We start from the raw sequence: 142,976 nt of genomic DNA, 5'->3' as shown, positions 1-142,976 counted from the left end.
CCAGACTCCCAGCTCTCTTCCCCAACAGGGCCTGGCCACCACTCAGGGGAGAGGAGGGCACAGGAGTCTAAGGCCAGCCAGTGCACACAGATGGTCCTGATGTTACCACAGCTATCAGTTCTCTGAATTTCTGTATCACTACATATTTATCTGATTTTTTTTCTAACTTTTATTAGTATCCATTTAAAATATTGTCTCTGTGAAGTTATTCCAAACATTTTTGGAGGCACAATCTCTTATTACTCTCACAAATACCCAGGAAAGAAAGGAGCAGATGTCAGCCCCATTTCGTAGGCTGGAAAACAGGAGAGAAGTGTAATATCAACTTACACCACAAGGAGTCAACGTCAAGAGCAGATGGCCTAAGGCTGCCTGCTCCCTGCCTGAAGACAGTTGCCAGAGAGAGGTCCCGCCGCTTCCCTCCTGAGCTAATCAGATGGACTACTTGGCCTTAAAACATCATCCTCACCAAGACAATCCTTACATCAACACCTGATGGAATTAAACTTCAGTACTGTTAAATAAAGTAGAGAAGAAACTCCCAGGCCACACCATCAAAAAAGGTTAATCAGCAGAAGTCAATTTATCATTATTTATTATCAAAATCATGACCAGTGTGTAGACATACTTGTGAAAATATACAGCAACTTGGGGCTTATAACACATGAGCAAAGATGACATTAACACGTGCACTGTTCACATCTTGGGGTCTAGAGGTCAAGAACAAAGGTCACAGACAGGACATTACTAAACGGACCCCTGCAGTAGGTCCCGAATTGCAGAAGCATCCAATTCCAGCATGGTCAGTGCAGAGATATTCACAGAAAGAAATCCAGCAAAGTCCTCTCTGAGCCGCTAGAGTCAACATGCTTTTCCTACACACTATGGAGAGCCCACGTCCCACACAACCCTTGAGAACACAGTTCCAAGTGTCTTGGCTCACACAGCTCTCACTGCTGGCCTCAACACCCTTGGGTCATGCTCCCCCTGCTCTTCCATTCCCACCCCAATAAAGGTATGACCGCACGTTATATAATAGTAAAGGACTCTGAGGCCGCAGGACAGGGCCACAGCAGCAAACTTCCTGGGCAGTGTGTTACTGCTGCACCCACCTGAGTCCTGTTCCAAGTGCAAGGAGCTTCCCAAGTCCTAGAGAATGACTGTACTTAGAAAGCTTTGTTGTTGTTTTTTTTAAGAGAAAATTGCTTCACATGAATTTATCTTCCCCGTGGCAGATATGTTATGCTTCCCTCTAAACAGAAAGATGAGCCCAGATGGGGCCCAGGCATCCTCGAGGGATGAAGCAGCCATGCCCACCATCCCTCAGGGACTGACAAGTGCATGTGGACACTTGAACCATGACTGTGTCCACAGCTCCTCCTGGACCAGGCCTGGTGCCTTAGTGTGAAGACTCCTGGCTCACATGGCAGGGGCAGCTATCCGGGAGGGCTAAACAGCCTGGAGGCTGAGTCTGCAGAGGAAGGGGGACCTGAAAGAGCCCACGTACAGGTGCCCGTCGTGTTCGTGCACCTCACTGACGTAGGCGGCCACCAGCCCGTCGGGATCATGCAGGCTTCTCCGGAAGGCACCGCTATCGCTGAGTTCTAGCACGAGGCTGTACCGCGGCACAAACTTCATCACCGTCTCCTGACTAAACAGCTAGAGGGAAGCACAGTACAGGGAGAGTTCACTATCTGGCCAAGAACGCTGTGTGCAGATCAACCGCGCCGCCCCCACCATCCAAGAAGGGTCTGACTCCTTTCCAAGACAGGGCAGCCCCACAGGGCAGTGCCCCACAGGACAGCTAACCCAGCTCCCACTCCCGGCCCCGGGGGCCCCAAAGCAGACCCCACCCCACCCCTGTCCCTGTGAAGATCAGGCCAAAGAGGCTCCCCAGCACAAGGACAGCAACACGAGCACATCTCTGGACGGCCTGGCTGAACTCAGAGAGACACATCACATCCAAGGTGGTCACAGCACTGGAGCCAAGGCTCAGAATGACCTCCACCCACCAGACAACAACCAGCACAGCTTCCCTGGAATACCCAAGTCTTCTGTTTAGGTTTAAAACATTTCAAATAGGCAAGGTGCAAACGATGGAGATTTGAGAGCAGCTCATGTTCAAAAAAAGGCGAGCAGGTCCACAGACCACACAACATGGCTTCCAAAACAGACAGCAAAATCCCACTGCTTTCATCCAAGCAGGGTGTGTAGATCTTGAGGGATGCCTCCAGGGATGGAGGCAAAAGAGCTTCGACCTAGACTGTGGTCACATGGGACTGTTGAAGAGTTTTAAGCAGAGAACAGATGGCGAGAGGCATGATTTCTGACAGAGCAGAAGGACACCTGGTCGGAAATCATGACAAAGCACTCCTCTGCCTAAGACCAAGGAATGGAAATTAACAGACAGATTTCTAGCATTTAATACAAGTGGAAATACCCAAACAAGTGTCCAATGAATAATGTCTCCCAGTCACTGGAAATGTTCAAGCAGACAGACAAGTTGACTAGACTCTAGGTTCAACAGCGATAGATCAACTGCATTACAGCTCAAAAAACTCCCAAGGCTTCCCACTACCCACGAAATGCCACCTCCTGCTGTTCGGTCATGGATCCTTCCTGCTCTCCTCTCTTCTCTCTTCTTCCTAAGAGATCTCATCTTCTCTTACTATTACAACTAGTCACTTTCCCAGAAATGTCTCAAATCGCCATCTCCATTTCCAACACCAGTGCTAAGTCTCTCACTGTCTGGGACCCATGTCTGCCTGGACTTTCTAATAGCACTTCAAATTTGACAGCCTCCCCAGCTCCGGAGACAGGGCCAGGACCCCAGCCCTCCCTTGATCCCGGTCTCTCTGTGCCCTACAAGCCCAGCCACCAGTCTTGCCATCTGTTGTGTGTGTCCCTGGCCTGGGCCTTGCCCTGCCACCTTTCCCCAGTCACTGGGACAAGTTCCACACAGGCTCCCACAGCCAGCTGAGACCTGCTGCAAGATGTTCTCCTTTCAGCAGCTGCAGTTCTCTTTAAAAACATTCTTTGTACTACATCACTCCCCTCCTAAACAACTCCATCAGGAGCATGGGGCTGAGCAGTGTACATGTGTGCAGGGGATGGTAGACCATGGTGACCCAGACCAGCCCACTCCGCTTGGGTAAGGAGGTGTCCCTTCAGGGGGGTGGCCTGGCACAGGCTGTCAGTGCCCACACGGGGTGAGGACGTATCCCCACAGTGAGGCCCAGATCAGGCTGTGACAGCCCATACAAGTGAAGAGGTGTACACCCAGGGACAGCCCGGTGTAGGGATCACAGCCCTTGAGGGGAAAGGCAGCCTCCAGCACACGGTCAGGGAGGAAGGGGACAGCCCAGCATGGGGTGCTACAGCCCTGGATGGGGCCATGTGACAGGGCACAGCAGCCACAGATTGGTCACATACAGAGAAAATGGTTGAACAGGTAAACCTAGGGAGGACAATGGGATCCAGGTTTCTCACTGTTAGAGAGGTACAAATAGGGGGAGAAATAAGGGGAGAAAACTTGGATCAGTCTGTGGTGTTGTCATGGTTTTCAATTTACAGATGACAGATGCAGGCATAAGCATGAGCAGTGTGTGTGTGATGTCTACGCGTGCAGGCATGTGTGAGTACGTATCATGTGCTTATACTCCCAGCGCTGTCCCTTGGGGACCTGAGAGCAGCGACACCCAAGGCAGTGAGTATACTTAGCACCCAGATCTCCTCCACAAGCAACCAGGGCTCCTGGGAGAAATGGCCAATTGCAGAGCTGGAGCAGGGACAATACGTGAGGAACCTGGAACGACTTATGTGCTGGAAAGTGAGGAGCTAGCCCAAGACAACAGAACATGCCCAAAGGTTCAGAAGCCACACTGAAGGGGCTCCTCCTGGCCACAGATGGGTAATTTGAACATCAAAATCAATGATGACTGTAACATAATCACCATTAAGAACATGGGAAACCATAAGATGGCACTGATGATTACTTACAGAAACTATCTCTCCGCGAGCGACTCAGTAATTAAACACGAGAGAACCACGTCAAGGTGGAGACACCTGGCATTCCTCGCCTGAATCAGGTAGCCAAAGTTGCCGCCACCCCAACAGAGCAAACTGATACTGTGCCCTCATGACAGCCTCGCCAAGATGAGCACAGCTTCGCCTGTACCACGACTGCCAGCGATACGAGACCAGAATCTCCACATGGAAAACCCTACTGGAGGGACATTCTGGGACACAGCTGACCTGCACGCTTCCAAAGGATCAAGGCCAAAACTTCAAACAAAAACAGGGGCTGAATATCCCCAGACTGAAGGAGATGAAACAGAGCTGACAGCTAACCACCACTTCTGATCCTGGGTTGGATCCTTTGTTATAAAAGACAACAGCAGGACAACTGGCGAAATCTGAATGGGGCCTGCAGACCGGACAGTCACAGGGGAGCTGGGGGCATCTCCTGGTTTCGGCCGGTGGTAATAAGGAGAACGTGCCAAACACACGCTCAGGCATCTGCAGTGAGTGACAGGACATCAGGCCAGCAGCTGACTCGAAAACAGTGCTGGGAAAAATCCCTTGTACCCTCCATTTCCACAGCTTTGATACTGTCTCAAAATTAAAAATAAAAAAAATAAAATAAAAAATCAGGCCGGGCATGGTGGCTCCCAGTTGTAATCTCAGCACTTTGGGAGGCCGAGGTGGGTGGATTACTCGAGGTCAGGCATTCGAGACCAGCCTGGCCAACACGGTGAAAACTCGTCTATACTAAAAATACAAAAAGTAGCCGAGCGTGGTGGTGCACGCCTGTAGTCCCAGCTACTCAGGAGGCTGAGGCAGGAGAATCACTTGAGCCCAGGAGGCAGAGACTGCAGTGAGCCGAGATTGTGCCACTACACACCAGCCTGAGTGACAGAGCGAGACTCTGTCTCAAAAACAAAAAACAAAAAAATCTTCAATGACTTGGATTACATTTTGAATAAAACTGAACCTTCTTTCCAAGTCCATGGGGCTGTGGTCCTCCCTCTCACCCCTCCTCACCCAGCTGCAGGAAGATCCCGTGTTCCCTCATGCTTGCAGCCCCCTCCCTAACCATGCCCTCAATCAATGGTACATCCTCGCATCTACATGTGCCAGGCACTGTTGCAGGTGTGGAGGATGGCAAATGAACTACGCAGAAAAACACCTGCTCTGATGGTATGCATATTCTACTCAGGGGAAGAGACACAAACCACCACCACTCACACTACCCTAAGCTAAGAACACTATGTGCAGATTTTCACTAAATGTTCCCAGCACCTGATGAGGTGCTATTATTCTTTCCACTTTACAGATAGAGCACCTGAGGCAGAGAGTCCAAGTCTCTGGCCCAGGGTCCCACAGCTGGTCTGGCAGCCTCCAAAACCCCTGTGCTTGCCCACCTGCTATGCTGCCTCCCCCTAGGTGCCAGCAGGAACAGATGCTATCTCTGGAGCCAATAAGGCAAAGAGAAGGACAGATTTCTCAACAGATGAGGACTTCCCACACAGCAACCCACAGAACATCACTGAAGACCGTGAGCCAGTCTGAGAATGTGCACGCAGCCCCCAGGAGGGGTCCGGGCACACAGCCCGGCAGCAGGACTCAGTAACTGCTGCCTGTCAGCCCCAGGACTGTAAGCTAGTATTTCCATATCAGTCCAAATATTCAGTATCAACTTCAAATACCTACTCAGTCTGTGACATGGAGCTTGCTGGAAAAGCAGATCTCTGTATTACACAAGCGCCCATGTCAGCAAGTGACCCCTCCACAGTGTAAACGTGCTGAGTTATGATGTGGGGTGCTTCATGGAAGCTACTGGGAAAATGGCAAGCTTTAAAGGCTGTGTTGAAGGAGCTGTTGTGTTGAAGGGGCTGTTGTGTTGAAGGGGCTATGGCTGGCCATTGGTGGGAGTGGGTGACTTTTTTTTTTAAAGGGAAAGATTTGGGCGTGGTAGGAGGTCAAAGGGCAGAACTCCATAGAGAAGGGTTGTCGCGCCTGGCAGTGAGGCTGCAAGAAGGCAGCAGGGAGCAGGCACGACGGCAGCTGTGGTGACTGGGTTACAGGGGTGGCCACACCTGCAGGGAGGGGAGGAAGGGGCACCTTCCGACTCTTTCCCTGAGGAGGCAGAGAGGAGGGCGGAGAGCGGAGAAGGCCTGGCACAGCCATGGCAGATGGAGGAGCGAGACTGATAGGCAGGCGGATGCCCAGGGCCATGATGGTGAGGGTGGCAATCAAAACACCCAGAAACAGGGAAGACTGAAAGGCAGGCCAGATTTCCCAAAGTCATAATGGTGAGCGGTGGGCAATAAAAACACCCAGTGAAACATGGAAACAGAAGAACCACAAGGCTGGTCCAAATGTTTAAATCTGTATTTCAGGATGGAAGAATGAAATGTGTTTCTAAGTGTCATTCAGAGCCAAATACTACAAGCCAGAACTAATTAGATGGTTTTTTAAGCTATGGAGGGTCAAAAAAATATGATTCAATTCACTTCTTTTTTTTTTTTTTTTTTGTTTTTGTTTTTTGTTTTTTGAGACGGGAGTCTCAGCTCTGTCCCAGGGCTGGAGTGCAGTGGCCCGGATCTCAGCTCACTTGCAGAGGCTCCGGCTCCCGCGGTTTACGCCATTCTCCTGCCTCAGCCCTCCCAAGTAGGCTGGCGCACAGGGCGCCCACCACCTCGCCCAGCCTAGTTTTTTTTTTTTTTTTTTTTTTTTTTTTTTTGTTTTAGTAGAGACGGGGGTTGATCACCATGTTAGGGCCAGGATGGTTCTCGATCTCCTGACCTCGCTGATCCGCCCGTCTCGGCCTCCCAAAGCTGCTGGTATTACAGGGCTTGAGCCAGCCGCGCAATTCACTTCTATTTTCTTCCTTGGAGTAACAGTTTTTATAGTTACCTTAAAAATCATCCTTTTGATCCAGGGTCTCTCAGATAAGAAATCCAGCATGGAAAACCCAGGGTTAGGGCGGATGGTTGACATGCCGACCCAGTATCCCCCAAAGCTGCTGGGCCGGATGTTGTCTGGAAATCCAGGCATGTTCTCCACAAACAGATCAGCCCCGCCCTTCATCAGGCCAGAAACATAGACTCTAAAAAATTCAACCAAGCAGACAGTGAGCCATAGCCCCTCAATTTAAGATAAAAATTTTAGCCAAGCACCAAACTGGTCTTGGTCCAAATATATATATGGAAAGTGCTCTAACGATGTCCATCATGAACAAAGGCACAGCTGCTGAGAAGACACCTTTGTGCACAGGGCCCAGCATGAACAGAGGGGAAGCAAGTCGGGGGAGGACCAAGGCCCTGCCAGCAGGAGAATGGGGCCCAGGCTGCGCCAGCTGGCCTTAAGACACTCTCCCAGACTACGACTCGCAATGGGAGAAAGAAAAGTGCACCCTTGAATTTTCTTTAACATGCCATGCAGAAGGTGCACTGCTGCCTCTGATTTCTGTCGATCCCATTTCCATGCCCACTCTACCCTGCCATGATGCGCTCTGGCCAGCAACTGACAGCTCAGCTAATCCCACACACACCTTCGTATCCTGGCCATGGTTGTTTCTGCCACCAGGACAAAGTCTTCTGCAGGAGACAGCTGGACTCCATTCGGGAACCGCAGCTGGTCCAATAAAACTTTTACTTCCCTGGTCACAGTATCATACTCCAGCAGGCTGTGGAACACCAAAAGCAGAGGGTTATGCGGGAGAATCCCTGGCTGCCACTCTGGGCCTTCAGGGCATGGGCCTGCAGAAGATGACTCCACCTCAACCCGGAGCAACAAGCCCTGGGTCCCCTGCTCAAACTTGATTCAAGGCTGGCCCCTGGGGGCCCTTCCCCATCCAGAGCAGATCCAGTGTCCCCTCCAGAGAATCCCAAGTTCTCTTGCTGACCTGGGAGCCAGACAGGAGTCCCCCTCAGAGAGGCAACTCAAAGCCTAGGCCTGCCTCCAGGGTCTCTCCTGACTGCCTAGACTTGCACCCTCAGACGGACTGGCCTGTTTTATTTCCTCAGAGAAAATGAAAGCACCTTGTTCCATTTTGTGACATCCATCACCTGCCTCCAGAAGCCACTAAGGTCCTGTACTGGAAGCTGAAATATGATGCTGGAAATATTCCCTTGGTCCCTAGAAGTAACAGGCTCTGCTGAAGCGGCTGGCCTGGCTGGTGAACTCAACAAATGGGAAACCTGGAGCAAGGCCTCACCGCCCGTCATCTGTGCCCTCCATCACCAGAAGCAGGTAGTCTCGTCTTTGCCATTTGCTGCTAGAATCAGTGAAATAAATCTTCCTCCCATCCTGAGTGACCGTAAGATCATTCATAAAGGACATTTTCTTCCCCTCAATGGGTGTCTCGGAGGACAGCAGCAGTTTCACTTCACCTGAAGTTTAAAAAGAAAGAAAAAGATTGACTTGAACTAGGAACTTTCTTTTCAATAATTTCAAAATATTAACCAGCCTGATTTAAAAGAAAACTGAAACTTCTCCATGTCATATGTCAGAAGATTTATTCCTTCTTATAGTAAAACAGTATTAGGTGTTAAATGATTTTTTTTTTTAGACTAACTTCATTAAAGGCAGAATCTTTTCTATAAAGATGAGGAATTCTTTCTTCTAGGTCAACTGACCTAGAAGGTCAACTGACTTGATAACATATATTGCAAGTGTTAGGCAGGCTGTAGTTCTATTTGTTAGTTCTATTTGAGAGAAATATGACATATTCTCATCTGCTTTTAGAAAAAAAAAGCAGTAGTATAAGTTTTGAAAAATAACAGAAAGAACATGGACTGAGTGCTAAGCACTCTTGAGGTGTGATCGCCTTTAAACCTTCACAACAATCCCACGGGCAGGGCTACTATGACCCTAATTTGATGAGGAAGCTGCACATAGAGCAGTCAAGGGACCTGCAGTCATAGCTGGTGGCCAGCAGAGTGGAACGGCCCCAAGCAGCTGGGCTGCAGGGCCTACATTTGGGCCCCCATGCACTGCACAAGACAATGGACTCCTCCCCAGCAGGAACCTCCACTGAGACACACAGCACATACTACAGTCTGGTCAAGGGGACTCATAAGCAGTCAGGGGAAAGAAGAGGAGGAACTACAGGAGAAAATAGGCAGAGACAAAGGGGAGGGCCACAGAGAAGAAAAAGAGAAAACAAATAGACAAGATGCAGAGAGAAACACAGAAAAATAAAGAAAGAGGTCTAACTTTCTCAAAATAAGTCCTTTTGAGACCCTGTGGCTAAAATATAAATGCTTGGAGGAAATTAGGGTATGGACCAAATGCAATCATGGGTAGGGAGTTTTCTGGTGTTTAAAACTAGCTGGCTTTTGCAGGCAATGCTTTAAGTACTGTTCAGTGAATAAGAAATATCAGAGTCTTTAGCAGACTGTTGTTAACAAATCCTATTAAGTCTATACATACATATACTGTTTAAAAGATTTAAAATCATCATAGAAGGAAACAATATATTATCACATACGTTTCCAGGGATTTACTTCAAACAGTCCCTTGTATGCATCAGCCACAAAGAGAGTCCCATTGGGCCCTGCACGGATACCCAGGGGTCTCCCACACACAGGCTCATCATCTCGGGTTTCTAGAAAAACAAACAGACGGGGATTGGTAGCTGGTCCCAGATTCTACCTGTGCTGTCCTCAGTATCCAAGCATCTCATCCATCCTTTCCCATACAACATGCTGTACAAGACTATGGCATTAGAGCTAGAACTGCCCTGCTGGTGCTCAATGCACTGCAAATGCTTACTGTAAGGTGTTCATTGTGGGGTGCTCACTGAGATGTTTATTGCAGGGTGCTTACTGCAGGTGCTTATTGCAGGGTGTTCACTGTGGGGTGTTCAGTGCAATTGCTTATTGCAGGGTGCTTACTGCAAGTGCTTATTGCAAGATGTTCATGTGGAGTGCTCACTGAAGGTGCTTATTGCAGGGTACTTACTGCAGGTGCTTATTGCAGGGTGTTCATGTGGAGTACTCACTGCAAGTGCTTATTGCAGGGTGTTCACTGCAGGGTGCTCACTACAGGTGCTTATTGCAGGGTGTTCACTGTGAGGTGCTCATTGCAGGTGCCTATTGCAGGGTGTCCACTGTGGGGTACTTACTGCAGGTGCTTATTGCAGGGTGTTCGCTGTGGGGTGCTCACTGCAGGTGGTTACTGCAGGGTGTTCACTGTGGGGTGCTCACTGCAGGTACTTATCGTAAGGTGTTCACTGTGGGGTGCTCACTGAAGGTGTTTATTGTAGGGTGTTCACTGTGGGGTGCTCCCTGAAGGTGCTTACTGCAGGGTATTCATGTGGGGTGCTCACTGCAGGTGCTTATTGCAAGGTGTTCACTGTGGGGTGCTCCCTGAAGGTGCTTACTGCAGGGTATTCATGTGGGGTGCTCACTGCAGGTGCTTATTGCAGGGTGTTCACTGTGAGGTGCTCATTACAGGTGCTTACTGCAGGGTGCTCAATACAGGTGCTTTTGCAGGGCATTAACTGTGGGGTGCTCATTGCAAGTACCACTGCAGGTGTTCACCACAGGTGCTCACTGTAGGTGCTTACTGCAGGGTGTTCACTGTGGGCTGCTCACTGCAGGTGCTTATTGTAGGGTGCTCACCATGGGTGCTCACTCCAGGTGCTACTGTAGGTGCTCACCATGGATGCTCACTGCAAATGCTTATTGCAGGGTGTTCACTGGGGGATGCTCACTGCAGGGTGCTTACTGCCAAAATGGCATGGAAAAAGGCAGGTTAAAGAACTGATGTAGAGTATAATTCCATCATACGTGTGGGTGTGGATGTCCATGAACAAAAAGATGTCTGAAAAGTAAACCACTAAAATGTTCATAACAATTACATCTGCAAAGACTCGGGTGATTTTTATTTTCTCCTTTGTACCTTTGTGTTGTGTTTATTAAAATGCATCATTTTAATAAAAAGATTCCAGCTATTAAAAAATGGTAACCATTAGGTCTATAGACTATCAGTTTTAAACAGTGAGTCTTCTACTCTAGTTTTCCAAAATTTGAATAACTTAAGGGTGTTCTCACTTACAGGGCTGAAATTCCTGAGACCAAGGCAGAATAACACTTACACATCTGAGTAATGACAAGGCCACCTGCTTTTCCACAGCAGCACTGTGATAACACCTATTAGCCTCTGAAGTGCTGCAAAGGTAAACAGGGACCCCAGTAAAATGGTGAGGGGCGAGGCCCATGCAGTACCAAGCAGGGGCCACGGCCACTGCCCAGCTGCAAAATGGGGACTGCAGGTGACCATCAGGCACCATGAGGCCCAAGGACCACCAGGGAAGTGAAGAGCTCATGGTGACGTCATGTTCCATCTACTAGATGGTTAGAGGTTCTTTTTCTCCTACAGGCATTCTAGGGAAAAGCAGTTCCACACAGTGATCCGACATCTTTCTGAAAGACTGGAAGAGACACATCAGGGGATTATCACCAACTTACTGCACGGACCCGAACCAAACCGGGCAATGGTCTCTATTTCACCATTTTCAAGTTTTACAACCCGGCCATCTGCTGTCCCAGTAAACATCACATCTGTTTAAACACACAAAAAGGAGGAAGAGCAATGTTAGCCTAAGAACTGTGACTAAGCCACCTTCTCCTGTAAGAGGGCTTGTTTATGTGTTCCCCCTGCCCCTCTAGAGGAAATGCCAATTCTGAAGATAAAAGAGAAGCAATTTCTGGGAATACAAAAAATCCTTAAAACTTACAGCGATACAACTGTGGGGGCCTAGGGAAGCAGCCTGTGGGTGTGAACTGGACTTGAGAGCAAGGGTGCAGCAGACACCCGTCAGTGATGAGAACTGTGAGGATTTTCTCCAGTCTTGAAGCACTCAAGCTGACACTCAGCACTTAGGGGCATGAGTTTATACTCACCTCACATCAGTGTCTGCTACTGATATTGATTACATCCAACTAAAGGGGAAGAACTGCCAGAAATCCTTTAGGAGAAAATTATAGCACATGAAGCGCTTACTTCAGCAGCACATATACTAAAATTAGAATGATACAGAGAAGATCAGCATGCCCCTTGAGCAATGATGATACACAAATTCATAAAACATTCCATAGTTTTCAAATGTATATAGTAAACTCAAGGGTAACCACTATAAAAAGTAAAAAAAAGAAGTATAATTGATATGCTAACAAAGGAGAGAAAATGTAATCATATAAAATACTCAGTTTAAAACCACAAAAGACAAAAAGAGAGTAGAATGCAAAAACAGAAACAAGAATAAGGGCAAAGAATAGAAAACAGTAACAAATATGGTAGATATTAATCCAATACATCAATAATCACCTTAAACATAAATGGTCTAAATATACCAAATGAAAGAGAGACATTGCCAGAATTATTCAAAAAACAAGATCCAATTCTATGTTGTATACAAGAAAGCCACTTTAAATATAAAGATATATATAGATTAAAAGTGAAGGGATGAAGAAAGTACATCATGTTAACACTAACCAAAAGCAAGCCAGAGTAGCTGTATTAAATTCAGACACAGAAGACTTCACACCAAGGAAACTTATCAGGGATAAAGAGGAGCATCACACAATGACAAAGGGGTCAATTCCTCAAAAAGACATAAGAACCTTTAATGTGTATATGCTTCACAACAAAGCACCAATATGTGAGGCAAAAACTAATGAAACTGCAAGGAGAAACAGAATCCACTATCACAGTTAGTGACTTCAACAATCTAAACAAGAATAATCACAAGATCATATCAACAGATACAGAAAAAAGCATCTAGTAACATCCAACACCCATTCACGATTAAAAGCTCTCAGCAAGCTGGGAGTAGAGGAAAACTTTCTTAACTTGATCAAGAACATCTATAAAAAAATCTACATAAAACATTATACTTATGGATAACAAACTAGAAGCTTTCCTGCTAAGATCAAGAACAAGGCAAAGATGCCCCTGTCACTACCCCTTTTCACTATCACACTGGAAGACCTAGCTAATGCAATAAGACATGAAAAGGAAACAAAAGGTACACAGATTGAGAAGAAAGAAATAAAACTCTCTTTGTTTGCAAGTGACATAATCGTCTAGGTAGAAAATCTGAAAGAATCAACAACAACAAAAAAACCCTCCTGGAACTAAACAATTATAGTAAGGTTGCAGGATATTGCAAGATATTGACTCACCTTCCTTTATACTAACAATGAACAAATGGAATTTGGAATTGAAAACACAACAGTATGTACATTAGCATCCAAAAGAATGGCATGCTTAGGTATAAATGTAACATAATATGCACAAGGTCTATATGAGGAAAACTACAAAATTCTGATGAAAGAAATCAAAGAACTAAATAAATGGAGAGATATTCCATGTTCATGGATAGAAAGACTTAATACTGTCAAGATGTCAGTTTTTCCCAACCTTAATCTATAGATTCAATGTAATCCCAATCAAAATCCCAGCAAGTTATTTTGCAGATACAGATGAATTAATCCTAAAGTTCATATGGAGAGGGCAGAGACCCAAAATATCCAACACAATATTGAAGGAAAAGAATAAAGTCAGAGGACTGAAACTACTCAACTTCAAGATTCACTATAAAGCTACCGTAATCAAGACAATGTGGTATTAGCAAAAGAATAGAAAAATAAATCAATGGAACAGATAAAACTTTTATCCCAGAGACAGACCCACATAAATATAATCAACTGATCTTTTGACAAAGGAGTAAATGCAATACATAATGGAGAAAAGACAGCGTTTTCCACAAATGGTGCTGGAACAAATTTGTTTGCACCCACAGGCAAACAAATCTAACACAGACCTTATACCCTTCACAAAAATGGAATTCAAATTGGATCACAGACCTAAATGTAAAATACAAAACAAATTCCTGGAAGATAACATAGGAGAAAATCTAGGTCACCTGGGGTATGATGATGAATTTTTAGATATAACACCAAGGTGAGATACATGAAGAAATAAAAAGCGAAACTTCATTAAAATTAAAAATTCTTGCTCTGCAGAAGATACTGTCAAAAGAATGAGAAGCCACAGACTGGGAGAAAATATTTGCAAATGACATGTCTGATAAAAAACTATTATCCAAAATACACAAACAACTCTTAAAACTCAACAATAAGAAAATGAACAACCCCATTACAAAAATGGGCAAAAGGCCTGAACAGACACATCACCAAAGAAGATATACAGATGGCAGTTAAGCATATGAAGATATTCCACATCAAATGTCATCAGAGAAATGCAAACTAAAACAACGAGATACCACTACACGCCTATTAAAAGGGCCACAATCCAAAACACTGACACCACCAAATGCTGGCAAGGACATGGAGCATCAGGAACTCTAATTGTTAATGGGAAGGCAAATAGTACAGCCACTTTGGAAACGCTTGGTGGTTTCTTACAAAACTTAACTCTTACCACACAATCCACAATCCAGCAATTATGCTTTTCAGTATTTACCCAAATGAGCTGAAAACTCAGGTCCGCACAAAAACCTGCCCACAGATGTTTGTTCCAGCCTTATTCATAACTGGCAAAACTTAGCAGCAACCAAGATGTATTTCAGTAGGTAACTAAACTGTGGCACATTCATACAATGGAATATTATTCAGTGCTAAAAAGAAATGAGCTATCAAGCCATGGAAAGACATGTAGGAACTTTAAATAAATGCATACTACTAAGTGAAAGATGCCAATCTGGGAAGGCTACATACTGTATGAGTCCAACTACATAACATTCTGGAAAAGGCAAAACTATGGAGATGGCAAAAAGATCAGTGGTTGTCATGGGTTAAAATTAGAGGATGGGATGAACAGGCAGAGCAGAAAGGATTTTCAGGGCAGTGAAAACACCCTGTATGATACCATAATGGTGGATACATGGCATTTGTCCAAACCCATAGAATGTATAAAACCAAGAGTGAACCCTACTGTAAACTAGAGACTCTGAGTAATAATGACGTATTGATGTGGGTACATCAGTTGTAACAAACGTGCCACTGTGGTGGGGGATGTTGATCATGTGGGAGGCTGTGCATGGCATGTGTGCAGAAAAAGCATTTGATGAAATCCAACACCCAATCATAATAAAACTCTTTTTCAGAAAATCTCTGTACCTTCTGCTCAATTGTGCTGTGAACCTAAAACTGCTCTTAAAAATAAAGCCTGCTATAACTGGAGGATGCTCTCTCCCAGCACTCCCCAGAGTTAGTACCTCCCTCCACTGTCAGCAACCTGCCAGCCAGCCCCCAGGGCGCTTCCAAATGAGGTGGCAGAGATAGCAGCGGCAGGTCCTTGGGCGCCTCCCAGGGGCTCACACCCACCAGAAAGGACCCCACTGTGCCTGGCCAAGAAATGTCACCAGCTCACCAAAGAAAGAGAAAAAGCTGGGACCTGGTGACAAAGTACAATGAGAAGTAATCCCAGTGAAAAGGAAAAAGGCAGGAAAGTGCTCTCTTTGGGAGGTAAGATCATTGGTTTGCACTTCAACTGCTGTTAAGTTTCAGTTTTAAATAGCAATATTTGATTTTTCACCAAAAAAAGCTAAAGTTTATAAAATTTACACAAATAAATGCCAATGTCTTTTGAAGAGAAATGCAAAGTTCTATCATGATATTTACTCTTCTTGAAACAATTATGACTTTGACAGCCAAGAAAACAAACCAACTGCAGAAATGGACCAGTCCTTGGGGCCTGTGTCAAATAGCAGGGCCTGGGCAAAAGAAGCTGATCAAACGTCACTAGAAGAGAGGCCACTGACCGGCCTTGAGAGCACAACAGAAGCACCTTGTGTGCACATCCACAGCCACCTACTGCCTGGAGAACAGAGTGTGTTTCGGAATAACAAGCGGCACTTCCAAACAAGCTGCTCAGCAAGCCCGTACCAGATTAAGTTTTAAACTATCTGTGACTATCTGTGCCTTTCCAATATGAAACTTAATTCTCATTTTCACAAACAGAAAATGCCTTGCTCAAGGTTGCTAGAGATGCAAGTATTCGAACCAGATCCAATTCCAGCTCCGAGGTGTGGGCAAGTGTGATGCAGATGGTTATCCTTAAGTGTACCCATCAAAGTGAGCTTTCAAACAGACAGACAAAACAACAGTGGAAATATTGAGAACCATTTGTCTTCACTTCACAGTGAAATCTATACAAAGCAAAGGGAACTAAGAAATGCTGTGCTGTTAAATACCTATTTAACTTTGATAAATAAACTAAACACCAGTATCTGTATTTGGCCTTTTTCCTTTCACAACACTCTGAGCACAACAAAGTGCTCCACAGAGATGAACTGAAAACCACCAAGTGCTAAAACGGCATGCAACCTGCGCAGATGAGACCAGCAGAAAGAGCCACTAGGCACTAGTGCCTCCCATGTGATGCCTGGGGTCCAAGCCCCACGTCCGCAGCTAAGAAGGATGTGCAGGGCCCCAGTCCAGGGGCAGTGTGCCACTGCAGCTGCTCCCACAGAACCCGCCCCCTCAGACAACAGACAGCCTGGAAGGGCCCCCAGCTCAGACTTACCCCCGATATGTGCTATGGACTCCGGTCCAATAAGCTGATTTTCAAACAGCCTTTCTGCCTGTCGCAACTTTGTATTTGGATGCAGAACACCAAGCAAGAGCGGGGGTTCTTTGAAGCTGCAAAATAATGCAGTTCCAGAGATTTGTCCATAAATACACATGTGAAGAAAACCTGTACCAAGCACCTACTCTTGGTTCTTTGATAAAGATGGCACTTTCTAACAACATCCTCAGTTGCCAGAAATAGAAGGGTTAAGAAAAAACTGTTCCAGTATATCAGAAAATGTCACGGTCAAAAGAAATATAAAAATATAGACGTGCTAGTGCAAGGCCTTCAGCAGTCCTGTCACCTGAGAACATCCTGGGGCCTGTGCCCACCCACCCTCCAGCCTCCCCAGCCCCCCACACCCATCCAATGCTCAGGGCAGCTGGACCTCCTCACCCCTGTGACTCACACAGCCCTATAGCCACTGCAGTCCACCTAGGGTAGTGGGGGGCAGTGCCCACGTTTCACACCTGATGGCCCGGCCTCATGCTTCATAGAGAAGACCAAATCCATTCTCCAAAATGCTGCTCTATTTTTTTTTTTAACCATAAATTTGACTTTAACTGATATTTTTTCAGTGACTGGAAACATCCATATCCTTCTATGAAAAATAAACTTTTTGTTCCCTTCTGGAGAGAAACCGTGTCCTTCCACAGAGTGACTGTGTGGGCTGAGAGGGCTGCAGCTGAGTCGGCACGTGGTGGGATGGCATGCATGGGGCACAGCCTGTGTCACGGCCCGTGTACTTGTGTGAGACACACCAAGCTCTGTCATGTAACAGGCTTCTGCTTCTGCTCTGTATTTTGGGGCCTATCTTCCTGTTTTTGAGTGTGCCATTCCGAAAGCTGAGCCCAGGAGAGAGGTCCCTGTTGGCTGCGACGGTTCCACTGCCATAAGCTGAGCCCAGGAGAGTGGTCCCTGTTGGCTGTGACAGTTCCACTGCCATTCCGAAAGCTGAGCCCAGGAGAGAGGCCCCTCTTGGCTACGATAGTTCCACTGCTTCTCTTCCTTTCCTTCCTCATCAGGCTCTTCTACTCAACAGTCAGAACTCACTTTGTACAAACAACTTCCAATCCCTAGTGGGCCCTGCTTCCTTTCAGTGTCTGGCCAGGGCTACATAACCCATTTCCCAGTGCATTTCTTCACCACTCTTTCCACATAAACATTCATCTTTCCTGAGATCAAAGGTCTGCAATCACTGAGACTCCAACCTCTCTCTCCAACTCAAAACTCAACCTCAGCCTCCTTTTCCAAGGCCAGCCCCTCAACCCAAGCTTCTAATCCCCGACTGCAGACACAGTTCACTCCCCCACCTTAGCCAACTGGACTATCCAAGAAGGCCCAGGTCAGTTTCTCTTTGGGTAGAATGAGCCATCCTGCTCTGTTGAGAAGGGTTAGAAAGAGAGAAGCCCCTCCCTCAACACATCAGGGGACCGCCCCCCACCCGCCCGACGCCCCTCCTTTGGATACAGGATGCCCTCAGGCCTGGCTCAGGCAGAAAAATGCATCTGAGGATCCACTGGCACACTAGGAATTACAGAGCTGACATTCTTGGGGCTGACTAGAGTCCCCAGTCCTTCACCCATTCTCAATCCTAATGAGCAAATTGTATGTTTACAGCAGCTTGTGCCTTTACTATTCTAAATCCAACAACAAAAAGTTCACTCAGCTACACATGTCAATCTAAGGTCAGAACCGTGTCCTCTATATTGTTAGTGAATTGGATCCAATATAAAGCCTTAATTTTTATGGATAAAACACTATTCAGTTAGTATGTTATATTCACTCTTTAACTAGATATGATTCTTATCTGAAGTTTTTCAAGTCTTACATGGACTAACTCATTTAAAATAAGCTTCAGATGGCTTCACTCCATCAGCAGTTGCAAGGGGAAACAGGAAATTACTGAATCAGATGGCACAACCCTCCTGCAACTAGGTCAACATGGAAGTCACAGATCGTCACATTGATGAGAGCCTGGCTCTGTACCACTATAGTTATAAACACGAATCTATTTCAGGGGGCCCTACATATACAATACTTTTTTCAAATTATAATGGACTGCGTTACTCATAGATCTCTATTGGTGAAAGGTAACTCAGGAAAAAATGAACACTAATTATAGGTTTTGTAGAAAATCAGTTACTTATCAAATTTAAATGGGTAACTGAAGCTCCATTCGTGTGTATTTTTGCTACTTGAAATGAATTATGGTTGACTGTCTCTAATGATTATTAAGCTTCTCTAATTTTGAATTTTTGTTTTTGGTTTATGCAGTTTTTTTAAAACAATGACAGGGAAAATACCATGCATATTTCCTGAGTAACATCTAATTCAGTATAAAAACCCAAGTACTAAAGAAATCACAAAACTGCGTTTCTCCTAACTTACCTTTCAGATCAGACTGATTTAATCACCCTCCTTTCCTTGGGAATTATTTCAGCCTATTACATTTTGTCAAGCAATCCCTCCTGAGGACTGCGGGGCAGCCTACCTGAGAGGCTGTGGATCTATAGGAGATTCCAGCAGCATCATGGCTCCAAGCAGGGGAACAGTGAGAGAAACAGCCAGCATCAAGAAGGTCACTCGGAAAACTCTGCCGCTAAAGGAGCTGCCAGAAATAAAAGATACAAAGGCAATCAGCTGAGTCTCAGACAGTGACAAGGCTGGCCAGTCCGAAAGCCCTCCCAGCAGGAGCAGGGACACTCATCCAGTTTCCCCACTGCAAGGCGGCCGACCTCTGGCCTGTGATTAAACTTTAGCACTGTTTGCTAGGATTGGCAAACACACTTTTGTTGTTGTTCTTCTTTTTAATCTTCCAGCTTCCCCTGGGTGGGATACGTTGGATCAGTTACTTTCCAGATCTCGAATCCTCTAGCAGGGTTTTAAAGAAGGCAAACTCAAAGAACTGATGAACACAAAATGTCATGGGGAAAAAGAGTTCTAATGATGTAAATGATACACACTCATCCACAGAAAAGGTGGGTAATTCTCAAAATCTACGATTTCCTGTGCATGGATTCAAAGCAGCAACACTCAGTACTGTGCAGCTCTAAGATTCTCACAGATAAAAGAGACAGCTAAATTATTGAAGGAAATGGAAGCAGAACAACTTCCTGAGGATCCAATTCCCCAATCATTTTTCCCAACCTACTTTTAAGAATTCAAAAGGAAATCCCAGCTCTTCAACCTAATAGAAGTCTGATAGATACTGACAGTTATCCACACAGGATCTATAAAATTATAATTCAAAGTCACCACTCCTAAACCCTTGGGAAGCTGTGAAAGCTTCCCTGGGAATCCTGGGTGAAGTTTTTGGACAAATGACCAGTAGTGCCTTAAATATCTCTGAACCAATCTTCAAATACAGTATTTCTCACCTGGCAAACAAGTGAAAACATCTGGCCTCTTCCTACTAATAAACCTTATAGGATCATTACTAGCTTACATGAATTGAACTCAAATATACTAAATGCTTGACATTAATATTAACTTAAAACAAATAAAATTATGAGTTCCTAAGGTAGAATTTTTTTCTTCCATCAAAAAAATTAAAGCGTTGACGAAGAAAAAAGTCAAGACTCACACTTAACAAAACAAACTTGATTTAAGGGGGCAGGGTTTGATTTTTGACAGAAGTGTAGTCTTCTGCCACTTAGACATGTTAAACTCTGTTCTGGATATGGTGTAGAAACATATAGGCCAAGTCCTCTTTCCCAACAACCGGCCAGGGAACTGCAGGCCAGTGTCTCCACTCCAAAACCCACAGTTTCCCCGAGTGTGAAATGGGGTGTTGGGCAGGGTAACTTCCTGAACATGCATGATTCTACAAACGAACAAAGCAGAAAAGAAAATAAATCCCTCTATTTCTACTGGGGTAGGTGGAAATAAGACAAAGGAAAGACCAAGGGGAAGAAGAAGGAGCAGCTTTCATAAAGTGTCCCTCGCATGGACAGCACCTCTGCAGAGTGCTGGGTTCTGCCACCAACCTGAGTGGGCAGGAAACAGAGTCTCCCCAGAGCCTCCAGAAACAAAGCCCTACTGACACCCTGATCTTAACACAGTGAGACTTGCCCAGGACTTCTGATCTACGGAACTATTATATAATAAATTTGTGTTGTTCAGGACACTCATTGTGTGGTAAATTGTTAATGGCAGCCATAAAAATTAACAGTTTTCTTTTTTTTTTTTTGAGACGGAGTCTTGCTTTGTCGCCCGGGCTGGAGTGCAGTGGCCGGATCTCAGCTCACTGCAAGCTCCGCCTCCCGGGTTTACGCCATTCTCCTGCCTCAGCCTCCCAAGTAGCTGGGACTACAGGTGCCCGCCACCTCGCCCGGCTAGTTTTTTGTATTTTTTAGTAGAGACGGGGTTTCGCTGTGTTAGCCAGTTGGTCTCGATCTCTTGACCTCGCGATCCACCCGTCTCGGCCTCCCAAAATGCTGGGATTACAGGCTTGAGCCACCGCGCCCAGCCAAAAATTAAGTTTTCTAAGTAAACTAGTTTCCAGCACCCTACAAGTGGGGTGCTGCTGTAACAAATATCTAAAAAAATGTGGAAGTAGCTTTGGAATAGAGTTGTGGGTGAAGGAAGGAAGAATTTTGAGGAGCAGCACAGAAAAAGCCTAGACTTCCTTGAACACAGTAGTAAAACTATGGATGTTAAAAGACTGCTCGTGAGGTCTCAGAAGGAAGAGAGGAGCATAGCAGGAAAAAACCATCGCCTTGGAGAACACCTAACTGGGCACAAAGTCTGTTGGCACTGCTGGGGAGGGGGCGGAAGGATGTCAGGAGAATGGGATTGGAAACTGGAGCAAAGTGGATCCTGTAACACAGTGGTAGAAAGCTTGGCTGAATCATGTCCTGCAGTTATGTGGAAAGCAGAGCTTCTAAACACTGAAACTAGACCCAGGTGAGGACATTTCCAAGCACAGTGATCAAAGCAAGGCCCGGTTTCTCCTGCGGCTTCCTCCTCCAGAGCAGAACAGGCCCGAGGGCAGTGTTAACCACTGCCTTCTTCCTTTGGCATTTCCCTTTGCTGATGAGAATTCTGTGTCTATTTTCCTTCTAATAATCTTCCAAAAATGAATTTTGTCCCTAACTTCCTCCTCTTCACTCATAAGGGGTTCAGAGCTCACCCCGTACACCTGAGGCCAGGTAAAATGCCACATAGACAGTCCTTACCCCTTTTATTAGGTGGGAAAGGAGGTGGTCCAAGCCCTACAAACCCAAACAAAATGCCACAGACCCAAGCAGGCAGAGGCCAAGAGAGCCCAAGTTCCTAGAAGAGGGCAGGTGAGAATGAAAGGAAAAGTCAGGTCAACCTCTCCCTCCCCGTCCTGTCTCCAAATCCCAGGACCAAATAATCTTCTTCTAATATGACTGACTTATATCAGTCAAGGGTATAAGCACCACAGGCATAAAAATGTCTACAAAGAACAGAACTATGACCTGACACAATGGCAGGCTCAGGCAACCTGAGAGGTCTGTAGCAGGGAAAGGAGTAAGGGCCAGGAAAAGAGGAATGGCAAACAGTCAAAATGAGAGTGTGCCAAGAAATGTGCTTTACGTGGGCAACCAGATGGAACCAGGCCTCTCTCTCTTTCACAAATGAGGGAAGTAGGCAGGGAAAGGCTCAAGCGGCTTTCCCACAGACAACGCAAGAGCTGAAAAAGTGCGATTGAGAGACAGATGTGACTCTACGGCTGCGGTCACCATTAGAAGCGCTGCCTGCCAAGAGCAAGAGGAGGGAGTGGAGGATGCCCAGACCTAGAGCCCTCAGAGCTGGAGTTTGAAAGCTCTGTGAAAATTCATGGTGATTTGCCTATTCTAGGCATTTCACATAAGCGGAATCATACAATACGTGTCCTTTCGTGACTAGCTTCTTTCATTCAGTGTGGTTTTCTAGGCCCATCTAAGTTGCAGTATGTATATGTACATGGTTCCTTTTACCAGTTGATTACGTATGTATATACAACTTGCTGCCCACTCATCTGATTTTTTGGTTTTCAAATATAAAGATACGGTCTCAGTATGTCAACCAGGCTGGAGACTCCTGGGCTCAAGTGATCTCCCTGTCTCAGCCTCCCAAAGTAGCTAGGACTACAGGTGTGCATCACACCTGGTTAATTATTTTACTTTTTGTAGAAAAAACATCTTGCTACGTTCTCCAGGCTGGTCTTGAACTCCTGGCCTCAGTCTTCCCACCTTAGCCTCCCAAAGTGCACCCTGAAATGAGTAGGCATGAGCAACCACGTCCAGCCCCACTCATCTGTTGAATATTTGTGTGGGAGGGGGAAATGAGAGTGATTACTTAATCGGTACAAGGCAAACACCTTGCTTTTATGGGGTGATGAAGTAGTTTTGAAAGCAGAGAGACCTGGTGGTTGCCCAACATTGTGAATACACTAAATATCACTGAACTGTGCACTTTAAAATGGTTAATTGTATGTTATGCGAATTTCACCTCAACTAAAAAGAAAGGTGACAGTGACAAGAATGTTCTAAACTTAGATTGTGGTAATTACTGCAAAACTGGCCATTATACTAAAAATCACTGATTTGAACATTTTAAGTAGGTTAATTTTATGGTATGTGAATTATATCTCAATAAAGATGTTAAAAAAAAAAAAAAGAAAAAAAAAGTCAGTGACTCCACTATGCACTGCCACGCCAGTGGCTAGGACACACTTCAACCCAAGTGATTTTCTTTAAGCGACCTAAAGTCTTCCAACACAACAGAAATGAAGTACTTGTACAATAAAGCAGGGCTGGTTACAAGTAAATGACAGAAACGTTTCTGACAGTGTGAATCCCAAAGAGAGACAAGCACACGGAAAGGTAGATGGTGAAGATGTGTGGCTGCCAGCCCTGAGAGCTGCCCTCACTGCAGTCTGGTACTGAGTCCAACAGGGATGTTCCTGTCCTTAAAGGAAGCTGATGCCATCACCCACCCCACTCCCAGTAGAGGAGAGTACCTCTAGGGAAGGTGCATTGTGTTTTCACCTTATGACCGTCACTACAAACAGTAACAATCTGGCCAAAGCGCTACTTTGTCTTTGCCTAACCTGATTCTACCTAAGGCAGATTTTCCTCATCTGTCTTGACTCCAACATTGTGACCTCTACTTTACCACACTGCAGCTTCCATTTTTAAAATCTTGATGTGGTAATCTGATTCAGAGCTGGTGGCACCCCATTTAAATATCTGGTTGCCCCTTCACACAATAGTTAAAGTCTCAATTATGTCCCAAACAAAAAGTCCAGCCAGGACTGAAAGCCGGGGCTTACAGCCAGAAAGGAGGCCAAAAGTCCAGAGACAAAGATTTGTGTCCCAGTGCTGGGGGATCTAGCAGTAACACTCTCTTAAAGCTGGAGAAGAATTTAGAGGCCACTCAGGCAACTGTTCCCAAAGGCAGCCAACTTCTGGATGGGTTCCATCAAGATGACCTGGACCAGAGATTCTGGTTTGGTAGGTGCAGGGCGGGCCTGCAGACTCTTTCATCCGTTGTTCCTCATGTGCAGCTGGACACCACTCACTCTATCCAGCTCCCTTCCCAGTCAAAACTTCACCAACATCTCCCCAACCTCACCCGATCAGCATCCAGCCTCCACTGGAACGTTCTGTGCTCACATAGTAGAAATACTAGCTTAAATTTAAACAAAACTCCTTGAGCAGCACTGTCCAATGGAACTTTCTGCAATGATGGAAATACAATAGTTACTAGCCATGTGTACTTCCTGAGCACTTGAAATGGAGTTAGCTTGTTATATAAACGAGGTAAGCCCAGCTCCTGGACCCCTGCTCTGGGTGCCACACTTATTTTAGCCCAAGGTTCATTAACTTTTTGGCAGGCCCTTGTCAGTGTTGCTTCCTGTAAACTCACAGTTAACTACAATTCTTCTGTCTTTTCTTGGTGTCTGCCTCCCTCTTACTCTTTTTTTAACTTAAATAAAGGACACTGTATCGATCCCTATCTATTTTCACTGACAAAGCACTGCAGGTTCCCAACCTGTGCTGACACATCCAGAAACGCTGGCAACTTATTTCCCAGGTGCAGTCTGAGAAATCAGTTTGTTTGCCCCAATCTCTCGGAAGAGCCTGGAGGGATGCCCATCTTCATGACGACATCTGCACCCCGAAATTGCCTACACTCTCTAAACGCAAGAGCACAACCACAGTGATGCAACAGGATTTGACTGCTGTTGGCTGGGCCGCGATTTACACAATCTTCTGTAGATTCAGCAGCCAATTTGGCAGATTTTGAAGGGTATGCTCTAACTCTGCACACAGGACATCAGGGCCTTGGGTCCTGAACTGAAGTCCCAACAAGCAGACTCCAAGAGATCAAAATTTACCTGTGATTGTTGTGGAAAACCTGACAGCCCCAAATCCATGAGGTACCAGCAATCTCAAGTGTCAAGGTGATCCCTGGAGCCTGAGAAAGTCAAACAGCATCAACCCATCTTTTTTAGTGACAGCATCTTGAATTTGTTCATTTTTCACAATCCTTTAAACTGGGGCTCCTAGATTCATCACTTTATCCTTGAAAAAAAATTAAGACATCAAGAAACAAGTTTAAAAAGCCATCTGAAAATACACATCTGGGGCGAAGCTGAGACAAACACCACAGCTGCCTGACTCCTCATGAACTCCTGAATGCCCCATCTGTTTCTCCACACTTCCTCCCTTACTCTTCAGTCTTCAAGAGGAAAAAGGAAAATGGACCTAGCAGAGACTTTTAATTAGACTAAAATCCTTCAGTTTATTGAAAAAGCAGAATTATACGGAATTTAATGTACTGAAATATATTAAATCCTCAATGTATTTATTCTGCATCCCTAAACAGTAATATATGGACATTAAACAGTTCTCTTCCTAGATAGAACTGTGTTCCAAAGAGAAAGGAATAGTTCCACAGAATACAATTAAGTTTCTAAAGCATTTCAGGAAATCAATGTCAAATAATTATAAGCTTGCACTGGTATGTTAAAGTGCTTAGCTCATCTATGTTCCACACTGAATAAAAGAATTTACCAATCAAATTCTCCATTATATCTTAAATACAGTAATTCAAGAGCTTTGGCATAAAATCTTATTTCCAAAGCATAATTTAAAAAATACACTTCTCAATCATTGTCCAGCTGCCGGTTCTATCCTTCTTCATTCATTTCTCTTTTGACTCTATTTTCTGTAACTTCATATAAACTAACTCGCACACACAGACCTCAATGATCTCATCGGCAAAACAAAGCAAACACCCACTTTTCACGCCAAGAGTTGGGAGACCAGCTAACGCATTGCTAGGGGTCCCTACCACTGCTAAAATATATGTCAGTTTAGTAACATGTCTTTCAAGGCTTCCTTTATTCTATTTAGCACATCTAAAGTGCTAAAGTTTATTCTAACAGTGTTTTCACTTCTGAATTTAGATTCCTTTACTTCACCCGCTATACACAGGCTTTCCTGGCTTCTGTTGAACCCTCGACTTTTAAGGTAATCAAGAATACTATTACATGAACTACTAGAAATGACCACAAAAGAAATGAAAAATACAGGAGAGCTGCAGAAGAAAAATAAGAAAAACAGCTACATATTACAATAATAACCGCAGAAAGGAAGGGTAGTGACAAGACCTCACTTTGAAAGAGATCATTACAGATACACAGAAAAGGGATAAACAAGGACAAACACAGGGAAACAGCAACAATGTTCATGGACAGGGAAGTCAAGGAAATAACTAAACATAAATGTACAAGGCACACTGGAAAAGATCAAGCAGTAAAAGATGACTTTAGAATCAGATTTACTTAGTCATTAAGGAAGAAATCCCCACAGAGAACCTGAAAAAAACAATTAAGTCTACCGCTCTGCCCTGGGGCCAGAGGTGGGAGCCAGCAGACTTGAGAGTTGGGACCACCTAACCAGTGCTCTCAGGGGCTGTATGCCCTGGTTTTCAACGCACTGTACCTAATGACAAACTCAGGCCACTGCGCTTTCACTTCTCAGGTAAAAATGACTTGTTTTCAAGATTTCCGCAGGAAAGCGTTGCCAATTCTTGCATGTCCATTCTAAATGGCTCCTCAACCATCAACAGATGATTACTTCACAGTAAGTAGGGTGACCAAATTGTCCCAGTTTGCCCAGGTTTAGCACTTAAAGTTCTACATCCTGGGAAACCCCAGTCCAGGGCAACCCAGAATGGTTGGTCAGGATATATGGGAGCATCTTCCCGATCTTTTCACTGGCCCAAGGGGTCAACTATCACCGCAAAGTCTTCTCTCTAAATTGCCTCTCTAGAGCCTAAATGCACCTCCCTGCCATCGTTCTCCTTTAAATGTGTTCCTCTCATCATCAGTCAATAAACTCAGTCTACAAGGGCAAAAACTGCCTCTCATTCATATGTACCCCACCACCTCTTGGCACACTACTGAACAAATATTTCCAGTACTTCTATCAAATATGTGTCAATCTGTTCCACAGCTTCAAGCTTGGTCTATGAGGCCTCTTGATTCTCCCTGAAACTTAAAACTTATGAAATTCAGGACACATAATTGAAAAGTGAATTTTAAGTATCTTACATTGAAATCTGTATTTGGGGATCATGATTCAGTTTTTAGCTAACAAAACATAGCATTCTTATATTCTAGAAGATGGTAGAGGAAGCTAAAGGACAAAACCTGGTATTTCTGAGGTGTCAACAACTACAGTTTCCTATGTTTCTCCATCACTATCGGGAAAAACTGCAAGGCTGAATTCTCACAACAATTGCCTACAATGTCACTTCTGTTCTCCACTCTTTCCAAGAACCGCGGTGAGGACTGGTCACGCAGCGTGAGGGGGGCAGCTGCAGAAGAGCAAGTGTAGAAGCCATCTCTTCGCCGGATAACGAGGCAGGACCCCAGCATCTCGTGGGACCTCCTCCCTTCGAGAAAGTGCGAGCGGGGGACCAGGAAGACGCAAGACACTGGCCAGGTAGCTGTGCCCAGCGGGATCAGATGAGCCAAAGGAATGACAGCGCGAGGGGAGCAAGGGAAAGGCGAGGAAGCAACAGCGCTGCAGGGTGGGGCAGGAGTGAGGGGAGGGAAGGCGCAGGAGCGGCGCGAGACGGTCTCGGGTCCCGGAGAGCCAAGGATAACGCGGCGACTGGGCGCTGGGTGCACCCGAACCTCAAAGACCTGGCAGGTACATCCGCCTTGTCGGAGTCTGCTTCCTCCTCGGAAAAATGAGTTTTTCTTGGGGATGAAACGAGAGGGCTCAGACAAGGCGCTCTGCACCACATCCCCAGGTTACTGTTACTGCCGTCGCCGCTGTCCAGGAGGATCGCCCTCCACTCCTCGCTGCCCGGCTCCAGCGCCCGGTCTGGGAGTCCGGCCTACCTGCCGTCCTTAGCCTCCGGGGCCTGGCCATCATCGTCAGTGACGACCTGCGGCCGCAGAGGCCGGCGCTGTCGCAGCCCGTCCGCCTCGCTCATGGTACGAGCGCCAGCCTCCCCAGCAGCCACCACCCCACAGTGAGCAACAACGGCTCACGCTCCAGGCCCGCCCTCCCCGGCGCGCAGAAATGACGTTACGCCCAGGGACCAATCCGCAGCGTTGTCCCGCCCCTTCCGGCCTCATGGGCGGGCTGTCTGCAGCGCGTCGCTCTTCGGCGCTCGGAGGCGAATTTTGAGCGTCCGGGAGCGGCGCTTGGAAATCGCTGAGAGCGAGCACCGGGAGCTGTTAAGGTCCCCGCCCGTCTCGGACTCCGGGACCCAGAACACGAGTGGTTCCACCTCGGGCTCGCCTAGCCCAGTCCCTGCGCATGCCGCCTTCGTCTTACGTTTCTGAGGACGGGAATGCTCATGACGCACTTGGGAATTGCTGGCCCGAGATGTTGGCCACTTTTATCGTTAGAGAGGATGGCCCTGTTTATGAAATGTCAGCGACCCTGCTCTTACGGGCAGCGTCAAAAATAATGCATTCACAGCCTTGGAACGAAGTCACCTCTGCCTGAAAATTACATCCTGGCCGGGCGCGGTGGCTCAAGCCTGTAATCCCAGCACTTTGGGAGGCCAAGACGGGCGGATCACGAGGTCAGGAGATCGAGACCATCCTGGCTAACACGGTGAAACCCCGTCTCTACTAAAATACAAAAAACTAGCCGGGCGAGGTGGCGGGCGCCTGTAGTCCCAGCTACTTGGGAGGCTGAGGCAGGAGAATGGCGTGAACCCGGGAGGCGGAGCTTGCAGTGAGCCGAGATTGTGCCACTGCACTCCAGTCTGGGCGACAGAGCGAGACTCCGCCTCAAAAAAAAAAAAAAAAAGAAAAGAAAAAAAAGAAAATTACATCCTTCCCCGACTCATCCCGGTTAAGGGGAAAACGGGCTAGAAAATGTTGCCCTCTGGTTAAGGCCAGATGTTGAGTGTTAAATCTTTTTGTGACCGTTACCACAGACATTTGATAAAGTTTATTAAGTTTTGATAAAGTATATTAAGGATTACCCTTAAGCAAAGGCCAGGTAGAAGTAGAAATTATCACTAACAAAGTTTAAGAAAGCATAGAGTGGCGTCGTTCTTTCAACAGTATTGCAGTGAACCAGAAATGTTCCCAGGTGCTGGGAGATGATGGTGGGCAAATCACAGACAAGGCCCCTCCTTATGGAAATTAAGCTAGTGGGAAAGATGACTTTAATCAGATCATCGTCATAAAATAGACATGTAAAATTATCAAACGTAATAATTGCTTCAAAGGGGAAGAATTGGATCTTGTGAGAGCATTTGACAGGCAAAGGGATTGAAAGAGAAATCGAATCTGGAGGAAGTGACAGGGAGGATTTCCAGGCAGAAGAAATCAAAGCCTGTTACCAGTGGCACGAGGAATCATGTCTGGAAAAGCCACGTTCAAAATGCAGTGTCCTAACAGAAATAATTTCCTCTTGGAGGCTTTCCTGATACAAACATGGCCATTACCTTTTTAAGTGCTAGATGGCACTAGAATTCCATGTGAATGTTTTTTATTCATTCAAAGAGCTGAAGAACCAGCTTGAGGGAAGTGGAGAGCTGTGCAAATCCAGTTCTCCAGAGATCCCAAGTAATAATTCAAGTCTCGGCAACATTTTACATCATTCTGTGCCATTGAGAATAGCCAGTACAGCCATTAAATCAGGGATAGTGTTAACAAAGTGCTGTATGGCCTGACGCCTTCCTGCCTGTCTGGACTGTCCCTCTTGCTCCGCAACCCCCATTTCAGACACTCAGGATGACTTACCATGTCTAATCTCATGCCTGCTGCCTTGTCCTTGAGGTTCCTTTTTCCTGTGATACACTCTTCTTCACTTCCACTTGGCCAATTATTTTTATCATTCAGGACCCACTTCAAGTATCCTTGCTGAACATTCTTCTCCCGATTTCCCAAGCAGAACATCTTCCTCTTTGTCTTCAAGGCACATTAAACATGCCCCAGCCATAACATTTGAACCCATTGCATTGGAGCTATTTGTGTTCCATGCCCAGTGTTAAAGCCCACGCACTGCAAACAACCAGGGACACATTCATAAGAAAAATAATGGCAGTAGGTTGGGTTTACTGAACTTGCTGCAGCAAAGAAATGCACCAGAGGACCTGTGAGGCTCCTCAAAATGAGGGAGTCATGGGAGAGTCCTTGTGGGGTTTGGGGGCTGGAGTTAGTCCATAGTCTTGCTGGGGATTGGTCAGAATCCGTTAACAAGGGGAGTCACTGGAGGAACCAGCGACCTTATCTCTGGGATATGTAAGTCCATTCGGAGTTACCAGGAGGTCAGCTCATGGGCGTATCATGAAGCACGTAGGTAGGTGGTGTTACAGTGGTCTGAGCTAGATCATTTGTGCTGCATAGCACAGGTTCAGTACAGTTTTTCTGTTTTCAAGTGATGGTGAAGCAGGCTTTGATTGTTGTATTTGTTTCAGTTCTCAGTTCTCCCACCCCACCTTCCAACCCAGCTGCCAACCAGACCGATTTTGTTTCTCATCGTACTGAAGCCAGTCATTGGAGTGGGACCACCATAATTAATTTGATCAGGTTTCTCAGCGCCACCTATATTTTGGGCTAGATAATGCTTTGTTAGGAGGTGGAGGGCAGCCTGTCCTGTGCGCTGGTGTTTCAGCAGCATCTCTGGGCTCCCCCCACTAGATGGCAGTAGTATCCCACCTAGTCGTGATGATAAAGGATGTTGCCAGACATTGTGACTGATACCCCCGGAGGACAAAACAGCCCTTGGTTGAGAAGCACTGGGTTAGACCAACCAGAATCCACACCCAACCCTGGCATTGGGGATGAGGCTCACTTCCATTGGAACACTGGCCCACGTGGAGGGCATTTATCTCAACAAAAGCAGGCTCTGCCAGCATGGAAGAAGAAGCGCATGATGCTGGCAGGGAGCCCACAGCGTGCCTGGCAGCTCAAACCAGAAGCAAACCCTACTTCTAGTCCAGTGCTTTTTCCCAGTCCCATGCTGTTTCAACTCCTTCCACAGAGATCTCCTGAAAGCCTGCCAGGTGCCAAGTACGGTGACAAAACAAGGGTGAAATACAGTGAGCCAGCCTGCAAAGGCGTTATCATCTAGGAGGGGGGAGAGGAAGTGTAATGAATGACCACTATAAAGCACTGCTGCAGAAGAGCCGCCGCATGCCTTGGGCTGCGAGGAGGAACGAGTGCCATTAGATGGGACTGACCAGAGATGGCTTCTTGGAGGAAGGGGATTTGCACCAGGACTTAGATTAATAAGATTATAATTGGGGGATTAGGGTGATAGAGGAGGACAAGAAATAGGCTGAGAGGAAAGAGTGTGGTGCCCAGGGATTGTTAAACAAGGGGGCGATGATCAGGGATGGACATCAGGGTTACTGAGTGATCAAGAAAGAATAGCCACAAATATATACACCTGTTATGTACCCACGAAAACAGAAAATAAAAATAAATTTTTTAACACAGAAAGAATAGTCTGAAAAGGGCAAAGCAGGGTGGGAAGTAGCTGAGCCCCTTCTTGCCCACAAGTCCAGGAGAGCACAGAAGACACTGCCAACTCAGAAAAGGGTTACAAGGGAAGTTGTTCTGTCGTGGTGGGAAGCTCTGGTTTTAATTCCGGTGGGACAGTGGAGACAGTAAAGTTAGGCAATGTGGACTAGTTTGTTCACCGCAGGAAAAGCACCTTAGAGATGATGCAGCTACCGGAAACAGACATCCGCCAAAACTGGCAGAGGATGAGGGAGGGATACATTGGAAGGATCTGGGGATACCTTATGGAACTCAGACTCAGAAGGTACAGCCAGGCCTCACAGGGACTGGAACAAAGACCTGGGAACACAGGGGCAGAGTCACCCTCCGCCTCCTGGTGCCTCACACTGTCCTGTCTCTGCACCCCTCCGTGCTCACATGGCACACCCTGCTGGGCTGGCCCCTTCTCTTTTGTTGCCCTCCCCTGGAGAGCTGGAAAAGAGCAGTGTTACTCATCCAGCTGTCAAAGCTAACACAGCCATAGGCAGTGTTTTGGCACAAGATAAAAACAGAAATATAGAGATTATTTTGACCTTTAGGAAAGTTTTTGCATTTCTGATAAAAGGGACAAATGGGACTAGCGCTGCCCCTTCTTCTGCCTGGAACCCAAGAGTTAAGCATGGAGCAGCAGCATCTTAAGACCACAGGAATACACCTTAATGTCTAAAAAACACACCCAGAAGAGCCTAGGTCCTTAATGGTGCCCCTGAGCTGTTCACCGGAGCCAGCAACCACCTACCTCTGGGCTGCCTGTCACATGAGAGAAACAGTCCTTTATGCATTGAGGCAGCTGTCGGGGAGCAATTTGCACTGCCCCTCAGGGCCAACAGGCTAGCATTGTCTGGACATGTCCATGGTAAAAAAAAAAAAAAAAAAAAAGCATCGCCTAAGCCCAGCTCTCCCTGGCTCTCCCATTTCAAGTATCCCACACCAACTAACTATGGTCTCCTTCTCCAAGTCTAGATTCCTGGACTGAGAATCTGATATTCCCAACTTTGGTGAGGCTGATGATCCACGTTAGAGGACAAGACCCCGTGGTCCATTGACCATTCCATGGGAACAACACAGCAGCCTCGCCGTTGTAGGCAGAAGGGCAGGACAGGCTCACTGAATGCATGGTCACCCCATGAGAAGCAGGGAGGAGCAGAGGTGAGCATTGAAGAGAGGCTGGCCAGGAAAATTGCCCTAATTGCCTACGAGGAGGATTCTTAAAGTTGACCTAGACTTGGCAGGAAAAGTGCTCAGGAGGAAAGACGTTCAGCAGTCACCTCCACCATGGGCGTGGACATTCCTGTCTGTTGAAAAGTGAGTGGCCAGCCCCTTTGTTCCCTTTGGAATCTTAACACTGACATTCATGGTTAGCAGAGATCACTCATTAATCATGTTTTATTACATCCAGAAACCATCTCCTGAGAGCTATTATACTTGATCCTTGAACAACATGGGTTTGAACTACGCAGGTGCACTCATAGAAGAATGTTTTTTCAATAAAAGTTACACCTGCCTCCCCTTCCACCTCCTCCACCTCTTCTGCCTCTGCCACCCCTGAGACAGCAACAACCCCTCCCCTTCTTCCTTCTCCCAGGCTACTCAGTGTGAAGACAATGAAGATGAAGACCGTCATGATGATCCACTTCCCCTTCATGAATAGTAAAAATATTTTATCTTCCTTATGATTTTTAATGGCATTTTCTTTTCTCTAGCCTAGTTTACTGTAAGAATACAGCATATAATACTTAGGACATACAAAATATGTGTTAATCCAATGTTTACAGCTATCAGTAAGGCTTCCGGCCAACAGTAGGCTATTCATAGTTAAGTTTTGGGGGAGTCAAATGTTATATGTGGATTTTCAGCTGGACTGGGGTTGGCACCCCAACCTCCACTTTGTTCTAGGGTCAACTGTAATCATTTTCATTTTGATGATTCCTGTCCTGCTTTTTTTCTGATGGTTGAAAAAACTTACGCATATTTGTAAGAGTTCAATGTTTCTTTGGCTCTCAGTAATGAAGAGATGTGTTGTTTGGGTGAGGTAATGTCTTTCTTTAGGAAGGGAATTGGCCCAATGTGTTTGTTCATTCAGAAGGCTGTGTGGCAAAAGTTTGGATCTATAGGAATAGAGAGACTAAAAACCCCAAGATTACCCAAACTGGTGGCTCTTACCAGAAAAGTTCCACCCTGTTGCAAAAGAAATTGGCAATGTCTAAAAAGTTTTCCAAACTCAGGTGCTTACTGGTAACCTCCTAGGGTATAGGACACCCAGATCTCTTCTGTCTTCTACTTCTGGGCTTGTTTAAGGTAGGCTTCTTGCCCTCTGGCTTGTCACCTCCATGGCCAGGGGTGACTCCCTGTGGTCCAGTTCCATTGGCACTAACCAACAGCTTGTCTTGTATCTGGAATAAAGACTGGCACAGGTGGGAGCCTCAGTTTCGCGATTAGCAACAGCCACCGGAACAGAACCAAGTGCAAACTCAGGCACCCACATGTGGCAAGTTTGGGGGGTAATGGCATTCCTCTAGCATGGCTGTAGGGAGAAAGTTGACAGGCAGGCCTCCACTCTCCCATGGCCTTAGAGGGAGAAGAGGCAGATGGACAACTGAACAAAAGCATGACTCTTCTCCCCCAGACAGATAAACTGAGCCTATCTTCTGTTTCTTCCCTTTCTGCCCTCCAGAGAGCAGGGTGGGTGAGGACCCCCTCATTTCCTCACTCTGATGCTTGTGAACCAAGGCAGCAGGAAGGAGTGCTTTCGGGTCCCACATAGGGCATGCCTTCTTCATAAGTCTGCCCTGTGCCTTCATAGCAGTTCATTCCCCTCCCGCCACTGCGGAACTCCAGAGCCTGGGCCAGCGCCTTTGTCCCCTGCCTTTCTCCACCAGGCCAAAGCTCTGTCTGTCCCACACATCAGCTAGGTCACTGTGACATCTGTTCACTCTTCATTCTACAGATATCACTGTGCACTTGCACATGCTGGGCACTGCTATAGGCACTGGGGATTAGGATTGGTGTTACTTGCCATGTTTATCAGCATGTGACTACAGACGCAAGCTCTGAACACCCTCACTTTCACTTCAGTAAGTGCCACAGAGCTCCTAAGTCTTTATAGGGAAGCAAATCTGGAACCCAAGTTGTTTATGAACTCACAGGAGGAAGGTCTCCTGAACTCAGTAACTGACTTTAAGCATTTGCGCTTTCTCAGGGGCCAAGTTTCTCGCTCCACTCTTTGTTTACGTGCACACATCAAAGAGGCAACCCTAAGGAGACAAACACCTTCTCCTTCCCTTCCCACAGCTCAGGTCCTGCTTCTCCAGTTTCCTTTCTCTGAGTGCCCTGTGCCAGGAGGCCATGACAGTGTTGGGCTCCATAATGAGAGTGTGGGCACCTTCACAATGGCAGCAGCTGGACTCAGAGGCATTCCACGGAAGGGAAGAGGAGCTGTGTATGCCAGGCAGCAGAGGCAAAGGCTTCAACTGGGCATCATGAATTGTGGCTGTGCTTGATTGTGTCACCCCAGAGGGGCTGAACTTGAAGACAGTGGCTCTCAACTTTGGCTGCATGTTGGAATCATCGGGAAAGATGCTTGCATGCCACCCCAGAAATTCTGGTATCACTGGTCTGGGGTACAGCTTATGCATTGGGAGTTTTACAATACTTTTAAAAACTAAATTTGAAATAGACTAGCACTTTAAAAGCAAATAGGAAATAGAGAAATACATACAGCATTCCAATTTGGGGAACCTGAGTCCAGTGTCTCTAAGACTGGAGACCTTGGAGAATCACTGCCGCCACCACTTTGCACTGGGGACCTGAGGGACTGCCCGCCTGCAGGAGACACCTGAGAGGCAGCTCTGGGCTGAGAGGGGCTGCAGAGATGCAGGTGAGATGTTGACGAAACACCCCTTTCCTCTGCTGGGCTGGGACTCTGCAAGGCTGTGATTTAGCCATGGGGACACAGATTATGATCAGGAATGGGTGGGGGTGGCATCTGAAATGCTGATGTTTTGTATCATAACCTTGAAGGGGGTTACCTGGGTTTTGTTTTATATCAGCTTGTTAAGCTATATATTTATGTACACTTTTCTGAATAAGCTTATACACTTGTACACTTTTCTATATAAGTTTGTTATATTCCATCCCCTCCCCAAAAGTCTAAAAAATAAAACAAAAATGAAAAACCTATTACCTAGCTTGAAAGTTTTCTCTATCCGGTCCCTATCTTAAGTTGAAATAGAACTTAGGCTTGGTCAGTGATCTCCAAACACTGGTTGATGGGACCACGGCCTGGCCAACTGTGCAAAACACATGGGGAGTTGTTAGAATTTACAGATTTGGGCCGGGCGCGGTGGCTCAAGCCTGTAATCCCAGCACTTTGGGAGGCTGAGACGGGTGGATCACAAGGTCAGGAGATCGAGACCATCTTGGCTAATACGGTGAAACCCCGTCTCTACTAAAAAATACAAAAAACTAGCCAGGCGAGGTGGCGGACGCCTGTAGTCCCAGCTGCTCTGGAGGCTGAGGCAGGAGAATGGCGTGAACCCGGGAGGCGGAGCTTGCAGTGAGCTGAGATCCGGCCACTGCACTCCAGCCTGGGCGACAGAGCGAGACTCTGTCTCAAAAAAAAAAAAAAAGAATTTACAGATTTGAGACCCCAGCCTCCCGAGAGTGGAAGGAGTTGAAACAGTATGGGACTGGGAAAAAGCACTGGACTAGAAGTAGGATTTGCTTCTGGTTGGAGCTGTGAGGCACACTGTGGGCTGCCTGCCAGCATCATGTGCCTCTTCTAACATGCTGGCAGAACCTGTTTTTGTTGAGATAAATGCCCTCCACGTGGGCCAGTGTTCCAATGGAAGTGAGCCTCATCCCCAGTGCCAGGGTTGGGAGTGGGTTCTGGTTGGTCTAACCCAGTGCTTCCCAACCAAGGGCCATTTTGTCTACCAAGGGACATTTGTCAATGTCTGGCAACAATTTTTATGATCACAACAAGGTAGGATGCTACTGGCATCTCGGGGGGGAAGGCCAGAGATGCCGCTAAACATCAGTGGAACATTATGCAATATTTTCCATTTAGATGATGACTAATTAGATAGTTCAGACTCACACTCCCAAAGGGAACAGCAATGAACAAAATATTTAAAGCATTTGCTTGAAGAAATCAGAGAGCCTGAAACTGGTGAGGAATTGCTGGAGCAGGATCCTGGAACAACAGAGACCCAGGATGATGAGCCTGGTGTGTAACCACTTTTGTTTTTTTATACAAGGTCTTACTCTGTTGCCCAGGCTGGAGTGCAGTGGCACAATCAGGGCTCACTGCAGCCTCAGCCTCCCAGGTTCAAATGATCCTTCTGCCTCAGCCCTCTGAGTAGCACCATGCCCAGCTAATTTTTTTTTTTTAATTTTAGTAGAGATGTTTAGTAGAGGTCTATGTTGCTCAGGCTGGTCTCGAACTCCTGAGCTCAACCAGTCCTCCTGCCTCGGCCTCCCAAAGTGCTGGAATTACAGGTATGAGCCACCACACCTGGCCTTGTAGCCATTTTTCCCCTGGGTGTGTATGCTGCTTCCACAGGAGAAAGTTGAGATGCCAAGTAGTCTTTCTTTCTTTCTTTCTTTGTATTTTTTTTTTTTAATTTAAGTTCTAGGGTATGTGTGCACAACGTGCAGGTTTGTTACATATGTATACGTGTGCCATGTTGGTGTGCTGTACCCATTAACTTGTCATTTACATTAGGTATATCTCCTAATACTATCCCTCCCCTGACCCCATGACAGGCCTTGGTGTGTGATGTTCCCCTTCCTGTGTCCAAGTGTTCTCATTGTTCAAGTCCCACCTATGAGTGAGAACATGCGGTGTTTGGTTTTCTGTCTTTGCGATAGTTTGCTGAGAATGATGGTTTCCAGCTTCATCCAGGTCCCTACAAAAGACATGAACTCATCCTTTTTTGTGGCTGCATAGTATTCCATGGTGTATATGTGCCACATTTTCTTAATCCAGTCTGTCATTGATGGGCATTTGGGTTGGTTCGAAGTCTTTGTTATTGTGAATAGTCCCACAATAAACATACGTGTGCATGTGTCTTTATAGCAGCATGATTTATAATCTGTTGGGTATATGCCCAGTAATAGGATGGCTGGGTCAAATGGTATTTCTAGTTCTAGATACTTGAGGAATCACCACACTGTCTTCCACAATGGTTGAACTAGTTTACAGTCCCACCAACAGTGTAAAAGTGTTCCTGCTTCTCCACATCCTCTCCAGCACCTGTTGTTTCCTGACTTTTTAATGATTGCCGTTCTAACTGGTGTGAGATGGTATCTTATTGTGGTTTTGATTTGCATTTCTCTGATGGCGAGTGATGATGAGCATTTTTTCATGTGTCTGTTGGCTGCATAAATGTCTTCTTTTGAGAAGTGTCTGTTCATATCCTTCGCCCACTTTTTGATGGGGTTGTTTGATTTTTTCTTGTAAATTTAAGTTCTTTGTAGATTCTGGATATTAGCCCTTTGTCAGATGGGTAGTTTGTAAAAATTTTCTCCCTTTCTGTAGGTTGCCTGTTCACTCTGATGGTAGTTTCTTTTGCTGTGCAGAAGCTCTTTAATTAGATCCCATTTGTCAATTTTGGCTCCTGTTGCCATTGCTTTTGGTGTTTTAGTCATGAAGTCTTTGCCCATGCCTATGGCCTGAATGGTATTGCCTAGGTTTTCTTCTAGGGTTTTTATGGTTTTAGGTCTAACATTTAAGTCTTTAATCCCTCTTGAATTAATTTTTGTATAAGGTGTAAGGAAGGGATCCAGTTTCAGCTTTCTACATATGGCTAGCCAGTGTTCCCAGCACCATTTATTAAATAGGAACTCCTTTCCCCATTGCTTGTTTTTGTCAGGTTTGTCCAAGATCAGATGGTTGTAGATGTGTGGTATTATTTCTGAGGGTTCTGTTCTGCTCCATTGGTCCATATCTCTGTTTTGGTACCAGTACCATGCTGTTTTGGTTACTGTAGCCTTGTAATGTAGCTTGAAGTCAGGTAGTGTGATGCCTCCAGTTTTGTGCCAAGCTGTATTTCTAACAGCTCATTGTGAGTGAGTGAGTTCAGGGACACATTTTGTAAGACTCCTCCTGAGTCCTGAGATGTAGTCCAAGTTGTCTGTCACACCAGCTGACTCAGTCAAATACTTGTATTGGTTCTTGCTCCTTCCCTGTTCCACACCCCTCATTCCTCACATTTGTTCCTAGAATCACATCCCTAAGTAATGTACCTGCATGCAAGCCTTTATATCAGGCTCTGCTTTCCAGGCAACCCAGGCTAAGGCAAGAAATATAGAAAATAGAATGCGAGAAATTTCATTGTATGGGAAGTTGGGGTCCTCAACAAAAGAAGAGAGAATAACAAAAATGATATTTAAAGAGATAATGATTGAGATATTTCCAAAATGATGCAGACATCAATACAGATCTAAGAAGTCCAAAACTGATACAAACATCAATACAGATCTAAGAAGTCCTGCAAAACCCAAGCAAGATTTTTAAAAAAGTCAAAAAATAAAACTGCAAAAACCAAAGACAAGGAGAAATATTAAAAGCAGCCAAAGGAAAAGTGGTAGATTACCTTTAAATGACCATTTGTTAGTTTGACAGCCAACTTCTCAACAGAAGCATGGGAAAACAGATACCAATGGAAATGAGATCATTATAGTGCTGAAAAAAATAATTACCAGGCTAGAGTTATATATCTAGTCAAAATATCCTTTAAGAGTGGTCATGAAATAAAATACTTCCAAGTAGACAAAAATTGAATGAATTTCTTATCAGCAGACCTTTATTAAAAGAAATGACAAAAGTCCTTTCACGCAGAAGGTTAATTATTCCAAATGGAAGTTTGGAGGTATAGAAGAGATATCAAAAAATGATAAATATATGGGTAAATCTAAGTTAATATTGTCTATATAGAACAATAATAAGATGCATACAACTATAATAATACTGCCTTGTAGAATTAAAAGAGAGAGAAAACTAAAATGTATGATTTATAAGTTGGAAGAGAGGTTTATATGTTGTTAAAGTGCATTCTTAAAGTCTTTGTATTCACTGGAAAGAGGGTAAGGTACCAATTAATATTGAAGCCTGCAACTTATAATGTAGGGTAACAATTAAAATAGTAAGAGTTTATAACTTCAAGCTAATGGGGAGAAGGCAAAAATTAGAATAATAAAAAATAGTCACTCTAAAGGAAAGCAAAAAAACAGAACATAGAACAAATAGGGCAAATAAAAAGTACTGAGTTAGATGGTGGATTTAAACCCAAATATATAAATAGTTACATTAAATGTAAGTAGACTAAATATATAATTTAAATGGCAAAGACTGCCAGAGTGGTTTACAAAACCAAGGTGAACCTATACGCTGTTTAAAAGAGACACATCAAAAACATAAGGCTACAGTAAGATTAACATTAAAGGAATAATCCACTGGACACAGTGGTTTCCCCCTGTGGTTCCAGCTACTTGGGAGGCTGGGGTGGGAGGATTGCTTGAGCCCAGGAGTTTGAGACCAGCTGGGCAACACAACAAGACCCTGTCTCAAAAAAAAAAAAAGAAAAGAAAAAGAAAGAAAAGAAAATTAAAGGGATGGACAAAATATTCCATGCAAATATTAACAAAAAGAAAGCTGATGTGACTATACTAATATCAGACGAAATATAATTTACAGCCAAAAGAAAACATATTTAGAGATAAAGGGGGACGCCTCTTTTAGAGTCAATTCATCAGGAAGTTACAACAATTTTCAACAGCACCTAATATACAACAAATAGATAAATACATAAATAATTGTGCTAGATAAATATATAAATAGATAAAGTTTCAAAATGTCCAAAGCAAAAACTGATAGAACTAGAGAAAAAGAGAAATTCACAGTGGAAGTGGAGACGTTTAACAAGTCTGTCTCAGTAAGGGATGAAACACGTGAGTAAAAGTGAGCTGGGACGTGGATTTGAACAACATGATCAGCAAACTTGACCCGGTGGATACGTAAACAGTCTTCTACCCAATGATTACAGAATACTTCTTTTCCATCTCGAATGGGACCTTTCCGAAAATAGGCTGAGGCATGCGGCAGGCCTCAACAAACTTCAGAGCACTGAAGTCATAGGAGAGCCTGCTCTCTGAGCACAGTGCAAATAAGCTAAACACCAATAACAAAACCATCAAATAACAAAAACCATAAAATAACAAAAACTAAATGTTTAGAAATTTTAGAAATACGCCGGGCGCAGTGGCTCACACCTGTAGTCCCAGCACTTTGGGAGGCCGAGGCGGGTGGATCACCTGAGGTCAGGAATTTGAGACCAGCCTGGCCAACATGGTAAAACCTCATCTCTACTAAAAATACTAAAATTAGCCAGGCATGGTAGTGTGCACCTGTAGTCCCAGCTACTTGGGAGGCTGAGGCAGGAGAATAGCTTGACCTGGGGAGGTGGAGGTTGCAGTGAGCTGAGATTGTGCCACTACACTCCAAACTGGGTAACACAGCAAGACTCCATTTAAAAAAAAAAAAATTAGAAATATTTTTCCAAACAATCCATGATGCAAAGAAGTCATAATGTCAAGTAGAAAAGCCAGAACTATACCCCCAAAGGGCAGGTACCTCTGCAGACCTGGCCCTGGCACAGGATATCTGGGAGCAAGTTGGACAGCCAGTCTGTTTGCTCTGCAGAAATTTCTTTGTGGAATAGCAAAGGGGTATTGCAACGATGCCAAATAAACAGAGAACAGGATCCTAGAAGCTGAAGGAGGAACCCTTGCCCAGAAGCCCTGGAGCAGCTCTGTTTGTTAATTATTTCTGTAGTAACCAAGGGAACATTGGTGAGCTCCCCACAGAGTAACCACAGGTCAGCATCAAAGTAGGCAAGTAGCTGGCCAGCAGTATTTCACAGCATCTTTGCTTTTCTTCCCGAATCTGCAGTTTGAGAGAGGCAGCTTGCCCTGGGAACTCTGCTGATAGGGCATCATGCAGCACAATCCAGAATCCCTTCTTTTTTGTCACACCCTCTGTACAATATGAAGTAGGAAAGTTGTATTCGTTTGTATTCATTTGCTGCTGTAACTAAATATCATAGGCTGAGTGGCTTAAACCACAGAGATCTGTTTCTATGGAGGCTGGGAAGTATAAGATCAAGGGGCTGCCAGCTGGGTGTCAGGAGCAGACCCAGACCACTGAGATTCCACTTCTGTGGCAATGATTCAGTGTGTCCTGATGAAGGACCAGCCCACCCTAGCAGAGGGATGACCCAGGGACCGGACCATGCTCCTCATGCACGCTACTCAGAGCCAGGTTTGCTCCCTCGCTCTTGCCTGTGCTCTAGCCCAGTGCCGCCCGCGGCCTCCAAGTGATGGTGGCAGTGCACCTATCTGACCTGCTACGCATGGCCTCTGGGCACTTGCAATGCAGCTACTGCAGACTGGGAACCAAATTTCTACTCTGTTTAAGTTACAGCTAAATGGCCACGTGTGGCTGATGCATCAGTGCAGTCAGCCATCCTTGGTAAGGCACGTGAGCTCACCAAGGAGCAGTCAGCGCTGTGAGTGTGAACCCTCCAGGAGAAAAGGCCCCTTTCAATTTTGTCCATAGGATTATATTCAGGGGAAAAAAAAAAAAAGAGTAGCATTATTGGACCAAAAAAATCACCACAAACAGAAATGAACAAAATAAAGCTTTATTTGAACTCCCTCCCCTACAGATCATTCAGATGCCCGGGACCATGTCCAGATTCCTCTCAGCAATATGGAAAGCTAAGCCATTTCACAAATGCACAGCCATAGCCACACTACAGCCCCCCATGCCCAGGGCACAGATCTTTGTTGCTAAGTCTGTAACAAAAGAGCACCACTCACTATTTGTGTGCGCTGCAGCCAACACCACCTCCTGGGCATCACAGGCTCACTCACGCAAGAGGCCAGCACCGCCAGTGACGAATGGGTGCTCAGTAGCCCAGACACCCCCCAACACCGGCACTGCCACAAGGCCCTGAGGGGTAGACTGAGGAGCAAAGAGGACACACTCTCCCTAACCTAAGGGACCTGGCTCACTGGGCCTCCTTCCCCTGCCAACCACCAGCTCCTGCGTGCCTAGCTGGGAGGTAAGCACCCACTGGTGGCATGATTTCCATTATCTTGCTAATGTTGACAGCACCTCAGTCACATTAAAACAGAGAGAGACCGGATTCAGATCTCCAAGTCTCATCAGTGGACCTCAGTGGTTCTCACTGCCCCAACCACAGAGCGAAGGTCAGGCAGCATTTACCAGGACTTGGCTCTGACCAAGTTAGTGCTCTAACAAGTCACCTGAGTTTCTAATAGCTTCCCTGAAGAGCCCACCTATTTGGAGAATGTTGCCTCTCCTATCAAGAGGCATCTGGGGGCACAAAAATCTTTCTGGATCACAGCTTGAAGAAACAGAACATGATTGGAGTAGCTTCAGAACTAAGGTGGCCACATTCACCCCATCACTTAGGAGTTAGCTCCACTATACACAACCAAGCACAGGAGAAACAGTCACCAGGAAAGGATGCTGGAGGCTTGGAAGTTCTCAAGGGAGCTGTTTAGACAGAGGTACAAACATCTCCAATTCAGACTTCCGAATACGCTAACAATCATTAAAAATGTGGCCTCTGATCCTCACGTTTCCCACTAGTAGAGGCAAAAAAGGATATTTTCATATGTTAAAAAGAACATGTTCAAGTAAATCCACACACTACATGTAAGTGTTGCATGCTGTTCTTCCACAATATAAAAGTATAAAAATACGATTTCTGCCCTTTGTATCTAGACACATCTGGAGAAAACACGGTTGCTACTAGCTAACTAGCTCTGTGTTATCTGAGCGGGTGCACTATCCCAGGGCCTCACCTTCCTGTGCTGGCTCAAGAGGGCAGAGAAATGGAGATGGCAATGCCTTTTCTTTTCTTTTTTTTGAGATGGAGTCTCGCTCTGTCGCCAGGCTGGAGTGCAGTGGCTGGATCTTACCTCACTGCAAGCTCCACCTCCCGGGTTTACGCCATTCTCCTGCCTCAGCCTACGGAGTAGCTGGGACTACAGGCGCCCGCCACCTTGCCCGGCTAGATTTTTTGTATTTTTTAGTAGAGACGGGGTTTCACTGGGTTAGCCAGGATGGTCTCGATCTCCTGATTTCGTGATCCGCCCGTCTCGGCCTCCCAAAGTGCTGGGATTACAGGCTTGAGCCACCGCGCCCGGCGGCAATGCCTTTTCATTCCAGGAGACCAAACTCAGGATGACAGAACCAGCCCTAGCATGTTGCATAGCCTCTCCATGGGTGATACTCCTGGGACCTCCAATGGATGGGAGAAAGGGCTCTCAGCCCAGCTTCACGTGAGGGCGGTGTGGGTCATGTGTGGGGTGGGGGCTGCTTCTGGGACTTAGGAAGATGTCAACCTCAGGGGTACCCTCTGGGAAGGACAAGCCAGGGCCTGGGTGCCCGCCCATCCTAAGAGCCCCTCAAAGCGCCAGCTCACTTAGCGGCAGCCTGCTTGTCCTTGCACTTCTGGTAGGCACTCAGGATCTCTGTGATGATGCTGGGGTCCTCCAGGGTGGTAGTGTCCCCCAGCTCCTGGTCCTCACTAGTGATGATCTTCCTCAGGAGCCGCCGCATGACCTTCCCAGACCTGGTTTTTGGAAGACGTTTCACCACCTGGCAAGGAACAGGCACGGTATTAGAGCATGGATGATGCCCAGCCTCCATGCCAGTATGGACTGCATTGAGATGAGAAGGGCTCTGCTCAGGGGGGATGCCCTCCCGGGGGTCCACAGTGGATGCCTAAGTCTCCACCCCCAGAGAATGGTGAGGCCCGAGGTCTTGGCTTTATCCTCCTACAATCTGGACCTAAGCTGAAACCCACCCCGATGCCCTCTGCCAGGCAGGGTCCACCCAGGCTGGGTTCACCCCATACTGCCGCCTGTCTGTCCTGCCACTGTGCCACGTGCAGGCACCCAGGTGGCAGCAGGTCCAAGCACCCACTGGGTGCCTCATCTCCATTCCCTGGCCTGGGACTTAGCGGGTTTTGTCTTACGTAAGAGGTGAGAACTACTTAAGAGAAGAATTTTGTCTTAGTGTTTGAAAAGCTAACATGGAGCATGCTCAAACAACTACAGCCCATTCACTGCAAATAGCAATACATTATGAGCTGTTGTTTGGGATCTTTGACAGTCACTCTGTCTTTTGAAATAGTTCAGTTCACCTAGGGCGAGTCCGAGTCTCCTGAAACTCTGGTCACTTGGCCAAATGTATCAACTCTCGTAATCCCAAGTGGAGCCTGGCCCTGCTGCCTCCGAGGGCCACCAAACCCAGAGTCACTGCGCACAATGTTCATAAAGGAGGGAATGAAAAACCGAGGGCTGAAGAGGCAGCCCAATCCTCCCCCGATTCTGACCCCCTGGGGTGGGGATCTGCGATCTCCCTCACTGCCACCAGGAAAAGTGCTCAGGAACCACACAGGGGCTGGAGAACCCTGGTACTGTCCTCATGTCTCTAATGAAAATCCCTAAGATTCTTCACCAGCAGCCCCATTTCTGTGACTAGCCTGCACATGCCAACATACGAGAGCGGAAGCCTGCCTAGGTGACCTCCTGGACAGGTGAGCTGGCTGGGCGTGGAAGCCTAGGTGAACTCCTGGACAGGTGAGCTGGCTGAGTGTGGAAACCTGCCTAGGTGGCCTCCTGGACAGGTGAGCTTACTAAGCGTGGAAGCCTGCCTCGGCAACCTCCTGGACAGATGAGCCCACTGAGCGTGGAAACCTGCCTAGGTGACCTGGACAAGTGAGCTGGCTGAGCTTTTGAAGCTGCTGAGCTCTTGGAGCGACATCTCCTGCCCTCTCCTCTCCCTCTGTGACAACACAGTGACCCACCAGCCTCACCACCAGCCAGGAAAACCAAACAGCTAGTGTCAGTTTTGATGGTAATTGGAAAAGAGTAATATGCTCCTAAAAGACCATTGTCACTTAACAACTGTGGGAAGCACAGCAGCACAGCCCCACCTTTGTGGGAGGCCCACTCACCAGGATCTTATCAGGCACAGCATATTTGGCAATCTTGGTGGCCACCATGGACTTGAGCTCCTGCACCACCACATCTGAGTCACCTGCACTATCTTTCACCACAATGAAGGCAAAGGCAGCTGAAAATAAAGTCAAGTTTGGGGATGTATTAAATACTAGACAATGAGCCAACTCCCGAAGCAGGGTGCTATGCACAGACTGCCAGAAATCCAAAGGGCTTTTGAATTCTATGTTAGTGACATTGTAGCAGCTGGTTTCTTTAGTTGCAAACCCTAAGACGCAACTTCAGTTTCACGAAAAGTGGCAGCAATTCTAACAGCTCCACAGATGTTCCAGGTGAGTGCACATGTGTGGCTAAGAGCTTGGCATCTCAACTCTAATGCTGACTAATTGTGTGTGACCTGGGACATGGGACCTCCCCTCTCTGTGTCCTCATCTGTGAAATAACCCATAATGTGGTTTGATAGAATGAGACTTCCATGAGAAGGTGCACAGATGCACAGCAAGTGGGCACCAACAGCCTTTGGGGGCGTGTGTGCAACATGGTACCATGGGCCAGGGTGGCTATTTCAGTTCAATTAAATCAGCAGCTCCCCGGCTGCATGAGCCACACTTCAAATGCCATTCAGCATCATGCACAGCCAGAGGCTGCCACCCTGGACAACACAGACATGGGGCAGCTGAGAGTTCTGCTGGGCAGCACTGGCCAGCCCACATTTTAGCATAAATACTAGGTTTCGTTTTTCAGTACCCTGGCATGTTCCAGGAAGGGTTCACACTGTGAAGAGGGATCTAATTTGATTGCTTTCCATATAAAGAGTCGCTTGTCCCAGCGCCATCCCTGACAGCCTGCCCGTCCCCACTGGCCTGTAAGGCCTGTCTCTCCCATGAAGTTTCTATATATGTGTGGCTCTCCTACTGCTCATCTGCCCCAGCACCATGCCACCTTCACCCATTCTTCCCCTGGCATGTAGCACCTAACTGGCTGTGTCGTTTCCTCAGTGATCATCTTTCTTGCTCTTTGTCTGTCTCTCTCCTCTACTCTCGACCCCTCCAGCATGCTAGCTCTATGGGGGCAGAGACCTTCTCACTCACTGCTGTGTCCGCAGCATCTAAAACCATGCCTGGAACACAGGAGGTGCTCAACACATGGTTGTTTAGTGCATGAATGGATGATTGGTTTTCTGAACAAGCTATGATCTGTAAAGACCTACAGCCTTTGCCTGAAAGGCCTTCCCATATCCATGTGGCAAACTCCTATTCATCCCTCAAGACGCAATTCAGCCACCTCCTGCTCTGTGAAGCCTTTACCCATGAATCTAGTTTATGGCACATGCTGTGCGGGAACAGCTGTCAGTCCCCCTGCTGCCACCCTACTAGGTTGTTAGGTCTTTAAGGGAAAGAACACTGTTTTTCTCATCTTGGTCGTTGATATGGGATCAGAAGTGGGCCTGGGCTGTTGAGTTCTGAGGATGGTGCTGGAGGGAGGAAACCCTCCACATGGGTGGAGGAGCCAGTTAAGAGCCAGGAGGAGGCAGGCAAGGCTCAGGACACTGGAGACAAGAGAGACAAGAGCTTGGCCAGCAGCACCAGAGGCTTGTTGGGTCTACCAGGGGCTGCCCTTTTTCAGAGCTGGTGGAAAACAGAGAGAGTGGGGACAAATACACGATACTCACAGGCGGCTTTACAGCCAACCAAGAGCTGTTCGTCAGCTCTTCATAATTATAGAATCGATACTCAAATTCATTAGAAATCAGGAAAATCATCATACTCGTGATACACAAATTCTCCTCACACATCTGGCAGACATTAAGAAGCCTGGCAACACCAGACTTGCAATAGCTCCACACACGCAGAACGTGCCCTGGGCAGCAGCGTCCACAGCAGACCATGCCCCACCACCACCCCAACAGACCTAAGGCTAGGCTGCCCTATGAAAGACAGTGATTGCGATGCCCAAACGTTTGTCTAAAGGTCACTTCCACTGTCCTTTCCTTGATCTTGCACTTACTTTATGGAGTTCAATCCAGGGGCTTCTGAGCCCCCAGACACAGTGGACCATGCATGGACCCCTCTCAGTGTCCCCAGGGAGTACTGGCTCAGCCACTGGACTCAGACATAGATGGGGCTTTCCAATCTCAGGACACACCAGTGCCCTGTGGATCCCCAGCCCAGAGACGTGAAATGCAGGAGTCCCCAGAGGAGGGGCGCAGGCTCCTGTCAGAGCGAGGTACCCTCAGGGGAGCACTAAGTTATCCTAGACACACCTGAGAAACTGTCCTCATCTCCGTCCTCTCTGACCCTCCTGATCACATGTGGACGTCACCGGGCAGGGGTCCCCACCAGCTCTCTCCCACATCCCAGCCTTACCAGCACAGTCTTTTCATGGCAACTGAAAATGCTGTTTGTAAAGCACTGAAACAAATTCTCAATCTTGCAATGGGTCAATTTAAAGAAAGCATTTAAGTAAATAATGGAACAACGGCACACAGAAGTACAGGGAGGCAGGCGACATCTGGGACACACTGTGACACAGGGTGGCCTCCCAGCGGGAGGCCAAGCCGGACCCCAGGCCACTGGGCAGGGTGGGAGAAGCCAGTCTGCCCAGCAGTGCCGTGGCATGGGATCAGTGTGTGTCCAGGTCACGCCAGGCCAGGCAGTGTGCCTGGATGGACCTGGCATTGCAACACCTGGGTGCTCCCGCCCCTTGCCAGACCCAGACACCAAGAAGCTGGCAGACTCGAAACAATGCGTGGCCTTGGTAAAGAAGACCATTCTAGTCCCTCGTTCTACATTCCCCCGGCATGGCGCTGTGCAGTGGGAACCACAGGTCAGGTTTGTCCAAAGAGTCCCAGGGCAGCACACAGCCTGCACACTCCAGAGCACACTCCAGCACACACGCGTGGTGGCGGCAGAGCTGGCTTGAGTGCGATGACCAAGCCTGTGAGCACACATGAGGCTGGACATTTTCTCATAAACTCCCTGTAACAGGGCTGGGCGATGTCTCCACCAGATAAACCATGGACAGAGGGGGAAACCCCCCAAGCTTAGCCAAGCCCAAGTGGGTCACGGCCACTGTAGATGTGTGTCCTGGAAGGACAGCAGAACCAGGGCATTTCAGAAACCTGACCGAACACGAGTGCTGTTCAGCCTCCTCCCCTGCAGTTTCCACTTCAGAGAGAAGAGCACCGAGAGCCTGGCCCACAGTGTCCCCTATCACCCCACTCTCCAGAGTCTGCTCCTCGTACAGAGGTGCCCATAATGGACGCGGGGTCAGGAATCAGGGAGGAGCTGTTCTCCAGGACACTCACCTTCTCCTTTGATGTCGTGGGGGTAGCCAATGACAGCACTTTCCGGCACTGCAGGGTGGTCGGCCTGTGTACAACAGAGAACAAAATGACAAAATGTGGCAGCCCCTGGTGCTAGAAGTGACTCGGACCAGGGACTCCCACCCTGACTTGCAGGCCCATAGGGGCATCATGGAGGTGCAGGAGTGAAGGGGGAGACCCAGCCTGTGCTCACGATGGCGTCCTCAATCTCTGCGGTCCCCAGCCGGTGGCCACTGATGTTGATGACATCATCCATCCGCCCTGTGATCTGGTAATAGCCGCCCTCAGTTCGGTAAGCCCCGTCTCCAGTGAAGTAATAGCCTGTACCACAGCAGAGAAATTCAGCACCAGGAACCCTGAGCCAGGACCCACGTCCCCACCTCACTAAGCATGAAGCTCTGCAGCCCAGCACACGGCTGCAGTCTTGCCCATTGGCCCTCCTTGCAACTCCGATGCTTCCCTATGTTCTCGAGCATGGGCAGGCAGCTCCAAGACATCGAGACTTCGGGGAGCAGAAGGTATACAAGCAGCACTTCCAAGATGCTTCTCCAAAACACTGAGTCTTGTTTACAAGCTTGAGACTGAAAATTACTGGTTCCAACAAGACAGAGGAGATAGCATTCATATAAATTTCCAACCCAATGACAAAAAGGGAAACTAGGAAAAAATAAAAGTAAACTGGAAGAAAACTCCCAGCCTTGGTGACAGTCTTCCAAGGTACTTCTCCACCCTCCCTCCCCAGTAGCTAACAGGATCCTACCACGGGCCTGGCTGCAGGGCAGGACTTCACACCCACACCTAAGTAGCCCCAAGAAAGTCCCCGAGCAGGGAATCATGCCCACTGTCAAGATAAGGAAAGCCAGGGAGGTACAGCAAAGGGAGAGGGGGTTGGAGTCAAAATGTGGCCTTGGGAGCGCCTGTTCCTGGCCACTGTGCTACGCTGCACTCAAATCCCATTAAAAATGTTTTCTGAGAATAAGATTCTAGCAGTCAGCTGAAAAGGAATGAGAGGGTCCCTGATAGCCTGCTCACCTGGGTAGGCCTTGAAGTAGGCATCCACAAATCGCTGGTGGTCGCCATAGATGGTCCTGGCCATGCCTGGCCAGGCCTGAGAGATGCACAGGGCCCCGGAGACGTTGCTGCCCTCCACGACACTGCCCTGTAGACCCCGGACATGCGCGTGAGAGAGGGCAGGCTCTGGGTGAGAAGTGTGCCAAAAAATGACAAGCCCTGCCCTCAAGGGAGCTGTCCATAGCTCTCCCCTCTGCCCCTGAGGAGGGCCCCAAGCCGCCTGTGTGGCTGCTAGCCAGTGCATGATACCAGTGCAGTGAACGCTGTGAGGTCAGCAGCCTCCTGCCAGGTACAGACCTGGGCACACAGGAGGGAGCTGGGCTGGGCAGGCAGCGACGAAGGAGGCAAGCACATGGCCCCACGCAGGGAAGGCCCATACACACCTTCTCATCCATGAGGACCGGGGTGATGCCAAAGAAGGGCCTCATCGCCATGCCAGGGAGGATTTCCGCCCCTTCTTCCGAGGGCCGTGGTGCAATGCAGATGCCACCCGTTTCTGCAGGTACAAGAAAGAAATGAAAGATCGGCCCCGGACCCAGGGATATGCGTATCCAGAGTGGGGGGTGGGTGGGACTGTCCCTGTTGTGGGCAAGGAAATGCCTCAGGGGCACAACGATCTTTGAGGCAAACCAGATGTGAGTCTGGTGCCCTCCACTGCGGATATGAGAAGGAGCCCCAAGATGGCCTCAGCTCCAGGAGCTCTGGCGTCCCACAGCCAGATACAGGCCCCCGCGCCATGTCAGGGCCTTGCTTGAAGTAGGAAAGGGCAGAGCCCACCCACTTGCACATGAAGACGGGGAAAAAGAATTGCTTCTGGGCCAGCGCCCGTTCGACACGAACCCAGCAACAAAAAAAGATGCCCTCAAATCCTGCCATCACATTATTTCTCTGGCACTCGCCTCTACCAGGGAAATGCCCCAGAGACTCAGCTAGAGAATCTCTGCCCCAGGTTTTCCCAAATGGATGGGACTGTCCCATGGGAACATCTCATTTTCTGGCTTAGGATGAGCCCTCAGATAGTTACATTCATTACATCTGTGGTGGTCTCTCTCCCCAAGCATCCTAATAAGTCAGATACCCAAGAGAAGGGGGGACAAATCCAAACAAAATGTCACAGGAAAAATTCCTTTTCGCACTAAAATTTAAATTTAGACTCACGCTTCCTTAGAAGAGAGGGCCTGTCTCATCAGATGTTCCCCTGTTCAGAAAGGGGCACTTGGCAGGGACACAGCCCTTGAGCTCCTGCTGCACACCAGGCCTTGGGCAGCAAGCTGGGCTGTGTCGCCTCAGTTCACCCTCACCCAGGCCTGTGGGGGGCACCCCCGCCTCACAAAGGAGGAAACCGAGGCTCATAGAAGTCATGACATGAGGTCCCACAGCTGGGAAATAGCAGCCAGGCGACCTCTGAGTTCCCTCACTCGAGGCCCCAGGGTTTCCGCAGTCTCGGGCATTGACGCGTCTTCTATCGCACCTGCTGTTGAGAGCTCGGACCCCAGTCCCAGCCTCACACCCGACCCTGCAGACCCAGCACTTAGACTGGAACCTGTTCCCCAGGCCTCCTCACCTGTCTGCCACCAGGTGTCCACCAGCGTGCACCTGCTGTCCCCCACCACCCTGTGAAGCCACTCCCAGGCCTCACAGTTGATGGGCTCTCCCACTAAAACCACACAGGAAAGAAAAAGATGTTAACAGTCTGCAAATAAACCTGAAACCAAAAGTAAGTTTTGCATTTTTTTTTCTTTTTTTGTTTTGTTTTGTTTTTGTTTTTTTGGTTTTTGTTTTGTTTTGTTTTGTTTTGTTTTTTGAGACTGAGTCTCGCTCTGTCGCCCAGGATGGAGTGGAGTGGTGTGATCTTGGCTCACTGCAACCTCCACCTCCCGGGTTCAAGCAATTCTCCTGCCTCAGCTTCCTGAGTAGCTGGGATTACAGGCATGTGCCACCACACCCAGCTAATTTTTTGTATTTTTAGCAGAGATGGGGTTTCACCATGTTGGCCAGGCTGTTCTCGAACTCCTGACCTCAGGTGATCTGCCAGCCTTGGCCTCCCCAAAGTGCTAGGGTTACAGGTGTGAGCCACCATGCCCAGCCAAATGAAGAGATTTTTAAGGAGAAAACAGCTCTGTAATTTTTTTTTTTTTTTTTTTTTGAAGAACATACAAGGAGACCTGAAAATGCAGTGAGATATATCATATTTATGGTCATCAAAGAAATGCACATGACTGTGACGTATTTTTATCATTAGATGGTTGAAAATCAAAAAGCCAGCAAGAAGGTGGGGAAAACAGGATTTCACAGACACCAATAGGAGGGTAATGTGGTTCAGCAATTTTGGGGAGCAATCTGGATGTTTCTCTTAACGTTTAAAACTCCATACATCCAATACAACTACTTTGAGCAACTGCTTGGGGCAGAATCTACTACGGCGGAACACCTCAAAACATGACCCCTGACGTACACCCCAAATAAATGACTGCAGATGCCACCAGAAGCGGCCATGTAAAGGGTGTCCTCAGCAGCTCTGCTCATGCCAGAAACCACACACATCCCTCAGGAGTAGGTGGCTAAATATAACATGGCACGCTCCTGCAGAGGAACGCCACACTGCAAAGAAGATGGCGAACCTCCACAACCCATGGCGGCATGGGTGAGTCTGAGGCACGATGCTGAGAAAGGGAGGGGTGTGCTGTGTGATCCCACCCAACTGAGGTTCAAGTGCAGCCACATCTGTCCGTGGTGATGCAAGCCACACTGTGGTCACGGCTCAGGTAACTCCCGTGACTGGCAGGAGCCATAAGGGGGCCTCTGGGGACTGGAATTTCTGTAGCACTTACATATGTAAATATCTCTCAAGTTGAACACTTAACATCTGTACCCTTTAGTATACATTATATCTCAATAGAAAGGAAAAAGATATACATACACCCTAGCATTCTCAGTGTCTACCTTATGACATTTCCACACCAGGCCAGCACTCAGCCAGAACTCTCCAGGCTAGACGTGCTGTCACTAAAACACTGAAATATTCTCGTGCTGGTGTTTGCCTCTCGCTCAGGACCACTCACAACCCACAGCCTGTCCCAGCAGCGGCCCCCACGTGAGTGCTGCATGATCAGTGCTGGCTACATGGGCGGCTCGGTGTCTTATGTGTCACACCTGCATTCAGAACATCCACAAGGGGCAGGGAGATGCCCTGCAGCACTAGTGGACACGCTGGGAGACTGCGACAGCCTGCACCCAGCCACGGGGATGTGACCACACGAGCCAGGGCAATCCCCACAGCAGGGCAGATCCATGTGGAAAAATGCAGATTCTACGATCTTAAAACAAACATTACAGCATAATAGCACAGTGTGGTGACTTTGGTGTTAAAGAAAACATCATTTAACAGAGCCGCAATCCACTACAGGAACTGAATTGCAGAGACGGGGCCAAAGGTGCAGGAGTAACACCTGGAGCAGAGGTCAAGGAAAATCTTAGCATTTTTTTTTTTCAGAGAGACAAGGATCTCGCTCTGTTGCCTGGACTGGAGTGCAGTGGCACAATCATGGCTCACTGCAATCTTGACCTCCAGGTCTCAAGGCTCCTCCCATCTCAGTCTCCCAAGTAGCCAGGACTACAGGCATGTACCCCACGCCCAGCTCCTAAGGACATCAGCTTTAAGTTCAATGTTCCAATTTCTTCTTTTCACAAGAGCTTATCCATGTATTACTTATGAAATTGAAAGTTTAAAAAAGCTTTGAGAAATACACTTCTAGGGGAAGGTCTTGAGTAAGTGGGATTCTGACGACCCAATGGATTAAATGTCGTGAGGGCTGATCCTAGCTGCCTGGAATGGGTCTGGGCTCTGGAATTGCACTGACAAGTGTGCCAGCACAGTGCTGGCCCTGGCCAAGGTGTGGAACACACTGACCCCAGCACTGCTCCANATCTTAGCATTTTTTTTTTTCAGAGAGACAAGGATCTCGCTCTGTTGCCTGGACTGGAGTGCAGTGGCACAATCATGGCTCACTGCAATCTTGACCTCCAGGTCTCAAGGCTCCTCCCATCTCAGTCTCCCAAGTAGCCAGGACTACAGGCATGTACCCCCACGCCCAGCTCCTAAGGACATCAGCTTTAAGTTCAATGTTCCAATTTCTTCTTTTCACAAGAGCTTATCCATGTATTACTTATGAAATTGAAAGTTTAAAAAAGCTTTGAGAAATACACTTCTAGGGGGAAGGTCTTGAGTAAGTGGGATTCTGACGACCCAATGGATTAAATGTCGTGAGGGCTGATCCTAGCTGCCTGGAATGGGTCTGGGCTCTGGAATTGCACTGACAAGTGTGCCAGCACAGTGCTGGCCCTGGCCAAGGTGTGGAACACACTGACCCCCAGCACTGCTCCAAGGTGCTGGGAGCCTCAGGTGCAAGACATCACAGGACACCACGCTGCCTGCCAACACTGTATACCAAGAACAGCACAACGAGGTGTGTGATTAGCACCTGGCCTCCCGCAGGGTTCTTCGGCTAGAACCGGTTATGCAACAGGAATAGGAATGTGCCTATTGACCAGCTAAATACACAAAACCCAGCTAAGCCTATGCTGGGGGCTGGCTCCCTTGGCTCAGAGGTGTTCCAGGTCTGTGAGGACAGAGGCTGCTGGGATACACATCCCACTCTAATGCAGCTGCCAGAGCACACCCCTTCCTGAAATGCACTTAGTGTGGTACCCCTTGTCATTGGACCCCGTGAATCTTCCTTCAGCAGACAAATTCCATGAGTGTATCTGGAAAACCAAATCTTGGTCTTCAGCCCTGTCCCCACCTAATGCCTAGGGCCCACTCAGGTGGCCCTGCTGACAACACCTAGAGGATCTGGGAGAGTGTCTATGGCCCTGACCACCCCACTGTTTGTTCCCAGTTCCCAAGCACTGTATGGCCCGGGCAGTCAGAATCACACGGGCCTCTCAAGCCCAGCTCCAGCATGCCAAGAGAGACCATCCAAACTCACCACCTGCTATGGTTTGAATGTTTGTCCCTTCCAAATCTCATGTTGAAATGTAATTGCCATTGTAACAGTATTAAGAGGTGGAACCTTTATGAGGTGATGATGCCAAGAGGCTTCCACCCTAATGAGTGGGATTGGTGCCATTATAAAAGGGTGAGTTCAACTTCCTCTTGCTCTCTCTCACCCTCTCTTTGCCCTTCCACCATCGGACAATGCAGCAAGAAGGCCCTCACCAGATGCCAGCACCTTGATGTGGACTTCCCAGCCTCCAGAAACGTGAACCAATAAATCTCTGTTCATTATAAATCATCCAGTTTCAGGGTATTCTATTACAGCAGCACAAAGCAAACCAAGACACACCATCTGGAAAGGAGCCCCATGCTCTTTCTGAGAGGTGGAGGGACAGTATGGCAAGGGAAGCAGAGTGAGCCAGGACCCTAGGACCTGCTGAGGGTACAGGGTGGGTGCCGAGAGCCCATCAATCAGGTAGGGGGCAGAGTGAGTTTTACTGACTGTAGAACCAGGTACTGGGTTCAGCACAGGGTGCCCTACTTGGTGAGTGACCTCGGGCAGGTTCGCTGACCTCTCTGTGCCTCCTCTTCCTCCTCTGTAATGTGAAGCAACATCTGCTCTTTGCTCAAAGGATGTGAAGATAAAGGCATTTAATACTTATTTGCTCTTATTAATAGTATTCAAACCCCTCCTGCTTTTTAATCTAGAAAGCTCTTTGAGAAAAGAAGGTTTTTACTGTTAAGGGGAAAATAAGGGAAAAGAGGAGGAGGAGTCATTGGATGCCTGCTATTCCTCAGGAGCGCTCCCCGTTAATCATCTCCATGCTAAACATTACACTAAGGCTCACATCTGACCCTCTGTGGCATCCTCACCACCCTGCAGGTAGGTCTCATCCCCATCTCACATTTGGGAATAAGTGGTGAGCTCTGCAGGGCACAGCCCCAGCTGCAGTGCCTCTCAACCTGTGGCCCAGATGCCCGCATGGCCTCGTGGTCACCCAGCAGTAGCAGAATCACATGTTCACCACACTCCCTTCCCAAGGATGCATGTGGCAGAATAGGACACTCTTCCGCGGTCACTGCCCTGCATGCTTCCCCAGTGAAAAGCCACCAAGCAGGTGGCTGACCACACGTGACCACACATGTAAAGGCAGACATGAAATGTGGCAGGGACAGGAGAGGGAACAGCAGTCACCGGCACCCAGTCCCTCCCAGCACCAGCCCGAAGGACAGACACCGCCGATACTGTCGAAACCATGCCACCGTCACCTTTCCAAAATGTTTCCACGTGACTTGGCAATATCCATCAACATTACCAATAGGCCTAAGCTTTGAACTGTCTGCCTGGAAACATCTACAGTAGCAGCAGGGCAAAAGCGCAGGATGGTATCCACTCCACGGACTTGGAGACAATCAAAAGGTCCAACAATGGGGCAGTGTTTAGCAAACTGTAGTTATACTACTATTATTATTATTACTATTTAGAAGACTGAGTCTCACTCTGTCACCAGGCTGGAGCGCAGTGGTGCAATCCTAGTTCACTGCAGCCTGAAACTCCTGGGCTCAAGCAATCCTCCCACCTCAGCCTTTGCCACCACACCCAGCTAAGTTACACAACTAAATCCCATGCAGCCACTAAATAAATGACTTGGCCCTTAACTTATTGAGTGGGTAAGTATTCCTAATGAAGATTAAGCTACAGAAATTGGGCACAGAAACAATGGCACAGAAAATGTCTGGAATGTTTTTCCCCAGACTGGTAACTGCTGCCAGCTCTGGGGAGAGGCTTATAGGTGGGAACAGGTGCCTTCTACCAGATCCAGTCTGGCGTTGCGTGAATTCACACATACAAAGCTGGGCAGCTTCATGACTGAAGTCCTGCTGAAGTCCGTATTGGCTCTGAGGGTCTAGGGCAAGCGCACCCTCTCCTGACGCAGGGCAGGCCACTCACCTGACCCCAGGGTCCGCAGGGAGGAGCGATCGTACTTCTTCACCCAAGCATCACCGTATTTCAGCAACAGCCGGACAGCCGTTGGAGCGCCATAGAACTGATTGATCTTCAACCTCTCTACTGTCTCCCAGTACCGACCTACAGAAAGGCCGAAATTCACTGTCAGCAGGAGAGCTGACATGATTTAAACTTAGAGATCAGCCAAGACTTCCTGAGTGCTGGGCATGTGCAGACGTGCATATATCCATATAAAAAGGATCCCTCCCAACCCCTTCACCAGTGAAAGACGGAAAGAAGTCCCATGGGACAAGTCCCCAATGGCCGCTCTCCTCCCAGCACTCCCCAGATCCATGGGTGGCACATTCAGGAACAGTCTTCACCTAGCTTAGGGTGATGGCCTAGTTCAAGGCGATACTACGTGGATTTAATAACCCGTGGAGCATTAACACAGAGCTTTCACTCGGTCACACTTACATGGGCTCTAAAGTGGTGACTGGGGCTTCCCCTCGTGACAGCAGAGCTGCCACTGTGTGTGTCCCAGGGAGCAGGGCCATGTGCCCAGCATGCACACCCCTGATTCCTATAAACCCACCACCCACACCATCCCCTCCACATGGGACACTGAGCTTCCAGGGGCTGAAGTGGTGGCCTGAGACAGCACCTGGGCCATGGCCCTTAATCCCTGGTCTTGCCCCTACAACTTCTTCCTTAGCACACCCAGACCCCAAAGGCAGGGATGGAGCACTGGGAGGTGATAACACAGTTCACGCACAGTTGTCAGCGCCGTGGAATGCTGTGGCAGCAGCCTTTGGGCAGAGCCACCATGTCTGCTTACATTAAAGCAAATATTTGAAGGCACTGCTGTGTGGGAGGACGATGCCCAAGGGAGCCAGACTTCACCTTGTTTTCAAAGTGATCTCAAAGTAATGGAGATGGTTCTAGGCCATGCATAACATGGTCTGAGGGATGGCCCTGAAGGTTCAGGGGGCAGGGCTTGGGAAACAGAAGAGGTGGGCAGCTGGTCCTAGCCTCGAGAAAGGGCTGGATCTGGGCAGGCGGCCTAGAGGTAAGAAGGATACCAAAGTGATGGCCCGAGGCCGGCAGTTTAAGTCAGAGGGCAGGACTGCAGGAGCAGGGGCCTTGAGGTTTCCTCCAGCGCCAAGTCAGACTCCCTGCTGCTGCCCGTCGGATCTTTCTGAAGACCCGGTGCCTGGCCCCACCGGGCATCTCGACAGCAGGACCTGGAGAGCCACACCCTCACCAGAGCCCAGGCGTCCCCCTTCCATGAACCTCTCCACAAGCCTCGAGCCTCAGGCTCTCTCCCCGACACCAGTATGGGGCCCCAAACAGGGTTCACCATCCTTACCAGCATTGGGGTAAACTGGGGTGCTCTCAAAAAGGACACTGGTGGCACCATTGCAGAGAGGCCCATACACCACGTAGCTGTGTCCTGTAATCCAGCCAATGTCAGCCACACAGCCGAAGACGTCACCTGGCCGGTGGTCGAACACAAGCTGCAGAGACAGGAAGGGAGCATCAGGAGATTGTCCCCCCACTCCACCATGTTCACCAGGTCACTAGGAAATGGGCATGCATATGCTGCAGTCCACAGCTGTGAGAGGCAGCGGGCTCCTCAAATGGCCTCCAGCAGCAGGACAGGTGGGAACACTGCAGAGTCCGTCTAGTTGTATGTTTAACACATGGACACCTTTTTGCATTGCCTTACGCCACGATTCTTTAAGCCCCTTAAGAACTACAAAAAATAAAAGTCAAAAAGGCCAAGAATGGCATCAAGCACCATCAGCTTCGAGGAGCATGAGAGGACAGACATTCGAATCTCCTTTATTCTTCCACAGCAGCTCACTGGAGCCTGATCCCATCTCAGGATCCAACTGCCCATATGCAGGAAACACAGAGGGCAGAGGGACAACAGGCACAACCCAGACCAAAGGACACCAGAGAAAAATGGCTGGACGCGACAATGGCCAAGTGTAAGGAAATGGGGGAGCATAGGCTTAAAAGGACTTAAAAGACATATCAACAATATTTTAGGCCGGGCGCAGTGGCTCACACCTGTAATTCCAACACTTGGAGAGGCCAAGGCGGGAGGATCACTTGAGGTCAGGAGTTCGAGACCAGCCTGGCCAACATGGCAAAACACTGTCTCTACTAAAAATACAAAAAAAAATGTAGCAGGGTGTGGTGGCAGGTGCCTGTAATTCCAGCTACTCAGAAAGCTGAGACAGGAGAGTCACTTGAACCCAGGAAATAAAGGTTGCAGTGAGCTGAGATCACACCACTGCCCTCCAACCTGCACAACAGAGTGAGACTCCGTGAAGAAAAAATACATATTTTAATGGGCAACAGTAAGCTACAGTGCCCATGGACACACATATGGGTCACAAAATATCAAAAGAAAAACACAAGGCAGGGGCACAAGACGCATCAGGACATGTTGGACGGGGCTGCAGGCACATGGGCCTGGAAGGGGCTTCTGAGAAACCGGCGGCCTTCCACTTCTTGATCAAAGTGGCATTTGCCTTATAATAATTCATTAAGCCACACATTTAATTTGGGTGGTTTTCTGTATCTGTCCTAAAAAGAGTTTTAAAGAGTCTTTGGGCGAGTGGCCCTTAGTGTCCTGCTGCCACATTACATGGTCAGATTCTCTGGGAGTTTCTAGACAGTGCAGTGGGGGCTCGAGGCAGCCAGGGCCCTGAGGAACTGTGGGGTGGGGAGACTCGAGGGCCCCTGCCCCAAATAGGCCAGGAAGAAACACTGACCTCTCACACCTACAGGCCTCGCTCTGCAGCAGGAGGACTTCTGGCCCTGCCCCTGCCTGGAGCCCTGCCGAGGGCCCAGCACCGCCCCGCACAGGCCTGTACCTTGTGGGTCAGGGCGGCATAGAGCAGGTAGCCTGCCTGGGTATGGACGATGCCCTTGGGCATTCCAGTGCTCCCTGAGGTGTACAGTATGAAGAGCATGTCCTCGCTGCCCATGCTCTCTGGGGCGCATACAGGGTCCTCCTTGGCCATTTCCTGGAAGGGACGAGAAACAAAGAGTCCACCGAGGGCACTCAGCCTCTCTGAGAGCACCACTCCCCCTCCGCAGCAGGAGTCCGCACACGGGATTCAGAATTCACCTGCTCTGACCTGTCCAAGTTCAATTTCAAATGTGGAAAGGACACAAAACAAAAGGGTGGGTGCAATCATTTGTGTTACAGTAAGTGTTCCAACATCCTTGTCGTATTGGAGTTTTATCTTCCCAGACAGTACTCAAACTCACCAAATACCATAGAGTAATCCTGGGCACCTCTAGGGAGCCCAAATTGAGAACTACAACCCAAGAAGTCTCAGAGCCAGCTAACTTGATATGACCTCTCCTCAAACTGTGCAAAGTGAGGTAACCCACCTGCTCCAGCGGGACGTCCAGATCCCCCATGTGGACCTTGTTGTCTGTCCTGTGAGCCACCAGGACACGCTGCACAGTGGGGCAGTGCTTCACAGCCTCGTCCACTATTTTCTTCAGCTCCATCACGCGTCCACCCCGGAGTCCTTGGTTGAAGGTGATAACCACCTTGCACTTGGCTAACAGAGACAACACAGACATTTCTGATCAGTCTCCTCCTGACTTTGGCCCTCATAGCTCTGACTCACATAGGACATCCAGGCCTAGGACTGTGAGAAACTCAGTCCAATCTTGAGTAAAAAACTCGATGGAAAAAGTGAGGGGCTGTCTGTTCTCCAGCCTTTGTGTGCCATGAAGAAGCACCAGGCCTTTGTCCAGTTCTGAGGCTAAGGGGAAGGAACCAGAGATAAATTACTTTGAAGCTCAACTCTTCCTCCTTGAGTCAGCAGCATAAAGACAATTTGCCAGCCAGACTTCCACCTTTCTCTCCTGTCTGCCCAGGAGCAAATCCCAGGAAAGGGGCCATCATGCCACTGCAGCAATCAAGGTGACAGAGAAACACCGAGAGGCAGAGACCAAGAAAGCTGGACAAACAGAGGCCAAGCCCGAAGGTGTCCCATGTGGCCAGGCCCTGTCTAGAGTGACTTGTGTGGGCCAAGAGCCTTCACTGTCCAGAGATCAGAAACTACACCCCAGTGGATGATTGGGAGCTGCCTGCCCTCCTCACCTCCAGGAGAAGGCCCTCCTGATCCCACACCTGCTCTTCAATGACCAATGGTGCTCAGCCAGGCCCAGGGGGAAGCCAAGAGGACCCTAGCTTCCATGGTTAACCTAGGGGGAGGCCCAGAGCAGGGAAGAGGGGTGCACGCACAATGGGCCTCGAGACCCCAGGAAAAGGAGGTGTCTTCCATGCTGTTCCTCAGTGCGGGATGACCCAGAGGGATCACAGCTGCAGGGGGTTACTACACAGCCCCTCAGGAAGAGCCTGGGACAAATGTCCAGCTGTGACCCTGACTGGCAGGGCCTCACCCACATCCCTCAGGCCTTTCAGTCATTTTGCACCAAAGGTCTCTTGCAGAGCTATGGGCAGAAGTGTTTGGGAACCCTTGACCAATGACTCTCAATAGTTGGGGTACAAATCCTACAACTCCCTACCTTTTGCATGGAGCCATTTGAGGCATGTGTGCCACATTCCTGTCCAGAGCCTCTCTACAGATGAATCTCTGGTCACTCCCTGTGGCCTCACTCACCACTGCCCTACCACACTTCCAAGACAGACTCTGGTCTCAACGTTCCCTTTGGAAGAGTCCTACCTAAACAAATCTGAAAGCACTTTTGCGCAACATGCCCACCCTTTCTCCTCCTGAGAGCCCTGGAGATGTCATGGCCATGAAGGTTCCCTGAGAATTTTGCAGCACACACAGGACCAGCCAGGGGTCAGAGAGATACTCTAGGCTGCCCTGGTGCAGCCACCCCTGCCTGGCACCAAGAGCCATGGCTACACACACTCTTTGCCCTTCAAGCTTCAGCAATAGCTCACCTGGGGAAACCAAGTCAGTTGGGTGGAGCCTATCAGAGACTTTCCAGACCTACATCCCCGAGCAGGGGTTGGTCCAGGCAAGCCCCCTATGGGCGAGGAAGGGAGATGGTCCAGCAGGAAGGAATGAACCTTTCTCAAGGGGATGGGAGACAAAGAAAGCTCATGAGGATGAGGATCTTTCATGAAACAGTGAACCCAGCCCGTGCAACATGCTGAAATCACACTACACAGCAGGCAGTTCCTTCCCTGCCTCCCAAGGCACACACCTCGCTCCTGACTCGTACCTGTCCAGGGCCTCCCTGCCCAACAGGCTCTCCATGAGAGGCCTCCAGGAGGTACCCAGAAGCTTCTGAGCACCATAAGCATGTCTGGCCCACTGGTGCCCTCCATGGGTGCTGGCAGGAACCACGTGCCAGTCTGGGAGGATTTGATTTTCCCTCCCTGGATTTGAGCAGGCACCAGCATCTGCGTTCATTTTCTGCTGCTTCCGTAACAAATGACCACAAATTCAGTGGCTCGGAACACTCATTCTTAGCTCACAGTTCTGTTGTCTGGACAGGCTTGGTGGAGTTCTCTGCTTAGAGTCTCACAAGGCCAAAGTCAAGGACAGGGCTGGCTCGTATGTGGTGGCTCTGGGGAAACATCCACCTCCAGGCTCATTCAGTGGTTGGCAGAACTCAGTTCCACGCGACTGTGGGATTAAGATCGCCCTTTCCTTGCTTACTGTCAGCCAGGGGTCATTCTCAGTGACTACAGCCAGCATCTGCCCTGGTTCATGGCCTTGTTTATCTTCAAAGCCAACAATGGCAGGTAAAGTTGCTTTGAATCTCTCTGATCTCCCCTTCTGCTTCACTTCCTCTGCCTCTACTGGGAGCAAGTTCTGTGCATTTAAGGGCTATGGGATTAGATGGAGCCCACCTGGATATCCCATTGCCTTACATCTGCAAAGTCCTTTCACCATGCAAGTGACATGGCATAGCTTCTGGGGGATTACAGTGTGGCCATCTGAGTGGGTCATTATTCTGCCCCCACAGCCTCTCTCAAAGCCATTCTCCTGACCTCTACCCTCCCCTCCAACACTCTCTACTCCTCAAGCAGCCTAAAGCAAGAGGGAAGACAAATGAAGAGAGATGGTCCAAGCCTGGAAGCGAGGCCAGGGGACTGAACTCTGGAACTGCGCCTGCTGACTGAGGTGGCTGCCCAGACATGTGATACCCTGGCAGTCAGACTCACAATATGCACCCACCTCCCAGTGACCAACTGAAGATGGCTGCACATTCTTTCACCTGCTCTTATAGAGAAGCCGGATCCAGGTCTCCTCCCCTTGAATCTGGAATGGCCACAGACTGGTTTGGCCAATCTAGTAAGACAAGAGTGATGCCAGGCCTGTGCCAGCCTGGCCTGTAGGACACTGGCAGTTGCTATTTCTTTCCTCTTGGAGCCATGTGCTACCATGTGACAAGCCTGACTGCTGAGGCTGCAAGGCTATGAGGAAGCCCAAGTCAGCCACGTGTAGAGGCCACATGGAGAGAAAGAGAGGCCTGCCAGTCCCCAACCCTTCAAGTCAACCTGACTAATGTCCCAGATGTCAGGGAGCAGAGAATAGCCATTCCCCGTCCCCATCTGATTCCTGCTCCACAGACCCATGAAATAGAATAATAAAATTTATAGTTTTCAGTTGTTTTAAGCACTAAGTTTTGGAGTAGTTTGTGACACAGCAATAGAAAAACAAAACAGCCCCTCATTGACCCAAGAGGACACAGACACCCATCTTAATAGAATCTTGTCCCCAGGAACCCAGCACCTGCAGAGCTGCACAAGGAGGCTGAAGGATATCAGGGCAGAGTCCTCTTCAGAACAGAGTCCTGGCCCCTGCCCTCGCATGCTTGGTTGTTGAGTAATTCTGAGGTTCTGGGAGCACCCCAGCATCCAGCTACTAAATCCCCATATGCTGAAGTCACCAAGAGTCAACTGCTATTGCTTGTTTCAAACAATCTTAACAGAAGCACTGGGTGACCATGGCCACACCAGCAAGACAGGAAAGGGGCAACTTAGCATAATGCAGAAAGCGTGAACTATGGCGGCAGAATGTCTGTGTTCAACTCCTGGCTCTGTCACTTACTAGGTATGTGACCTTAGATAAATCACTTAAACTCTCTGCATCTCAGTTTACTCATCTTTAGAAAGGGAATAGTAACCTACCAACAAAGAAAAGACCAGAACCAAATGACTTCACTGGTGAAGTCATATATATTTGATAATATTTAAAGAATTAGCAACCAATCCTTCTCAAACTCTTCCAAAAAACTGAAGAGGAGATACTTTCAAATTTATTTTATGAGGCCAGCATTGCCCTGATACTAAAGCCAGACAAAGATTACTACAAAAAAAGAAAACTACAGACAAATATCTCATATAAACAATGATGCAAAACTCTTACACAAAATGCTAGCAAACTGTACCTAGCAGTATATTAACAGAATACACCATGACCAATCAGGACTTACCCTAGGAAAGGAAGGGTGATTCAACATGCAGCAATCAATCACTGTAATACATCACACTACTCCAATGAAGGAAAAAACACATCTCAATTGATGCAGAACAAGCTTTTGACAAAATCCAATACCCTTAGATGATCAAAAACTTAAAATCAGGAATAGAAGGGAACTTAATTGATAAACGGCATCTGAAAACCCACAACGAACATCATATCAATGGTAAAAGGCTGAAGCCTTCCCCCTAAGATCAGGAACAAAACAAGGATGCCCACTTTTTACCACTGCAATTGAACATTATAAAAGAAGTTGTTGCCAGAGTGATTAGGCCAAAAAAAAGAAATAAAAGACATCCAAATTGGAAAAGAAAAAGTAAAACTATCTCTATTCACAGATGACATGATCTAATATGTATAAATCCTAATGAATCCACAAAAAACTATTTATTAGAGCTAATAAATCAGTAAATTTGCAAGATACAAGATCACTATGCAAAAATTAGCTGTATCTCTATATATTAGCAATGAACAATACATAAAGGAAATTAGGAAAACAATTCCATTTATAAAAATTCATAAAAGAATAAAATACTTAGGAATAAATTTAGCCTAGGATATGCAAGACTTGGACACTGAATACTACAAAATACTGCTGAAAGAAATTTTAAAATACCTAAGTAAATGGAAAGATATTCCATGTTTGTGGATTAATATTGTCGACATGGCAATACCCTCCAATTTTTCTACAGATTGAATGCAATTAAAATCCCAACATCTTTTTTTGCAGAAGTGGAAAAGCTAATCCTAAAATTCCTATGAAAATACAAGAAACCCAGAAGAGCCAAAACGATCTTGAAAAAAGAAGAACAAAGTTGGGAGACTCACACTTCCTGGTTTCAAAACTTACAAAGCTACAGTGCCAAAACAGTTTGGTACTGAGATAACAATAGACAGATAATCATACGGATAAATGGAATAGAATAGAGAGCCCAGAAATAATACCTTCCATATATGGTCAAATTATTTTCAACAAGAGTACCAAGTCCACTTAACAGGGAAAAGAATAGCCTCTTCAGCAAACGGCACTGGGACCAATGGATAGCCATAGGACAAAGAATGAAACTGGACCCTTACCTCACACCCTGTACAAAAATCAGCTCAAAAGTAAAGACCTAAACGTAAAAAGGTAAAACTTAAACTCTTTGAAGAAAATGTATGAACAGGGAGGCCGAGGTGGGTGGATCACGAGGTTAAGAGATCGAGACCATCCTGGCCAACATGATGACAGCCCGTCTCTACTAAAACTACAAAAATTAGCTGGGTGCAGTGGCACGCACCTGTAATCCCAGCTACTCGGGAGGCTGAGGCAGAAGAATCACTTGAACCCAGGAGGTGGAGGTTGCAGTGAGCTGAGATCATGCCACTGCACTCCAGCCTGGTGACACAGTGAGATTCCATCTCAAGAAAAAAAAAAAAAAAAAAAAAAAAAAAAAAAAAAGAAAACATAGGAAAAAATCTTCACAGCATTGGATTTGGCTATGTTTTCTCAAATAATACAGCAAAGACACAAGCAGCAAAATAAAAAATCAATAAATTAGACTTCATTAAAATTTAGAACTTTTATACACCAAAGTTTACTACTGAGAAAGTGAAAAGACAACCCACAGAATGGGAGAATATTTGCAAATCATATATCTGATAGAGGTCTAATATTCATAATATATAGTAACTTACATACTCAACAACAAAAAGACAAACAAGCAATTAAAATATGGGCAAACAGCTTAAGTGGACTTTTTCCACTGAAAACATACAAATGGACAACAAGTACATAAAAGATGTTCAATATTATTAGTCATTAGGGAAATGCAAATCAAAACCACAGTGAACCACCACTTCATTCTCACCACGACAGCTATAATTTTTTTAAGTGAAAAACAAGATGCAGAGAAACTGGAGCCCACATACACTATTGGTGGAAATGTAAAATAGTGCATCTCCTTAGCACAACAGTTTTGCAGTTCTTTGATAAGTTAAACATGGAATTACCACATGAGTCAGCAAGCCCACTCATAGGTACATACCCCCAAAATTAAAAGCAGGTGTTCCTATACATGAACATTCATAACAGCTCTATTCACAATAGCCAAAAAATAGAAACAACCCAAATGGCCATCAATTAATGAATGGATATTACTCACCTATTAAAAAAATGAAATACACGTGCCACAACATGGATGAATGGAGAATGTCTGCTTAATGGGTGTAAAGTGTACATTTTGAGTGATGAAAAACTTTAGGTACTAGATAGTGATGATGACCGCATAACACCGTGAATGTACTTAATGTGACTGACTTGTACACTTTAAGATGGTTACAACAGTAATTTTAGGGGAGAGGAATAATAATAGTGTTATTGCATAAAATACTTATGAAGACTAAAGTAAATTAAAAGACATAACCTTTGTAGAGTGCTTAGAACAGTGCCTGGTAGACAGTTGGTATTACAGAGTTCTAGAGAGAGGAAGAAAAAGAGAAAGAGGTGGCAGCATCACCCATGAACATGGGGGAGGAAACCCTGAAAGGAAGTGGAAGGGCTTCCCAGACTTTTACACAGAGGGAGGTCAACAGGGGTCTGAGAACTCTACCCACTAGTTCTATTTTCTATGAGACACAAGAGTTCTCAATGGCCCCTAGAACCTGGCACCTGCCTTGCAAAGCCAGCTCAGGGCACTCCCTCCAGGAGACAGCAGGGAGAAGAGATCAGACTGCATGGACATAGGCATAGGGCCACCATCCCGACACTCAGTCCTTTGACAACAGCAAAACAAGGAAGTTACTGTTCTGCACAGTGTCCAAAACACACTGACCCACACGCAGACAGAAAGACCCCCTTCACCTGACTCCAGATCCCCAAAGATGGTCCACCGCTTCGCTCCTCAGGATAGAAGGCTTCCAGTTGTTGACCTGCGGGACCTTCCCTCTGTGTCTCCAGCCTCATCCCACCTCCACACTTCCTTCCTGCTGCACTACACCCGCCTCCACTAGGCCCTCAGGCTGCACTCCTCCTCCACTCAGCCTGTACCTCTGCTGTTCCCTCCACCTGGAACTCTCCCTTTTTCACCTGGCTAAATTCAATGCACTCAGATCTCAGCCCACAGAACAAATTCTCATTCGGCCATGTGCCTGTCCCTAGTGGGATCTGTCATTTGTCTGTGTGACATTTTATTAATGTCTGCACTCTGATGGTCTCTACACTGATGGCCAGGCCCCCAGGAACAAGGATCAGGGAACTCCAGGATTCCTCCCTCCCCACGCCCACCTTCTCACCATCATTGATCCTCCCAGCCAAGGACACTGCACTGAAGCCAGCAAAGATGACTGTGTGGACAGCTCCGATCCTGGCACAGGCCAGCATTGCTGCCACAGCCAGAGGGGACACGGGCATGTAGATGGCAACACAGTCCCCACGGCAGACTCCATGCCTCTTCAGCGTGTTGGCCAGGCGGCACGTGGTCTCCAGCAGTTCCCTGCAGCACAGGGAAGAGAAAGCCATCAGAGATTGAGGGGGGCCAAAACGCAGAGCAGTTTGGGGTGGAGCAATACTGCAAATGTTATGTCATATACACCCAGCCCAGTGCCAGGATAACAGGCACTTGAATACTTAATGCATGGGAAGTACTTTTCCAGAAAAAGAAAAGTTTTTAACATTTGTAGATTGCTATTGGCAGAGATTCACTGGCACATTGCTAGGGTGACAAGGCTATCCTTAAGTCCACTTATGGCAGGGTTTTGTTAGGGGAACAGGAGCGTAGGGGAGCCATGGTGACACCATTTTAGAATCAATTCCATCTTAAAACTAGCAAGGCGCCGGGCGGGGTGGCTCAGGCTTGTAATCCCAGCACTTTGGGAGGCCGAGGCGGGCGGATCACAAGGTCAGGAGATCGAGATCACGGTGAAACCCCGTCTCTACTAAAAATACAAAAAATTAGCGGGGCGCGGTGGCGGGCGCCTGTAGTCCCAGCTACTCAGGAGGCTGAGGCAGGAGAATGGCGTGATCCCGGGAGGTGGAGCTTGCAGTGAGCGGAGATCGCGCCACTGCACTCCAGCCAGCGGGACAGAGCGAGACTCCGTCTCAAAAAAAAAAAAGAAAAAGAAAGAAAGCCCAGTGGACTAAAACATGGGACCTGGCATAGTAGGACATGTGACATCTGATGGGCAGAGGCTGAGCCTCTCATGCCATCTAAAGTTCCTAAAACTCGCCAAGAAACTTCCTCCTCAAGCTATGGCTTAACAGCTGGTATCANAAAAAAAAAAAAAAAAAAAAAAAAAAAAAAAAAAAAAAAAAACTAGCAAGGCACATTCTTTGCCAGTCACGACCCACAGTCCTAAGATGTTTACAGCTGAGGAAGCAGCTTAATACCTGCAAAGGCAAACTCTTGCAACAACAGAATGTCCAGATGCCCCAATATTGCATAACATATACTTTTAAGATGATTATAGGCATGCTTTGATGTACTTATGCACTAAAATGCCAAGGATAGCTTTCTTTCAATCAACAAAGTAATAAATGTCACTTTGTCAGCCTACCCGCAGGGAGACATAGCTTTGCTTTTACATAGCTTTGCTTTTACATAGATAAGACCCCTATATAAGAAATAAACAAAACAGAGGCATTCCTCCTCTTGCTGAGGAGGCCCTACTATGTAACTGAGAAGCTTTCAATAAACTATCTCTTTTCACTGAGCTCAGCCACTCGCCTTGGATTTTCCTTCCTGGCAAGATCCAAGAACCTTCTCCTGGGATCTGGATGGGGACCCCTTTTTCCAGCAGCAGCTTCTCAGGGACCACAAGTGTCTGAGGCATAGATCATCATGGTTCCAAAACTTCTGAAAATGTTTGCCTCCAAAAGAAAGACTGATCTCATAAGACATTTAGTCGAGAAACGACAGGTCCCAGATTTCTGAATCAACACAGTCGAGGGGCACCAAACAACGCCCTCAGCGGAGAGGCCCCCAGGCCCAGAGAGGGTGGACCCCAGCTCTGCAAAGCCACAGTGAGTCAGGAGTGAAGGCCGCACGCAGGGCAGCCACATCTCCCTGCTGCCCCGAGACAGCACGGGCAGGTAGAGCAAGCACCCTGCTTTCTCCTCAAGCTAGGGGGCCATGGACGAGCGGAAGGGAAAGCACTGGGCACCTGCCCGGGCCCGATGTCATCCACCACGTCTCCTACCTCTACGGGGTGTGCCTGCCCTTCATCTCTGGCCACTCTGGGGCCTAGCACCAGGTTTACCTGCCAATCAGGGTGTAGCATCTCTCTGGGCAAGCTGATTGGTTCAGGGCTGACACGTGACCCAACCTGGTCCAGTCAGAGTCAACCATACTCAACTCCGGGAAAACCTGGAGCACGCGAGAGCTGCCCACTTGCCCACCATGCAGCGGGAAGTGGAGGAAACGGAAGCCATCCCAAGGTTGTCTTTCCTTTCCGGGCCTCCTCATCCCTCTGAATCTGGACCTGGCAATTGCATTAACCACTTTCCCACTCTTGCTGTACTGACTTTAATTAATTATTTGCAATAAAAAGAGCTAACACATAAGGAAGAATGAGGGGAAGCTAAGGCCCCTTCTCTCTGGGCGGGGCAGGCCACCAGCCCGCAACCCTTGCCCTCTGCAGAGGCCCAGAAAGCAGACCCTCCTCGGGCTTGCAAGGCCCCTCGCAGCGTGTTTGCATAGCTCTCCTCTGTTCAAAGGGTAGTCAAGGAAAGGGCTCCCGAGAACAGTGAAGCTCAACGAGGCCACCCGGGAAACCACAGCAGAATGAAAATGAGCTCTCGGCATCACAGGCAGGGGCCTCAAGGAGGTCTTTGTTTCTTCCCAAGGCCATCTGCAGAGGGGACCACATGAGAACCAGCCCGCCGTTCTCCCCGCAGCCAGCACGCCTGCCCAGCCGGGCTCCAGCGGCCTCTTCTGTGGGATTTCATCATTTTTCCTTCAGGCTTTCAGAAGGAGGACAAAGGCGCCATTCAGTGGCGCCCCACCCACCCCTTGCCAAGGTTTGTGATAAAAGACAGAACACTCCCCAGGAAAACCCCCAGCACCGAGCTCTACAGAATCTAGGGCTCAGCAACACTCCTGCTACTCCGGGGAGGAGGCTGGGGTGGCCTGTGACCGGCTGAAGAGGGAGCCGTGGTCAATAGCAGGGAAGAGTCACTCAACATCCTCGGCTGGATTCCGTTTCCATAGCTCTGAGAGCTTAAGCCTCACTGCTACGAGAGATGAAGGCTTGAATGTATGCTCAACAGTAAATGGCGATGAAATTCAGTCCCTGTTCTGCAGATGGAGGGCAGCAATCTGAAGCCAAGAAAGGACACCAGACTGTCCCAACAGAAAGGCCTGGGGTAGCTTTCTGTAGTAGCTGCCTAGGCATGGGAGCTTCTTTCTGAGCTGCCATGTGACCATCTGAGAAACAGCAAGCACCCTCCACCTTGTACAGCTGTCACAAGTATTAAAAAGAAGCGAGACCGACTTGGAACTCTGCCAAACATTCAGTAGGAATCATCTTTCCCATCAGGTGGAAACTCAGAAATCTTTGTGTGAAATCGTTTTCTAAAATGACAAAAATCAGCTAACTCACTTCAGTGAATTCCTAAGATGTTAAAAATCCCATTCTAGGCACCTTGGGAATGAGTGGGGTGTTTGCATTGGAGAAAGAAATTGACAGGGAAAGTGTCCTCCAGGAGCACAGCTCCGATGAGGAAATGACAGCACGTGAAGGTGTGCAGGGCACTGAGCAGCTCAGCTCGGTGGTATAGCCACTGGGGGTGGCAGGGAAGGGCAGCAGGGAGAGCTTTCTGGGTAGATTAGCTGTTGGGAGGAGGACTGGGGCAGAAAGAAGAGTGGATTTTCCCTATAGGGGCAGACGTCACCCAGTCATTGGAGCTGGACAGCTAAACGACAGCCTCCAGGGAGGGTCTAGAGACGAGGTTTCCCTGGAAGACTGAGGCCTCAACATGGGCCCAAGAGCTGAAGCAGGGTCTGGTGAGTCCCACACTCTTGCTGCTGAGTCCAGAGGAGAGGCTTCTGATAAAGGATTTGATCCAGGTAAATCTCAGAGCTCTCTCCCTTCCTATTTTCTCTACTAAGAGAAATACCTTGGCAGAGAAGTGGAAAGGATCCTTGAAGTGGAAAGGATCCTTGGACATCAGGCGGTGTAGCCTCCTTGGGGTTCTGAAATCTGGCAGCCACATTTTGGCCCACAGCAGCCCAGCCTCTGCTTAAACATCACACTGCCAGAGCTCACCTCATGGGGCCACGTCTCTGTCACTTTGATAGGGAAACAGTCTACCAAAAATTGGACCAAGATTTGCAACTCTTCAAACTCTACCCCTTAGTCCTACCTCAGACCTTTAAAGCTTCCCAGAATAAATCTAATTTCTCAATGACAGCCTTTCAAATTCCTGAATACTCCCCACCCCTCATCCTCTCGGAAGCTTTTCCTCCCCCAGGTTCTCTGGTTCAGCCCTCCATGACGGCACTCAATCTCAGTAGACACCCCCAGACTTCCAAGTGAACCCCCACATTCTCATGGTGCCTGCCCAGAGCTGAATGTGAGTACCCAGACCCTTGACCTCAATTCTATATTTAACCATGTTTTTATTTTTTGTTTTTTTTGTTTTGTTTTGTTTTTTTTTTTCTGAGGTGGAGTTTCGCTCTTGTTGCCCAGGCTGGAGTGCAATGGCTTGATCTCAGCTCACCGCAACCTCCACCTCCCAGGTTCAAATGATTCTCCCGCCTCAGCCTCCCGAGTAGTTGGGATTACAGGCACGCACCACCACACCTGGCTAATTTTGTATTTTTAATACAGATGTGGTTTCTCCATGTTGATCAGGCTGGTCTCGAAATCCCCACCTCAGGTGATCCACCCACCTCGGCCTCCCAAAGTCTAGGATTACAGGCATAAGCCACTGCGCCAGGCCGACCATATGGATTTTTTAAATACCTGACAGGTGGCTCAAATTCAACATGAGATCGCTAACCTGCACCCTCCCAACTCCTAATACGTGTAACAGATGCCCTTTAACTAGGGCTTTCTCATATTATGGCCATGGAAATGTTTTGTGTTTTTTTAAAGTAAGCTTTCCATTTATCCCAATCTAATTCTATCTCAATTTCTCCCCATCTCTCCAGATGACTTTTTTTTTTTTTTTTTTTTGAGATGGAGTCTCGCTCTGTCACCCAGGCTGGAGTGCAGTGGTGCCATGTCCGCTCACTGCAACCTCCACCTCCCAGGTTCAAGGGATTCTCCTGCCTCAGCCTCCTGAGTAGCTGGGACTACAGGCATGCACCACCACACCCAGCTAATTTTTGTATTTTTAGTAGAGACAGGTTTTACCATGTTGGCCAGGCTGGTCCGGAACTCCTGACCTCAAGTGATCCACCAGCCTTGGCCTCTCAAAATGCTGGAATTACAGGCATGAGCCACCACACCCAGCCAATTTTTGAAGCCTGGATTTTTAAGTTTAAACTCTCATTTTTTTCATTAGCAATATCCTCCAGACATATATTATTGGAAAATATGGTCAGCAAACCTAGGTCTTCAAATCATCAAAAAATAAATGTTGTTCAAGTAAGTGATCCTGCCATTCCAAGTACTCAGCAACTATTTGAAAGCACGTTTTTGGATATTCATAATTTCTCAGACTGCCACAAACCGAAATGTTACTGTTTCTGTATCAGAAAGATAACACAGCCACTCAGTGACTGATGCCTTGGGTTACAGTTGCAGGAAACAGTGGCTTCCTCACTACCTGCAGGATCCTCTTTTGTAGCACCCTAGCAGGTTTCCAAAGCACGGGGATGTGCAGCTTTCTAAGTCACTAAAATGAGTTAGAGTTTTACTTTTAAGTCCAAGAAGAAATATAACACTTGTTGTTCAGGTACTGAGCAGGATATTTAAGTTTGTCTGCAATGTAGACTCTGCCGGGTCAAGCTTTTGGTGTGGATGTATGCAAATGATGTGCAGAAAAACACAAATTTGGCCTTGTATTCCTGGTGCTCAACACTAGGAAAATGCTGACTGGCCTTGGGGAAGGAAGAAGACTTATTACCAACTCTTAACATCAACTGGGAATAACTAAGCTAAAGATATAATCTGACTGCAAGTAATTATGACCACCATGATAACTGCCTGAACTCAGACGATACAAATGCACCACTGCCCCCCACCCCCCGCCTCAGAATTTAAAATTAGTCCAAAACAGGAAACAGCTGGAAACAGAGTTCAGAGAAAAGAGAAGAAGAAATGCACCGGTATTTATTTTTTCATCTATCTTTGAATCAGAGCTAGCCTCCTCACGGTTAATATTGAAAGTATCTTTTTCTCCTAGACATTTCCTGATGAGGGCCCAGGGTAAGTAAGTCCTGTGTGTGCTGTCATGTTTAAGAAATAAACAAATTGAGGCTGGGCATAGTGGCTCATACCTGTAATCCCAGGACTTTGGGAGGCTAAGGCAGGCAGATGACTTGAGGTCAGGAGTTCAAGACCAGTCTGGCCAACCATAGCAAAACCCTGTATCTACTAAAAATACAGAAGTTAGCTGGGCATGGTACTGCACGTCTGAATCCCAGCTACTTGGGAGGCTGAGGCAGGAAAATCGCTTGAACCTGGGAGGTGGAGGTTGCAGTGAGCTGATATCCCACCACTGCACTGCAGCCTGGGTGACGGAGCTAGACTCTGTCAAGAAAAGAAAAAGAGAGAGAGAGGGAGGGAGAGAGAGGGAGGGAAAGAGAAAGAGAAAGAGAAAGAGAAAGAAACATTGAGAATGCATGATTGCTTACTGCTTACAATTATTCTGGCACTCAGTATTCATGAAATAAACACTAGCTAACAGACTTCTTTGTTGTCCATCAGGTACAAGGTCTGCTTGGGTAGAGATTTGGGTTTTGCTTATTGCCTTCGTCCCAGTATCCACCTAGCTCGTGTAAAGTACTCAATAAACATTTGTTGAGCAAATGGGCACAGCAGGTGAGCCTGAAGTGGGAAGGACCTCAGCCAAGAGCAACACCCACCCTGTAGACACCCTGTGTTGTCACCTTGCATCATGCTGGCATGAAAATGTGCTGCTGCTCTGAGAAGCAAATGGGAAGGACCCCCCTCTGAGAAACCAGCCTACAGATACTTTTCATTTTCTTCTGCCAATAAGGGAAGTAAACCCAGGTAATTGTCTTGATATGTGAAGGCCTCTGAAAGACACAAAGCATTTCCCAGGGCTCAGTCACTTCTCTCCAAGCACTGGTGCTGACGGGGGCTGGGGGAGGTCAACTCCATGGTCTAGATTCAAAACTTGAAAGGACATTCCTATGCTGTCTCTAGAATTTGATATTTTCTTCTGCATGCTGTGTCAGGAAGATAGAGGTAGTAAGAGAAGAAAGGATCAGCCTTAGGGAAGGGAAGCCTGGTGAGGCAGACCCCTTCTCACACAGGAGGAGCCGTGGAGGGCTACGCAAATCATGGATGGCCAGCTCATGTCTCATGGACCCAGGCTTGGGGAACAGTCTCCTTCCCACCTGGCAGACTCCTCTGGCCCTGACATTACTGTAGCCACTGAATCTCATTCAATGGTGGTAAGATTTGCTCACTCTGCTCTTTACTACCACTGAGAGAACAGAAGACCAGGAAGTCAGCTAGCAGGGCTCATAAACCAAGTATAAAATGTCTCACGTCATTATTTGATGTCATGGCCATGACATTTAGCAAAGAGAAGCTGCCGTGAAAACATAAAGTGGCAGCCGCACTTGAACGTGAATGGTCCCCTGGGCCAAGGTGAGCCCAGGCACAGCGAGGGCCCCCAGGGGACATGAGCTGAGTTGCCAGTAGTGATGCCAGCTCAGCCAGCAACAAGATCACTAAAGCTGTGTGTGTTCTAAGTTCCTTATGGAAAATGAAAGTCTCTTCCCTGAGGATTTGCTATAGACTCTGCGGAAAGTACTGAATCTGCAAGTTGATCACTCAGGAGTCTCACAGGAGCCCAAACAATGACTGATCAGAGAACAGGGTTCCCAGTGCAGCACCCCACACCACTGGGGCCTGAATTGTCTAATCTGTGAAATGGCCTAATAATAGGACCCACTACCAAGGTGGTCGTGGAGACCAAATATGAAGTTGCAGACACCTTTGAAGGTGACCTGTAAACAGCGGCCATAATGACTGCAGAAAATACAACAAGACATGGGAAAAAGAGAATTGTTGAACACTGATGGACCTTTAAGCAAGGTGGGCACCTCAGGTGCTGCCTTCTCAGGAGGGCAGGTGCAAAATGCTGGTTTGCCTTACGGAAGCTGCAGTCTCTGTGTCACCAACTCAGGGCACATGCGCCTCAGCTGTGTGAATGCCTTGCAGGAAGCCCTCACCTGCACAGCCCGCCTACTGCATGCCCCCAAGGCGGGTGCTGAGGGCAGGAGTAGATCTGAGAAGGATGCAGAGCCTCCTACAGTTGGGGTTGCTGCCAGTCTGGGGGTTCCAGGCACTCAGCCCGAGGCCTGTGCTTCCAAAAGGCCAGAGGGAAGGCAGGTCCGCCCCACATGCTCTGCACAGCCTACCACCATCTGCCATGTCATCCTGTCACTGCTACCCTGCTGGCTACCCAAGCTTCTCTAGCCATGTTTGCCTGCCACTGTGAGCACAGGAAACCTCCTCTCCAGGCCCATGGCCTCCTACCTCTTCAACATCTAGCGGGTATTCCCTCCCCTGCCTCCCCTCCCACCTGCCCTCACCCCACCCCTAGTTCACAGCCCCATCCTATGGAATGAGGACAGAACAGCTATCAAGCAAGTATCCTGTACCCAGGGCTGCTCCCATGGAGCAGGTTCCCATGGAGAACCCACTTAACTCTCACAAAAGCCCACGGGCTCCGAGCTCCCATTCCCTTCTTCACTTTCCTGATGAGGAAACTGAGGCACAGAGAAGTTGAGCCACTTTCTCAAGGCTATTCAGCTGAAGGAGTCAGGGCTGGATTCAAACCCAGGCCCAGCTCCAGGGGCCTTGCTGTCAGCCAGCTCCTCAGTATTAGAACCACTCCTATTGCAAAGGCTCCCAAACTTCAAAAGATTTGCCATCTGCGAATGCTATAATTATTCATTTAACATTTTTCTTGAGTTAGTTTATTTTTTTAATATAAATTTATTCTAAGAATGAACCAAAGGCTCTGAACCTGAGGCTGATTCTCTGTTCAAAAGGGAAAGTTCGCAAGAAAAGTGCCCAAAGCCCTCACACTCATGGGGGTTCAACTGAGCCTTCCTTCTTGTCACCAGAATGGAGGACAGGGCTGAGGGTGGGTGTGGAATGGCGTTTTCCTTCATCATTCAGTGTCTGGCTCCTCGCTCAGGGCCACCTGCCCAGGCACAGGCAGGTCAAATCCCACATCCTTAAGTTTTTCTTCTCTCCTCTGACCAGAGCCCAGGATGCAGTCAGCTTCTAAGAAAGCCTTGTAGGATAGAAGTACCAGGCCAGACTCCAGAGAAGCTCTGTCCTCATTCCTGTTAACGCCTAGTTTTCCCTTCGACCTCAGCACTTGGCTTTTGGCCCAAGTCTTGTGTCTGGAAAGGAAGTTCTTTTTCCAGATACAAAGCCCAGCTCACATGACTCCAGGAATCAGGTGTCAATGCCTGAAGAACTTTGGAGGCTCCTGCAGGCTGGCAGCCCAGGACAAGAGCACACTGGGGGACTCGGGTCCTGGAAGCCAGCCCTGAGAATAGCTGGTTCCCTGGCAGAACATTCATCCCTGGCTGGACAGACTTGTTTACCTCCTGGGAGAAAGCCACAGAAGTGAGTCCTTTCCCTAGTGGAATTTGGAAAGGGATGTAGGTTTTAACATTCTGTAAACATTCACTTTCCCCTGTGGTTGAAAAAAAAACCACAGGAGATTTTGCAGGTCCCACTCCAGGTTTGCACGCCCCACATGCCCTCTGTTCCGTCTCTGAATGGCTCTACCAGAGCCCATTCGGCTGCCACAGACACAGCACAACACAGGGCAGCCAACTTCACACAGAACGCTGCAGAGCCTGGACGCAGGTTGGGGGTCCTTCTATTTATCAGGCCTTCCTGGGAGTCCACAGAACATTCGGGATTAACACCTAGAGGAGAATAAGCCCTGGAGGGGAAGTTCGCAGACACAGCCACACAGGTGGAAATCCAGAGAGCACAGCCGCTTGGCATACCTGCCTCAGGCCCAGCGACTTTCCCTGCTTCTCGGCAGCAGCCTAGAGAAGCATCAGACTCCTACAAAGAACAGGAGGCTCCTGCTCCCCAGTGCTGTGCTGGATAACAACCAGTTTCTCAGCAAAAGAAGCCCTGACTTACAACATTTGCCAGTGACCACTGTGCCACATATTTCCACCACTGATTTTCAGCTCCTGGTAGGATGGACTGGACAAGGCGTTGGGAAGATACGCACACACAACTACTCTGCGGAGCCCGTTCAACACTAGCCCCGGCCTGGGAGCCTGCAGCCCGAGTGCCCAAACCACCCAGCCCCAGGGGCAGCCTCCTCCTCTTTCTTTGCAGCCACACCCCAGAAGCTGCCCAGATGCTCCACCCCAGGCCACCCTTAAAGTTCACTGGAACTAATTTTCCCCTTTATAAAACAATAACTGTTAATAATTTATGATTTCATTCCTTTTATTTAATGATTATTCATTTAATAAGATAAGTAATTGCTAATAAACCCTGTTAATTTGGCCAGGCGTGGTGGCTCACGCCTGTAATCCCAGCACTTTGGGAGGCCGAGGAGGGCGGATCACGAGGTCAGGAGATCGAGACCATTCTAGCTAACATGGTGAAACCCCGTCTCTGTTAAAAGTACAAAAAATTAGCCAGGCGTGGTGGTGGGTGCCTGTAGTCCCAGCTACTTGGGAGGCTGAGGCAGGAGAATGGCGTGAACCCCAGAGGTGGAACTTTCAGTCAGCTGAGATCGCACCACTGCACTCCAGCCTGGGCAATAGAGCAAGACTCTGTCTCAAAAAAAATAAAACTTAATTTGGAAGGAAGGGGAGGAGCAAAAGCATGCAGCTTTTTTTAGTCCACCCCTTATGACCTCAAGTCCACAGTCCCTCTGATCCTGGGTTTAAGATGACATGGAGGGTCTGCATAAGCTCAGGGCTGGGCTTCCACAGAGGGCACTGTAGTCCTGGGCATAAAGCCAAGGGCTGAGAGCACACCCACACTCTCTCCATGGCAGCCCTTGTTCCCAGGCCACCTCACATGGCCTTGCAGCTCATCCCTGTTCAAAGGCACTACCCCCAGGGATGCTGGAATCTGCACCAGGCTGAATACCCTATTGGGAGGGGAGCCCTTCCACAAAAGTGGCCCCATTTGCACTGGGAAAACATGCCAGAAACCATACTAAATGTTAGCCTGGAAAACAGTCCCACAATTTAGTTGTGAAGTCCGAAAAACGAATGGGTTTCTAATGTGAAGATAGAAGACTGTTCTTGTTGAAAACGGGCTGGCCTGCAGGGAATCCACATGAGATGGGCCACCATGGGTAGAATGAATACATCAGGGTGAAGACCAGAGTCTGTTAGTTACAGCAGATTTTGAACAGCTGTGGTGGCCAAAGGCCTTTGCACACTGGAGTGACTTTGCGGGTTTGGTCACCTGCATGAGGAGGAAGGACTGCCAGGCTCCATGTGAGTGGCCTGGGATCTGAGAAGGTACGGGGGGACCCTTCTGTCCTAACAGTGGGTTGTGGAGCCCAGGTATCAGCCCAGTCAGGTTCCACAGCCCACCCGCTGGCCTAGAATTGCCTGTGGTCACCACAGCGTCTTCTCCCTCCACATCCACGCCAGCCTGGCATCCTCCACCAGAGTCCCCCTTGCTCCCAAGGTTCTGCCTGTGAATCAGCATCAGACAGCTGCACATGGGAGTGCCTGCAAGTCATGCTGCTGCTCTGCTGCTGCGCAGAGTGGCTAGAGATGCTGGGTTTCCTGGGGCAGTCCCGCTCACCGTGAGGGTGCCGAGACACAGGTGAACCAGCAGCAATGGTGGCTTCCTAAGTCCTGGACCCAAGCTGCAGGAGTATGTTTGGAAACTCAGCAGTGCCAGTGAGGTCTCTGGAGGCCCTTCTGATTGTGCCAGAGGTCGAGGCTGAAGGTCCCCCCAGAGGCTGCTCTTCCTACCTCCTGGGGATTTGGAAGCACCCTGCCTAAACTCCCTTTCCACTTAAAAGAACAGCAGTGACTTCCCTTTTCTACAACTGAATCCTGACAGATTTCTGACAAGCCATTGCTGCGGCATTCCCAGGGATGCATTTCCAAATACAGAGTCCCATGACCTTCCCAGAAACTCAGAATGGCCCAAGCAAAGCCTGGGTACTGTCTCACCAGAAACCCTCCCCAGGGGACTCTGAGGCATGGCCTGCAGCTGGAAATCACTGCTATAAAGTCCAGCCAGAGTGACACAGTTGTTAAAGCTGCCTGGCAATTTCCCTGGCATGTTTGGAGACCATGAGGAATTCCTGAAGACATTCATGTCTGAGAAGATCCCACATGACCACTTCTGAAGTCCCTGTCCACATGGCCTGTCTCCCTTGGTCGAGGCCGTTCCCCTAAAGGCTTCATCCACGCAGAAGCAGCAGGGAGAGTGGGACTGTGCTGGCCCGAACAGGGGGCAGACACATTCACCATATCTGCAAGCGGCCCTGAAACCTCTCTCCAGGCTTCTCAGGGGAACTAGACTGGATTTGTTGATGGGAAATTGTCAAGTCCCCACCCATCCTGACCCCCTACTGTCACAATGTTCATATGAGGTCAAGACAGCCACAGGGAGGGTCAGGAGAAAGAATGACAGGGGAGGCCCCTGTTGCAAGAGGCCAGCAGCACCGTGCCACCACCTCCTGTCCTGGCACCAGTAACTCCACAGCCTTTGATCCTACCTCCTCTAGCAGCCAACCCTCAGTCTCTGAACCCTGCACAAGGGGTCCTGGAGTCCTCTGGCATGAGCCCCCTAAACCCCAGCTGGTGTCAGTGCCTGATGAGTGTCTACTGGTCCTCTGAGGCCCCAGACACCTGGAAGACATGGCCCTGGCCAGCAACAGGGCATCCTGTCTGCATGCAGCGGAGTTCGGCCTGGGCACACCAGGACGATGTTTATTTAGAGGTGTGTGGAGGGCCAGAAGCCTCAGCTGCAGAGCCCAGGGGTCCCATTGAGACCTGAACTCCACTTCTGATGGGACTATAGACTCCTCAGTACATCCACCACAGTCAGAGCTGGGGGACCTTTTCAGCTGCATGAACTCCCAAGTTCCTAAAGCTCTGTGGATACCAGAGTCCCAAGCTTTAAAAATCAGGGTCCCAGGCAAACATCAATATGAACTGAGATCCTTGGTGTCAGCTCCTGCCCAAGGTCAGACCCACAGAGGCAGTGTAAGGGTGGCAAGGCCAGACTGGACACCGAGGAGATACCAGGTGACTTGAGGAGGATGGAGGGCTGGTGCCCCATCCATCCAAGGCCTTGTGTGCAGGCCTGTTGCCAGGAGTTAGGGGTTCCTGGGCCAGCTGGGAGGTCTAGTCCATCCTCACCCCACTGTTGTACCCCACCTGGGGCTGTACTGGGCACCCTGCCACAGGGGCACACTCACTACTGAATGAGCTTTGGTTTCCATTCCGTGCACTGGACCCCACATCTAACCCACGGTGACACCTTCACTCTGTGTCTGCCTAGCAGGGGAGGAGGCAATGTCAAGGGCAGGAACTTGGGAATGAAGATGTAGCCCCTCCATGGGGAAGGGATGGGGATGAGCTGAGCTGAGCTGCAGTTCTGGACAGGTGAGAAGGTTTCATCCACTGGCCCCTGTGCTGCCCACACTGTGCTTGTGGGGACTGGACATGGGCAGGACTGAGGGACCCCACAGTGCAGCCCATAGCAAAGCTGCGAGTCACTTACCCCCTGCCTAGTGCCTGCAGAAACAGGAGGGAAAACGCAAAACAGGAGCCACAAAGCTGTGTCCTGGTCCTCACAGACTCATCTCCAGGCGTGACCCTCCCCCTAGGGAGGCTGTGCCCCCACCAGCCCATGCCCGTCCTCACCTTCTCACCATCACCTGCTAGCTCCCACCCCTCCCCTCTGCCAGCTGTTCCGCCCCTTCCCAGAACTGGGCCAACCCCAACAGCCCCTGCATGGTAGCAGGGGGGTCACAGAAGCCAGGATCCAGCCTGCGTGGTAGCAGGGGGTCACAAAAGCCAGGATCCAGCTCCACCACAGGCATTTGCTCGTGTGTGGACATAAAGATAAACTCCCTCAGTGTGGGTTACTGCACTGCAGTCTGAAGATGGGGCCTTTCTAAACTACGAAATGCCAGGATCTCAGCACCCAGGAGAACGCAAGGGAGCACAGACAGCGTGCATAGGAAGACCCCAAATATTCCAGCGGCAGCAGCTGCAGCCCAGGGCTGGAGGAAAGGTGGATGCTGCTTTAAAAACAGTCCGTCCCAAGTAACATGGGTTCCTATCAGATTCTGGCTCTAGCATGCAGATTCCAGACCAAGCGTCCCAGCCCGAGTCTCAGAGGCTGCCTGGGCTCCCTCCTCTCAGGTGGGGCAGCTAGGCCGGGACTCCACACCTCACCCGCCCTGGGAGCCCCACAGACCACACGGAGTTTGCCTTCCACGATAGCCGCTGTGTCACACACGGGTCAGCGAGGCTGTTCCCCCACAGCCTCCCGTGAGTTAGGATCCTCCCCCAGCTGCCCTGATGTTTTCATAAGGGAGTGTGCTCACTAGGGTAATTAACTTGGGGGGTGAGCAGAAGAGCAAAGGGCAAGGGTCACCCACTAGGGACATAGGGAAGGGGCACATTTTAGCTGAAGCACGTGTCCTCCCAGGCAAAGTCCCACTGAGTACCGTCACCCCTGAAATCACCACCCACCCACTCTCAGCCCCAGCAGCCACGGGGCCACCCATGTCTTGCCCTTCTTCAAATCTGAAACCCTCTGCTGGCCTTCCTTCACCTGGCCCCAACCTGCAGCTGCAACGGACCCTCATCTTCCAGACACCCCTCTGGTTTTCATCCCACGTGTCCCTCTCCACCCCCAGCAGCCCAGTGGAGGAGAAGTGTGACTGCATTTTGCAAATGCGAAAACCAAGGGTGGGAGAGGTGGAGCAACAGGCTCTAGGTCCACAGCCAGGGTCAGGGTGGATAAAGCACAGCCTCCTGCCTCCACCAGGTCCAAGGCTCTGGCCCCTCCCCCTGCCAGGGTCAAGGCAGGCAGGGCACAGCCTCCCGCCTCCACCAGTTCCCAGACCTTGGCCCCTCCCCCTGCGGTGTCCTCACCAGTCCCCCACTCCTGCCCTCATCACACTTCCCCTTCCTCTGCCTCTCAAAACTCAACCCTCCACAAAGCCTTCTTCAACTAAGTGTCTATGACAGGACTTCCTGCTTCCTACTCCCCCCAAGGGACCAGCCACTTCTGTGACCCCCCAGATGGCTGTGTTTGAAGATATCCAGGGCAGACAACAGAAACAAGCCTCTCAGAGAGATGGCCCCAGGCTCAGTCCCTGCCCACCTCAGCTATAGTGTGTGGCAGCTCCCTCTCCCTAGGGTGAACAGACAGGCCCTGTCATGCACAGCCCTGTGGGCCTCCGTGTCAGGTGCCAGGTTGCACAGATTCGCAGTAAAGCCCCATGCCCAGCCCAGCACACCCACGGAGAAAGCCTTCCCTCAATCCCCTGGGACTCTGAGGCAGCTGGGGTTGGGGGAGGCCTGACATCCCCTCTGCTCCTCTGGTCAGGGGTTTCTCACTCTGCAGGACCCTGCCCAATAAAAAGGCCGGGAAATAACAGTCACAGAAATTACTCCCACCAGCGGGAGTTTCCACAGGGCAACAGCTCCCGGAGTGGCACACAATGACTGTGCTTCCTCGCAGACTCAGGGCCCAGTTCTGCCCCTCCGTGTTTCATGCACGCCTGCCAGGGCTGGAACACTGGGGCCATCGAATCCCTCCTTTTACAGATGAGGACACTAAAGCCCAGAGGGATGGGTCTGAGGCCATAGGACAAGCCAGAGCTAAAACCTGGTCCTCTGGCTTAAGATGCTCTCATTTAAATTCAAGTTCAAGTTCACACGCCCCTACAGAGACCCTCAGAGAAGAGGTTCACTGATTTGGAGCCTCTGCAGGCATCCCCAGCCTGGCACCCACAGTCCGGTCTCTCCTCTGTGTGGGGGCACACCGTGCTGACTGAGAAGATCTGGACCTGCACAGGGCCTCAGGCTGCTTCCTGCACCTGGAGTCCAGCCCTAGCCTGGAAATTCCTGGCCCAGACCCCAGACTCCAGGCTCCAGGCAGGGAGAAACACACCAGCTAGGCAGCAGCCATCTCAAAGCCTCGTTCATCTACCTGGGCCACCGCTTTCCTGAAAGAGAGGAATTTGCATTTCTCCACATGACCACCCCCAAGGGTCTCTAGAACCTGCCCATGCGAACTACAGTGTGAAAGACAGTCTTCTAAAACAGGCACCGGCTGGGTGCGTTGGCTCATGCCTGGAATCCCAGTACTTGGGAGGCCATGGTGGGCAGATCACTCCAACCCAGGAGTTCCAGACCCACCTGGGCAGCATAGCGAGATCCCATCTCTACAAAAAATAAAAAGCTTAGCCAGGCTTGGTGGCACACACCTGTAGTCCCAGCTACCGGGAGGCTGAGGCAGAAGAATCACTTGAGCCCAGGAGATTGAGGCTACAGTGAGTTGTGACAGCACCACTACACTCCAGCCTGGGTGACATTTTTGAGCCCCTGTCTCAAAAATAAATAAATAAAATAAAATAAAATGGGCACCTGCTGGAGAAGTGCAGGTAAACAGCCAAAAAGAGCCGCTGCCCTCCCAGAGTGCTGCCTGGCCCCACAGCCTCAGGGCCACAAAGCCCACAGCCTCTGGCAGGCAGCTCTGGGCTTTCAGCCTGCTGCTTCACCAGGGGAGAAGGGCTGCCTCAGCTGGGGCTGGGCAGAGGAAGGCTGGAAATGGAGCTGGGACCTGGAATTGGGTGGCAGACTACCCTGGGAGATGGGTGCAGATGTCCCAGGCTGAGCCCTTCACCTCCCAGTGGGAAGTGAGTGCTGCAGTTATGAAGGAGGAAGCGGGGTAAACCCGTGGCAGGGGAGGGGCTCCTCCTTCCAGAGCCCTGCAGCCAGCTAGCACGAGGCCCAATGTCGCTGCCCAGTTACAATGCTGAAAACAGCTCTGGAATCCAGTGAGTACTCAATAAATAGCAGCTACATCATCATCACGGCTATTCTTACTTGCTAGTGCGTTCGAGCTGTCATCTCCCTATGCCTACTTTACAGTCATCTCCATTGTGACAATTACCCTGGGTGTACAGATGGGAAAGTCACACCCGGGGAGATTAGGGAGCCACACAAGGGCACAGGCCAGCAGCAAGATGGTACCGAACTAGAGCTAGATTGTGCCTCTTTCTGCAGACCCTGCACCCCCGAGGACCTGGGGAAGCAGGGACTGCAAATCCTGCACTTGCAGGGTAAAGGCCATGGGCACCCGTCCCAGGGCTGCATCTGCCTGTGCTGACCCAGCGTCACCTGTGCCTAAGGTCACGGTGGGGGTCAGAGTCAGGAGGTTTCCTTTGCCAGCTCACCTGGGATTGTAACACACAGACTTCCTCACTGCCTGCAAGCTTCCTGCATTGCCACCGGCATCCCAATCTCTACCAGTCCCAAGGGGTTTCTTTAACAGGCCCAGGCTGCTAGTCTGTACATTGATCTTCCAGCCGAAGAGGCCTGCAACCCTCCTACACACCTTAAGGGCTGTGGCACGAGGCCCATGGGCAGGAAAGCACTGTGTTCGGTGGCAGTGATATGTCTGCTGGGAGGACAACCAGCACCAATGTCTGGGGGCTTCCCTCAGAGAAAGGAAGAAGAAAACCTCACATCAAAAACTTAACATGACCAGGACAATAAGGAACTCACATCCCTCAAATACTAGCTGCAATTACAGGTAACACTTTTCACTCAAACAGTAAACAGAAATGGTCACCTCGTATTAAGCCTGGCTAAAGTCTGCAAAACCATTTTGGAAGAAGTCTGTTTTTTTTTATTTATTTATTTATTTTTTGAGATGGAGTCTGGCTCTGTCACCCAGGATGGAGTGCAGTGGCACAGTCTTGGCTCACTGCAACATCCACCTCCCGGGTTCAAACGGTTCTCCTGCTTCAGCCTTCCAAGTAGCTGGGACTACAGGCACACATCACCACACCCAACTAATTTTGGTATTTTTAGTACAGATGGGGTTTCACCATGTTGGCCAAGTTGGTCTCAAACTCTTGACCTCAAGTGATCCGCCCACCTCACCGTCCCAAAGTGCTGGGATTATAGGCGTGAGCCACTGCGACCGGCCCCTGTTTATTTTTGGAGACAGGGTAATAAGTACTTTGCCAGGGCCATTTCAGTGCCATGGACCTGAAGCTGTCCTTAGTTTTCACAGGCTGGCTGCAGTCCTGAGAATTCTCACATGGTTTATGTTTAACCACACATCTCCACAGGGCTCCAGCCCCACTCACAGACCGAACCGCTGCCTAGCATGCACTCAGTGCACCCACGGGCATCCAGCTGAGGGGGCATCGCACACGGCCCGCCTGCCCCAGGGATCAGGCACACCTGAGAGACTGATGGAGGGAAACCAGCCCTTCGGGGAGTGCCATGGCTGGGCCCGCCCTGCCGGACCTCCAGGCGCAGCTCCTTAACCCCCGACCCCCAACAGAAGGATTTCATCTTTTACTGAAGAACAACTGCCGGGGCAGCAGCCTCAAGTTCCTTCTCAGAAGGGGATTTGTTCACAGGCAAATGGAGCTGGGCCCACCATGGCGAGGGGCGGCTGCAGCAGCTTGGGTCTTCAGAGCCCCTGCACTCCAGTGTGCAGGGGCCACCTCGGGGGCCGCTTAGTTGTCCACTGGGGCCCGAGGCTCCCGGGCAGCAGAATGCTGCTGGCCTGTGGGCCACATGGCATCTGCAACCAGGGACTAGAGATAAGAAATGCATGCTATATAGGCTGTAAGTCTGACCGGTGGGGAGACGGGTCAGCAAAGGAGCCCTGGCCCAGGCTGGTGGAGGCTATGCCTGAGGGCTCCTGGGGGCTGAGGGGAGGAACAAGCAGGACAGGGCCCACTGGGAGCCGCAGCAGATCCACTAGCATCACTTGTCTGCATCCAATAGTTGGCGTGAGTGCAGTTTTAGCAGGTTTGTGATAAAATTGGAGTTCAAGAAACAAACAGGAAACTACAAGTGCCCCTTCGCCCCCACGTCACCCGAGTGGCAGGGCAGTGACTACCGCTCTCAGGCTGCCTAGTGTGGACCTGCCTGTCGGAATGCTCCTCCTCCACGTTCCCTCGCTCCCGTGTCCCAGCCACATGCACCTTCCTTCTACTTCTGGGACCCCTGGACCAGGTCTGCCCCTGTCTCCTCAGGACTGCTCCTCTTGGCCCATAGGACCTCAGCTGAAACATTGCCTCCTCCAAGAGGCCTTCCAGACTATTCAGCTCACAGTGGCCACCCAGCCGTGCTCTGCCATGTGCCTGGGGATTGTTTGTTACTGCAACATACCCCAGCCCATATCGACACGAAGGCACCCAGTGAAGACCTGCTAAGTAATTGGACAAGAAGACCCTGGAGCTGCCCCCAGGAGAGTATCACGCTGGATGATTGTGTGTGATGGGGACTTAGGAACTCACAGTTTAGGGGCACAGTGGGCCTGAGGCATCTCTGTAAGGGTAAGGTAAGCCTCAGGCAAAGGGGGTTTGCATGGAGAACAAAGGTGCTGCACCGACATAGCAGCTCTTACAGGAAGCAGCTTGGGGAAGACCAGTGCAAACCCCCCAACGCACACAGCATCTGAAACATGCTGGGCACATAGAATCTGCTTAAGGAATCAGAGACTAAAAAGATCAGCTTAAAAACAAAATAACTCTTCTAAAGACAATTTTATTTATTGTCCCACCCTCACAAGGCACTGAGAGTGTGGCCAGGCAGGCTAGACCGGCTTTTACTATGTTTCATTCTGCTTGCGTTCACGTTTACTTTTCCTGGATAAGAGAGCATTTGCGAAGCCAAAATGCACTCCTTGAGACTCACACAGCCCCTCCCTGACAGCCAGACTCAGTACACAGGACCAGGCTGGGTGCCTCCCTTGCACCTTGAACATTCGAGGGCACACAGTACCTGTAGGTGATCCTCACTTCCGTTCCAGGCTCATCGCGCTCCCAGATCAACGCAACGCTCTCGGGGGACTTCCGAACATGCTGGTCCAAGCAGTTGACTGTACAAAAAGAGGGTTTGCAGATGTTACACTTGGTGCTTTTGGAGTGAGAATTTGGCCAGGGTGAGGGATTGGAGTGAAGGTCTAGTTTGCTGTGGTTCTCTCTTCTCCCACTGACAGGGACCCTGTCCTCATCAGTGATGATGTTTCTACCCCCTTGCAAGGAGAACGCTGAACAAACATCATCTCAGAGGTATAAGGTGATGTCCTGCAAATATTCTGAAGTGGTTGCTTCACACCAGTGGACCCAACCCTGGCTGCATATTGGCATCTCCTGGGCCACCCCTAGAGACCCTACCCAATGGGCCCTGGGCCTTCAAAGCCTCAAAGACACCATGGTTGGTTCTGATGTGCAGCCAGGGGTGGGCAGTGCAGCCTGAGCTGTTGGAAAGAACACTCAGTGCAAACAGGTCATTCCTGTTTCAGGGCTTGGCTCCTGCAGTTCCCATCTGCCCAGTGCTGTCTTGCCCCTAAGGTTAAAGGTGCAGGAAGGGATGAGGACCCAAATCCCTCATGTGTTCCACCAGTACCCAGTAAACCAGCCTTGTTCCAAGAAGTGGCTCATGATGGGGAAATGTCCTCCTGGTTTTGCAGAAGGCTCAGCTCCCTCCCTCTCCATTACTCAAGCTCCCACACATGACCCTCCGGCAGAAACAGTCAGCTCTGCGGCACACCGGCACACTGTGAGACTGAGGATTAGCAGCACGGGCTCCTCCGCCAGCAGGCTGGTCACTACTCACTAGATTCCAAAGCTGAGCCCCTTCTGACAACCCTCAAGCCAGCTCTCTTCACTCACTGGCCCATCGGTGGGTCCCCGGGTATGCAGGGACACGAGCCCCATGATTGGCTTTGGGGGCAGCAGCACCTGCCCACCTGGTCTTTCAGGGTCACCCCTGTATCCTGTTTGTAAATTACACCTCAAAAAATGTAATAAATGAAGACAGATGCCAGGAAAAAATTATTAATACTAGCAACAGACACAGGAAAGTTCTTTGAACTACTATTAACAGAAAAATAAAAGAGAAGAAATGCCCCCAAAATAGAAGAAAATAAAAACAAGAAGACAAACTAAGAAGGGGCTCAGTGGCAGACCGGAATTTACACAAGGAACCCGACATCTCTGTGTGTGTTGGGGGAGTGGGCACACTAACCTCTGTTCACTGTGGTCACGCCAAGTGCAGCATTAACCCCACAATGTTTTGCTGGGTGTTGGGTAGTCTCTTAGGAGCAAAGAGAAGGAGCATACAACCCTGAGATGGTTTAATCCAACCAGTCCTGGTTGCCAATCCTGATCAAGGCACCATGCTGAGCACTGAGGGAAATACCAGGGCAGATTCGAAACCCCTGTCATGGGTGCAGGAGACAGATGCAAACGTAAGAAACATGCAAAGTGACCAAACACACAAGGTCGGTGGTGGCAAGCTCATAACACTTGTCCAAACAGGGAAATGGAGCTGAATTTACCCTGGGGAGGCAAACCCTAGGAAGTTAAGAGCAGCCTGGGGCTTAAACAATAATTACTGCAAGAGCCTCCACGGAGACAGTGCGCCGGCACCACCAGCATCTCCCATTACGGATGGGAAAACAGAGGTCCTGAGAAGTTAACCTGCCTTCCCAAGGTCACACAGAGGCGGAGCTGGATTCAACGCAGGCAGATTGGCTCCACAGTCTGTCCCACCATCCTACCCTCCAAAGTCACCTGATAACAGTCCAATTCTTCACCAGGCAGTGGAGAACTGCTCTATGCAACAAGTGGGAGGGAAGCAAGCTTTGCCAGTAGTGGGGGAAGAGGGGAGGAGGGAAGAATCAGGCTTGGTCTTACAGACGGGGGAGGCAGAACAATTGATAAGAATAGTGAGGCCAATTCAGGCAGGCAAGAGGAACATGTAAACCCTGAAGGAGATGGAAAAACAACACAACTGCCAGGGAGAAAATTAAAACACAGGTACAGCAGATATTAGCCAACGTGGTCCCTAGGCTGAGTCCGGCATACAGATATGCTAAGCACCCTGACCAGGGTGTGCGGGCGTGTGTGTGCGAATCCAGTCCAATATTTACAAATCAAGAGATTTCACATGAAAGCGATGGACTTCTGGCTTCTGAACAATCAGCAGATCATCCCTCCATAGAGGGTCCTATACCCCGCTGCCTGCCTGTCACCTCCAGTGACTCTGGGCAGCTATGACAAGCCTGGGAATGCCCAGCTGAGGTTAGACATTGTCTGCACCCGCCATACCCCCCGGGAGCTGGTCACAAATGCAAACCGTCAGTCCCACCCAGACATGCTGTGTCCCAACCAGCCTCATAAGAAGCCCCAGGAGATGTGAACCCACTCTCATATCTGAACAGCTCTGCCTGACACACTTGCTCCACTCCAAATTTGACCCTGGAGCCCCCCAGAAGAGTGGCCTGCCCAGGCGTAGATGAGAAAATGCCTCTGAATGGCACAGTGACCTGCCCAAGACCCCAGCCAGGACTAAGCAGGAAGGGCTGGAACCACGCTGGACACTTCGCCTTGGCATTCATCTCATCGCTTCACCTGCTCCCACAGCAGCCAGGGCACCAGGACACTTCTCTCAGAGAGAGTGACTGCCTGACTTCAAACAGGCCCTCACAGCCTCCCAGCCCAGCATGACATCCTGCACCATTTTATACCAAGCAGGAAGGCAGAGCTAAGGAAGGTGGAGAGGGGCAGGCCAGCCCCAGGATGGACAGCACCCAGGTGCGGCTGGGTGGCCCGTGAGATAAGCCATGTGTCCCTATCTTTCCAGGACTGACAGGTGGCCTGAGTCCAGCAGATCAGAACGGAGCCCCAAACACAGTGTCCCCCAGGAGCCTCACCACATGCAGAAGGTGCTCAAAAAGTGGCCGCCAAGGCCCCAATGACCTGCCTGTCCCTGCTGGCCAGGCCACATCTGGTGAGCTCGCCTGCCCTGGGGCCTTTGCTGTGGCTTCTCCCTGCCTGGGGCGCTGTGCCCTCCTCACACCCACACTGCAGGTCTCAGCCCAACGCACTCACTCTCCCGAGCACCTCACTGTCCGGGACCCTGTGCACCCCCCAACTCTTCCAGACGCTCGCTGCCTGCTGCGCTCCCTAGGGCGCCGGCCGAGTGTCCTGCTCAGGTCTAGGTTTAGGTAGCCTAGTCCAGAGCACAGAGCCGAGAAACAGACCACTTGCGTCCTCGAGCCAAAGGGTCCTATTGGGGTGTAACTGGCGACAGGTGGTCCCCTCACACCCAAGGGAGGGAGCAGTCCTCTCCTTGTCTTTGTGGCTTCATCCCTCAAGTAGAAGACGCTCTCTTTTTGGGCCCAAATCGGCACTTCTCAACCTTGAATGGCATCAGAAATCCCCAGAGGGTGTGTTAGCTGCAGCTGGTGTGCCCCGCCCCCGCTCTGCACCTCTGCATTTCTAACAAGATCCTAGTGATGCAACCGCTGCTGGTCCTGGGACCCGACTGACGATGTGTGCACGTGGACCTACATGCACGTCCACTTTCTATGCAGATGCCAGATTTCCAGTGGTTTTCTTTTTCCTCTGGGACAGGGGTGATTACACACACTTGCCAGCCTCGTGAGCCACTGGCTAGCAGCCTGGAGTCATCACTAAAAACTCAGGGTCCAAAGTCCAGCCCCTGTCCAGCCACTCACTAACCACAGACAATGCATGTATCATTTAATCCAACCCCATTTCCTAATCCTTGGAGTGGGTATAATGATCCTTGGTCCGGGTGGGACTGGAAGGATTAGGTGCCATTGGATTATTGCTGACTGTGGGTCTGATGGAGTCAAGGTGTCCCCAGGAAGACAAACAGAATAACCCTTCCCCCGTCTTTGTTCTAGCCACCATGGCTGATGCCCAGACCACACAAGCACCTGGAGAAAGCTCCATGCGGGGTTTGGGGAGACAGTGGCCCTAACACCCACGTGCACATAGCTCTTCGCACATAGTTATGGTTCCTGCTGGTGCTTCAATTTCAGGATGAAAAGGCGGAAGGGAGGGGGAGGAAGAAGGTAAGAAGGTGAGGAAGGACGGAAAGGAGGAAGGAAGAGGGGAAGAGAGGAAGGAGGAAAAGAAAATTTTTTAAAAATCTGCCCAAAGAACTGGGCAGTGGGACAAGAAAATTCCATTTCTCAGCATTTCCAAAAAGAGACGGGCAAGGACCTATGGCAATTTAAGGTATAGCTGAAACTCCACTTCCTATTTCCAGCCTTTCCCAAGTTTCCCAGCACATGATGACCTGTACTTCCCCTGTCAGTGGCCCACACCATTTCACACTGCCCCATGCTGTCCAGTGGTCCCCACTATGGGACACGATGCCACTCCCTAAGGGCAGGGACCGTGTCCCTAAGATTCCTTTATCATGGGGACCAGGGTTGGGAATTACATCACAATTCCCTGCCCAGCCCAGTGTGGACTTACTCATTTCCTGACTTATGGTTCACCTCCTCATTAGAATGTGGGCTTTATGGTATTGAGCATTTTCTGGATTATTCATTGCTGTACATGAACTAGAGCCTTTATTTCCACATTTGTGCAATGGGACCACCAACCGCTTCACATTGGTGTCATGAGGATGCGACAACCCATGCAGAGCAGAGGGCCGTCCCGCCAGGGCGCTCCATCGCACTCACAGACGCCCAGGGCCTCACACAGCTGGAGGCAGTCAGCCAATGCCCATGGCTGGAGCAGGGGTTTGGTATTTTGTTTAAAAAGCATTACAAGAGTATTGGCATTTCCATTATAAACCTGACATACACGTAGGAATCTTCAAGTACTCTTGTTGGTTATTGAAATACATCCCTCACACTCACACACCCTAACTGAAAGTGGAACCCAGCGTACGGAAATTCAATTTGAATAGGGAGTTACTATTCACAATGGGCTTTTTCTTTTTGGAGACAGGGTCTCACTCTGTTGCCCAGGCTGGAGTGCAGTGGCGTGATCTCAGCTCACTGCAACCTCCACCTCCTGGGCTCAAGGGATCCTCTCACCTCAGCCTTCCAAGTAATTGGGACTACAGGTGTGCACCACCATGCTTGGCTAATTTTTTTTTTTAAGAGATGGGGGTCTCACTATGTTGCGAGGCTGGTCACAAACTCCTGAGCTCAAGCGATCTGCTCACCTCAGCCTCCCAAAGTACTGGGATTCCAGGCATGAGCCCCGGCCCCTGGCCCACAATGGACTTTCTTTTAATAGCAGTCTTCCCTGGCACGCTTTGAGATATTACGTCAGTCACAAAAATTGTTTTGGAAAATTTTCCCAAAGCATCTGTTATTTAAAATAAGTTGTGCCCCTGACAGCTGGGGAGGACTTGGATTCCTTGGGAGGACCGTCCTCCTAAGATTAGGGCTCCTTTTTCATGTAGAGTTACCTGAAAAACCTTTAAAAAGTTACTTGAATCACTGGAGTGACTAGGAGGAAAATGAAGCACAGGCACACAGCGTCTTGCTGCCGTCAGTGTCCTGCCTTCTGAACTATTGGAGGCATGCCACAGAGAGGAAACTACAGCCAACAGAGAGGAACTACAGCAAAAGGGCCTCTATTCCTGCAATTAATCTCCAAAAAGCATCCAAGAAATTTCCCAGTGCTCAATGCTTGGTTACAAAGAGGATTTTTATACTCTTGCTTAAGAGTACACACACTGAAAAACATCACTTAAAATTGGGGGTTTAAAAAATAGAGCTTAGCTGTGTGTTTTGAAAGTAACACATGTCATTACCCTCTGGTTCTGCATTTACAACTTCCTGACATCTTGAGTTGATATGCCACAGGGCAAAAACAGCTGCAGAGCCCTACAAAGAACAGAGCCAAATTTCACAGGTGGGAAAGAATCCCTTTTAGAACCTGGCTCCCCAAAGAACCTTCTGCAAGGCAGTTTTACACAACAGAAGTAAGTCACAGAAGGGCACAGACACTCTGTCTATCCTGCCCGGTGGGCCTCAGACACCATAACCTCGTCTGGCTATTAGAGTTGTGGGATGGGCAGGATACTGTGGTGTTTTGAAAGCCACCTCAGCCACCTGCATGCTCTCCAAAGCCTATTCCCCACCTATCCCAGACTGATCAGATGCAAGCTCATGTGGTCCAGTTCAAATGAAGCTCAGCTCTCTCAGCAGCACTGCTGAAGGCCAAGCACAAGGTCACAGCCTCCCCACATGCTTCATTAATAAATAACAAATGGCCAGTGATTGGGGATGTATAACGTGTTAAGAAAGTGCTGAGTGCCTTACAAGCGTTTTCTTATTTCATTCTAACAGCCCTGGGATATGTGTGCTGATAGATACTCTAATGGATAACAAAACAGGTGCAAAGAGTCGGGTCCCCTTCCCCAGGTCAGAAGATGCCTAATAGTGTCTGTGCTGGTCTCTTGGACCTCTGGTTGCCGGACATTGCCTGGGCCCAGCCACCACGCTGTTACAAGCCCCAGGAGGTGCTTTGGGTCACAGGTCTGGCTGAAGTCAGCCTGCAAGTTGTCCCAAACCAGGCCCCAGACTTGGGAGTGCGAAACAGGCAGATGACTCCAACCTCAGACATTGAGGAGCAGAAGCAAGTATTAAATAAAATGTATAGGAGGCCACTTATCTGGACTAAGCTGCACCAGGCCCAATAGATCACATAAAAATGGAGTCACTCTTGCTAAAGTGCCGTGTCACCAAATGGAAACTAAGTTGTTTATCCAGCCTTCTAAGAAACAAGGAAAGTGAGAGATAGCTAAATCTCCAAACAAGCTGGCGTGATACGGGAGCTCCTTCCACTTTCACCTTTACAGCAAAAGTAGCTTTGAAATAACCAGTCCACTTTTTGTTCTCTGTGTCTGCATTCTTCAGACCCTTCTGTCTATAAAACCATCCTTCTCTGCTCAACTCATCAAACATTCATTCTGTTTTATGGAATTAGGTGTTTCCCAATTCTATAATCACGAAAAAAGTGAAGTAAGATCTTTAAACTAAATTTGTCGGAATTTCGCCCTTTGACACAAGTCATCCCCATCTGGCCCCTGTCCAAAGTCCTGACCCACAGACTCTGCAAGGAATATAAAATTGTTGTTATCTTGTACCACTAAGTTTAGGGGTAGTTTGATGTGCATCGATAGTAACTAGGACATAATTAAGTTACATACTGCTCTTGTTTTACAGATGAGGAAACATGCAAAGTGCAGTACAGGAAAAGCAAGAAATCAACCCGAGTCCTGATTCTAAAGACACCTGGAGCCACGAAACGGTGTTGCACCATCCACAGCCCATTGTTTGCTTACTGTTTGTTTAACAGGGCCATGGCCGGGCACTAATCCCAATTCTGTTTCAGAAGTGCCTTCATCTGCCCTGTTTTGAGGCCTACAGACCAGTGGTTCTCAAGCCCGAGTGTCCTCTAGAGCACCTGAAGGGCTCATTATAAACACAGGTGTCAGGTCCCACCCAGGGTTTCTCATTCTAGATATCCAGGATGGGCTCCAGAATTTGTGTTTCTCAAAAGTTCTCAGGTAATGCTGATGCTGCTGGTCTGAGGACCATGCGTGGAGAACCACTGGTATTCTTGAAGGGGTGAGGTGAAGTTTTCTTCAAGAGTGATATTCCTTTGGAACAAGGCATCTGACTTTATCACACACAGCTGACAGATCAGGCCAAAGTGTTCTCACCTATCCCATGACTTTCTAGGGGCTCCCAGAGGAGTCATAGCCTGGCCTGGCCCTTTTTCATACTGTCCCCACTATGGTTTGCAGACACCGGCAAAGGAAAGAGATATTGCTGACCCATGAACAGGTGGGCATGCACATCCCGGGGAGAAAGTTGCTGAAAAGCTGTTTTTCAAGTTAGTTTTCTGAAGCTCAATTTCTGGCTAAGGTAGCCGTAAAGGCCATATTATCAGGAGAAATAAGTGAAGGAAAAGGAGACAGAAGAGTGCTTGCTGACCACACCCTGATCCTGACCCAGCGAGGTTCAGAAGGTCCTTGCTGTTGGCCCCAGGAGGTCCGCCCCACTCTCTTATCTGAGTGGGGCTGCAACTGTGCACAGGCCAACTGTGAATGTTCCCCATGACCTTGGCCTCACAAGTCCAGAGCAGGTCACTTTCCATTTCTGTCCTTGGGCAAGCTGCTCTAGTCCCCTTCAAGGGCACATTGCACCAACTCTGCAAACCAAAGGGTTTGGTTTTTTTTCCCAGTAGTTAGAGGGTACTTGCTACTGACTCAAGGTTAAAGAAAACACTTATCTAGTAAGTGACTCATTTTAATTAAACCAGCAAAGTAATATACAATATTGGGGGGAGGTCCAAAGTTCCTTTCAATTTCTTTGAAAAATAACTACAAGACACTACCTACAACTGTATGGCTATATCTGAAGTTAAACTAAAATCGCTACTGCCTATGGGTCACCAGTAAGAGCTGGGTCTGCTGCATACCTTGCAGCACTCAGCCTAACCTCTGAGCATGACTGCCCCCATCCTCACAATGTGGACACTGAGGGCTAGCAGGGCAGAACGACAGGGATAACTGAGGGAGGAGCTGGAGAAAATGGGGCCCTGGTGACCCTGCCATAAAGACCCTCAAGTCCTTTCTTAAACACTCCCAAATCCAGCAAGCTGGTTATGGCCACCCTTCTGGCCTGTATCCCTCTGATCAACACCGTGTCTGCCAGGCCCTCCCCGCAGACCCCACACCCAGGCCCACCCTGCATCCAGGGCCCACCCTGCACTTGGCACCCACCCTGCGTGGCCAGCCCTGCCTGCAGTTCAGGGCTTCCCCCTCGCTGCCCAGTCAGCGCCTTAGGTGGGGGCGAGGGTGCGGTGTACGACCCCCAGCCCAGCGGCCTCTGCTCAGCAAGTTTCAGACCACTGACCACCCGCGGCTGCTGGGGCCGGTTTCCCGGAACCTCAGACCCTGCGGGTCCAAAGCAGGCCCTGGGTCGCTGGGGTGCAGTTCTCTGAGGCCGAGAACGAGAACCCGGAGGCCGCTGTTACTTCCTTCCCGCCCACAGGCCCCAGGCCGGCAGCGAGGAAATAACTGGTTCCAGCTGCCACGCCGGGTTTCCTCCTCCCCAGGTCGCCCGCCACAGCTCTGTTTGTTTATGTGGGCAGGGCTTGTCCTCAGGCTGATCCCCGGGCACCGCAGCCCCCAGTGACAACCGCCACCGCTTTGTTTTTCCGTCCACCCAGGTATAGCAACGGGAAAGTCCCGACTCCAGGGCGCTCGGGTGTAGCCCGCGGCTCCCCGCCGGCTCTGGCTCAGCGGCGCTATGCACCCGGTAACGCAACACTGGAGTCAGCAGAGCGAGGAGCCGCGCCGAGCAAGGCCAGCAGCGGGGCGTCCCATGCGGCCGCCGGGTCCCCGCGGGCACCGGCCCGAGCTGGGCACGTGGATCTGGGGCCGGATGGGATGAGGGACGGGGTAACGTGGAGCCACTGCTTAGAGCTGGCGGGGCGGACGGAATACCGGAGGAGGGGCCCCTGCAGGGGTGCGATCCGCGCAGCCCAGGGACGGCTGCCGCAGGCGAGAGGCTCCCAGTTCCCTCTGGACGCAAGAGTTGGGGGCGTCCTGGGTCTCCCGAAGCCCACTCACCAGAGACGTTTAACTGGCCTCCCAGGAACCAGCCGATCTTGCCAGTGCTGAAGTCGCAGTCCCAGATGGTGTGGTAGGGGGTGTCCCACACTAGAGTGTCCCGCGCCAGAGGCCCCCAGAAGGCGGCCGGCTCCCGGGCTGCCTGTGCACTCAGGGCGGGGTACGAGCCGGCCTGTGAGGCTGCAGCAACTGCGGGGGCGCTGCCCGAGGGTCCCGAGGCCGCCCTGCGCGGCGCGCTCACCCGACACAGCGGCCGCGCGGGCTGCCCCGAGAGCCCTCGCAGGCTGCCCAGCAGCCTCCCGACGCCGCGGCCCAGGCTGCGCGCCGCCATCTAGCCCGACTACCTGAGTTCTCTGTGCTCCCAGAGTGGGTGCCTCACGCCCGGGGCGCCCCTTGGAGTCTCCGCGAGCCCCGCCCCTGCTCCGCCCTTCGGCCACCATCCATTCCTCCAGGGCCCCTTCCCGGAGCCCGCCCGGTCCCACCCCTTCTTCTCCTCCCCGGGAGAGGGGGAGACGCTTAGGAAGAGGGGAGCAGCGTGGGGAAGGGGTGCAGGGGAGCGCGGGGCGGAGCCCAGGCTCCCAGGCTCTGGCCCAGGCGCTGTGCTCCCGCGGGTCTGCAGTCCCACCCGGACGTTCCTCGGGTAGGCCTGTTTTGGTTTCAGTTTGCGCGCTCTCCTGCAAGCCCCGACAGCTTCTTCGAGCTGCCAGAGGCACGTGCGGCCCAGGGCGAGGGGCCCCTCTGGGATGGGAAGGAGGCGGGAGGGAGCTGGCACCAACGTTAAGGAGGCTGGTGCACCCAAGCGCACTGTTGGGTCCCAAGACGATAGGTCGGTCAGTGCCGCATCTGAGAGGCTGAAGTAAGGTTTTCGTGACTTTGTGCGCCCCTGAGAGTGAACCCCTCCCCTGGCTTCTCAGCGGCCCGCGAAGGAGGTTGGCGGGGAGCCCAGGGAGGCTGCGCGGGCTTGAGTCCGTGGTCTGAGGTCCCATGCTCCAGCCCCCCAGCTGCCGGCCTCCGTCCTGGCGGGGGTCACGTTCTGCTGAGGATCGGTGGTGGGTGATATGGGGCGATGAGGACTTTCTCCAGTTGCTCCAGCATCTGTGGCCTGAGTTCAAATTATGTGACCTTGAGCAAGTTCCTTAACTACTCGGTGCCTCGTTTTCCTTTTGGGGAAAACGGAAGTAATGCCTCCCTGGGGGGCGGGGACGGCGGGGGTGGGGAGCTGCAGTAAGGAATACATCAGACAATGTCTGTCAAGCGTCTACCCTTGCGTGGCCCCATAGTAAGCTCAGTAGTGGGGGTGATGTTTTTGCAGCTGTGGAGCCAGGAAGGACAGAAGGAAACGTATAAAACTGGTCTCCACCGAGTTCTTAAATATTTCGACACCCAAGAAGTAAATTCTTAACAAAGGGGTAAACACAGGGGAAGAGAGGTTTTGGAAAACTGGTTTCTTGAGTTCTTTCTGATGGGAAAGTTTCCTTCCCTTGAGCTGTAGGGCTTGCAGAGGAGGGGAGCCTGCCATTAGAGGAGCCTCTGCGTGGGCCAGCCACCAGCCCCTGCTGGGGAATGCTGCTGTCTGCCAGAGAAGACAGGAGTGTACCTAAGGGCTAGAGAATCAGTGACATCTACTTACGTAACACATGCCCTGCACAGTGCTCGCACTTGACCTGCATTTTCTCCTTTGTTTATTTATTTATGATACTTTTTTAGAGATAGGGTCTGTAGCCCAGGCTGGAGTGCAGTGGTTCCCATCATAGCTCACTACAGCCTGGAACTCCTGAGCTCAAGCGATCCTCCTGACTCAGCCTCCTGAGTATCTGGAACTACAAGCGTGTGCCACGACATCCGGCTAGTCTACTTAATTTAAAACTTATCTAGTGCTGTCCACCCCCACCGACTGTTAAACTCCAGGTGGAACAAAAGAGGAAACGGAACCCAAACAAATAGAAGGGCTTACTAAAGAGCATTCGACTGGCTAAGGGAAGAGCAAGACTAATCCCCAGTGCCCCCAGTGGGGAGCTCTTTGGCCTAAATTCCCGTTTGAATAGAATATTAAAGACACCCAGTACAGGGCACTGAGAGGCAGAGGTCAGTAAGTAGTGATAATTGTAAATTGAGAAAGCTCTTAACTGTGGCAGGTGGTCACATAGATGGCTACCAACTCTTCCTTCCCATACCTGCACGTGATAGCATGCTGCTCTGTCCAGAGGAGGACCCTGGCTGGCTGTATTGCTTTGGCCAGTACAACCTGGTGGGAGGGATGCTCTGACAGTTCCATGTGGAGGCCCTGAGAGACCCTGCAGCCCCAGTTTGTCCTCCCATGGAACCCAGCTGCAAGCTGTGAGGAAGCAGGGCTGGCCTTCCAGGGGAAGGGACCAAGGGAGAGGATGAAGCTGCCGGATTCACAGCCAGGACCAAATCCCAGACAGGAACGAGGCCAGTGTGGAGGCTCCCGCTCCAGCCAAGGCAGCCTCATGAGTCACCCCAGATAACGCCCAGGATGCAAAGGAACCTCCCAGTCCACTTACAGAATTGTGGAAGGAATACATTGTTGTTTTAAGTCACTAAATTTTGGGGTGGTTTGTAACTCAGTAGTAGGTAACTGATACAACAATTGAGGCTGAAAAATGCATGGTTCTTTCACTCACTGACCTCTGCCTCTCAGTGCCCTGTACTGGGTGTCTTTCCTCTCTCTGCCCTCCAAGTGTTGAAGTGCCCAGGCGCTCAGCCCTCAAATCCCCCTTTCTCCCCTGCCCCCTAGGAAACAGCAACCAGCTCTCTAATCTCTGACTTTCATATTGACACCTCCCACCTGGACCTTTCCTCCACATCTCAGTCCTGTATTCAAATGTCTCATTCACATCTGAAACATACCAAGTCCTGGGATTCTTCCCCCCAACACGGATCTTCCGTGTCAGTGAATGGAAATGGCATTTTCCTGCTGTTTGGGCTCATACCCTTGTCATCCTAGATTCCTCCGCCTCACACTCCACATGCAGCCTGTCAGCAAATCCTGTGGCTCACCTTCAGAACACCTGCAGCACTAACCTCTTCCCCCATCACCATCCTCTCCTGCCACCATCCCAATCACACCCATCTCTTTTTAGGATTACTCAGTAGGCTTCAAATTGCTTTCACCCTTGCCCCTGACAGCCTAACCAGCAGCAGTGCAATTCCTTTTAAACAAAAGTCAGAGGAACTTGCTCTGGAGCTTAGAGCAATCCAAGGGCTCCCCAGTCTCCTTAAAACAAAGGCCACATCATTCCCTGGCCCACAGGCCATAGCCTTACTACTCAATGTGTGGTCCATGGGCCAGCAGCATCAGTTGGACACTTTGCAGAAATGCAGAATGCCAGGCTCCATCTCAGACCTGCTGCCTCAGAATCTGCATCTTAAGCCCCCAGGGGAGCCACATGTGCATTCAAGTTAGAGAAGCGCTGCCCTTCCTGATCCAGCGTCCCCTCTTCCTCTGCTCTCCCTCACTCACTGGGGCTCCAGCACATTGACCTCCTCCTGTCCTTCCCATCACCAGGCAGGCTTCCACCTCATGACCACCACACGCTGTCCCTTCTGCCTGGAATGCTCCACCCAGACGTCCACAGAGACTCCCCCTCACCTCCTTCAGGTGTCTTCAAACATCCATTCATCCAAGAGCTCTTCCTTCCCTGTCACCTACATAAAGTTATACCTCTGCCCTCATTCCCTAGTCCCAACCCCTGACTTGATTTTTCTCCATGGCTCTTACTTATTAGCTCTGTGTTTATCTTCCCAGTCCTCCTACCAGGAGGGAGCTCTGTGAGAGAAGAGACACCAGCTACGCTGCTTGTGACTGGGCCCGGCACCGACAGCCACCCCGTGGAGAGTGCACGGCGATGGCTCCTTCTTCCCACTACCTTCATTTCTAAAGTCTTCTACAACTGCAATGAAAAAAAAGTACATAGAACTAACTCTGTTTTAAAATAAATACTACCTCATTCTTTCTGGTTGGATAAGAGGAAGTGATCATTTCAGAACCAAACATGTCAGAACCAACCAGGTGGTGCAGAACTGCATTTCTTGCTTCCTGAGTTACCTAGAGGTGGCCTTGAGACCTTCCTTCTGAGTGTCACAGCCCAGGCCAAGGTCGTCCCCATTGCCTCCCTCCTGGCAGCCAGTCATCAACTCTCACAGAACAAGCACAAGGTTGAACTCCACCCCACTGCACCCACTCCTGGCCCTGCATCCCGGAAGGCCCTCAGAGGTGTTGAGAGGGCAACAGGCTATCAGGGCAGTGCTGGTCACATATTCTCCCCAAGAAGCCCGTGGCCTCAGCTTCAGGAGAGCTCACCTTGGAACACTGGATGCTGTCAGGCTGGGGCTGCAGACACATGAAGGGCTTGGGAGGTAGGGTCTTGGGAATCCGGGCTTCGCTTCTGTCTCGGGACTGATGTTTAGGCCAGAAATGCCAGCACAGCTGTGACTACTGACCCTACGACCCACAGCAGTGAATGCTCTTGCCCTCACTGTACATGTGTGAAAATGAGCAGGAGGACAGGAGCTCACCCGAGACCACCAGCTAGCAGGTAGCAGAGCCATAGCCTCCAGAACATCTTAACTTAACAGGTTTAGGGGAGAGCCCACCAACACCACCTTCGCCATTTGCCTTCATAGCTCCTGCCATGCCCATTACTCCAGAGTCGCAGTGCTCGGGTGCTCGAGAAACAGTCTTGGCTGATAACGGATCCCCACCCATTCCCTGTGCACTCTGTGTTCTCCAAAGAGCTGGTAAAGCCCTCCCTTCCTCTTCTTTCCTCCATCTCTCCCTCTTCCTGTTCTCTTCATTTGTCTCTGTGACCCCACACACACACCTCTTTCCAATGACACTCAGAAGAAACTGTGAACTTCTCCCACGTGCACCACCAAGAGCTGAGGGCTGTCAGCTGGAAAAGGATGGTCCAGTTATGGTCCCTGAAAGCAAGCAGGTCACAATTCAAATTGGGGAGGGACAGACACTGTTCAAACAGCTGAAATGCATAGTAAAACCAAAACACAGAATTTAGAAGAGCATGACAGAGCTCAGAGCAAGTACAGGACCCAAATGCTGGGAGTCTGGAATTGGCTTTGTCACCAGTACACTGAGTTCTTTCTCAACTCTGCATCGGCTACAAAGAAAGATCACCAGATTGGGGAAAAGGGCAAGCAGGTTTTATTCTCAGCCAGGCATGGAGAAGGAGAGAGTGCTTGCTCTAAAGACAGCTTCTTCCAGAGCAGTGGGAAGCTGGGGAATGTTACAGGGTTAGATATGGAGCAGGGGCTATGTAAGCTTGTGTGGGGAGGAACTTCAGACACGCAGGTGCAGATCATGAACATGCTCTTCATACAACATGTGTGCAGAAAGTGGCAGCGATTCTCTTCTGTGAGTGGGGACTTTAGCATTATAATGGCATGCCAATGATCTAAAGGTGGCAGGGGCCACTGGTTCTGGTTTGCTCTGGTTTTGTGCAGGCCTTATCTTCCTCTGGTAATTGGTGAAACATCCTGAAGTTCCCAGGCCACCCGCAGTTCTTTTAAGCAAGCTTGCCTATAGATAAGGGGATTAGAAAAAAAATTGCATAAGAAAAAATAAGGAGCTTTCTCAGCTATATCTCCAGGGCTGCCCTGGTAGCAGCTTCACAAGGTGACAGGGCTCCCTTCCCTTCGGGCTCATGTTTCTCAATGTGCCCACGAATTCCGGGTGATCATGAGGTATGTGGAGTCTGCGCATACATCTGCTTCAGCAGGGGGCTAGAGGATCCCATATGGCTGCAACACACCATAACCTCATGCACTGTGGCACCATGCACCCAGCCCTGCAGATGTGCAGTGTGCCCCCGACCCTGCGGGGTCAACCCAACAACACACAGTGAAGCACGGGACAAGAGAGGGTGGCCACAAGCACAAAAGGGGCTGGGACATGAAAGCACAATCCAGCAACTCTCCAGCATCCTTCCTGGGGCTGCGGGATGCCCGGCCAGGCAGCTATGCTATGTGACGCTCTGAGGGCGGTGCAGGAGGCAGAACAGTTGGGCTCTGTGGTGGGGCCAGCTCCTGGTCAGCACAAGCAACATGGTAACTCAGTTCCAGCAGCACCAAATCATGGTAACTCTTAATCACTCACCCCAGCCATCCATGAGCATGCAAGGCTGGAGACATCATCCATCCACCCATAGAAAGGACTTCCCCACAAGACCCCTTGCAGCCCTCAGTGGTCAAGGAAGATACCATGAGAATCTTACACCTGGGAGAACCAGTCTCCTAACTGCCAGGTCTGCAGGGCCAAGAGGGGCATAGCAAGACCCCCTACATGCCAATGTCCCCTTCCCCGTTCCCAAGCTGCCTCTCCTGGGGGTCCCCCATTGCCATAGCTGCACTGCCTGCTGTCGCTCAAGACCAGGTGTCACTTTTAGTGCTACTTGAGAGCCGTAAGTCTCTGAGATCACAGGGACATCTTGGGGTCACTCCAAGGGCAAAGCTCTCAGAACTTTGAGCTGTGGCCACCATCCTGCCTCCTGTGTGGATCAAAAATGGCTTCCTCCTTCATGGACCCCCTGAGTGTACAGATAGCACTAGACAGGGAGCCAAGAGAGAGGCCTAGATCCCCTCCTGGCTTCTATCCTCTGTTCTGCCTCCAATCTGCCATGTGGCAAGGCCCCTGACATCTCTAGGCCTCAGTTTTCTCATCTGCAAAATGAATCAATGATATCCAAATTCTGAATCCTTGAGCTCTAAAATTCCAAGAGGTGTGTGAGTCCCATTAAGGACATGCCAGACTTAATAGCCAGAGTTTCTTCTCCTTTCCTAAAATCACAGCCTCTGCCAGTGTGGGGCCCTCCACAGATTTACCTAAGGACCACCAGACTCTGGCTCTGGAGAACTCCTGCCCTCCTTCCTTCCGTTCAATGTCTTCTTTGGCTCACAACTGTCCCACCCTCATCAAGGGGGAGCTGTCACTCTGGGCCAGGGACAACCACTGTTTCTTACACTACTTTAGGGCTGGAGCAGAGACGTAGCCACCCAAGCCCATGTCTGAGCGATATAGACAGGAACACCCTTTGTGATTTTCTTTTCATGTTGGTTCAACTAGAATTAACTTTATCCTGGACTTCAGTGTAAGCAGGCATTGACATTTTGGTAGATTTCCGGTAAGCTAGCTTCTGAGAATGACAGCCAGCTCTGGCTGGGAAGGTTTAGATTTTGACTTGCATAAAACTAAAAATTGAGAGGTGAAGCTAGGAAATATATCCTCAGCTAGAACTCGGCATTTGCTTTAGTTTGAATTTGAGTGACAACTAGAGTGTGGAGCTTAGAGGAGGAGGCTTATAGTCCAGAGGACAAAAGGGATAGTCCCAAGTTCAACACTGTGCTCGGAGAAACAGACTCCCACACCCAGGCAGAGGCACGGCAGCAGCAGGGTTTCCACTGCACCAGAAAGACCAGGGGCTCCCTGCCCTCATGGCTTTGTCCTCTGGTTTCATTGTCCAGCAGAAGCCTGAACCCGTCCCCACACACACGCAGGGCCGGGGTCCTGCTGTCTGCTGGTGGCCCACCCTGTCTCCTAAGTGATCTTGGAGCCAGATGCACTGCTTGAGCGGTCACGCAGATATTGCCCGGGTGCTTGTTTTGCAGCAATCACCTGGTTTCTTGACCCCTCCATGATAAGAGGCTACAAGGGGGAGAGGGAAACCAGGGAATAGCCTTTGGCTAGATGTGAGCTGTTGGCCCCTTTGCCCTGTCCTGAGAAGGCAAAGGCCACTAAAACTGTCATCGCATCTCTGCCTACGCCCTCAGGAACTTCTTGGGCTTCCCAGCCTCTCAGCTCAAACTCAAGGGTGAAGGTTTATGATGCAATTACAGCTTTGAGCAGAGATCACAGGCAGGGGAGGAATTTGTCTGCAAAGGTGCTGATCGCTAGGGCTGGACATGGCTTTCTCAGGGACCAGTTTCTATGGGTCCCAAAGAGAGATAAAACATGGCCCCAGCCCTGAAAACACCAGCGGGGACCCAAGAGGATGTGTATCTATTGATGAGGAACTAATAGCATTAGTCAAATTTCTCACCGGGCTGAATGTTGAGAAATTGTAAAGCTGGCCAACACTGCCCCCTGGCGCTGTAACTGATGCTGCTTTCCAGCCTGTCTAAGCAATCTGTCAAGTCTTCCACAGGACAAGCCAACCAGAAGAACTGACGCATTCTTTAAGATCATACCGCCATCAAAGGAAGCCCAGGAGCATTTCCCTAATAATGAGCCCTCTCAGAATAGCCTGTGTCTCCTTAGTAAATGAATCAACACAGATTGACTATGGCCAGGGCAGTGTGATAGTCCTGAACTAGGGGAATTCCGGATGAGGACATGAGAAATCTCTTCGCCCTGGCAAAGATACCTACTCCATCAAGACGGAGGACGGGGTACGGAAAGTGTATTGATAGATAGATAGATAGATAGATAGATAGATAGATAGATAGATAATAGATTCATTTAAAGGTCTAATAAATTGGAAAAACGCAAATCCCTTGGTGGAAGAGAAATTCTGAGGAGGAGCCCCTGGCAGGTAGCAGGCAAATAGTTTGGAATTCAAGGCAGAAACTATAACTGACGGATATAGTCAGAAACACCGTTTGTGGTTTTCTTTTCATATTAGTTTAACTAGAATTAACTTTACCCTGGACTTACTGTGCAAGCAGGCATTGACGTTTTGGTAGATTTCCCGTCCAGTAGCTTCTGACAATGGCAGCCAGACCTGGGAAGTGGCTTGAGAGGGCAGCTGGGAGCACTGGGAAGGTGCTCTGGGGAAACTGTCAGGATTTTTGGCTGGGGACCAGGGAGAAGTAGAAGTAAAGTAAAGTGAAGCCATGCAAAAGTTTTTGTCTGGGTGGAGGAATGATATAATGCAGGCTAACTCTACATAATGGTAGAAACATATGTTTATTTGGTATGTTTAAATTTTATGTATAATTCTTAGACAACTAAAAGGAGTATGTGATTTCCAAACCATTGGTGAAAGAAATGGAACAAAAATTGGTCAATTTTAAAGAAACAAAATAGGAAAGGGTGGAGTGGGGAAGGAACAAGCAAGGATGGCAAGTTGGGAAATATAAAATAAGATCAAGAGATATGTCCATGCATCATATCAGTAATAACTGAATTAATTAAATTTTCCCATTAAATAGCATAGAGTAAAAAAGAAAGAAAATTTAGAAAAGAGGATGCAAGACATGGGGCATGGGATAGACACACATACACACACACCACACACACACGGACACACCACACACACACCACACACACATAGAGACACACACCACGCACACACCAAACACACCATACATACACCAGACACACGCACACACCACACATACACCACACACAGACACACCACACACATGCACACCACACACACACGCACACACCACACACAGACACCCATCACACACCACACACACGCACACACCAAATACACCACACACACGCACACACCACACACAACACACACACGTGCGCACATACAATGACACCACACACACCACACATGCACACACCACACATGCACACACCACACATGCACACACCGCACACACACACCCACACATGCACGCACACACACTACACAACCACACACATGCACACACCACACACACTACATGCATAGACACCACACGCACACACCACACACCACACCATACACACCAGAAACACACCCTCACACTCCCCCACACCACACACACACACTACACACGTCATACACACGCACACACCACACAGGCACCACACCACACACACACCACACACACGCACACATCACGCACACACCACACACAACCGCACAGCATGCACACACACCACACACAAACCTACACAACCACACCGCACACACTCACACACACACACCACACACACGCACACATCACTAACACACACCACACACTTGCAGACACACACACCACATACATGCACACACAGACACACAACACACACACCCCCCACATACCACATACACACAGCACACACACACAACACAACACACACACATGGTCACAAATACCACATGCACCTGCACACACCACTAACACACACATGCACAAACACCACACACAGATTACACATACCACACACACACTTCACACACACCACACATGCACTCACACATACCACACATGCGCCCGCACACACATACAACACAAACATGCACACACCACACACTCCCACACAACTACACCATATGCACGCAAACCACACACAGGCACACACCCACACACACCACCACACATACGCACGTGCACACACAACACGCATGTACACAGCAAACACACACCACACACGGGCATGCTCACACACACACGCGCTCACATACACCACACACACTTGTGAGCAAACATGTGCACAGACACGCACGCACTCACACACATTACATATGCCCACGCGCACACCACACACACGTGTGCACACACACCACACCACACACACACTAAACACACGCACACACCACACATATACCACACGCGCACGCACACACCACACGCACGCACACCACACACATGCACATGTGCGCACACACAAAGATACGAACATTTGAAGTTTTAGAAGGAGAGAATGGGGAGAGGAAATATTCAATGAATTAAAAGCTGCAACACTTCTAGAATTAATGAAAGACAATACTCGGACTCAGGAAGTACACAAATTCCAGTTGACCTAAATAAAAATGAAAGCAGCACCTCAACACATGATTGCGAAACTGTCACAAACCAAAGATAAGCAGCAAGTCTTTAAAAAGTCAGAGAGTGAAGACAGATTACCTACAAAGGAATGGTGTTTAGACTGACAGCTGACAGCTGAGTAAAATCTTTAAGGTATTTCAGGAAAAAAATTGTCAACTTTGAATAGCGAAATCATCTTTCAAGAACAAGCACAAAATACGTTTTCAGACAAACAAAAACTAATAGGCTTTTCGCCCTATTACTTCAGGATTACTTCCAGAAGAAGAAAAACTATCCCCCAAATGAGGATAATAAGGGTGGTGTGGCTGCAATGGAAGGACAGTGAGCAAGGAAATTGTTACACTTGTGGGTAAATCTAAAGAAACATTAGTGATATGAAATTATAGCAATAACGCCTGCATCATGGAGTTAAGAAAAAAACAAGGTAAAAGAAAAGTCCTGAACAAGAGTGTAGAAAGTAATTAAGAAATCAAAAGTAGCGTCCTATAATTCCTCGAATGTTCAGGACAGTTTTACATTTACATCAATATGCATGTCAAATTTTCTAGATTAACCACAAATAGAAGCAGAATATATACCTTCTAATCTAGTAGAGGGGGACAAGAGGCAAGAAAACTGAGCAGTTTAAAAAATGAAAAAAAAGGAGAGATAGACTTAAAAGAAAGGGTAAAAAACATTTGCAAATACAAAAAATAAATTTGTTAAAATAAAATTTAAATATCAACAATTATAATTGATATAAATGGAGTAAATTCTCTAGTTAAAGAAAAGATTTTTGGAACGGATTTTCAAAATCTCAAGTATATACTCCTCAAGAGACAAACCTAAACCTAAAACATATTTAGAAATGTTGATAGTAAAAGTATAGAAAATGTTTACCAAATAAATATGAATTAAATATCAGACAAAATGCACAGTAAGACAAAATGCAAGAAAGTTAAAGGGGGAAACTTTGTATGATAAATGTTCACCAGGAAGATCTAGAAGTTCTTAACTTACAGACACCTAATAATACAACTCCAAAAATATGAGCAAAGATTGATGGAAATACAAAGGGAAACTGAAAAATTGACCCTCATAGTATTTTCAGGCCATGTATAAGAAATCCTGAAATCATTTTTTTAATTGGGGCAGTGACTGTATATCATCTAAATCCACAAAAGTGGCTATTTCACTGGATTCAAACTTTGTTTACAAAACTGAACTAGGTAAAACCAGTTTGTGTGTACAGATGGAACTTTAGGTCACAATAGTTCTTTCAGATTCTGTGATGCATTCAGTCATGGCTGGGGTTGTTGGCCCTGGCATCCTGTCCCACTCCTGCTCCCAGTCTTGTGGGCCTGTGGGCAGGAGCCTTGACTTGGGAGAGGATGCAGGACTGAGGAGTGGGAGAGGGGATGGGCAGAATGCCCAGCAAGTATTCCTTCTCCAGTCTGTCATGCCAAGGGCAACCAGGGCTGGGTGCCACCAGGATCTTCATGTTGCTGCATAGAATGACTTCAGAGGTCTCCATCACAAAGGCAAAAGAGGAGAATTTATCACAAGAACTCCCCTGACTGGTCACGGGCTGCCTTGTGTGTGCTATGGACTTCTTCTAGGAAGCCCTTCAGGGTCCACAGGTGGAAGTACCAAGCAGGGGTACCTAAGACGTCCACATCTCAAAGTCAGAGAAGCCCCAGGGCAGTGTTAAAAGAAAAATCTTAGGCAAACTAAATGTAACAGAGTTTAATTGAGTAAAGGTTGATTTGTGAATTGGGCAGCCCTGAACCGGAATAGGTTCAGAGAGACACCAGTGCTGCCACATGGCCAAAGAAGATTCACGAACAGAAAAAGGAAAGTCACACACAGAAAATGGAAGTGAGGTACAGAAACAGTTAGACTGGTTACAGCTTGATGTTGTCTTATTTGAACATGGTTTGAACAGTTGGCCCACTGTGATTGGCCAAAACTCAGTGATTAGCACGAGAGTAGGTTACAGCCTGTTTACACATCCAGTTAGGTTATAGTTTACTATGTACAAAGAAACCTGTTGGCCAGACTTAAATATGTAAGGAGGCAGCTTTAGACTAAACTGAATTTAACAGCAGGAAGCAAGACCAGTTGCTGTGGCAATGGCCGGAGTAAGAGATATTTGAGGAGATGTGATCCGGGACAGAGAAGTGTACCATGCAGGAATTTCTTGCAAGACTCGTTGCATTACTTGGGAAAAGGAATGCCGCCCCCCAACCCCCTGCACACACACACTCCTGGGCAATATTGGGCTTCACCTTGGTCATTGTTATGGAATCCCTGGCCCTCCAAGGGCTCTCTAATGGGACAGTGAAGGAGATCCCAGAATCTCCTCCACTTCCCAGTTTAGTTACTGCACAAAATTGACTGTGTTAAAGAGGGAAATAGAAAAGAGGCAACCTGGCTTTTCGAAGGACAAAACATTTCAGTTCTGCAGGAGGAATGAGTTTAAGTTCTGTATACACGGTGACTATAGTTACTAACAATGTATTAGGTACTCGAAATCACTAAAGGGGTAGATTTTAAGTGTTCACACCACAAAAAAAAAAAAAAAAAAAAAAATTATGTGAGGTAATGCTATGTTAATTACCTGGATTTAGTCCTTCCACAATGTATACACATTCCAAAACATTATGTCTTACACCATAAATATATACAATTTTAACTTATCTATTAAAATGTAAGTCTTATAAAGAAAGAATGAAAAGGAGGAAGTACTCCTTTTTAGTAGGCGATCTGCAACAGAAGAAAGTGAAAAAAAGTCCTAAAATGTCAGTATGAGACAACAGATTCTGCAATGACAGGAAGGGTGGGTAACAGACAATTATGTGAACAAACACATTTCAAAGCCCGGGTTGAGATCAGGGGTCAAAGAGGAGACGACCACGGCTGGTGACTTAGAGGGTCAGTAAGAGGGACCAGGGCAGAAAAGCACAGAAACTCCTCCGCTTAAAATTTCAGGCTGTGAACTCACATGGGTGCCGAGCTGAGCGCCCAGGCAGGCACAGGTCAGCCACACTGGCCGAAGGGGATGCCCGTGTGTCACTCATGATGGAAAGAGGGGAAAAGGGCAGCCAGCCTGGGGTGAACTCTTAAGAGTTGGAAGTAGCTGGGGCAGTGGTTCACACTATAATCCTAGCAACACAGGAGACTGAAGTGGGAGGATCACTTGAGCCCAGGAGGTAGAGGTTGCGGTGAGCTATGATCGTGCCACTGCACTCCAGCCTGGAGACAGAGTAAGACCCTCCCCTAACCCTCAGTGTCTTTTTTTTTTTTTTTCTTCAAGGCATTTTGGGTTGAGGAAGTCCAGAAAAGTCAGAACAATGCCCTAGTATGGACATTTCCCTTTCAGCAGATAATCTTGCGTAGAAGCAGTTCCGAGTGATAGACAAAGCCTCTTAAATAAGGAGGGGCGTTTCTGTAAGAGCAGTTTTCTGCACCTGTCACTTGGACCTAGCTGTCATGACTGCAGGTTTATTCTCATCAGCTGGTAACAGTTACGGGAAAGCACACACTGAACTTGGAAGGCCAAAGCTTTCAACTCCCAGGTTGTTGAATTCCTTGCACGTCAGGGTGCCCTGCAGGGGGCAAGTCTGGTAGCAGTGATCATCGAGGATGACACAGGAAAATCGGTATGCTTCCTGAGGCAGAACAATGCTACCGGAGCATTTCTCCAGAGGGGCAGACTTTAGCAGCATTACGGGTTCAGCTGAAGGTCATCAGGCACCACAGCAGGGTTTGGGGAGCCTGTGTGCCTCCTGCAAAGTCCAGTGAACAGGAGCCTCCAGGAGCAGAAGTTTGCACTGGAAAACAGAGAGTATTTCTCAACAACTTTTGTATATATGTAGGTAGAAAGAGGAGAAGGTGGGGCTGAAAGAGAACAAGAGACTGTGGCTTGCTGAACCTAGCTGAAATAGATGCACACAATTGTGAGCTTAAAATGATTGTTTTAAGCCACAGTTTGGGGATAATTGAAGGATCTTCTAAATCAAAACATCTGAAAGCTTTATAGTTTTGCCTTTCATACACCAAACATATATACCATGTCTTTAATCCACTTGGAAGTGTTTTCCTGTAAGGTATGAAGTACAGGTCCAATTGTATGTTTTCCCATATGGACAAACAGTTGTCCCAGTAACTTACCAAAAAGCCAGCCCTCCCCGGGTGTCAGCCACACCAGCTTTGTGTCCACACTGTGTGTGCTGCCTGATCCTTTTCCTGCTGCATGGGTCCATTCTTCCCTCCGAGCCAATACTATCCCGCTGTGATGATCACAGTCTTATCAAAGCACTGGCCTGGGACAGACTCAGCCATCACCTCATTCTTTAAGGGTGTTTTCCCGATCCTTGGCTCTGAGTTTCTCATCCATTTGACAATCGGCTTAGCAGGTTCATTTCATTTCTCTGCAGCCCAATGTCTCATCCTCTGAGAATGCAAAGAGATAATGAATTTAAACATGATTCATTGACTACAGAAAACAATTTGTGCTTTCCTATATTGTTTTTATATGATTAAACCTAAGGAAAAAGCATTATTTGTTATATCTTGTTCTTCTGTCATTTCTGAAAATATCACCTTAATTCATGAATGTCCTCAAGTCCTGAGCTGCTTCCTCCTGCTGCTACAGAGACAGGAGTGTTAACACTGGTTCCTATTAGGAATGTTTCCAAATTCGCCTTACTAAAACTGTAATTTTTTGAAATCTCCTTTTAGATTTTAACAGCTGCATTTCAGCTGGCAAACAGTTTTGAAAACTGGAAACAATTCAGTCCTACTGTCAGTCTGTGGCCAGATTCCAATCTGACGTGCTGCGGGATTTGAGTGAGGGTTGACAGGACCAAGTGTAAAATCCTGCTGGCCTCTTCATCCTCAGACTGGGACTGTGAGAACCACGCAGGAGTAACTGGCAAGATGTGAACTCTTTATCCTGAAAACTTTCACACGATATTTTAAAAGCATTTTGTCTCATGTGAATTTAACCCTATATTGAGAAAGTGGTGTTAATATTTTAATAATGTTAATAATAAAATTATTTTATTTTACATACTAATTTTACAAAACTTAGAACATATTTAAAATTCAAAGTATCCATTTGTCCATGATCTGAAAATTTTATGAATATTTTAAAGAATTTTCATCTATTTTTTCATCTTTATGCACACGTTTCTTGTTTTCTCTCTTAATATCACTCACACACTACTTTATCTCCTGTGTAGGGATGACCTATTGGTTGGTTGGTCAGCAGTCATACCCCTTTCTTTCTTCTCTGTTGAAAGGGGCCAAATTATATTAGTTAATGGGCAAAAGAGCAGGGGCTGGCCACAACCCAGCCCCAGAGGTGAATTTTGATTGGACTAAACCAAACAAGGAATTCTGCCCACCTGGCTGGTGATGACTGGCTTAGGCCCCAGCGTGACATGCAGTGCTGACCACTGAGGAGTGAGAGGTGGGTCTGCTTGCCGGTGGGGGTTTACTCCTTGAGGAAGTGTGGCCGTAAGTGGTCTCCACTGTGATGTCTGGACTTCAGGAGCCTCCAGTGACCTTGCGGGGACAAGCTTGAGTCCTGGATTCCTGATGATGTTGCTGAACGGCTCAAAGTCCTTATCTCCAGACTCTAGTCACACAGGACAGTGGTGGTCCTCTGTGGGGCGTGGCCAGTTGAGCTCCTGGTCCTTGCACAGCCAGAGAGAGAGAGCAGCCCAGTGACACACCGGGCCCTGCTCTTAGAGTGACGTTTTGCTGTGTTCCTAGAGTTCTTCTTGAGTTGTTGTTGCAGACCATTCCAACAAGCTAATATTCCATGATTTCTTTTGTTGGTCCCATATTGTCAAATAATGATAATGATAACAAACTGTCTCACTTGATTTTTGACACTAATAGAAATGCCAATAATTACAGTAATAATAAATATTTAATTTGCTTCTTCCTCAGTTACACCAGAAACTGAGCCAAGTACATTACTCATGTCATCTCATTTAATCTTCAGGAAAACGAGTGTTCTGCTATTATCTCCATTTGACAGTTGAAAACCCGAGAGATCAGAAAGGTAGTGTAATTCATCCAAGGTCACATGGCTAGAGGTGGCAAAGTCGCCTCAAAGACTATGCTCTTACATTATATGTGTATATATACACACGTGTAAGTATGTATACATTATAAAATATTAACCTGCCATATTGAAGAGAGTTCCTTATGTTAAGAAAGCATCCTTCCATTTTTACTTTAGTGCTCCTAGCCCCTTTGTCTTGTGCCACTTCCTATTTTCTCCTTTTCCTTTGTAACAGTAGATAGAGATTTGTCCACTACTTGTATATTTTGTATGCAGAACCAGTTGTTAAGGTTATTTATTTCATTTTCATTCTGCTTTACATATTTGTTTATTTCTATCTTTGTTCTTTTATTTAGGGATTTTTTTTACTCAGCAACATTTTGTCAGCATCATTTCACATTAATAAATATGCCTTACTGTTACAATTTTAGTGGTTGCCCGTATTGTCTAAGTGTGGTGTATATAAGTTGCACAGCTTACTGGTTCCCTCTCCCAAACTCAATCCTGGATGAGCTAAGGAAGAGGGATGGAAGCAACAACCAAGGAGTAAACATGAGGAAATGTGTTGAGAACCCTCTGGGAGGCAGAACCTGTGTGGCCCCAGAGCCCGGAGCCAGGGCTGCTGTCTCTAAACAGGAAAGACAGAAGAACTTCCAGAGTTCATGCCAACTGCTCATTATGGATGCAGTCTCAGGCCTCAGTTATGATCTCTATTAGCGAGAATTAATATAAGAACAATAGGGCTCATCATTTTCTGTTGCTACAGAAAGGAATTGGTAATGTTTAATTTTCCCAAGAGTATGGAACTAGCATAGGATGAGAAAAATTGGCCAAAGGGAGAGAGCTTCTGTTTTCTTACCTGCAGAGATGGGACCACCAAGCCTAGCCTGACAGATCACTGTGCCAGTTCCCAGAGAAAGCCCTCACAATGAGCAGCTCCACACTTTACTTGCACTGCCCTTCCTTCTTCACGAAGCACCACATTTTCCCATCAACTAGAAGGTATCTCTCTGGACTCCGAACTCCAAAGAGTGAGTCAGACACAGCTGCTGCCCCAGAGGAGCTGACAAAGCAACACATGGTAAGAGCTGCAGCCTGAAGAATAAATAAAATGTGTCACGTGTCCCCAGATTGAGAAGGGGTGAAGGGAGAGCCTGGCTGGGATCAGAGATAGCGGAGATGTGTACATGTGTAATAGAGGGAGTGCCTTGAGAAGCAAACACACCACAAAATGTTTATTTTAAAATAATAAAGAAATGGCAAAGGAAATGCAGGAAAGGAAACATTTACAAAATCCAAGTCACTAAAGTGCTTTCAATCAAAAATTGTAAAAGACTAAAAGCCTGGTCTGACCTAAAAACACTGTTTCCAGCTATCCAACTATTGTTTAAATGTGATCCTATGCTATTTTTGAAGGAAATGCAGAAACGCCCAGAGTATGGCTTTCTTTGAGTTCCAATATAAATAGCCTATCAAGTGACACTCAGGAAAACATAAATTACTCCGTAACAAGAAAATTGAACTATCCAAGGCCAAGCTCAAGGTAAAGACAATATAATTCATTCATGTGTCTGTATGAAGTCTTCACTATAAAGATATCAGATTCTTCTGGAGATTAAAGAATTTTATATTTCCTAATTGAGAATGAGGACATCAGACCTAACCTGTTCATCTGCATAGCACATTGAACCACACATCTCAAATGATGCCCAGCAGTGAAATCATTTTTGAACTTCGGGTCCTTCCTGCTTAAGCTACAAAAGAGAATCCAAAGTTTTGCACCAAATTAACTGGTTAAAGTGCCATTAAGGAACCATTTCCATTCTAGAATGAAATAGAATTTTCCCTAGGTCACTCATCTGTCCTCTTAAAGCAAGTGGCATTGCATTTTATCTTGACAGTGTCAGAAGAAAATCAAACTGAGAGTATATGTCTTGGACCATTTTTGTCTTTTTGGAAAATGCCAGTGAGGAATATGCACATTTTCAGCCTTTGACGGTGGGACCTGTGGGTCTCATACGGCTCCCACCTTCCCTGGCTGGGGCCCTTCCAGTGCCATGGAGTTGGAGCCTCCTTCAGCACCAGCCCCAGGGTGCACTTTCTTGGTCTCCTGCCGGGCAGAGCTGGAGAGGTCGATAGCCACATCTTCCAAGCCATGCTCAGGGCTCACTTTATCCGAGCCTCTCTGTGGTCCTGACTTACTCTGGCTAGAACCTTCTTTGAAGTGGTCAGAGCCCCAGAGTCCTGCCAACTTATCTTCACTTCCTGGCTTCCTTATCATCCCCATGGATTTTTTATGCATCCCTTGCAAAAAAAAAAAAAAAAAAGGAAAAAATAAAAATATAAATTTAAATTACGAAATAAAGAAATTGCCCTTTTTTTTGTTCTCTAAATCCCACTAGAATTGTCCTTGTCAGTGCCTATCTCTGGGGCCTACAGGAAAGGCAGGTAGGTAACTCCCACCTTAGGGGTTTAAAGCAGGTGTCTGACCCCGGGTCACATCCAGCAAAGGTGTTTTGGATGACAGTGATTGGCATTGGGCCCACTTTCCCCAAGGCTGCGGTCTGATGGATGCCAGTAAGCCACCTCCCCACCTGCTTGTGTAATTTCAGATGAGCCAGCTTGGGTCACTGCCCACAATGCTCCCTCTATTGTTTCAGTCCTTGAGAGCAAAGTCGAGACATATCTATGATTGGAACCTCCAGTGCCCAGGATAGGGCTGCTTGGTAGCTGTTCAAAAACTGTTCGCTGAGCGAAAAACTTCCTCCATCTAAACCTAAAATGCCACCATGATCCTCCTAACTAATACCCCCATGCCCGGAGGTACTCATCTGTGACTCATTCCCACAATCTGCGATCCCTGCCTGCTGGTTTCTGGCGACAGCAAACAGGGCAACAAGGGTGGAGCATCCTGAGAGTGCCCAATAGCGAAGTTTGGACCTCAGCAGCGGAGACTGTTTAAACACCAAAAATCCAAGGGACAGAAAAGCCACTCGGCAGGTTGTTCATGGCAGAACCAAGCCCAGGGCCAGCTCTCCTGACTCAGATGGAGGAGCTCACTGTCTCCAGGGGTCGCTGCTCAGCACGGCCCTGTTTCCTATTACCAAGTTCCCTAAATTGCACAGTTTCTACAAATTCTAACAGCATTCAACACTTGGGAAACATATTTCACATAATGCAATGATGTCATTTCACCCTTAAATCCCAAATTATTTAGCATGCATAGCCCGGTGAGACTTCCACGCAGCCTAGACAATCTCTGTGAAAAATGAGGCAACCGTCCAGATGCTGCAAGCTTTGTTATTAATTAAAAATAATAAGAACGGTTCTGGACCTGAATCTCAGTAAAATGACGTTGCTTTGCTTTGGAAATGGCTGCCTCGGTGGGGACCCCCGGGGATTCCCCCACCTCCTACAACACCTCGAGCAGTGCGCTCCCGGGGGCCCTTCCTTACCCAGGAGCCAGGGCGCGCAGGAGCCCAGCAGGCCACCCTCGGCGGAGTTGAGCACGGAGTCGGGCAGCGGGATGCAGTGGCGCACCATGGCCCCGTACAGCCCGTACTCTGCCATCACGCTGCTGCCGCCCCAGCGCTTCTCCCGCTTGCGCCACTTGGCCCTGCGGTTTTGAAACCAGACCTGGTTGGAGGCAGGAGAAGCAGAGAGCACACAGAAGAGACAGTGAAGAGAGGCGCCTGGAGGAGCGGAGGCGGCGTCCCTGGGCTCGGAGCTTCTCTCCGGAGCACGATTCCATGCTATTTCTGAAGGAAATAGCTCCCTAGGGCCAACCAGCCGCCCCCAGGGAGCGCGCCCAGGAGTCCCCAGCGGCGCCCATGTGCGGTCCGGACTCACGGGCATTCAGCGCGGTAGGGACACGCGTGACCAAGTCCACTGAAGTTTCCATAGAGTCAGGAATGAAAAAAACTAAATAATCAAACTCCCTTTTCCCACATTGTGTGAAGATGTCAACTGCAGTGTTTCCTGCTTTTTCTCATTGATTGGAAAGAATTCACTGGGGCAATGGCTCCTTCCAAGCTTGGGCTCTTGGGATGCTGGTGATATTTCTCAATAAAAACATTATGTTAATAAAAGACTATTATGAAATCTGGTGTAGCTGTTAAAAAATAGTTAGTGACATATATTCTGACAAAACCAAGAGCAAAATTCTGTGTATGCATGTCCGCGTGTGTACATATGCAGGTAGATATGTATATGCACATACATATTCAGGGGCAGATAATACACTCCACAAAGTGGAGAAAGGTCTTCTCAGGCATTTATGTTGATTTCTTTCAGGGCTTGAGATGGAGAGGCAGTATTTTTCTTTCATTGACGTATCTTTATATAGTTTCTAGTTGCAGCACACACTATCATGTGATTTCAAAGAATGATTTGATACTAAATAATAATAAAATGAAAAAAGGCATGAGGGTCACAGGGACATGCTCTTGTGGTGCCTTCAGCTAAGGGAGTTTCTGTGCAAAGGGAGAGTGTTGGCTGTAGAGAAGGGACTGCTGATTGGCTCACTGAATGTGGGAATGACACGTTCTCTGTGGTGTATTTGGAAAGAAGAAAAGGGACCCCAGACACCTGTATCCGGTCTTCAGGGAGCTCAGTTTTCACAGCCAGCATTTCTCGGGCATACACATCAGGGTAGTGGGCCTCGCTGAACGCCTTCTCCAGCTCTTCCAGCTGGTGAGCAGTGAAAACTGTCCTGCAAGGACCCCAAAACACACACATGGGCACGTGTCCCTTGGGGACAGCAGCCTCCCTGGCCTTAAGGACCACCGTGCCTACTTCCCCTGCTGTTCACACCCTAGAAGCCACCTCATGATAATGGAACACCCCACCTCTGAATGATTAGCTGATGTGAAGTCCAGAAATTTCATTCAAACAAAAACAGTTCTTTAGCTCTTTCTTAATGAATTCCATCAGCTCATTCCGACAAAATCCATTTGACAGGCCCACAAAATTGTCTTTAAAATACTGCCAAAAAAAATGCTAGCAAGATTGTAGCATTTTCCCAGCCTCCTAGGAATAGCAGAATTATCTTCCCAAATGGCTTCTGTGCCCTTCCTACTGCCAACCACTGGGCCTGCCATCATGCAGGTTCATAAATTCTCAGATGCAGGTGCCATAAACCTTGGGCTATGTCCCGAGGAAAGGCAGGCAGAGGGGACTGCCTGGCCCTGTACCTGTGCCGCCGCTTCTTCCTCTTGCCCAGGGTGGGGGACGCCTTTAGGTCGTTCCTGTCTTCAGACGGGCTGTCCTCATCTGCTGGCACAAAAAGAAGAAGAGGACTTTAAAGGTGATCATATTCTCCCCTCTATTTCCTGGATTTTAATGTGAGGATTGAAGTTATGAACCTCTTGGGTATTTGAGTAGTTAACAACATGAACTAGCATTTTTAGTGCCTCCTAGATCCCAGTTCTGTGCTTAACACTGTCCATACATTATCTCAAGTATTCTTAATATAATAGTAAAACACCAAAATGGCTGCTATCATTATCATCCTATTTTTACAGATGAGGAAACTGAAGCACAGAATGGTTAAGTAATTTGCCCAAGATCACACAGTTAGTAAATGGTGAAGTTGAGAATTCAAATCCCAGATTATCTGAAGCCAAAACTACTCAGTCACTGATTGCACCTTCTATCCCCACACTGCTTCCAAACACACCCACCCCTCTGCCCCCAGCCTCATCATCTTAACCTCTACACCAACATTTCCCAAAGGAAGTCTGGGGTTTGTGACATCAGAATGCTTGTCAGAACTGCACCCCTTCCCTAATGCACCAAATCAGAATCTCTGGAGGTGGGGTCTAGGAGGCTCATTCTTGACAAGTGTGCTCAGATGATTTGTAGTTGCCCTTGAAAATTCAAGAACCATTCCACTGTGCTTTACCTTTTTATACTCATTATATCAAAAAGTCTAGAAGGAAAAGAAGGTTAGAACTATTGTGAGATTCATTGCTAGAAAGTATAATTGCCTTAAAATATTTTAAAATGAATAAAGGCAAAATAACTAAATAATACTAGTTTTACTCATCCATCAATTAGTTCACTAGAAACCTGACTTGGAATAAAACATTCTGTATTGGACTGTCCAACCTGATGAGACATGAGACACATAAGGTTATCGAGCATATGAAATGTGGCCAGTCAGATCAAGACATGTTATAAACATAAATCACTCAGTGGAGTTAGAAGACTTAGTACTCCTAAAAAGTAAAATATTTTTGTATTGATTACATGTAAAATGATACTATTTGTGATCATTGTTGGGTTAAAATATAGTATTTAGATTCATTTCACTTTTAACGTGACTGTGAGAAATTTCCATCAAACATGTAATCACATTGCATTTCTCTTAGACAGCTCTGCTCCAGACTTTCAGAAATGCCAGCAGAGTAGGATTTAGCTGCCTTTGGTTTTGTAAGAAAGAACCCATCCCATGAAGACAGTTTTTGCATTTTTAGTGACAATAATAGGGAGTTTCATTTTATCTTACATAAAGGCTCATGAAATAAAGTCCTTTTAGAGTGGAGCGAAAATGTGCCTGCCTGTTGATCTGACATGCTTCCTTTTAGTATCAGAGACCTAATGTATTCTTTTTGCCTTGGCTGCCTGGATGCTCAGCTCTAGGTTCTACCACGTACCTTCGCTAGTCCACCCTTTCTTGTATAATTCTTTCTTTTCTCTCCCACACCCAAAACCACTCGCTTTCTTAGCCCTTGACCTTCATAGAATTTCATTGCTTCCTTCTCTTTCCCCTCGACCCGCCAGGATTTCTTTGGCGAAATGGGTAGACCAGGAACACATCTCTAGGCGTAACTACAATGAATCCTCGAGGTTGCTTGTTTCTCCTGCACGGGGGACTGCGTGGACGCCGCGCCGGTAGAGGAGCGCGGTACCCGGGACTCTCTTTTCAGCACCCCGATGGGCGGACAGTTCCAGGGCTCGAGGCCCAGTGCTCTTCAAGGACCTTCAATCATTCGATCATTTCTGCCCGCGTTTCCACCTGGTACCTTGTTCGGTGCTGCTGGTGAACAACAAAGGTCCGGGCCTTCCCGACCCACATCGCTGCCAGAGGCCGAGACTGGCGCCTGGCGCTGGGGAGAAAAAAAGCCCTCTGGAGATGGTTGTTGGGGTGCCAAGACCCCAGGGTCTCATCAAAAGGTTCCACCCGGAACCAGGTGGTGGCGATCCCACATAGCTAACGGAACAGCACCCCGGATGAGAGGCAGGGATTTGGGATGCAGCAAGGGGCAAGCGGCGCAGTTGCGCGAATGCCCCTCCAGCGACGCGGCCTCGCTCTGGGCTCCCGCTTAGATCTGGGCCGCTCGGGCCAGGGGCGCGGTGGGGCTATGGTCTGTGACCCCTGCGCCGTTCAGAGCCTAGGGGACCTGGGTAGGAGCGTAAAGCGCGGGCCTGATTACCGGACGTCGAGACGCTCTCGCTGCGCTTCTGGCGGCCGAGCGCAGGCGGCTGACGGCTGGGGGCCTGCGGAGCAGCGGGCTCGGGGCCCCTGGGCGGCAGGAACGGCACGTCCGCTAGGAGCAGGCAGGGCGCTCGAGCGGCCATCGGCGGCTGCGTGCCGAAGCCGCAGAGGAGGCCGAGTCCCAGCGGAAGGGCCCCACGCGCGAGGCTGGAGCGGTCAAGCCCCGGGCCCAGGCACGGCGCTGCCGCCGGACCCTCGCAGCCTGATCCCTGTCCCGGGCCGGCGGGCGCCGGCAGCTCGGCCTCCAAGCCCAGCAGGTCCGTGATGGCGAAGCCCCGGGGGCGCGAGCCCCTGGGGGAACCGCCAGGCACCAGCGCCCTGCTGTTAGTGCGCCCGTCGGACAGCGCGTCCCGGCCGGTCATGGTTCCTTAGCAAGCAAGGCACGAGCCTCTCTGGATCCGGTTTGCGGAGGACCCAGCTTAGAGGAAGCTTTATAGGATTGGGCTGTCGGTCCGGCGCGGGAGGCCTGAAGGGCTCCAATCAGCTGGGCGCCGGCGCGTCGCCGTTCCGGAACCCGCGAGATGGGGACGCCACCAGTTCCCCTCCCCTTGGTTACCGCCCTCCCAGCTGCAGTCCCCTCAGTCACCTCCTTCTCCTCTCTTCTCTCCAGCCCACCCCACCCCACCCCATTCTAGGATGGAGGGGAGGAAAGAAGGGAAAGGACAATGACTCCGCTCTCTACCTGTCCCTCGAAAAGTCGCAAGTTCTACATCCTGGCGTGGTCTTCTCCTTCCTTCCAGACTCTCTGGGTGGAGGCCCCACTCCCGGTTGCCCTGAAGCTTCTTTGATGTGACCCAACTGCCTATTAAGACCTAGGGACCTCCATTGCCAACCACACCCCGGTGGCTACCACCTATACGTGCCCAGCCAGCCCTCCACCTCCGCCGCCGGTGCCAGGAAGGCCTCCCTGCAAGAAGGCCTTCTCTGAAAATCCCCAAGGGGAAAGGAATGAAAACCATGTATTTAATCCATGGTCATTCTACCTCCAACCAAATCCACCCCCAGGTCCATCCCCAACTCTCCACTGGCTGAACTGTAGGGGGTTGCAGACTCTCACCAGCTGGGGAAAGGGAGAGAAGCACAGACAGGAGTGGACTGCCCAGGGCTGAGACGGGCAGGGTACTAGGTTTAACCAACAAAACACGGTAGACTCAATTAAATGTGAATTTCAGATAAACAAGGAGAGCTTTTTGTTTGTTTGTTTGTTTGTAGGAGTATGTATCGTATTTTATCCAGCAATCCTAAATTGGGGAGGAGTGGAGGGAGGTAAATTGGAATAAAATAGGGTCTGTCTACTGGAAAGCACACCTTTTCATCGGGGCTTACAATTTACTGTCCGATTTCACGATTATTCAAAGAAAGCCTGATTCTTTGAATAATCAGTGAAACTTTCATATTCCCTGAAAGGTGGCCCCAAATCACGTGGGTAAGTCACTCCTGGTTAGCGCTTTGAACCCACCAGCCCTCATCGCTGGGAGTCCTGAGTCCCCCCTTCCCAATGCCAGAACCCCGGAAGCAGATCTCCTCAGTCCCACTCCCTGAGGGGCCTACAGTCGGAGATCCCGCAGCGAGGTAGGAGCAAACGCCTGAGCTCTGCGGGAACCCGGCACGGCTGCCTGCGCGCACGCAGGGACTGGAGCCCGAGCCCGGGCCCTGCAAAGTGGGTCTCCCACTCTCTGCGCATTCGAGTGGAGGCTCAGCTAAACATGCAGATTAAACAAGGGGCTTCCGATAAGGATAATTACAGGAGTCTGCGCATTAACTTTCCATTACTAAAGGAAGACCCAAATCTCCCCTTGCAAGCTGTTCCCGGGATTACCAAAACAATAACTTTCCTTTGAGATAATTGTCTTTTGAGTCGCTCCAGCTCGGGGGAGAACGCTTTAGACTCCGGCGTTGTTTTCGGCTCCGCGAGGAATTCTCCCCCAGATTTATCTCTGGGTTTAGGGAAGGCGTTGGGCACACCGGACTGCGTAGTCGTTTGTAAATCCGAATTTGGGATCGCAGTTAAGGGAGATACCTACGCTTCCACACAGTTTGTAGCCCGAGACCGGTCAGGCAGGCAGAGTAGTCGGTTGTAAGGTGGCCCGACCGGGGTCGCCCGCGAGTGGAAAGACTAAGAGGCGCAGGCTGACGAAGGCGCAGCGCCTGCAGCCCCGGGTGCCGACCAAGTGGCCTCACTTGGGATAGGTCTTGGGGTCTACTTCCCCTAGGTCTCCCTGGAAGGTAGGCGATCACCGGAGTGACAGACCCAGAGTAGATAGCCAGTGATTCAAAGACAGCAAAAGGCCAGGCGGTGGGAGCCCAGCCTTGGACACTCTCTATGGTGACCGCGGGCAGTGCCAAGAACACCCCAGTTTCCAAATCCTCGGGAAGAATCGTCGTAAACTCATTTTACAGGTGAGAGCAACTGGGACTTATTAACCCAGTCACATCGGACAGAGACAGAGACGTGGGGAGGGCGATACGGAGCAAGAGACCCAATCAAGGAGCCCGTGTTGAGGCTCTAAGGGGACACAGAGATGGAGAAGGAACGAACTTCTAAGGAGTCTTGCAATTCCTGGACTGAGGCATTCCTAACACATCCCGGGACCCCAATGTCAGGGAGAGGCCTGCAGGACCCCAGCGGTGAGGAGTTGGGTCCTGGGTCACCTTGTGTTTCGCAGCGTGGGGATGGCAGGAGCGCAGCGCGGGAGGACACTTTCATTGCCTCCTACAGTGAGAAATGACCCCCACCCGAGGCCGCGCTAATCTGTGTCCCCGCTGCTGCCGGGGCTCTGGGATCCACTTGCACGCCCTACGTGGTGGGGATCCACTCAGAGCCCAGCGTCAAGTTATACTTCGCTCAGCTTCAGCCAAGACCAGAGCCCAGCCTCAAGTTATACTTCGCTCAGTGTCAGCCAAGACTAGAGAAGCACTTCTTGCCGTTTAGGAGACGTCTGCAAGAGACAAAGAGCTAGCCCACGATCCACCCACAATCCTCGTGTCCCCGGGGTGCCCTCGCAGTTGCCAAATCTACGTGCCGCGTTTAGGGGACGCCTCCGCACCCTGGCGGCCAGAAGAATGGCTCCTTCCAGCTTCCCCCTCCCGGATACCACCTGCAAATCTACGGCCATAGGCGCAGCCCCAGCGAGCCTTCCCGCCTCAGGCCGCCCCCAGGAGTCATTTTGGATCCCTAAATCCGTTGAGGGTTCCGAATCTGTCTTCATCAGCCAGCATTACCCGGGATTTAACTAGTCAATAAAGGTTTCTCCGCTCATTATTTTCTAGGGAAGATCTCCAGCCCCTCTGTCGCCGACCGCGAATGTGCCTTAGCAGCGCCAGGCTGAGGTTGGACTGGCTGTGGGTGACTCAGCAGACACCCCTTTTGGGCTTCTCAGGGCCGCGGCTGGCCAGGCTGGCGGGATAAAGTGCTCAGACACAATGGGGTGGGATGCCGGAGAAGGTGAAACGGATCGCCCTGTGCCTCTCTGAAAATGACGCCCCACAGCTCCATTCTTCTGATTTTCCTCCCACCTCTGGCTGCTCCGTCTCGGATGCTTTTGTGTCTTCAGTTAAAAGTTGTAGCAGACGTTGTTTGGTCCTGCCCACCTCGGGCCTGACCCCTCCACCTGCATGCCTGCCCAGCCTCCGGTGCCCACCACATCTTTACTTGGGGACTTCTCCCGACCTTCAGAGCTCACTCTGTCCAGTAGCCAAAGGTGCCAACAATTAACACATGGAGATATACGGGACCAAACACTGACGGGAATTGCGGTGTAAGCACCACCCTCCACCCCCCGACACACACACCACTGCACAGAGTGACTCTTAGAGGCTCCTTCTACTCCGCCTCCCAGAGATTCGAGCAGGAGGAGCTTTAGTTACTTGCAGATAATTGCATTCCTTATTGCCTCCTATGTAAATGCTGTTGTGCCCACTGAGACGCCCTTTCCAGAACTGTCGCACCTTCTTCCAGCTGCTGTGAGTGTGGGACCCTCGAATAGGAAGAATTGCCCTCGGCTGACAAAGACCCCTTAATCTAGAGCCCACCACCCCCTGACAAACACACACACTGTGTCATCCACAGACAGAGGGATGATAGGAGGCCTCTCCTCTTGTTTCAAAGGACAGCTCTGCAGAGGCATTTCTGCTCCAAGCCCCTCTCCCTTCATGGATCAGACCAAGTCAGCTCCTTGCTCAGCTTGTTCCCACCCCATCTTGGTCCCTCATTCCTGAGACCTTGTCTCAGTATCTCTCAGGCACCCAGACCCTGTCCCTGGCTCTGCTTCTAGGAACTTGAGCTCAGACACTTCCTGTCTCCATCTTGCTTTTACCTGGGTGTTCCTGGAATGCTCAGCTCAAAGTCTACAGAGCCCTTCTCTCTTCTCAGGTGGAACTCCACAGGGCAATCACCATCTCCCCGCCCAGACCTCCAGAATCTTCTCCAATCTGGACCCCACTCCCAAAGCCCAGGCTGCTGTCTCAATGTACTCCTGCATATCTGACCCAGTCTCCCGGGGCCCTGAAATGCAGCACACTCAGAGCTGAACACAGCAGCCTCCCCTGCAGCCTGCACCTCCCCAAGTCTCCTCTTGCTCCACCCCGGGGCCCACATAGAATCGAGCGTCATCCTCAGCCCCTCACTCTCCCCACAGGCTCTCCTCCCACAACTGAAAGTGATGGCAATGGCCGACCTCTCTTGGCTTCTTACTGGGGGCAGCTATTATTATAAACACCTTGTCACAATGGCCACATTTCATCCTGACCACAGCTCTGTGGGTAGGTAATATTATTGTCCACATCCTTCAGATGAGGAAGTGAAAATTTCAAGTGATCGAATAATTGCATAAATTGCCCAAGGTCACTTACTATCCAGTGGCAAAGATAGGATGTGAATACAAGCAGCGAGAGCTCACAGCCTAACTCTGACTCTGGGTGACTTGCCGCCCAGCATCCCTCTTCAAATCCTCTCAAAGTGGCATCTTCTCTCCTTTGCCTGCTCCGATTTGACTGTGTGCCCTGAAGTTCATTTGTTGCACCTTAATCACCAATGCAGCAGTGTTGAGAGGTGGAGGCTTTAGGGGGTGATTAGGTCAGGAGGGCTCTGCCCTGAGGAGTGGATCAATACCATTGTTGCGGGAGTGGGTTAGTTATTGTGGGAATGGGTTAGTTATCGTGAGCGTGGGTTAGTGACCACGGGAGTGGGCACGTGAGTTTGGCCCCTTCCCGTCCCCTCTTCTGCTCTCTCTTCCTCTCTCACCATGTGACACCTTCCACCATGTGATGTGGCAGCAAGAAGGCCCTCATCTGATGTGGTCCTTTGACCTTGAACTTCTTTCCAGTCCCCAAACCATGAGCCAAATAAAAGTCTATTGTTTATGAATTACGCAGTCTGTGGTATTCTGTTACCGCAGCACAGAACAGACCATGACACTACCCATTGCCACAGGATGGTTCAGACCAATTGCTCACTTGCTGGAGTGGAATTTATTTTTTAATCTAGGGCTATTCAGTATACAAATGAGTTTCAGAGTACCCTAAAGAGGTGGCTTCTAAAAAACAAAAACAAAAACAAAAAACAGCAGGTAAAGTCCTCCTTGTCCCACTCCTTGGCAGTTCTGTGACCTTGACCCAGGGACAAAGGGAGAGGGAGGGTTTTCTGCAGCAGCAATGGTGGCTGTCCCGTGGCTACCCTGCATGCTATGGCATGCTCACTGCTGTGCCCTGTGGTGATTTGGTCTTGTTCCCAGGTTCCTAGGCTGCACATCCCTGTCCTTCCTCTCCAGCTGCCCATCAGTCTGGGTAGGGAAGTGTACAGGGGAGAAATAATGCCATTCAGTAAGGCTATTTTCTATGTAAATTGGCTGGATGACATTTCTGTGATTTGCATCCAATAACCCTGTCTAGGATGTATGGCCAGGGCTCTGCCTTCTGGAATCTCCACCTACCTCCTTCATGCCCCTCCCTGTGCCCCACCACTGCCATCTTTATTCCACAGCCACAGTGATCCTTACCTGAGCACAGCCTATTGCTCCCTACTGCAAATTCCTCAGTGGCTTCCCCTTGCCATGTGGGCAATGCTGACTCCTAACTCCTTCCTGCTAGTGACTGAAGAAGCGATGGTGTCACATCCCCAGCACGTCAGTGAACAAGTGGGCTCTCGAGAGTCAGCAATCTGGTATATCCTATAAAACCGACCCAGGGTGCTGGGATCAGGGTTGTCCATCCTCTCATCAGCCCCATGAGAGCATCAACCCCTGAGTTCCCTTTCTTGGCTGGATGTTCTGGTTACTATTTTAAGGTAACACATTATCCCAAAACTTAGCTATTAAAATAAACGATTTCATTTTGGTCACAGTTTTGTGGCTGAAAAATCTGGGGAGAGCTCAGCAGGCCGTTATCACTTAGAGCCCTCCCGGGGTTGCTGACTGAGACTGCAGTCATCTGAGGGCTCAACGGGGCTGGGCTGGGTGCCGAAGGCAGTTCGCTCACATGGCCCAGGCTGATAGGCCTCGTGGGCTCTCGGGGGAGTTGGGAGCATCCCACAAGAACCAGGCAGATGCTGCACGGCCTTTCCTGGCCCTTTCACAGAAGTCAGAGCATTACTTCCATCACATTCAATCAGCGAGGCCATAGCGTGACTTTTGGGGAAATGGCACTTTTGCTTTCATGGGCTCCGTCTTCCATAAAAATATTTAAGGGTATATTTTGTGCCTATGTTGGTATAAAGGTGAATATAATCCAGTCTAGATTCATTGTTGTATATTCTTTATTATTGTATTCATTTTTCCTTCTGATTTCAAAATATGTTCAAGGGCATTAGAAGCATAGGTCCTGGGCATTATACCCAGTGCATTAGTGTGCACTGGCCTTGATGACTGGTCTAAGCAGCCACAAACCACCAGATTTAAGGACGAAACACAGATTCAAGGTGGGACACAGGACCTGCCACATCGCACTTGCAGGGCCAGCACCAAGCAGTGCTCAGCCATCCATCAACGCCCAGTCCAAATGGTTCCTCACCGCAGGGCCTCCCCAGGTTTTTCTGCCCCAGCTGGAACAAAATCACTGCTGCACTCTTGAAGCACTTCATGCTCCTTTGGTCTTACTGTCTGATTCTTAAGCTCTTTTCATTAACACATCCCCTGGGCAAATGTTCTTTACCTTTCAGGACAGTAGCTTCGCCGGTGGCCTCTGGAAGAGGCCTCCTTACTATGTGCCAGTGGTTCTCAAAGTGTGGTTCCCAAAAGTGGTTCTGGCCATCTGGGCACTGGCCAGAAAAACAAACTCTAGGACCCCACCCAGACCTCCGACATCAGAGACCTTGCGGAGATCCAAGATCTGTGTGTTCACAAGTCCCCCAGGGGACCCTGAGCCCCCACTCAAGTTTGAGAACCACATCTTCTATTAATGCTTCATGAACCATGTATCCTGACTGGTGTCACAAATATATTCTGGGTGCAGAAACACAGTTATTCTCAAATGCTCTGAGGAGCTATGAGGAAAGCTTGAGTTCAGCACTAGGATAATAGTCAGCACCAGACATGAGCTTAGGGAATCAGGAAATTGAGGTTCCAAAAGGAGAAGGAAAAAAAGAAAAGAGAAAATTTTATTTTAAAATGTTACATATCAAAAAATGCATTCGTGGGAAAACTCACAGCCACTATCGGTGGGGCCCTTGGTCTGTGCCAGGCACTGCAGGGCTTCACACGAACCCGTTCACTTAACACTTGTGACAGCTCTGATGAGGGAGGTCCTGTATTGTCCCCATTCTGTGGGTGAGAAAACCAAGGCCCAGAGCTGGGACCAGCCCAACAGCCACGGGAGTGGTCAGGACCCAAATCCTGATGGTCAGGCTGGAAGCAGCGAAATCTCCACGGGGCCTGGTCTGTGGCTTAACCTTGATTTTGTTATTCATGTTGCAGCGCTTGGGATCTGGAGAGGTCTGACTCTTAAGCTGTTCCAACTGCTGTAGATGCATGGCATTATGGACTTGAGGCAGATTTCCTAGAGGCTCACACACCCCATGGCTGGTCTTTTCCTTTTAGGTCCTGAGACAATAGGAAAATCCTGGGTAAGAATCCAGGTAACACTTTGATTCCAAAAAAACATATTTCTCTTCTTCCTTTTCCAGCCTCTTCGCTGTCTCTCTCCTCTCCTCTCTCTCCTCTTCTCTTCCTTAGCTTCTTCTTGTTAAATTCCATCTGTGAGACAAAGGAACCCAGGGCCAAGTTAAGCTCAGGAGAGGACACAGCAACCAACCCCTGAGCTAAGACCACCCTCCAACCCCACAGCAGAAAAGGTCAAGAGCAGAGGGCACAGAAGGATCTGCCTCTCCTCCTCTCCCCCGTGGCAGACAAAAGCAGGTGCACTGTGTGGACCTCAAGAGGGTACAAGGGAGGTGACACAGGCCACGCCAACCAGAAGGCCACACCTGGGCATGCGAGGGGCCACTGAAGGACAGCCTGAGAGCTGCCACTGAGCTTCATTTCCAGCGTTAAACAAGCACTAGGTCATCCCTTGGCAATGGAGAAACCTACCCGGCCACTGATGATGCGCTTTTAACCAGCTCATATCAGAAGCGAACGCAATCACCATCCTAGCTCACAGCTAGCACCGAGGCTCTAGGCAAAGGTCAGAACAACTCTCCCAGGGCCACGTGACTGAGGGTTCCGACCTCTGCTTGCTGGGTGCCCACCTACTACAAGGAGGCAGGCACGAGCCATGACCCTATTTGAAGGAGGTCTTTGCTCCTCCTTCTGTGCTCAACTCCCAGTCAGCTCCCTCCAAGGCACCCGCCACAATTGCAACCATTCACTCACCTGCTGGTTTACTGCTTTACCTGTCCGCCTTGCCAGATGCTGCAGCTGACAGTGCTGGGTCACCTGCCGCCTCTGTAGACAGTTCACACACACACCACGGCTTCCTGCCTGCAGCACCTGCCACTCAACCAGAGGATGCCCCAAACCCAGGAGCGTACCAGTTAGGGCTGAAGTCCTGGGAGGCAGAGGGTGATGCCTCCAGCAGCCACTCTTGACAGATGACAGGGGTTGATGGGTGATACCTGGCCAAGGGATGCAATTATCCTGTTGTAGGAAAATCCCAAGGAGAAATCACCTTGCATAGTCACCTGAGGTCCTAGTGTGATTGAGCCTTGGGAAATGCCACTTGTTGTCACAGCTTCTCTGTGTCCCTGCCCCCTCCCCTACTAGAACTCCCTGGGTTCCTCCCACATTACTTACTTCACTCAAATCCCTGTCTCAGAGTCTGCCATGGAAAACCCAAACCTAGACTGCCCATAAGCTCCAGAACAGGGCTGGGTCTGGCCTGGGGCTGCTGCATGCCAGGGACCCACACACACCTGGTGCAGAGCCAGTGCTTGGTGAAGGTCTGCAGCAGGGGAACAGGCCATAAGATGGAGGAGTCTGAACCATATGCCTGTTGACTGACAGGGTCTCCTGGGAGAAACTCAGCTCTTCCCCATTCACTCCACATTAGATCTGGAGTCCTCTCCCCAGTCCTGTGCCCACACTCAAGGTCTGATCCAAGGAAGACTGGCTGGGAGCATGTCATCCACTGTAACCTCAGTGCTCAAGAGGAAATAATGGCCCCCAACAACAGATTCTCACAGCCCAGCCCTGGGACCGCCCTCCTGCAGGAAGAGGCTGAATATTTTAAAAAATACTAGAGGAAGAGGCTGAGGAATTTACAAACCTGTTTCATCCACTGGTTTCAACGAAAGTGTGGAAATGAATGTCACTGAGCTGCCACCCTGGAGCTGCTTTGTTTGTGTTGGGTTTTCACTGATGGAGGCCAGCAGAAGTGGCAGTGTGGCTGGGGCACGTTGGAGACTCTGGCAGGGTTGGCTGCAGCAGCCATCTGTGTGGACCCAGTACCTCCAGTCCATCACCCTGAGTGGAGGGTTGCAGCATGCTTGTCTGATTACTGACTCTTCTTCTAGCTCACTCCCCCAAACACACTAATAACCAAACATCCTCAGATCAGTCGGAGAAATGCTCATGAAAGAGTGGAGGAAGAAGAGAAGGAGGAATCAGAAGGGAGAGGGTACAACAATGAAGAAGACCCATCCATCGCAGACACTGGCCACCACATGCATTAAATAAGCCCTTCCTGGACACAAAAAAGGCCACTCTCCTAAGTTCAGCTCTCTGGAGAGACAGGAAATGGCAAATGCTGAGACATTTTTTTCCTAAACTACAATTATAGTCAAGTCTTTTGTCTGCCAAAGGGGAAAGTATCCTGCAGTGATTCATGCTCTTCATCCTCTCACACACTTAGAGGAACTTTGAGAACATACTTCCCATACTGCTGAGAGTACATCATAGGTTCTGGTCCTGAGGGTTCCTGTCTTTCATTTCAAGTAGGAGGTAAATTTTAGAGTGCCCTGGCCAAGGAGGGAGCCCATTCCGATGGTTGCAGGAATGTGGGGGGCCTTCGATTTTATTTTTGGTTTACATAATACTTAAGATGCATGCACCTAACAACAGAGTATCAAAACACAGGAAGTAAAAACTGATAGAACAGCAAGGAAAATATAAGCTATATAACATTCTTTACTACATTAATAGTTGGAGACTTCAACACTCCTCTATCAGTAATTGATAGATCTAGTGGGTATAAAATCAGTCAGGATATAGTAAGGAACAGCAACATTTATCACTGGATCTAACTGACATCTATAGAGTACTTTATCCAACAACAGCAGAATACATATTTTTCTCAAGATCACATGGAACATTCATCACATGTGCCATATTCGAGGCCATAACACATATCTTAACAAATTTAAAAGAATAGAAATTATACCAAATATGTTCTCAGAGCACAGTGGAATTAAACTAGAAGTCAAAAATAAAAATCTACCAGAAGCTGAAAAAAATTACCAAATATTTGGAGATTAAGTAATGTACTTCTATTTTACAAAAGAATTTAAAAGTCTCAAGAAAATTAAAAGTATTTTAACTTAACGAAAATGAAAATACAACTTACCAAATGTGTGGAATGCAGTGAAAACAGTGCTTAGAGGAAAATATGTAACATTAAATTCATTTGCTAGAAAAAAAGGAAGGGCCGGATGCAGTGGCTCAAGCTTGTAATCGCAGCACTTTAGGAGGCTGAGACGGGTAGATCACCTGAGGTCAGGAGTTTGAGACCAGTCTGGCCAACATGGTGAAACCCTGTCTCTACTAAAAATATAAAAATCAGCTGGGCATAGTGGTGCATGCCTGTAATCCCAGCTACTTGGGAGGCTGAGGCAGGTGAATCGCTTGAACCTAGGAGGTAGAGGTTGCAGTGAGCCGAAATGGTACCATTGCACTCCAGCCTGGGTGACAGAGGAAGACTCTGTCTCCAAAAAAAAAAAAAAAAAAAAAGAAAAGAAGGAATATCTTAAATCAATCATCCAATCTTCCAACTTAGGAAATTAGAAAAAAAGAAGGGCAAATTAAATCAAAAGTAGATATAAGAAAATAAATTTTAAAATTAGAGAATAATTCAATAAAACGGAAAGTAAGAAATCATTAGAAAAAATAAATGAAACCAAAAGCTGATTCTCCGAAAAGATCAATAAAATCAGTAAACCTCTATTCTGGCTAAGTGAAAAAGAAAGAGATACAAATTGTTCATACTATAAATAAAAGAAAGGTAATCACTGCTGATCCCATGAACATTAAAAAGATAATAAAGAAATATTATAAACAACTATATGCATATATTTGATAAGTTAGATGATATGGATAATTTTCTGAAAGACACAAATTACCAAAACTCACAAAAGAGAAATAGATATTCTAAGCAGGTCTATATCTACTGAGGAAATTAAATCAATAACTAATAGCCCTCAAAAAAAAAAAAATAAAGCACTAAGCCCAGGTTATTTCACTGGTTGCTTCCAACAAACCATTTAAGGACCAAATAATACAAATTCTCTGAAGTCTCTTCCAAAATATAAAAACAAAGAGAATTCTTCCTAATTCATTCTATGAGGCCAACATTACTGTACTACCAAAACTAGATAAAGACATTACAAGAAAGGAAAAATACAAACCAGTATCTCTCATGAACATAGATGCAAAAATCATCATCAAAATATTAGCAAATTAACCCAAAAGTGTATAAAAAGAATTATGCCAGGGACAATGGCTCATGCTTGTAATTCCAACAACTCAGGAGGTTAAAGTGGGAGGATTGCTTAAGGCCAGGAATTAGAGACAAGCTGGGCAACATAAAAAGACCCCTGTCTCTAAAATAAAATAAAATAAATTAAATAGCCAGCCATGGTGCTGTAGGCCTTTAGTCCCACTTCTAGGGAGGCTAAGACAGGAAGATCCTTTGAGCCTAGGAGTTCATGACTCCTAGCTATGATAGAGCTATGACTGTGCCACTGTACTCCAGCCTGGGTAACAGATTTAATCCCAGGTATGCAAGCCTGGTTCTACATTTAAAAATCAATTAATGTGGCCAGGCACAGTGGCTCATGCCTGTAATCCCAACACTTTGGGAGGCCAAGGCAGGTGGATCACCTGAGGTCAGGAGTTCAAGACCAACCTGGTCAACATGGTAAAACCCCATCTCTACTAAAAAGATACAAAAATTAGCTGAGCATGGTGGCAGGTACCTGTAATCCCAGCTACTCAGGAAGGCTGAAGCAGGAAAATTGCTTGAACCCAGAAGGCGAAGGTTGCAGTGAGCCAGGATCCTGCTACTGTACTCTAGTCTGGGCAACAGAGCGAGACTCTGTCTCAAAAAAAAAAAAAAAAAAAAAAAAAATCAATTAATGTAATCTATCACATAGAAAAGAAGAAATCATATTGTCATATCTTCAAATGCAGAAAAAATGACAAAATCTGACACCCATTCAAGATAAAGAAAAAAATTCTCTCAGAAAACTAGGAATAGAGGAAGGCTTTCTCAACGTGATAAAGAACTTCTACAAAAAACCCACAACTCCACAAAACAACCAGAAAACAACAAAATGGCAAGACGAAGTCCTTACTTACCAGTAATAACATGGAATGCAAATGGCAAGACTAAGTTCTTACTTATCAGTAATAACATGGAATGCAAATGGACAAAACTGTCTAATAAAAAGATACAGAGTGGCTCAATGGATTAAAAATCAAGACCTACAATAAACACATTTAATCTATAAAGACACACATAGACTGAAAATAAAGAAATGGACAAAGATATTCCATGCCAGTGGAAACCAAAAAAGAGCAGGAGTGGCTATGCTTATATCAGACAAAATAGATTTCAAGATAAAAACTATCAGAAAAGACAAAGAAGCTCACTATATAATAATAAAGGGGTCAGTTCAGCAAGAAGATATAAAAATTATAAATACATATACACTTAACATTAGAGCACCCAAATACATGAAGAAAATATTATCAGAGCTAAAGAAAGAGATAGACCCCAATACAATAACAGTTCCCTTACTTTCAACATTGGATAGATCTTCCAGATAGAAAATCAGCAAAGAAACATCAGACTTAACCTGCACTATAGAAAAAATTGACATAGGAAGTAGAAGTCATTTTGTTAAGTGAAAATTGCTCCCATGTTTTCAGGTATCTTTAAAGCAATGCCCCACATCTCTGGTACCAATTTTCTGTATTAGTCTGTTATCACACTGCTGTAAAGAACTACCTGAAACTGGGTAATTTATTTTAAAAAGAGGTTTAATTAACTCACAGTTCCATAGGCTATGTAGAAGGCGTGACTGGGCCGGGCGCGGTGGCTCAAGCCTGTAATCCCAGCACTTTGGGAGGCCGAGACGGGCGGATCACGAGGTCAGGAGATCGAGACCATCCTGGCTAACACGGTGAAACCCGTCTCTACTAAAAAATACAAAAAACTAGCCAGGCGAGGTGGCGGGCGCCTGTAGTCCCAGCTACTCGGGAGGCTGAGGCAGGAGAATGGCGTAAACCCGGGAGGCGGAGCTTGCAGTGAGCTGAGATCCGGCCACCACATTCCAGCCCGGGCGACAGAGTGAGACTCCGTCTCAAAAAAAAAAAAAAAGGCGTGACTGGAGAGGCCTCAGAAAACTTACAATCATGATGGAAGAGTGAATGGGAAGCAAGCATGTCTTCACAGGGTGGCAGGAGAATGAGAGAGAGTGAAGGGGAAGTGCTACACACTTCAAACAATCAGATATCATGAGAAGTCACTCACTATCATAAGAAGAGCAAGCGGAAAATCTTCCCCCATGATCCAATCACCTCCCACCAGGTCCCTTTCTCAACACTGGAGATTACAATTCAACATGAGATTCGGATGGGGACACAGAGTCAAACCATGTCACCCATAAATGTATACACCTACTATGTACCCACAAAAAATAAAAATAAATTTTTTAAAAGCCTACAGGTAACTTCATACTTAGTGGTGAGAAACTAGATGCTGTCCCGTTAATTTTGGGTAAAAGGTAAGAATGTCCCCTGTCACCACTCCTATTCAATATCATACTGGAAGTCCTAGTCAATGCAATGAGAAAAGAAAAGGCATACAAATTGGGAGGGAAGAAATAAAACTGTCTTTGGTTGCAGATGAAATGATTGTCTATGTAGAACATTTCAAAGCATCAAGAAAAACTCCTGGAGCTAATACACCATCATAGCAAGGTGGCAGGATACAGGAGTAATAAGCAAAGTTAATTGCTGCCTTATATGGCACCAATGAGTAAATGGGATTTCAAATTAAAAATATAACACCATTTACATTAGCACAAATAAATGAAATGTTTAGGTATAAATCTAAGAAAATGTGTATAGAATCTATATGAGGAAAACTATAAAACTTTGATGAAAGAAATCAAATATCTAAATAAATAGAGAGATATCCAAGTTCATGAATATGAAGACTAAATATTGTTAAGATGTCAATTCTTCCTAACTTAATCTATAGATTCAAAACTATCCCAATCAAAATCCCAGCAAGTTGCTTTGTGGATATCAACAAAGTAATTCTAAAGTTTGTGTGGAAAGGTAAAAAGACTCATAAAAGCCAACACAGTTGCATTGGCTGAAATAGAACAAGGCTAGAGGACTGACATTACCTAATTTCCAGACTTGCTATAAAGCTACAGTAATAAAGACAAAATGGTATTCATGAAAGAAGAGACACATAGGTTAATGGAACAAAACAGAAAGCCTAGGAGTGGACCTACATAAATATATTCAACCGATCTTAACAAAGACACGAACACAATTTACTGGAGACAGGATAGGTTTTTCAACAAATCATGAGGGAATAATTAACACCCACAGTCAAAAAAATAACATTACCCCTTACCCAAAAAATAACTCAAGATGAATCATAGACTTGAATGTAAAACACAAAACTATAAAACTTCTAGATGATAATTTAGAAGGAAATCTAAATGATCTTGGATTTGGTGATGACTTTTTAGATACAACCCCAAAAGCACAATCCATGACAAAAATAACTGATGTTAGACTTTATTAAAATTAAAAACATCTGCTCAGTGATACACATTGTTAAGATAATGAAAAGACAAGCCACAGACTGGGAAAAAATATTTGCAAAGCACAGATCTGTTAAAGGTCTTGTATTCAATATATAGAAAGAACTCTTAAAATTCAGCAAGAAAACAACCCAGTTTTTAAGTGGGCAAAAGATCTGAACAGACACTTATGAAAGAAGATATCCAGATGGCAACAATTATATGAAATGATGCTCAACATCATATGTCATTAAGGAACTTCAAATTAAAACAATGAGATTACACGCTGATCACAACGATGAAAACCCAAAACACTCACAACACCAAATGCTGATGGAAATGTGGAACAACAGGAACTCTCATTCACTGCAGGGAATGCAAAATGGTGCAGCTAGCTTGGAGGACGGTGTGGCCACTTGTTACAAAGCTAAACAGAGTCTTACCATGTGGTCCGGCAATCACACACCTTGCTGTTTACTCAATTGAGTTGATAATTTATGCCCTCACAAGAACCTGCATAGGAATGTTGATAGCAGCTTTTTCCTAGTAGCCAAAAACTGAAAGCAATCAAGATGCTCCTTCAATTGGTGAATATATAAATAAATCCAGGCAATGGAATATCTTTCAGTGATAAAAAGAAGTGAGTTATCTAGCCATGAAAAGATGTGGAGCAACCTCACATGCAATGCATGTTGGCAAATAAAAGACACTAAAGTGACATAAGTGTCATACTTATTGTATGATTCCAACTATGGGACATTTTGGAAAAGGCAAAACAATGAAGACAGTAAAAAGATCTGTGGTTGCCAGGAATTTGGAGGGAGGAAGGGACGGATGAATAGGCAGAATGCAGAGGACTTTTAGGGCAATGAAACTGTTGTATATGATGCTATAATGGTGGATACATAACATTATACATTTGTCCAAAACCACAGAATGTAAAACACAGCCAGGCATGGTGGCTCATGCTTGTAATCCCAATGCTTTGGGAGGCCAAGGTGGGAGGATTACTTGACCCAGGATTTCGAGACCAGCCTGGGCAATATAGGGAGACCTCATCTCTACAAAAAAAAATTTTTTTTAAATAATGCACAACACAAAGAATGAACCCTAATGTGAACTGCAGACTTTACTTAATAAGGTACCAATATAGGTTCATTGATTATAACAAAAGTACCACAGCACTGCAAGATGTTAATAATAGGGGAAACTGTGGAGGAGGAGGGGTGTATTGGGAACTCTCTGTACTTTCTGCTCAATTTTTTAAAATAAAGACAAAGTCTGGTTGCTAAAGCTGGCAAGGTCCACAAAGCAGTTCTTCTCACCACTCTGGTTTTTACCCTTTATTTGTGGTCCCTGAAAATTCCCCTTAAATGATGAGAGATAAGCTGCGACTTTAAAAGGACACATATGACATCCAAGTTCAAGAAGCACTGTATTGCAGCCTCCCTCTGCTCCCTGATTCCTCCAGAAAAGCACAAGGATTTAATCCAGATAGATATAAATTTCACCTGGGATCATTTATCATTCCACATTCTTCTTTAAGAAATATGCTAGGCTGGGCGCGGTGGCTCACGCCAGTAATCCCAACACTTTGGGAGGCCGAGGCGGGTGGATCAAGAGGTCAGGATATCAAAACCATCCTGGCTAACACGGTGAAACCCAATCTCTACTGAAAAATACAAAAAAATTAGCCAGGCATGGTGGCGGGCGCCTGTAGTCCCAGCTACTCGGGCGGAGAGAATGGGGGGCTCTGGGAGGCGGAGCTTGTTGTGAGCAGAGATTGCGCCACTGCACTTCAGCCTGGGTGACAGAGCGAGACTCCGTCTCAAAAAAAAAAAGAAAAGAAAAAGAAATATGCTAAAGAGCCGCAGATTGGGTCTTCATGAAAACAAAGGAAAAGCCATGAAGTTTCCACAGCATAATTAGCATCATCATTATTCTAGCTGGAGTAATTATACTCATCATTGGCTCTGGTCTTTCAGGGAGACACTCCATCACAGTCACTACTCTCACCTCAGCTGGGAACACTGGGGAGGATGGAATCCTGAGCTGCACTTTTGAACTTGACATCAAACTTTCTGATATTGTGATACAATGGCTGATTGAAGGGGTTATAGGCTTTGTCCATGAGTTCAAAGAAGGCAAAGATGAGCTGTCAGAGCAGGATGAAATGTTCAGAGGCCTGATAGCAGTGCTTGCTGATCAAGTGATAGTTGGCAATGCCTCTCTGCGGCTGAAAAACGTACCACTCACAGATGCTGGCACCTACAAATGTTATATCATCACTTCTAAAGGCAAGGGAATGCTAACCTTGCATATAAAACTGGAGCCTTCAGCATGCCAGAGGTGAAAGTAGACTATAATGCCAGCTCAGAGACCTTGCAATGTGAGGCTCCTTGATGGTACCCCCAGACCACAGTGGTCTGAAGATCACTAGCTGACTAGGGAGCCAAATTCTTGGAAGTCTCCAATACCATCTTTGAGCTGAACTCTGAGAATGTGACCATGAAGGCTGTGTCTGTGATCTACAATGTTACAATCAACAACACATACTCCTATATGATTGAAAATGACATTGCCAAAGCAACGGGAGATATCAAAGCGACAGAATCTGAGATCAAAAGGTAGAGTCACCTACAGCTGCTGAACCCAAAGGCTTCTCTGTGTGTCTCTTCTTTTTTTGCCATCAGCTGGGCACTTCTGCCTCTCTCCCCTTACCTCATGCTAAAATGATGTGACTCAGCCACAAAAAAGCATGCAAAGTCATTGTTACAACAGGGATCTACAGAACTATTTTGCCACCAGATATGGCCTAGTTTTATATTTCTGGGAGGAAATGAATTCATATCTAGAAGTCTGGAGTGAGCAAACAAGAACAAAAAACAAAAAGAAGCCAAAAGCAGAAGGCTCCAATATGAACAAGATAAATCTATCTTCAAAGACATATTCGAAGTTGGGAAAATAATTCATCTGAACTGGACAAGTGTGTTAAGAGTAATAAGTAAAATGCACGTAGAGACAAGTGCATCCCCAGATATCAGGGACCTCCTCCTACCTATCAACTGGGGAATGAGAGGATAGGATACTGCGTGTCCTTTGTCTCTGAAATTTTAGTTATCTGTGCTGTAATGTTTCTCTGAGGAAGCCCCTGGAAAGTCTCTAGCCCAACATATCCACATCTTATATTCCACAAATTAAGCTGTAGTGTATATTCTAAGACGCTGCTAATTGACTGCCACTTCGCAACTCAGGGACGGCTGCATTTTAGTAATGGGTCAAATGATTCACTTTTTATGATGCTTCCAAAGGTGCCTCAGCTTCTCTTCCCAACTGAAAAATGCCAAAGATCATAACTTTAGCATAAACAAACCAGTCTGTGGCACCGATTTTATAAGTAAACTGAGCACCTTCTCTTCAAACAAATGCAGGTTTATTTCTCAGATGATGTTCATCCGTGAATAGTCCAGGGAAGGACCTTTCACCGTGACTATGTGGCATTATGTCATCACAAGCTCTGAGGCTTCTCCTCTCCACCCTGCGTGGACAGCTATAACCTCGGTTTTCAACAGCATCTGGAGCAGCGGGACTTAACTGGGGTGATTTCGCCCCCCATCCCCGGGGAAATGTCTGAAGACAGTTTTGGTTGCCACAGTGAGGGAGTGAAGGAGGACACAGTGCTATTAGCATCTAGTGGATAGAGGCCAGGGGTGCTGCTTAACCTCCTACTGTGTACAGGACATCTCCCCATTTACATACCCACTCCCAAGCGTCAACTGTGTCAGGGCTAAGAAATCCTGATTTAGAGTAGAAAAGGGCCTAGAAAGAGGGGAACAAACAAATCTCTCTGCTTCCTCACATTAGTCATTGGCAAACAAGCATTCTGTCTCTTTGGCTGCTGCCTCAGCACAGAGCCAAAACTCTATCGGACACCAGGATAACATCTTTCAGAGAACAGAGTTGACAAGGCCTGTGGGAAATGCCTGATGGGATTATCTTCAGCTTGTTGAGCTTCTAAGTTCCTTTCCCTTCATTCTATCCTATAAGCCAAGTTCTGTAAGAGAACTGAGTTCTACCTCAGGTTTTCTCACTCTGAATTTAGAGCTCCAGACCCCGCGTGGCCATAATTCAAATTAAGGCAACAAACATATACCTTCCACGAAGCACGCAGAGACTTTTGAAAGCAGGGACAATGACTGTTTGAATTGAGGACTTGAGGAATGAAGCTTTGATGGAAAAGAATGCTTTGTTTCCAGCGCCCTTCTTACACTTTTCGTGTCTTAACCACTGCCTTCCTGGCCCTTGGAGCCACCGTGTCTGTATTACATTTTGTTATAGAAAACTGATTTTAGAGTTCTGATCATTCAAGAGAATGATTAAATATATATTCCCTAAAAAAAAAAAAAAAAGACACATATATTTTATTTAGCATTTGTAGAGAAAGTTTTCAGTTTAACCAGTTCACAAATACTATTAAAAATGGATATCAAATACTCTCTTTCAGATAAAATTTTCAAGGTGCTTCTGGTTGCAAGCATCAAAACCAACTGTGACTGATTTAGGCAAAAGGGGAATTTATTGGCTTGTGGCATGGCCCGTTAGTCAATTTGCATTGCTATAAAGAAATATCTGAGACTGGGTACTTTATAAAGAAACAAGGTTTCTTGTTTTGTTTTGTTGTTGTTTTTCGTTTTTATTTTGTTTGTTTTGTTTTTTGAGACAGCGTCTCGCTCCATCACCCAGGCTGGAGTGCAGTGGCATGATTTCAGCTCACTCCAACCTCCACCTCCCAGGTTCAAGCAATTCTTCTGCCTCAGCCTCCCAAGTAACTGGGATTACAGGCACACACCACTAAACCCAGTTAAATTTTTTTTTTTTTTTGTATATTTAGTAGAGACGGGGTTTTGCCATGTTGGCCAGCCTGGTCTCGAACTCCTGACCTCAGGTGATCCACCCACTTCAGCCTCCCAAAGTGCTGGGATTACAGGCATCAGCCACCGTGCCTGGCCAAGAAATGAGTTTTATTTGGCTTGTGATTCTTCAGGCTGTACAAGCATGGCACAGGCATCTGCTCGGCTTCTGGTGGGGCTCAGGAAGCTTTTAGTCATGGCAGAAGGTGAAGCAGGAGCCAGTGTATCACAAGGTGAGATGGGGAGCAAGAGAGAGAGGGAGGGGTAGCCAGCCTCTTTTAAACAACCAGATCCCACGTGAACTCATAGCGTGAGAACTGACTCATTAACACTTGGAGGAGAGCACCAAGCTGTTCATGAGGCATCCCCATCATAACCCAGACACCACCCACTAGGCTCCACCTCCAACACCAGAGATCCCATTTCAACAGGAGATTTGGAGGGGACAAAACATTTATGTCAAATTGGGTGGCTTATGTGACAACTGAGAAGAGATCATAGTGCTGCTGGACCTGCAGAAACAATTGTGGGCAGCCCCCCTCCTTTGGCTCCATATCTATGGGCCACAGGCTCTGCCTCACTGAAGCATGTTCTCTGCCACCCTGCAGAGCAATGCCCCACATGGGCTCCGTGCCCAGGAAGGATGCTGCTGGGGCCACACACCCACCCCTATGGGCCGTCCGGAGGGAGGGAGCGTTTAGAGGAAGAGACAGCCACTGCAGGCACAGAGTGTATTGTGTCTACACTTTCACCTCTTTTCTACCTCCTGTGTGTTGTGATGAAACTGTCCTGGGGAGAGAAAGAAAGGAGATGGAGTTGGCCAAGGCTCTGTGGTCACAGCACATTGAAGGAGTGCAGGAGGCTGTAGAGTCAAAGGCAGAGAGGCTGGTCTGCCTACAAAACGAGAGGCCCTGGCACTGGAGCTTAGGAGCTAAGGGGCTGACCACTTCTTTACAGAGCAGGAGTTTCACCATCTTGGACAAGCACT

General features: G+C 48.4%; 3 protein-coding genes and 1 pseudogene across 9 annotated transcripts; 1 reads left to right on the top strand and 3 right to left on the bottom strand.

The window, feature by feature from the left end:
- Positions 1 to 578: 578 nt before the first annotated feature.
- Positions 579 to 28,178, bottom strand: APMAP (adipocyte plasma membrane associated protein). Of its 2 annotated transcripts, XM_017862553.1 has the most exons (10): positions 27,983 to 28,006; positions 24,962 to 25,148; positions 19,103 to 19,219; positions 16,564 to 16,679; positions 11,481 to 11,573; positions 9,497 to 9,613; positions 8,222 to 8,396; positions 7,556 to 7,690; positions 6,919 to 7,111; positions 579 to 1,659 (listed from the first exon to the last, which is right to left on the bottom strand). In XM_017862553.1, exons 3-10 carry the CDS (start codon positions 19,180 to 19,182, stop codon positions 1,450 to 1,452), a joined length of 1,119 nt encoding a protein of 372 aa, XP_017718042.1. In that variant the 5' UTR covers positions 19,183 to 19,219; positions 24,962 to 25,148; positions 27,983 to 28,006; the 3' UTR covers positions 579 to 1,449. The 2 variants fall into 2 exon arrangements, with proteins under 2 accessions (XP_017718042.1, XP_017718041.1); XM_017862552.1 differs by lacking the exon at positions 24,962 to 25,148 and having other exon boundaries at positions 27,983 to 28,178.
- A 14,121-nt stretch (positions 28,179 to 42,299) lies between these two features.
- Positions 42,300 to 98,487, bottom strand: ACSS1 (acyl-CoA synthetase short chain family member 1). 2 transcript variants are annotated; one of them, XM_017862550.1, is made up of 14 exons: positions 97,326 to 98,487; positions 87,675 to 87,771; positions 67,795 to 67,994; positions 60,431 to 60,606; positions 59,905 to 60,057; positions 58,386 to 58,533; positions 57,020 to 57,157; positions 51,637 to 51,729; positions 50,456 to 50,568; positions 50,034 to 50,160; positions 49,195 to 49,322; positions 48,984 to 49,047; positions 45,673 to 45,791; positions 43,779 to 44,309 (listed from the first exon to the last, which is right to left on the bottom strand). In XM_017862550.1, the coding sequence occupies exons 1-14, from the start codon at positions 97,654 to 97,656 to the stop codon at positions 44,130 to 44,132; spliced, it is 2,067 nt and encodes a 688-aa protein (XP_017718039.1). In that variant the 5' UTR covers positions 97,657 to 98,487; the 3' UTR covers positions 43,779 to 44,129. The 2 variants fall into 2 exon arrangements, with proteins under 2 accessions (XP_017718040.1, XP_017718039.1); XM_017862551.1 differs by lacking the exons at positions 43,779 to 44,309; positions 45,673 to 45,791; positions 48,984 to 49,047 and adding an exon at positions 42,300 to 42,992 and having other exon boundaries at positions 49,240 to 49,322.
- A 12,244-nt stretch (positions 98,488 to 110,731) lies between these two features.
- On the bottom strand, positions 110,732 to 122,245 carry VSX1 (visual system homeobox 1). Of its 5 annotated transcripts, XR_001883447.1 has the most exons (6): positions 121,548 to 122,245; positions 119,304 to 119,382; positions 118,699 to 118,822; positions 117,567 to 117,747; positions 112,380 to 112,487; positions 110,732 to 111,865 (listed from the first exon to the last, which is right to left on the bottom strand). XR_001883447.1 is itself a non-coding variant. In XM_017862527.1 (5 exons), the coding sequence occupies exons 1-5, from the start codon at positions 121,969 to 121,971 to the stop codon at positions 111,768 to 111,770; spliced, it is 906 nt and encodes a 301-aa protein (XP_017718016.1). In that variant the 5' UTR covers positions 121,972 to 122,245; the 3' UTR covers positions 110,732 to 111,767. The 5 variants fall into 5 exon arrangements, 3 of the variants coding, with proteins under 3 accessions (XP_017718016.1, XP_017718017.1, XP_017718015.1); XR_001883448.1 differs by lacking the exon at positions 117,567 to 117,747; XM_017862527.1 differs by lacking the exon at positions 112,380 to 112,487.
- Positions 122,246 to 130,315: 8,070 nt separating this feature from the next.
- Positions 130,316 to 139,814, top strand: LOC108522396 (V-set domain-containing T-cell activation inhibitor 1 pseudogene; annotated as a pseudogene).
- The last annotated feature ends 3,162 nt before the right edge of the window (positions 139,815 to 142,976 follow it).

The sequence above is a fragment of the Rhinopithecus bieti genome, unplaced genomic scaffold, assembly GCF_001698545.2.
Source record: "Rhinopithecus bieti isolate Rb0 unplaced genomic scaffold, ASM169854v2 scaffold_56174, whole genome shotgun sequence".
Taxonomy (NCBI): Eukaryota; Metazoa; Chordata; class Mammalia; order Primates; family Cercopithecidae; genus Rhinopithecus; species Rhinopithecus bieti.
The sequence above is the reverse complement of the archived record's forward strand: the minus strand, read 5'-3'. Positions and strand labels throughout refer to the sequence as shown.

What these genes read in the sequence shown, in the direction of transcription:
- APMAP (XM_017862552.1), bottom strand. Translation starts at nt 28,077, where the DNA reads ATGAGCGAGGCGGACGGGCTGCGACAGCGCCGGCCTCTGCGGCCGCAG. An exon ending in ATAGATCCACAGCCTCTCAG is followed by an intron (nt 16,680 to 19,102) that starts GTAGGCTGCCCC and finishes ATTATTTTGCAG; the next exon opens with CTTCAAAGAACCCCCGCTCT. An exon ending in GTTTGGTTCGGGTCCGTGCA is followed by an intron (nt 9,614 to 11,480) that starts GTAAGTTGGTGA and finishes TTGTTTTTCTAG; the next exon opens with AAACCCGAGATGATGAGCCT.
- ACSS1 (XM_017862550.1), bottom strand. Translation starts at nt 97,656, where the DNA reads ATGGCGGCGCGCAGCCTGGGCCGCGGCGTCGGGAGGCTGCTGGGCAGC. An exon ending in ATGCCGCCCTGACCCACAAG is followed by an intron (nt 58,534 to 59,904) that starts GTACAGGCCTGT and finishes CTGTCTCTGCAG; the next exon opens with CTTGTGTTCGACCACCGGCC. An exon ending in CCACGACATCAAAGGAGAAG is followed by an intron (nt 45,792 to 48,983) that starts GTGAGTGTCCTG and finishes CTTTATTTTCAG; the next exon opens with CTGCCTTTGCCTTCATTGTG.
- VSX1 (XM_017862526.1), bottom strand. Translation starts at nt 121,971, where the DNA reads ATGACCGGCCGGGACGCGCTGTCCGACGGGCGCACTAACAGCAGGGCG. An exon ending in TCCCTGAAGACCGGATACAG is followed by an intron (nt 117,748 to 118,698) that starts GTGTCTGGGGTC and finishes GCCTCCAACCAG; the next exon opens with GTCTGGTTTCAAAACCGCAG. An exon ending in CTGCGCGCCCTGGCTCCTGG is followed by an intron (nt 116,416 to 117,566) that starts GTAAGGAAGGGC and finishes TTTTTTTGCAAG; the next exon opens with GGATGCATAAAAAATCCATG.